The sequence below is a fragment of the Lithobates pipiens genome, unplaced genomic scaffold (genome assembly GCF_037356315.1).
Source record: "Lithobates pipiens isolate NorthernLeopardFrog02 unplaced genomic scaffold, aLitPip1_a1.2 Scaffold_8, whole genome shotgun sequence".
Classification (NCBI taxonomy): Eukaryota; Metazoa; Chordata; class Amphibia; order Anura; family Ranidae; genus Lithobates; species Lithobates pipiens.
This window is the reverse complement of record NW_027507903.1, coordinates 365,538,608-365,682,786: the sequence shown is the minus strand read 5'-3', so window position 1 is coordinate 365,682,786 and position 144,179 is coordinate 365,538,608. Positions and strand designations below refer to the sequence as shown.

Below are 144,179 nucleotides of genomic sequence, written 5' to 3'. Positions count from 1 at the left end.
CTGTCCTAAAAAGTGTTTGGGGACCCGGGTCCTGCCCCAGGGGACATGGATCAATGCAAAAAAAAGTTTTAAAAACGGACGTTTTTTCAGGAGCAGTGATTTTAATAATGATTAAAGTGAAACAATAAAAGTGTAATATTCCTTTAAATTTCGTAACTGGGGGGTATCTATAGTATGCCTGTGAAGGGGCGCATGTTTCTGGTGCTTAGAACTGTCCCTGCACAAAGTGTCATTTGTGCAGGAAAAAAAGTCTTTTAAAATCACTTGCAGCTATTGTCGGGTCCCGTAATACAGAGAACACTCAATGAGTGTTCTCTGCATTAGCCGACAATTCATTCATTCATTAATTAAAAAAAAAAAAAAAGCGTGGGGGTTCCCCTTAATTCAATTACCAGGCCCTTCAGGTCTGACATGGATATTAAGGGGAACCCCGTGTCAAATTTTAAAAAAAAATTGACGTGGGGGTCCCCCTAAATATCCATAACCAGACCCTTCAGGTCTGATATGGATATTAAGGGGAACCCCGCATCAAATTTAAAAAAAAATTGACGTGGGGGTCCCCCTAAAAATCCATATCAGACCCTTTATCCGAGCACGCAACCTGGCAGGCCGCAGGAAAAGAGGGGGGGACGAGAGAGCGCCCCCCCCCTCCCTCCTGAACCGTACCAGGCCACATACCCTCAACATTGGGAGGATGCGTTGGGGGTCTGTGACCCCTCAAAGCACCTTGTCCCCATGTTGATGAGGACAAGGGCCTCATCCTCACAACCCTGGCCGTTGGTTGTGAGGGTCTGCGGGCGGGGGGCTTATCAGAATCTGGAAGCCCCCTTTAACAAGGGGACCCCCAGATCCCGGCCCCCCCCTGTTTGAAATGGTAAGGGGGTACAAAAGTACCCCTACCATTTCACAAAGAAAGTGTCAAAATGGTTAAATAAGACAAACACACTTTTGAAAAATTCCTTTATTAAAAATAAAAAAAAATAAAAAAAAGATTCCAGCGGTGCTAATCCACTCTTGCTATCCAGCGACGGGTCTCCGGGGTCCAGCGATGGATGATCATATCCAGCGATGGGGGATCTCTCAGTCCAGCGCTGTCCATACATCCTTCTTCTGTCTCCACTCTGGAGACACTGCAGAGATCCCAGCGCTGACGTTTCTTATATTAGGAGGGCGGGGCCACCCGTCACCTGACCCCGCCCCTCTGACGCTGGAGAGGGAAGCCACGGGTTCCCCAGTGACGTGTGGGTGACCCCGCTCCCTCTGATGTAACGCAGGTTTCCGTTACATCAGAGGGGGCGGGGTCACCCACACGTCACTGGGGAACCCCTGGCTTCCCTTTCCAGCGTCAGAGGGGCGGGGTCAGGTGACGGGTGGCCCCGCCCTCCTAATATAAGAAACGTCAGCGCTGGGATCTCTGCAGTGTCTCCGGAGTGGAGACAGAAGAAGGATGAATGGACAGCGCTGGACTGAGAGATCCCCGTCGCTGGATATGATCATCCATCACTGGACCCCGGAGATCCGTCGCTGGATAGCAAGAGTGGATTAGCACCGCTGGAATCTTTTTTTTTTTTTTTTAATAAAGGAATTTTTCAAAAGTGTGTTTGTCTTATTTAACCATTTTGACACTTTCTTTGTGAAATGGTAGGGGTACAAGTACCCCCTTACCATTTCAAACAGGGGGGGCCGGGATCTGGGGGTCCCCTTGTTAAAGGGGGCTTCCAGATTCTGATAAGCCCCCCGCCCGCAGACCCTCACAACCAACGGCCAGGGTTGTGAGGATGAGGCCCTTGTCCTCATCAACATGGGGACAAGGTGCTTTGAGGGGTCACAGACCCCCAAAGCATCCTCCCAATGTTGAGGGTATGTGGCCTGGTACGGTTCAGGAGGGAGGGGGGGCCACTCTCTCGTCCCCCCCTCTTTTCCTGCGGCCTGCCAGGTTGTGTGCTCGGATAAAGGGTCTGATATGGATTTTTAGGGGGACCCCCACGTCAATTTTTTTTTAAATTTGATGCAGGGTTCCCCTTAATATCCATATCAGACCTGAAGGGTCTGGTTATGGATATTTAGGGGGACCCCCACGTCAATTTTTTTTTTTTAAATTTGACACGGGGTTCCCCTTAATATCCATGTCAGACCTGAAGGGCCTGGTAATTGAATTTAGGGGAACCCCCACGCTTTTTTTTTTTTTTTTTATCAATGAATGAATGAATTGTCGGCTAATGCAGAGAACACTCATTGAGTGTTCTCTGTATTACGGGACCCGACAATAGCCGCAAGTGATTTTAAAAGGCTTTTTTTCCTGCACAAATGACACTTTGTGCAGGGACAGTTCCAAGCACCAGAAACATGCGCCCCTTCACAGGCATACTATAGATACCCCCCAGCTACGAAATGTAAAGGAATATTACACTTTTATTGTTTCACTTTAATCATTATTAAAATCACTGCTCCTGAAAAAACGTCCGTTTTTAAAACTTTTTTTTGCATTGATCCATGTCCCCTGGGGCAGGACCCAGGTCCCCAAACACTTTTTAGGACAGTAACCTGCATATTACCCTTTAAAATGAGCACTTTAGATTGTGAACGTTCGAGTCCCATAGACTTTAATAGGGTTCTAAAGTTAACACGAAGTTTAGGTCTGTTCGCAGGTTCTGGTGCGAACCGAACAGGGGGGTGTTCGACTCATCCCTAGTTGCTCACATCAAAAGAACTGGCATCCATTTTTGCTTGGGAGATCTTTTGATTACATGGGCTATCCAAGGTTATCATCTCAGACAGGGGTAGCCAGTTTGTCTCCAGGTTTTGGCGAGCCTTTTCTGCACAGCTGGGAATTCAGCTTTCTTCTCTGCATGTCACCCACAGTCCAATGGGGCCACAGAACAAGCCAACCAAGTCTTGGAGAAGTTTTTACATTGCTATATTTCTGATCACAACAACTAATCAGACCTATTACCTTGGGCTGAGCTTGCTCACAATAGTGCTGTCAATACTGCTTCCTGATTGTCTCAGTTTATGGTGAATTATGGTTTCCAACCATCCATTGTACCTGACTCATTTGTTCCTCAAAGAATTCCTGTGTTAGAGGAGTATCTACCTGCGCCTTCCTACCAGGTTGGGGAGAGAGTCTGGCTGTCATCTTGCAACTTCTGACTCCGTGTTCCCTCACTGAAACTGGCACCATGGTTTATTGGGCCTTTCCGTATTCTCTGTAAGTTCAACCCAGTGGCTTACGCATTAGACCTTCCTTCTAGCATGCATATTTCAAATATATTCCATCTCTCCTTTATTAAAGCCTTTGGTGTGCAACCATGTCACCACCTCGGTACCACATCCTTCAGGTTAAGAACCATGAGGAGTATGAGATACAATCAGTCTTTGACTCCCGTAGGTTCCATGGGCATATAGAGTACCTGGTTCATTGGAAAGGGTACAGTATAGAGAAACGCTCTTAGGTCCCATCCTCTGACATACATACTCCTGTCCTCCTCTGTGCTTTCCATATGCGGTTTCCCCTCAAACCTGCTGGCCCTCCAAGGAGGAGGGGTTGTTGAGGAGGGGGTACTGTCAGGGCTGGGCTCAGCTCTCCCTTATCAGTGCTCAGGTTGCTCAGCTGTCAGTTAATTGCCAGCACCCATCGTTCCACAGTGGCGCACCTGGTGATCACTTCCTGCTCATCAGCCATCCCCGATTCCAGCTTTGTTCGGGTCCCTGGCCAGTCGGCGGACGCTCCGGCTGGTGGCTCGGGAGTAACCGGGCCACGGAAGACAGTGGGAGGAGGGACATCCTAAGCAGCTGCTTAGCGACATCGGTTGTTATTACAAGAAAGCTCCAAAAAACAGTACTGGGGTGATGCCTGCAGATGCAGGCATCACCCTAGTACCACCACTTGAGCAAAATGAGGTACAGGTACGTGATTTTGATGATTAAACATGCAAGGATGAGAAGGGGATGGAGGTAAAGGGTAAAGGGAATGTGAATGGTGCTGTGAGTATGCTTACTGTTTTTTCCATTTAGCAGAGCTATATTAGGTGTTACATACTTTAGGATACACTAGAGCTGCACAATTAATCATTAAAGAAGAAGACTTTACAATCACTTTAAAGACTAAACCCTTTTCTTGTTGCTTACAAGTTAAATCAGTATTTTTTGCTAGAAAATTACTTAGAATGCGGCATGAGGAATCCAATGAGAGCCCCATCCAGGGTAGATCATCCAAAGCCAGATACTATGCTAGTGGGGAAGGATAGTTACATAGTAGGTGAAATTGAAAAAAGACACAAGTTCTTCACCAAGTCTTAGAACCCCAAAATGCCAGACAAATTGGCCTGCAGAAGTAGTTATAGGGCGAATCATCTCTCCCCGTGGCAGGTATCCCTTCTAGACATATGAATGATTCCTCAGATGATCTGGACCTCTTAGGATTCAGCTTTTTCTTAGTTCAAGAGGCCCTACAGAGACACTACATCTAAAAGATCAAAGCGTAACTTCCCATTTCTTTAAAGACAATTTCCTTCTTACCTCTGATGGATTCAATTAGAGACATTATTTAGGAGGAGTGAAAGAAAACAGAGAAAATATTTCCTCTCAATTGCCTGGATAAACTGTATCCACTATTGGAACCAGACTCTGCAATGTTGGACGGTCAGCCGGTGGTAGATGCAGCGATGGTTCATTGGCAAAGAATATCACTTTGCTAATGGATGATTCAGCGTCATTTAAGGATCCCCTAGACAGACTAATAGACCTTGACTTGAAGAGAGCTTACCAGATGGCAGGCAACGCCTGTAAGCTGGCAATAGCCCTATCTTCAGTATCCAATGCTCTGCGGGTATGGACCAAAAATATAGAAACTAGGATTTGGCAAGATGTCCCCAAAGAAGAAATAATCAAGGCCTTGGATGAACTGAAACTCTAGACAGACTTACAATTAGATGCTCTGCAAGATTAATGCTACACGCTGTAATGGCAAAACAAGTATTGTGGTTAAAACCATGAGCAGCTGACCCAGCGTCAAAACAAAATTGGTGTAAAATTTCAGGTACATTTCAGAGAAAAGTTAGATAAAGTCCTACTTCCCCAGGACAGTCAGAGATGCTTCATCAGTTTCTTTATTACTTGTAGGAAAAACAAGCAGTAGTACCAGTGCCCCCATCCGAAAGATTTTTAGGTTTTTACTCCACTCTTTTCTTGGTACCCAAAAAGAGCGGAGGTTGGAGATAAACCTAAAGAGACTAAGCCACTACATATTTTTGGAAAGACTCAAGATGGAATCACTACAAACTATTATCCTTGCTATCCAGTCAGGGGACTGGATGTTGTTGGTGGACCTTCAAGATGCCTACTTACCCAGACTCGTACTTCTCCTAATTCAGAAATACCTGAGATTTGCAGTTGGTGAGGTTCATCTACAATTTCAGAGTGTCCACTTCAGTCTCTGAAGTTCTCCCAGAGTCTACACAAAGGTTCTGATGCCAGTCCTGGCCCCCTTACAAGAACTAGGACTCAGAGTTCATCACTATCTGGATGATATTCTCATCCTAGTGAAAGATCCAGTCTAGCTAGCAGAACACAGGAAGTTTCGTTATCAACTAAATCATCCAAAGAGTCACCTTACTCCAGTTCAGCAGATGATTTATCTAAGCGCCCTGTTCAACACCACAAAGGGGACAGTGTCCCTGCCACCTCAGAAGTAGACAGCCATCATTCAGAAGATGAAGAAAATTAGGACACAGTCCTGCCTGACAGCTTTGAACTGCCTGAGCTTAATAGGGATTATGTCATTCTGTATCCCTATGGTCCCATGTGCCCACTGGCACCTAAGGCACTTTCAACTAGAATTTCTGAGACAATAGAACAAACACTATCTATCTCAGTCCAGCCAAGATGCCCATGGTTTTCAGCAATACTCCTAAGTATCTAGCCTCCGGTAAAGATTCCTCTGATACACTTTCTTCTATCTCACGGACGTCATTCCCATCCAAACTCTCATAGCTTGAACCTTCACATCTGGCTGTTTAGAGGCAGAGGTTCTAGACCTTAGGATGTTCATATAGGGTCATTTCAACTTTGCTCGGGGTGAAAAAACCTTCAACAAATAGTTTGTATGACAAAGTTTGGAACAAATTTAAATCAAATGTAAACCTTTTGCGACTGGCAGAAGCTTAAATCCAGACTTGCCTTCTTCCTCCCAGCTTCTTGACGTTCTACAGACAGGCCTTGACTTAGGCTTGGGATTGAGCACCTTGCAGTTGCAAGTGGCAGCAATCTCTGCTGCAGCTAACAAAAAGTGGGCTGATGATTCTGTAATAATCCAATTCTTCAAGGCCATTAAGAAAATATGTCCACCCACTAAGCAAATATTTATCACCTGGGATCTCTCTATTGTTCTGGAGGCCTTATCCATCCAGCCTTTTGCCCCTTCTGAACCAGCATTGTTGTAGAATCTGACTTTGAAACAGTTTTTTCTACCGGCAGAAGAGTGTCAGAACTTGAAGCCTTGGGGGCATATCATAATTACATTGTTTTTTACCCAGATAGAGGTGACCTTAGTAAATTTTATTATATCAAAAAAAGACCACTAAAATAATAATACACAGCATACAGGGATCAAAGTCACAATCCACAAACAATTAAAATGAGACAACGTTGTCTAATGGCAGTGGCGTGGATAGAACGGTGGCAGCAGATGCAGTCTATACCGCAGGATTTTTTGAATAGACGGCCGTCCTAAACAATCTGGATCCCCAATGCCTGTGACAGAGCACTTTGATGGATTTTATTGACAGTCAGTCTTATTCACAGAACTTATGGATGAACGGATGTAAGAAGTAAGGATTGGTAAGCAGTGCTGAGGGACTCTTATGCTAGACGCTGCAAATATAAAGACTTGAATTACTGCTTGATGCTGTGTCCTTTGCTTTGCTCTGGCTTGATTTATTCCCTGTAAGCATACAGTGAAAGCAAGAAGGAGAGACTACCTCAAAGTGTTACTAAGGAGAGATAGAAATACATCTGTTGCTCTACCTGTGCTTCTGCTTTTTGATATGCTTGGCCTGCTTGCTCCTATTCAATGTGCTGAGTAAGAGTGCTGTTGCACAACAATACCCATCCAAATCTGCTAGCTCTGCATATATGCTTATAACTATGGACAATTCAGCCTGCCTAAAACCGCTCATCTAACTAAAGCCAATTCAGGAACTGACATGGAAGGACAATATGTGTTAACTATGTCTGAGTATAATGCACTAATTGAATGTGTCTGCGATGTTTCATTTTGAGCTTTGGTTAAACCACACTTACACAACACCAATATTTGGCTAACAGTTATATGTCCCTGTGTTGCAATAGCCTGTTGGGGCTTTTTTCATAGGTGTGGATCTATAATGGTGAAGATGTGTGTGAGAATGTATGCAGCTGCACATCTCCCTCTTTTTAATTAGACAACGTTGTCTCATTTTAATTGTTTGTGGATTGTGACTTTGATCCCGGTTTGCTGTGTATTATTATTATAGTGATCTTTTTTTGATATAATAAAATGTACTTGATATAATCTAGCAACGGTTCTCACTGCTCTTCTTGGGTGGAATTTTTCCTCCTCTTTGTGTGTTATGTTTCAAGATCAGGGGAGATACCTTTTCTGACCTCTCTTGGTCTAGAATTAACTTGCTGATTAATTTAATAATCAATGATGTTTAATTATCATTAATAACATTGGTTGATCCGGGTACTAATTTTATTGTTTTTTAGAGGTGAGCATAGAACAGTATGTGGATTTATCCCAAAAGTCGCCTCTTCCTTTAAAGAACCATGGGATCTGCCAACATTTTTTTCAGATGCGGATTCAGGCACCCTTCACAAACTCGATATTGCCTTCGTGCTAAGGTAATATCTTCAGACCATGACACCCTTCAGGCATTCATCCAGATTATTTGTAATCCCGTGGGCTAAGAACAAAGAAAAGGAAGCATCCTCAAGGACAATAGCTTCATGGATAGTCAAGTCGATACAGATGGCATAAAGGGCAATGGGTCTGGAACCCCCTTCTTCAATCAGGGCACATTGTACCAGATCGGCTTCTGCTTCTTGAGCAGCAAGAGCAAACGTATCCATTGAAACAATATGCGGGGCAGCAACATGGTCATCCCAGCTTATGTTTATGAGACATTACAGAGGGGACTCAGGAGCTCTCCCTCTTATCGGTAGAATTCGGCAGGCATGCTATCAAGTCAGCATTAACATGGTGTAAACAATAATCTTTTCAAATACATTTTTTCAATGCATGATCCCACCCGTTTCAGATAGTTATTTGTCACAGGAATGCTGTCATTGGGGAAAAACATGCCAGGAAAATAGAAAATTGTGCCATACTTACTGTAATATTCTTTTCCTGGTGCCTATCCATGGCAGCATACAATCCCACCCTCGGTATTCTATATTACGGAGAATGCTGGGGGCACACTAATCCTTTCTTTTATAATATTCACTGGTCCTGAGTGAGGAACCAAGGCGGAGCTTGTCACAAGTTTACTGCCATAAATAGGCACCAGGAAAAGAAAATTGCAGTAGGTATAGCACACTTTTCTATTTTTTTTGTTTTGTTTTTGTTTTACTTTTGGACAGAGTGGAGATAAATTAGAACACCTAATAGGTTTTTATTGCTGTCTATGTCCCCTTTGGAGAGATTCACTCTATTAGCCCTATTTACTATTATTATTGAAAGCAAAAGTAAAAGTCCAACATTTTGGGTTGTCCCAAAAAAGTATCAGAGTGGAAATATTCCAATGGGGACACTAGTTCTGGTGACCTGGTGGGCCCAAGGGATTCCCTTAATTTGCAGGGATTTCCTCTAACTTCCTGTTTGCCTATGGAACAGGAAGTGAAGGTAAATCTCTCCAATGGGAAACAGATGGTAAAAAAAAAATATGACAGGGGTTATAACCCTCCCTTACTCTAGCCAAAATGAAAAAAAAAAGTTTTGCTTATAGTTCTACTTTAATTAGAAATTTTTACCACATAGGAAGTGATGGAAAATCTGCAACAGTGTTACAGACAGAAGTAAAAGGCTGAGAGAATTTCTAGGCTTCAGCTACTTCTCTATTTCTGTTTGTGTTGCCATTGCAGAGTTCCCCTCACTTTGTGTCTTGTAAATTATTGTATGCAGAACAGGAAGTAAAGTTAAATCTATCTAACAGAGCCCAGGATAGAAGTAAAAAAACAAAAAGAGGTTTGCAAAACGTCCCCACTCTATCCAAAACTTTACAAAATGGCTTTAAATTCTAGCAAAAGTGTAATGAATACAGATCTTTAAGTGTATGTCAAGCAAAAAAATATTATTACAGAATTTCCAAATCCTTCCACAATATATCCAAAACTAAAAAAGGGGTGTTGGTTTGGCATAAACTTTCAGGGTGCTTTAAGGGCTAAAAGCAAAATATCCTCACTTGCTGAAACGGATGGTCCTTAGTAGTGATGGGCTCAGCCAGGTTTGGACATGCTTGAGCTATCCCACTGGGACGCTATCAAAGTCGACAGCCAATCATTGCCATTGGAGGCGTTCCCCGCCCCACAGCTGCATGTATATGTGCCCCTTGCACATGTGTGACCATGCCCCACAGTCACACATTGCAAGGGACACATAAACATGCAGCTGTGGGGATCAAGGGGTAAAACAGGCAGTGAGGAAGGTATAGAACGCCTCCTAACCACCTGTCAAATGCTCTTTGAAGAGCAATCTGAAAACGGATCGCTCTTCAGAAACCAAAGCTAGTGTAAAATGAGCCCTAAGAGGAATGAAATTATATCTTAAAATTAAACTGTGCTTTATCCATGCAGAAAAAATGGCAGGTATGCTTTAAATTGTATCTAAACCCAAAAACAAAAATGCAATACATTGCACAATGTATTATATAGTCAGTAGACCTTTATCTTCACTTGTAATAGTGAATAACATACTTCCTGTCCTAGGATGGCTATGTTTATCCACTGCACTATATCTATGAAGTTAGCCATGGTTGTAACTAGGCTGCTCTCCTGATATTTACTACCAACCTCTCCTCCACCCTTCATATCTATTAAATAGGAAGGTGTTTTTTGTAGTTCATAGAAAGTAGCTGATAGTGGCAGAAAATAAAATTAGACTTTAAATAGAAAACAAATGCAGCCACCACATAAAAAGAGTGGTAGCTGCAACATTTTTGTTTTTGAGCTTAAATATCCTTTAAAGCCATGAGCAGTAAATTCTAACCATTCTTTCTCTCTACTACCGCTCCATTCAGCTGCCAAGAACAATAGAAATGTAAGTTATGTCCAGGAATTGGGGAGCATGTGACTAACCCATGTAACAGTGCTGGTGCTTGGTAATTGACACAGGACTGTCACATAATGGAAGAGGAGAGTTAGAAATTTGACTACCATGGGCATTGCTAGGTCTACAAATGATCTGGGGCTAGAGCCCATAGCAGTGAAGTAAAGAAAGTCATACCCTTGGGCGGACAGTATATATATATGTTATGTTAAAAAGCAATAAATAAAACCAAAAAATATATATTTTATTACTCTATTTATCGGCATATAACACGCACCCCAATTTAAGAGGGAAGTTTCAGGAAAAAAAACTTTAAAAAAATAAATAAACCACTTTGAAGCAAAATAATGGTCAGTGAGCATTAATGCAGCCTGATTAGTGTCCATCTGCAGCTTCAGTGCAGCCTGATCTGTGCCCATCTGCAGCCTGATCTGTGCCCATATGCAGTCTAATCAGTGCCCATCTGCAGCCTAATCAGTTCTCATCTGCAGTCTAATCAGTGCCCATCTGAAGTCTAATCAGTGCCCATCTGCAGCCTAATCAGTGCCCATCTGCAGTCTAATCAGTGCCCACCTTCAGCATTGCTCCTCACTGCAACTTGATCAGTGTCCATCTGCAGCCTTGCTGAAATATAGGCTGCCACTGAGGAGAAGGAGGGGATGAGCACTGCCGAAATAGAGCTGGATCTCCTGTGTACTTGGCTCAGTGTCACACCCAGTCCCGTCCCTTGGCTCGGATCCTATAATGGGCATAAGGCTGTCCAATGCAGTGTCATCAATGCTAGGAGATGTCCAGGGGACTGGATTGAGCGTGATTGCGAGCCGAGTAACAGGAGATCCGGCTCTATTTCGGCAGAGCTCGTCCCCTCCTTCCCCTCGTCGGCAGCCTATATCGGCGTATAACATGCAAACACGATTTTCCCCCTATTTTAAGGGGGGGGAAAATGCGCGTTATACGCTGATAAATACGATATATCTTTTCATGTGACAACACTAAAGAAATTACACTTTGCTACAATGTAAAGTAGTGAGTGTACAGCTTGTATAACAGTGTCAATTTGCTGTTTCCTCAAAATATTTCAACACACATCCATTAATGTCTAAACTGCTGGCAACAAAAGTAAGTACACCCTTAAGTGGAAATGTCCAAATTGGGCCCAAAGTGTCAATATTTTGTGTGGCCACCATTATTTTCTAGCACTGCCTTAACCCTCTTGGGCATGAAGTTTCCCAGAGCTTCACAGGTTGCCATTGGAGTCCTCTTCCCCTCCTCCACAACGACTTTACGGAGCTGGTGGATGTTAGAGACCTTGTTCTCCTCCACCTTCCATTTGAGGATGCCCCACAGATGCTCAATAGGGTTTAGGTCCAGAGACATGCTTGGCCAGTCCATCACCTTTACCCTCAGCTTCTTTAGCAAGGCAGTGGTCGTCTTGGAGGTGTGTTTGGGGTCGTTGTCATGATGGAATACTACCCTGCGGCCCAGTTTCCAAAGTGAGGGGATTATGCTCCGCTTCATTATGTCACAGTACATGTTGGCATTCATGGTTCCCTCAATGAACTGTAGCTCCCCAGTGGCGGCAGAACTCATGTAGCCCCAGAGCATGACACTCCCACCACCATGCTTGACTGTAGGCAGGACACACTTGTCTTTGTACTCCTCATCTGGTTGCTGCCACACAGGCTTGACACCATCTGAACCAAATAAGCTTATTGTTGTCTCATCAGACCACAGGACACGGTTCCAATAATCCATGCCTTTAGTCTGCTTGTCTCCAGCAAACTGTTTGCGGGCTTTCTTGCGCATTATCTTTAGAAGAGACTTCCTTCTGGGACGACAGCCGTGCAGACCAATTTGATGCTGTGTGTGGCATATGGTCTGAATACTGACAGACTGATCCCCCACCTCTTCAATCTCTGCAGCAATGCTTTTTTTCAGATTCTCAGAGAGTTCTTTGCCATGAGGTGCCATGTTGAACTTCCAGTGACCAGTATGAGAGAGTGAGAGTGATAACATCAAATTTAACACACCTGCTCCCAATTCACACATGAGACCTTGTAACACTAACGAGTCACATGACACCGGGGAAGGAAAATGGTTAATTGGGCCCAATTTGGACATTTTTCCTTAGGGGTGTACTTACTTTTGTTACCAGCGGTTAAGACATTAATGGCTGTGTTGAGTTCTTTTGAGGGGATAGCAAATTTACACTGTTATACAAGCTCACTACTCACTACTTTACATTGTAGAAAAGTGTAATTTCTTCAGTGTTGTCACATGAAAAGATATGATAAAATATTTACAAAAATGTGAGGGGTGTACTCATTTTGTGAGATACTGTATATATATATATATATATATATATATATATATATATATATATATATATATATATATACAGTGATGTAAGTAACTCAGTTAAAATAAACGGAGTTACTTAACGCAGTTACTTTAGAGGGTAATTAGTAATCTAACTGATTACTCTTTCCCTCATGGTAACTCAGTTCCCATTACTTGGGCAGCGTTACCGCAATTACATTTACCGCCCGGGAGGCCTGCCGAGGCCGTTCGTTCCACCGCGGGGAGAGGGGCTTTCGCCCACTGAGCTGAGAAGAGGCTGAGATTCAGAGAGACTGTCTGGACCACCCCATTCCACCTTGCCTATCCAGAGAGAGAGAATGTAGGGAGGCGGACACTGAAAAATTAAGTCAGCTGACCAGCTGACACCAATCAAGTGAAGGGGAGGGAAATGGCTCCAGGGAAAGGCATCCCTGGAGGCATTCAAATAAGTGACTGTCTGATGATTCAAATTGCAGTGCAATCGATCCATCCCAAGTCCTCCACCACCTCTGCTTCTTACTGATCCCATCCCTACCCACCCACCATCACTTCTACAACAGAGGTGATGGGGGGATACAGTAGGGATAAGATCAGTGATGGTGGGGGAAGGGATCAGTAAGAGGCAGAGCTGGTGGTGGGAGAGGATGGCACCGCCACTGCTGCCACCCCCCAAGTACCACCGCTGCCTGCCACCTCCCCCCCAAGTACACCACCGCTGCCACCCCCCAAGTCCCACTGCTGCCACCCCCTCAAGTATACCACCGCTGCCACCACCCAAGTACCCCGCTGCCACGCCCCCAAGTACTGTACACCACTGCCACTGCCACCCCCCCAAGTACAACACCACCACGCCACCCCCCATGGGGGTAATAAAATGAACATGCTGCTTTACCCTGCACGGGCAAAGCACAGATTTATTTTAGGAAACAGATATTCTATTTTAAAGACAAATGGATATTACATTCTTTTAAAAATAGACTAGACTATGAAAAAAATGATTTTACATAACATCACACTATAGAATGTAATATCATTAGCAAATATAAGTGCAACGTGGCTGAAACATAACCTAATGTAACATAATGGACAAAGTAATGGCTATAATTTCTTTATACATAATTATACAAACAGATATATATAAATGCCAGGGTTGTTTTCTTACATGGTCAATCTTAATACTATTAAAAAGAACAGTATGGATAGCCTTCAGTTCGAGTCCGAAAATAAAGAACGTTTTGTTACATAATTAGTGAGTCAGTTATACAAAATAAAATCATGTGATCAAAAAAGGAAGTATGATTTAACCACTGCCAAACCTAATATTAACTGTATTTTTCTGGTTTGTAGCTAGCTAACTTTAAAGAGGAACTCTAGGCACAGGGATATTTAAAATTTCTTGTATGTAAACAAATTTTTCCTCCATTGGACGCAGTTGCAACGTGGGACCACCTATCTCTACATGTTGCAGTGGCAGGCGGTATCGCCTGCTGAGTGTTGACCATGACATGCCTTGTTTTTTTTTTTTTTGTGGAAGCACAGTGCATGGTGGCCATGACTGGGCTTGACAGGCAGCTGTGGTGTTAAAAATGTTAAAGAATGAGCTTCAACCACCTGTTTTGGCTGCTGGACAGCGCCCAAGTTAAAGAGGCAATAATTCTATAATTTTAGGACCAATATTAACTCTAAAGTAATTTCCTGTCAGGGCTTTTAAAGTGGAAGTAAACCCTTCTATCGTTTTCAGTCAAGGAAGCTGCCATCTTGGCCTCTAATGATTCTTCAACTGCCATAATGCTACACATGTGATCAGTTATGAAACCAGCCATTGGATGGTTTGAAAGTTTGGTTGAGAGCACAACCAATGTGAAAGTTAGCATTTCCGGCATGCCGGGAATGTAATGCCGCGTACACACCTAGCCGACTATCCGGCGGACTTAGTTCGGCGGACTTCCCGCCGGACTATCCGCCGGACTTTCCGAACGGGCTACTTGCCCACACACGGCACTTTTTCAGCAGACTAATACGGCGTACTAAGTCCGCCGGACTATCCGCCGTACTTTTGAAATGAACGGACTCGCCCACACACGCGGAGGAAAGTCCGCTCATTTTGAGTGTGTCTCCAGGTAGACGGGGCCAGCGAAGGAGGCGTTGCTGGCCCCGTCACCTGGTATGGACTTAAAGGGGAACCGTAACGCCGAAAAAAATCGGCGTGGGGGTCCCCCCCAGGTCCACATCAGACCCTTGTCCGAGCACGCTACCCGGCCAGCCAGGAAAGGGGGGGCGAGCGAGCGCCCCCCCCCCCTCCTGAGCCGTACCAGGCCACGTGCCCTCAACATGGTGGGTGCCTTGGGGAAGGGGGGGCGCGCGGCCCCCCCACCCCAAAGCACCTTGTCCCCATGTTGATGAGGACAAGGGCCTCTTCCTGACAACCCTGGCCATTGGTTGTCGGCGTCTGCGGGCGGGGCAGCTTATCGGAATCCGGGAGCCCCCTTTAATAAGGGGGCCCATGGATACCGGCCCCCCACCATATGTGAATGAGTATGGGGTACAATCGTACCCCTGCCCATTCACCTGTAAAAAAAAAAAAACACAACGCACAAGGGTTAAAATAGTTTTTTGCACAGCTCCGGGGATCTTCCGTCTTCGGGGGTCTTCTCACCGGACTCCTCCGCTATCTTCTGCTAGCATCCTCTGGGACTGTGACATCATAATAGGCGGGGACATCATCCGGCGATGTCCCTATATAAGTCGCATCGCGTCCGTGCCATGGTGAGCGGAGGATGCGACGAGCCAACATCTGAAGAGAAGAACAGAAGACGGCGAAAGCGGCGACAGAAGACTGGGCCACCGCCTGCAAAAGAGCTAGAAGAAGGCGCGGTGGCCCGGCAAGAAGAACCGAAGAGGGGGACAAGAAGAAAGCCAGGCTCCTCCGCTAGGAAAAAAGCTAGCAGAAGATAGCGGAGGAGTCCGGCGAGAAGACCCCCGAAGACGGAAGACCCCCGGAGCTGTGCAATAAATTATTTTAACCCTTGTGTGTTGTGTTTTTTTTTTTTACTTTTTTTTACAGGTGAATGGGTAGGGGTACATTGTACCCCATACTCATTCACATAGGGTGGGGGGCCGGTATCTGGGGGCCCCCTTATTAAAGGGGGCTCCCGGATTCCGATAAGCCCTCCGCCCGCAGACCCCAACAACCAACGGCCAGGGTTGTTGGGAAGAGGCCCTTGTCCTCATCAACATGGGGACAAGGTGCTTTGGGGTGGGGGGGCACGCGCCCCTCCCTTCCCCAAGGCACCCCCCCATGTTGAGGGCACGCGGCCTGGTATGGCTCAGGAGGGGGGGGCGCTTGCTCGTCCCCCCCTTTCCTGGCCGGCCGGGTAGTGTGCTCAGACAAGGGTCTGATGTGGACCTGGGGGGGACCCCCACGCCGATTTTTGTCGGCGTTGGGGTTCCCCTTTAAGTCCATACCAGGTGACGGGGCCAGCGACACCTCCTTCGCTGGCCCCGGCTACCTGGAGACGCACTCAAAATGAGCGGACTTTTCTCCGGGCGGGAAAAGTCTGTTCATTTCAAAAGTACGGCGGACTGGCACACACACGGCTGGATTGTCCGCCGAAATGCGAGTCCGGCGGGAAGATTGGAGTGCAAAAAATACTTTCTAAGTCCGCCGTACTTTTGGGTAAAAAAAGTCCGCCGGAGGCTACACACGGGCGGATTGTCCGGCGGACTTGAGTTTGCCGGACTTTTCCACCGGATTGTTTGATCGTGTGTACGCGGCATAAGTGTTTTTTTAAACTGGGTTTACTCCCGCTTTAACACATCACCTATGGAAAATATGGGTACCAAAGTTGGTTGTCAATTTGGGTGCACATAATTTTGCAGCTTGACATATTAGGTATCTATTTGCTCTGTGCAATCTTTAATATTTTACCAACAACTGGGTAATATATTGCATTTGTGTGCCCCAAAATAAACTCTAGTGTATCTGTTTACTGAAAATTTGCACTGGATAAACTGTTGGGCAAATATTGTGTGACACAAAAAAACCTGAACTTATTATACAGGCTTTGAGAAAGTATAAAATGTTTAGGAGTTTTAAATAATATTCAGCCCAAAAACTATTTTTTAAACATGTGTGACTAAAATACCCAGAAACGGCTAAAGCAAAGAAAGGGTTAATGGGCTATTCGTTTTGATCTTACTACTTTTTGGTGAAAAAATAGTAACATTTAGAATAAAATAATATGTTTAAAAGCAGATTTATTTAGGTAAGTTGGGTTTTCCATCATTTGCCCAAAACTGACATTTCAATTTTTGGTTGAAATAGAGTGTTAAAGTGATATTTTAGCCCTTTCAGCAGCTAATTTACAGTATAAGTACACTTTCTCACAAAAAAATGAAAAAGTGAGATAACAAAGTACACCCTTCTATCCCCGCTGCCCTTACTCCCATGGGTGATTAGCTGTCACTGCCCACTTAGCCGATTCAGCGGTCCAGGGATTTGAAAGCCCCATTCTTCTTCCCTTTCTCTCCTTAGGACTTCTGGGATTAAAGTGATTTCTGATTGGTTGTCACATGCTAGCATGTGACCAATTAGAATCACTCTGATCCATCCTGAAAGCCCTAAGGGAAAAAGGGGAGGAAGAGCGAGGCTTTAGATGTGAGTGAAGTCTTACCTGAATAGTCGTGGTCAATTGATATTGAGGAACCACATGGGAAGTAGCTGTGGGGATTGCTGGGAGATCATTCTGGAGGTGTGCAGGAATTGGAGGCAGTTGTCCCATCTCTCCTATTTTAGACATGGTATGTTAACAGGGGTCAGATTAACGTGAGCTATGTCATGCCAACTTGGGTGGTTAGAGGGTCTTTGTGGGTCTGTGGATATTTACAAAAGGTGAAGTTTATTGGGTAGTATGGTGCTTCCTCTTTTTAATATCAGTTGTCTATACTAGTGGTTTTGAGAGTGGTTTTGAGAAGGCAGAAATGGTCAATGTTTACATGGAGGGGTGTGGCTGGGAACAGGTTTGGAGGTTAGTGAAACGCAAGTCAAGTTAGACTAGCAGACATGAAAGACTCCCTCCTAAATTTCAACAGTTTTCTGGTTATTTATTGGCTACAATTTATTTTGATTACGGTTATTTATATGTAGTTCATTTTTTTTTATTCTAAGTAAATAACAGGCTGCTTTAACCATTTTCATACCACACAGTCTGTGTTTTTTTTTGTTTTGTTTAGATTTTTTGGGTTTTTGGGGAAGGATCACGCTGAGGAGAAGAGAATATTGATGAATCCAGCAATCAAGTCCCACAAGACAAAATATGTTAGTGTTTTCACAAAACATTTCCATCATAAGTACTTCAAGAAACATTCTTATATTATATAACGATAACTATTTTAAGGAAAGTACATTTATCTTTTTGCATCCCCCTGACCTAACGTTACCCCCCTCCCCCACTCTAGTATGTATATGGTAGAACAGGCAAAAAGCATAATTGTATAGTCAAACTTCATGGCACAGTTTGTAAGGTGTTTCCTATAGATGTCAGTAACGCTGGCTGTACTTTTGTTTGATAAAGCTGGCTGCTCTTTTATTGTGTGAAAGCCGTCAGATGACATCAGATTCTTTATGCCTGCCTCCAGCTGTGCTCCTAAAAAGTAGATGACATCTTCTTTAAGCCCTCTAGAAGTTTTTAGGGCCCATTGCTGGCATAATATTTACAGTTTTCCCACTCTGTGTTAATGTTGGTAAACTTACTGTGACTCTATACAACCAGCAGAATGAGGCCGTGCTGCGTTTAATGTGCTAGATTAAACCAACAATGTGTCCACTGTACTATTTGCAGCTTGTTTCCAGTACTAAAATGTTAAGTTGAGCATATGAACTATCATTAAACAGATCCCAAGTCATTTGCACAGGATGTAGTATGATTTGTATACAGGCATCATTCACACATTCTGCCATGTAGAGGAAGTGACAGTGAGGTAGAGTAACTGCATACAGAGGAGAAAAGCCTTAGAGCAAGTAGTAATCAACAAAAAGGACAAAAAATCTGTTTGCAAATAAAACAAGTAAATGCCTAGTATTTAAAAAAAAAAAAAAAAGTATACGGAACTCCGTATAAGTAGGTAACCCAAAATAAGCTAAAAAAAAAAAAAAAAAAGGTAAGTCATTTGAAAGAGAAGAATAAAACAATATGCAACATATCTGAAAGGTGTGCCTAAAAAAATTGTATGTGTAAACATGTACAATCATTTTAGCAATGTGATTAACCGTTTCAGCCTCAGAAGATTTTACCCCCTTCCTGACCAGAGCACTTTTTACAATTCGGCACTGAGTAGCTTTAACTGACAATTACGCGGTCATGCGACGTTGCACTCAAACAAAATTGACGCACTTTTTTTTCCCACAAACAGAGCTTTCTTTTGGTGGTATTTGATCACCTCTGCAGTTTTTATTTTTTGTGCTCTAAACAAAAAAATAGCGTAAATTAAAAAAAAACGTGCATTATTTTTTACTTTTTGCTATAATAAATATCCGCCAAAAATATTTAAAACTATTTTTTTCCTCAGTTTAGGCCAATATATATTCTTCAACATATTTTTGGTAAAAAAAATTGCAATAAGCTTATATTGATTGGTTTACGCAAAAGTTATAGCGTCTACAAAATAGGGGATAATTGTATTATTCATTTTTTTTCTTACTAGTAATGGTGGCGATCTGTGATTTATTTATTTATTTTTTCGGGACCGCAACATTATGGTGGACACAACGGACAATTTTGACACATTTTTGGAACCATTGCCATTAATACAGCGATCAATGCTATAAAAATGCATTGATTACTGTAAAAATTTAAAAAAAGGGGTTAACACTAGGGAGCGATCAAGGCGTTAATGTGTTCCCTAGTACGTGTTCTAACTATAGGAGGGAGGGGAGTGTCTAGGGGAGATGACAGATCGCTGTTCATACTCTGCATTAACAGATGATCTGTCTGTTCTCCCCTCAGAGCACCAGAATCTGTGTGTTTACACACACAGATCCCGGTTCTCCATGTGACAGCGGCGATCGCGGGAGCCCGTCAGTGATTGCGACTGCCGGACACTGGCATCGGCCACAGGGTGAAGCGATGTTACATAATGCCGTTTCGCCCAGCTGTGCCATTCTACTGCAGTCCAGCTGCAGCGGCTGGTTGGAATGTGGTTAAAACCCAACTAATGTGCAAAAAATATTTTAAAATGATTTACTAAAAGTGTAAAATTCTTGTTGATTCTGCCAGTTTGTCTTCTTTGTGTATGAATCACAGGCCACAAACTGCAAGAGGTTCTTCTATAACAATCAACTGCTCCTGCACAGAACCCCACTGTCATCCAGTAACAGAGTTTTGCTTTTGGTACTGCCAAATATCCTAATCACTGCTAAACTGAGGACCGGGTTTGCAGTAATGTTACAAATATGTGTATATAGTTTTTTTGTCCATTCGCCTTAAAAGTCCCACTGTACCGGGGGGTACTGTTGTCCCTCTTTAGGGTCTTTTCTACAATTAATATTTGGGATGTTGGCAACACTTTTTGAGAACTTAGTGTCTCTCTTTTGTGGTTCACCCCTATATATTAAAGGAGAGCCAGGAATGTACGCGGCAGGTGCCGGCAGGGGCCAGCACAGAGAGCGGGTGGAGACAAAGGTGCAGACACTAGGAAAAAGTAGATGGGTGACAGTCAGGAAGGGTAGAGGGGGAAGTGCAAGGGAGGCCGATCCAGGGCTGGAGCATCCCAATAAATACACTCCATTGAGTGACATTGGTGTAACCAGTCAGGGGGTGAAACCAGTCAGAGTTCCTCAGATCCAGCACCGCTGGAGCTGAGGGACTCTCCTAGCTACCAGGGGAAGAACTCCTCCAGTGAGAGTGGGGGGGGGGGGGGGATGGGGAGCAAAGGAAAGATAGATGCTGATGGTAGGGGACTCATTTCTGAGAAGGACAGAGAGGCCAATCTGTAACAAAGACCTGAAGTGCCGAAATGTATGTTGACTATCGGGTGCTCGGGTTCAGCACATCACAGATCTTGTGGACAGATTACTGGGGGGGCTGGGGAAGACCTGGCTGTCATGGTGCACATTGGCACCAATGACAAAGTCAGCGGCAGATGGAGTGTCCTAAAGAACGAGGAAAGGGACCTCCAAGGTAGTATTCTCAGGAATACTACCGGTACATCAAGCCACACCAGAAAGGCAAGGGAGATTAGGGAATAAACAAGTGACTGAAGAGCTGGTGTAGTAAGGAGGGGTTTGAGTTCCTGGAGAACTGGGCCGACTTCTCAATCAATAACCAGTACTATAGAAGGGATGGACTGCACCTAAATGAGGAGGGTGCAGATCAGCTGGGAATGAAGATGGCCAAAAAGTTAGAGGTTTTTAAACTAGGCGATGGGGGGAGGGTCCAGAGGTAGAGATATACAGTGTGGAACCTATTCCATAGGGCAGTATTTGGGGCATTAGTGATGGGTTGACCAAAGCACATAAACCCAAGTTAAGTATAGTAGCAAGTCCTAGTTGCGATCTTGGAACACCCAATAAGAGGATAACATGCGACTGGTCTAAACTACGCGGCATGTCCAACAATGCCAGGAGCCTGGAGGACAAGATGGGTGAACTAGAGATACTGTTGTACGAGGAGGATTTGGATTTTGTGGGAATTTCAGAGACCTGGTTCAACAGCTCTCATGATTGGCTGGCAACCATTCCAGGGTATACCCTTTATCACAAGGATAGAGAGGGTAAAAAAGGTGGACGGGTATGCCTATATATCAAGAAAAATCTACAAGTGAATGTGAGAGATGACATCACTAAGGGAGCTCCAAAGGGATGAAGTTAAGGGGAGTATGCTATAGGCCCCCTAACCTGAGGGAGGAAGGAGAGACAGATCACAAATTGGATTAGCAGCAAGGATGAGAAGTGTTATCTTAATGGGGGATTTTAATTATTCAGACATAGACTGGACGGAGGGAACCACGCATTCATCTAAGGCTTGCCAGTTCCAAAATGTCTTGCAGGACAATTTTATGGGTCAGATGGTAGACGCACCAACTAGAAATAAAGCGTTACTGGATCTACTGATTACCAACAATACAGACCTGATCACGGATATGGAAATACGGGGCAATTTAGGTAACAACGATCACAAGTCAATTGGCTTCAGTATAAATCACAGAAATAAGAAACTTAAAGGGAATACAAAGACACTGAATTTCAAAAGAGCCATCTTCCCTAAACTACGAACCTTGCTAGAAGGCATAAATTGGGATAAAATCTTAGGAAAAAAGAGCACGGAGGAGAGATGGGTTTGCTTTAAAAGCATATTAAATAAGGGCATTAGGCAATGTATCCCATTGGGTGATAAATTTAAAAGAGCGAACAAAAGTCCAGGATGGCTCAACTCCAATGTAAAAATGCACATAAAAGCAAAGGAGAAGGCCTTCAAAAAATACAAGGTTGAGGGATCATCCTCAGCATTCCGATTTTATAAAAAATGCAACAAAAAATGTAAGGGTGCAATAAAGATGGCCTGATAGATAGAACTTGAAAGACACATAGTGGATGAGAGCAAAAAAATTCCCAAGTAATTCTTTAAGTATGTAAACCGTGAAAAAGGGAGGACAGACCACATCGGCCCCATAAAGAATGAGGAAGGACGTCTGGTTACAAAGGATGGGGAGATGGTGAAGGTATTGAATTTATTCTTCTCCTCAGTCTTCACGGGGGAATCGGGGGGCTTCAGTTACCAAACCTGCAGTGTTTATCCTCATGACACAAAGGAAGCACCTCCATGGAGGACAGAATTTAAATTAGACTTGGGAAACTTGACATTAGTCACCGGGACCAGATGGCTTGCACCCGAGAGTACTTAGGGAACTCAGTCAAGTAAGTATTGTTCCTAATTTTTACTGACAGTCTACTGACTGGAATGGTACCAGCTGATTGGAGAAAAGCCAATGTAGCACCAATATTTAAAAGGGGCCCAAAACACATCCCTGGGAATTACAGACCAGTTAGCCTAACATGTAAACTCTTGGAGGAGATGATACAAGACTATATACAAGACTATATACAAGATTTTAGTAACAAGAACTGTATCATTAGCAGTAATCAGCATGGATTCATGAAGAATCGATCTTGCCAAACCAATCTATTAACCTTCTATGAGGAGGTGAGGTGCCATCTAGATAAAGGAAGGCCCATAGACATGTTGTATCTGGATTTTGCAAAAGCATTTGACACAGTCCCCCATAAACGTTTACTGTACAAAATAAGGTTCCATTGGCATGGACCATAGGGTGAGTACACAGATTGAAAACTGGCTTCAAGGGCGAGTTCGGAGTTTAGTGATAAATGGGGAGTACTTGGAATGATCAGGGGAGGGTAGTGGGATCCCCCAGGGTTCTGTGCTGGGACCAATCCTATTTAATTTGTTCATAAATGACCTAGAGGATGGGGCAAACAGTTCAATCTCTGTATTTGGGGACGATACTAAGCAAAGCAGGGCAATAACTTCTACGCAGTTTGTGAATACCTTGCAAAAAGATCTGAACAAATTAATGGGGTGGGCAACTACATGGCAAATGAGCTTCTATGTAGAAAAATGTAAAATAATGCATTTGGGTGACAAAAATATGAATGCAATCTATACACTGGGGGAAGAATCTCTGGAGGAATCTAGGATGGAAAAGGACCCGGGGCCCTAGTAGATTATAGGTTCAGCTGCTAACAAAGCAAACAAAATATTGGCATCCATTAAAAAGGGGATTCATTCCAGAGATGAAAAGATAATTCTCCCGCTCTACAAGACTCTGGTCCGGCCGCACCTAGAGTATGCTATCCAGTTCTGGGCATCAGTCTTCAGGAAGGATGTACTGGAAATGGAGCGAGTACAAAGAAGGGCAACAAAGCTAATAAAGGGACTGGAGGACATTAGTTATGCAAAAAGGCTGTGAGCACTGAACTTATTCTCTCTGGAGAAGAGACACTTGAGAGGGGATATGATTTCAATTTACAAATACCGTACTGGTGACCCCACAATAGGGATAAAACTCTTTCACGGAAGGGAGTTTAACAAAGCTCATGGCCATTTATTAAAATTAGAAGAAAAGAGATTTAACCTTAAACTACGTAGAGGGTTTTTTACTGTAAGAACGGCTAGGATGTGGAATTCCCTTCCACAGGCGGTGGACTCAGTGGGGGGCATCAATAGTTTCAGGAAACTATTAGCTAAGCACCTGAATGACCACAACATACAGGTATATACAAGGTAATACTGATATATAATCACACACATAGGTTGGACTTGATGGACTTGTGTCTTTTTTCAACCTCACCTACTATGTAACTATGTGCGAAACATGTAAGCCGTGTCTCCCATGCTTGTACATGTAGTACTCCTGATGTTCATCAAGGTTTTATGTGAATAAAGGCATTTGGATCTCTGTTTGGTGTGCAGCCATCCAGACTTTAGCCCCATACACACTATCAGATTTTCTGCAGATTTTTTTTTTTCCTTCAGATTTACCAAAACCATGTAGTGCAAGGGCCTGCCTGGTTGCATATAAATTTAAACTTCTAAGGTTTGACCTCATATTATATGGTTTTGGTAAATCTGAAGGAAAAAATCAGCAGAAAATCTGATAGTGTGCATTGGGCTTTTTCTTTCATTATTGCTTCAGCTGCGACTGGGCGAACACCCTGCAGTGAGGAGATCATACAGTTGGAGCCAGCTGACCTGTGAGCAGCATGGACCTCTTGTTTGCATTGGACTGTGTAGAGGAGGGTGTGTCAATTCCTTCCACTCAGGTCCCAGATTACACTCAGGTCTGTGCTGTATATGATGTTAATTCTCTACCCATTGCCTCCTTAGGCTGAGAAACACCCTTTGACCTGTGTACTTTGAATGTCTCTGGAGAAGAGATAGCTGCAGAAAAGTATGTACAGCTTATATAGGAGGATTTACTTTATTTTACTTTATAGGAGTAACTTCAGTGGGCTTATGTAAGGGACTAGTATCACTTTAATTTTGCCTACGGAGGGGGGCTGAACCTTTTCAGACACTTTAAATCATAACTAAACATTAAAAAAAACAAAGACAGGGTTTTAATGTCTATGTTGAATGGTAATGCCACCAGCAGCTGGCAGTCCTGGGCAGATTGATCTCCTGATACCTACATTGTTTCATTGTCAAAGTCACCAAATACCAGCAGTGTGGAGTAAGTAAAGCCTTTCCTCTCTTGGGTAAGCAACCACTGACAATAATATTAGCATCCCCATTTAATACCAAAGTAAAGGGGGGAATCACTAATGTCCACCAACATAAGGGAACATTTTACCACCAAGGGAGCACTTTATCACTGGTCCACGATTGACCAACAATACAGGCACAATCATGCAATTATTTGCACGTACACAAAACACACAAAAAATGTATGGATGGAAGAGGATTTATGCTAAGAGACGGTGATTGGGGGGGAAAAAGATTTATCCTGTGAGGGCAGATTAGGGGGAAAGAGAATTTGAGGAGAGGGATTTGGTGCTAGGATTGAAGAAGAGGGGAACTGTACTGGGAGGGGGGATTTGGGGGAAGTGAAGGAGGATTTGTGCTGGGGAAGGGGGAAGATTTGTTCTGGGGGAGAAAACATATTTGTTCTCAAACAGGAGAGCGCACAGATTAGTACTGGAATTTGTTTGGAGGGAGTGGGGGTCTTTGCTGAAATGGTAAAGTGTGTGAGATTTCTGCATACAGGGGGGATGTTGCACTCTCATGACCCTTACACTATGCATCTTTTTGTTTTGTACTCCTGACTTCTATTATGCATTAGACACTCCTGTCACCTGCATTCTGTATATTGTGTACTTCTGGACCCTGCTCTCTGAGTGTCATGTACTCCTAAATTTGGCTATGGCTACTCCTGTGCTTTACATACTCCAGGTTCCTTAAATGCATTGTAACAAATTGTGGATTGTGCAAACTACCCAAACAAATATAAATAATGAATATATAAAATATATGAATATCTACTAGTACGGACTGTGCTCAGTACTACAATTAATTAAACATAAATCACGTGCAAAATGATAATACCACCTGTGTTATTTAACTAAATTACATGCTATTAAGTGCTCCAAATCAATCTCAAGAAATACAAAAAACCCCACAGTAATTTCAGTCTGTGTATAACCTCAATTCCAAGATATATGTGTGTGAAGTGGGATACAATTCCCCTATCACAATTCAGGGTAAAGACAAAAGTTCATTTATAAATGGTTAAATCTTCCTATGTTCATGTGCGTAGCTCCACACCACAATTCACCCTTCGTGCCACCACCACCTCGTGAAATGGCCACTCACCAGAAATAAATGGAAGCTTGCCTTTGGTTCATTTAATGGATAACCACTCCTTACACCTGGTTATTCTCCAGTCAGCAATCCACTGGTTATTAAAACTCATAAGGAAACATATAGAACCATCATAGTGTACAGTCCGTACTAGTAGATATTCATATATTTTATATATTCATTATTTATATTTGTTTGGGTAGTTTGCGCAATCCACAATTTGTTACATTTTTCCCCCTAAAGGAGGGGCTTATTTGATTGCAGCACACCATTAGATAACGCAATTTGAGCGCCGGTATTTTTTTCTTATTTTATTTCCTTGAACACATTGCATTACACACCCTGGGCCCTGCACTCTTATGTACTGTATTCTTAAACCGACTCTAACTGCAGCACTCTGCACAACTGAAATGTATATAATCCTGACTCCTGCACTCATTGCACATCGCTGACCCCTGCACTCTGCCTTCCAGACTCCTGCCCTTTATACATTATATTGTACATTACTTCTCACCAAACTGTTAATTGTCCTAACAGCAGTCCCTGACTATTTTAATAAAGTTTTTTTCTGGTAGGCTCAGACAAAGTTTTATCTCTCTGTGTATATTCTGTGTAAGCCAAACCATATGTAATAGTAGGGTTTTTTTGTTTATTTTTTTTTTTATATATAATTCCGCAGAGGTTTATATGTGTCTATGAGACTCTTGCTTGTGGCAAAGAAAATCAAAGCATATTTTATAGGTACAAGGAAGCCCTGTTTTTTTATTTTTTTAGTTTTGTTTTGTTTTGTTTTTTTAATCATGCTCCTCCTGATGTTAACAGTTTGGCCACACCCACTTACGGCTGTGGCGTGTTATGCAGTCACTACCTCCATGGAGTGTCACTCTTTCTCAAGTTCTAAAGTTGCGAGGTATGAGCATCCACTGCAGGTGTTATATGTAGGTAGTTAGGTACATCATTGCCCATACAGGAACAGTAGTATATAGTGACAAAATAGCAATGTTCACAAACTCTTTGTTTATTGGGCCTTTATTATAAATATAGCAGAATAACATTGTTCATCATAACCTCTCCCTAGGAAAAAAAAAGAAAAACTGTTTAACTGCTGTTCGTATCAGTCTGTGATAACCATGATAATGATAACACCATCTGCTAACAGAATTGAAGCTGTATTTATTGTTCAGACTGACTGAGCAGTGAGCACACACTATACAGGGCTGAAGTGTAGGAACTGGAGCAAGGCAACCTGAAGAAATATGGAGCTATTGTCTTTAGGCAGTCCACCAATAAATAAGTTCTCATCTTGCACTCATTGGAAAATGACACATGAAATATCAATAGTCGCTAAAGAGGTATCTAGTCCAAGTTTCTTCAGGGTTTGTTGCTCTTTTTGCATGAAGTCCGTAACAACTTTTTAAAATACTATAAAGTGCAGTGGTGTTGATTCGAGAAATTTTCCTTTTTCTTCTAGTATAGTGCAATGATTATGCTATTCAACAGTACAGTCAATGAATTGTAATTTCTGTTACTTTTACTGGGCCAGGTGTACTAAACTATGCATGTATTCCAGTGCATCAAAAATGCATAAAAAAGGAAATTATATTAGCACAGTATTTGCTCTTCAGGAACCTCACGCTGGACATGCTTTTTATCATGCAACTGTACAAATAAGCAGCAACCACCCCAACCTATAACTGGTCTTTGCAGCAAGATGCACATGGGAGGGCATTATATATCACAAACAAGCGATTTTTCCAGCACACTTACCAGCCAACCTGCAAAGCAACCAAATTAGCCCTGTCTGTCTAACAGTTTACGTCAAAACAGAGGGTTTTGTTTGGAAACGTAAACTGTTAGACAGGGCCAATTTGGTTGGTTGTCACGCTGGCTGGTAAGTGTTCTTTTGTTTGCTTCTGATATGCATTGCCCTTCCAAATGCACCTTGCTGCAAAGGCCAGTTATAGGCTGAGGTGGATGCCACTTTTCTGTACAGTTGGATGAATTAGGTGCAGGGAGACACTAGGTGCCTTTGCTGCTATTGTGCTCTTGCTAGGCATCACGTGCATCCCTGTGACTTTAAGAAGGGATGGGCTCCCTCCAGGAATACCTACCCTTAATCTATTCATTCTTATATGTGCTCCTACTATGGTGGCTCTGGAAATTTAGAGGTAGGACCGCAGTATATACAGAGGTCCCTTGACATGGGCACGGATGTTTTGCAGGCTGGCTGGTAAGTGTGCTGGGAAATCTTTTGTTTGTTTGTGATTCTTATTTTCATACACATACAAGGGACATGCACATATTCATAAGTGTAAGAGTTTAACAAGACTTGCAAGAATGAAAATGCACAAGAATGCATCCTAGTGCCTGGCGGCCTATTGAAACCTGAGGTCTGCCTAGCATCATTGTTTGATCATCTTAAGCTCTGATCCCTATGTCCTGTATTCCTGAAATACTGATGATCTTGCTACTGACCCTCCTGGTCTGGGCTTTTGACCACAACTCTGCTTCCTGACAGTGTAACTCGCTGCTTGTATATTGCCAACTCCTGCCTGTCCCTGACCTGGAAACTGTTTGCGATCCTGCACCTATCTGCCTGGCTGCTGCTGTGGCCTGACTCCATATTTTCATTTGGTGGATCCCTGGGCTTCCAAGTTCACTGCCCCAGCTTCCTGGCACCTGTGCCCTTCCGTTGCCCTAACAGTCCCTGTCTCCAATACCAGGGGTGATTGGATAGGATTTTCGCAGGAGGCCTCCCTTGTCATCTTGGACTCCACAGTCTAGTACATGACATGTGCTCAGTTTACAAATAATATATATGCAAAATTTACTAACAAGAGTGTTTACTATGAAATGTACTCTCCATGGTATGAAAGCACACCAGCTTTGCCAGCTACGCCACAGTGTATCTAAAATAATAATGTGATTTTCTGTAATGTTTTTGGGTTTTAGCATTTTTAGATTAGCATACCATATTGGAATAGATTTAAACCAACTATGCATGGCCCGTGTCCAAGTGATCAGCGGCCTGTCCATTAGGGGCACCTGGGCGCCGCCCCCTCTCTCTGGGCCACCCCCCTATATGCAATGGATAGATTCACGCATAGCATGAATCTATCCATGGCAGCCGCGCCCACCCCCTATTCATGCATCCAGCCCTTTTTCAGGGCACTGGGCACATGAATTACAGCAGCAGGGTTTTTTGAAGCACCTGATTAGAGCCAGAGGCTCTAATAGGCTTCAAAATAGGGTGGGCTCGGGTCACAGAGGATGCGGCCCAAGCCCACCCAGGTTTTTTCAACAATGCATAAATATTCGCTATTGAAACACTGATCCTCAATCCGGCCAATTAGAAGCAGGTGTGAGATCCGTTTTCCGATTGGACGAAAAGAGAAGACTCCCAATTGGCCACCGAGGAGGAAGGAGGAAACAGAAGGCACCGTCATTTCCGTGGGGAGCAGGAGAATGAGAGGCCACTGCCGCCAAGCAGGGGAAGCCGCCGGTAATGGGGTAAGTGCTACCGACCGGCCGGGGGGGAAGCGTTTTATACTGCTTGCTGCCCCCTCCAAAAAAAAAAAATGTCACCAGCTGCCACTGAAAGTGATCCTGTCACTATACGGTCCAAACTAAACATTAGGCAGTCTGTAAAAGAAGATGCTATGTGGCTACTACTACTTTTATATCCTCTGGTGATGTAGGATTCAATTTGAGGAATCAAAGTAGCCCTTTCCATATTCATTGAAAAATGGTGCACAATAAGCTTGATTGGAACATTTTTCCTGTATCTGTGCATGCATTAGGACCCACCATGGAAATGAACCATAATGATGTATTCTGATCGTATTTATGTTCTTTAGTAAATTAATTCCAATTTAATAATTTCAAGGAGGAAAGTAGATCTCATGTCTGTTCATATAATATGGTAAAGCTCATAGCTATTACTGTGGCCAAGCGTGAGGATAGGAAGTTTACAGATCTAGATGAAACCTTGTAAAGCCAGCCTTATTCTGCCAGACAAATAAGAGAACGTGGAGATCAGTGCTAGAGTACTGCTTAGTATCTTGGCTTTTTTTATATCATATCTGAGGTAAATCAGTCACAAATATATACATGAATTTAAAAGCATGCATGCACAAAAACGTAATTCTATTCATTAAACGTGGTTATAATTTATATTCAGATGTTGAAATATCAGCGGTGTGTCAGTACTCATATCCTGTAGTTCTTAACTGATGTAGGTTTGCAGAAATAAAAGCAAAAAATATATAGTAAAAAAGAAGAACCAACTACCATCCTACACACATCCTCATTTTGCTTTACCAATTGAAAGCTACTTTTCTCTCCTATTCTTTGTCAGCTCCCTTTTTGATTCTTTCATATTTAAAAATGTTTTAAATATAATTATTGTCGATATCGTTGATATATACTGTATCTGGATATTTATTGCAAGTGACCATGTACATAAAACAGCATGTATGCTTGCATTTGATGTGGTAACAATAGTAGCAGATTTGCCATTACTTCTATCATCATCTTTTTGAACCTGCTACATCCTTCCTGTCGAGAGCATTGCTGAGAAAAGACAAGTTTTTAGAAAGCCAGAACGAACTTACCTACTCCGTATCGCTCTGTGCACGTTTTCTGCCAGGGGGCCATCCTGAGCAGGCCAGAGCAACCCAGGCTCCCTGTGCCTGGACACGCTTAACACCACACACTGCACAGGAATTTCAAGTGACCTAAGAATATTTTGATGACCAAGTTTGCTTGTCACAGTTCATCTGATTGTAGATCTTATCCCTCCTTGTGACACTCCTACTGAGCACTTCCTTCTTGCACTGTCTGAAATGATCACTTCTCTGTTTCCTCTTCTGAGTGCAAAGCTGCTTATTAAGCAACCGTCACACAAAAAACTCTAGTGGATGATATTATTTCACTGCATTACAATATGTTACCTCATTCAAATATTATCTTTAAGTAATAATTTTCATTTACTTTGTTTATTCAAAAAGCATTATAAATAGAATGTCAAAAAATGGCCCTTTGTTTATTTTTTACTTTTTTACTATTCCTTTTACAGACGTCCCTACCTGCATTTTAGGGAGGTGACATTTCGCACTGGCACCGACAAGCACACCCTCCCACAGCCCCCCGATAAAATGCAGCCTTACCAGTGCCAATTAAATGCAGCCTTACCAGTGCCCAATGAAATGCAGCCTGATCACACAGCTGCTGGGGCTGGGGCTGGGCTACTGGCCCTCGGGTCTGGCTGCTAGGGCCTGGCTGCTGGGGCCAAGGGTCTGGCTGCTGGGGCCAATTAACAAGAAAAGGCAATCGGAAGTTCTGGATGTGCAGCCATTTCTTTCTTCTTTATTCTTCCCAGAGTCTTGTAGAGTGGGAGAATTATTACTTTATCCCTGAAGTTAATCCCTTTTTTAATGCATGCCCATATTCTGTTTGCTTTGTTAGCAGCAGCTTGGCATTGCATGCCATTGCTGAGCCTATCATCTACTAGGACCCCCAGGTCCTTTTCCATCCTAGATTCCCCCATAGGTTCTTCCCCCAATGTATAGATTGCATACATTTTTTATTTTCCACCCAAATGCATTATTTTATATTTTTCTACATTAAACCTCATTTGCCATGTAGTTGCCCACCCCATTAATTTGTTAAGATCTTCTTGCAAGGTTTCCTCATGCTTCGGAGAAGTCATTGCCCTGCTTAGCTTAGCATCATCCGCAAATACAGATATTGAACTGTTTACCCCATCTTCCAGGTCGTTTATGAACAAATTAAATAGGATTGGCCCCAGCACAGAATCCTGTGGGACTCCACTACCCACCCCTGAACATTCCGAGTACTCCCCATTTATCACCACCCTCTGAACTCACCCTTGTAGCCAGTTTTCAATCCATGTATTCACCCTATGGTCCATGCCAACGGACCTTATTTTGTACAGTAAACCTTTATGGGGAACTGTGTCAAATGCTTTTGCAAAATCCAGATACACCACGTCTACGGGCCTTCCTTTATCTAGATGGCAACTCAATTCCTCATAGAAGGTTAACAGATTGGTATGGCAAGAACGATTTTTCATGAATCCATGCTGATTACTGCTAATGATACCGTTTTCATTACTAAAATCTTGTATATAGTCCCTTATCAACCCCTCCAAAAGCTTGCATTCTATTGATGTTAGGCTAACTGGTCTGTAATTCCCAGGGATGTATTTTGGGCCCTTTTTAAATATTGGCGCTACATTGGCTTTTCTCCAATCCGCTGGTACCATTCCAGTCAGTAGACTGTTAGACTGTGTTTATACACACAGATCCACAGTTCTGCTCTGTAACGAGCGATCGCGAATGCCCATGCGTCTGCACCCTATACAGCCTGGAAGCCGAGGACATCATATGACGGCCGTCCAGGATGGGAGATCTCATCTGCGGTTGTTATTTGACAATGGGCAGGTAGGAAAGTGGTTAGGTTTTCCAAGTCTAATTCTAATTCTGTCCTCTGTTAGCCATGAGGGTGCTTCCTGTGATACACGTGTATCAAGTCTTAGGAATTTGTTTCCTAGGCTAGGCAAGGTAAGGAGAGCAGTTCTAGAGGAGGAGAGGAGTTTGTCAGGAGCACAAGTGTGCACAAGAACATGCGCAAACATGCGTGTTCCAGTTTTACAAATGCACCCATTGAAGACAATGGAGACAAATACGCCTTAATAGGCTCAAAAAAACATTGAACGTTTTTGAGCTTAGGGCAATTGCAGGGCAAATAAGTGTATAAATGTGAATAGGGACAATTGGAAAGAATGGGATTCTGCATGTTGAGTATAGTCAGGAGTAGGGAAACAAGCTAAAAATTGCTCCAGCATGGATGGGAGTTTAATGTAAACCCTTATCTTGAAATGACCCATTCAGTTTAAAATATGAATGCAAGGAAAAGGTGTGTGTGTGTGTGTGTGTGTGTGTGTGTGTGTGTGTGTGTGTGTGTGTGTGTGTGTGTGTGTAATGATAAATACCCTTTTTGCTTTTTTTTATTTATTTATTTAAAAAAATATGCATGCGTCTCTATCCTTTCAGTTCCCTATTGGCTGTGACTGGAGTGGCTGTGTGAAAATTCCCCTCTCACTCTGACTTCTCCTCCGCTCCCTCCTCACAGCAGCAGTAGAGAGCCTGTGAGGAGGAGATTGAATGATACACAGCCACTAAGGATCATGGGATGTGTAGTCCTTAAAGGGCAACAGTAAAATACGAGCGAATGGCTGAAGAACTACAACACCCCACCCAGGATTCTTTGCAAATAAGAGGAGGAGAGACCAGAACTTTACCAAGGCAAATTGCCAGAGATGGGGGTAGACAGTGCAAGGAAACCAGACCACGTGGACCTTCTGCCGTGCATGCTTGCTCTGGGAAAGAGCCTGTGGAGACTGGAGTTGTGTGCTGCATGCAGAGAAGACTGATCCACAGAGAGCCTCTGGTGATGCAGACTCTGGGACAGAGACAAACTGCTCTTACCTGTCTGTGCCCACCTGAGAGGCTAATCATGAGAGATCCAGTGAGTCTAGTGGTGGGGCTAAGCCTTGTGAGGACTTCATCATGAGGCCTTGACCATGAGAACTGAACCTTCTGGGACAACGGTCTGCCAAGCATATTGGACTGGACCTGTTGCATGTCAGAAGTGTCCATCAGCCATCCTTCATGTTTCTTAAAGAAGCAGCTTCATATGTGCCACCTTATACTTACCTGTTCCCTTACTCAGTCCAGTGCTGTTCACTTCTGTAGCCGCTCTCCCCACTTTCACAGACTTTGGTGAGGCAACTAAAGCCACTGGCTTCTGATGTTGTCAGTCAAATCCTGTGACAAGGAAGTGGGGGGGGGGGGCAGGGCTGAGACATCTGTACACAGACAGAGCAGCTTAAGATCTAGCCCACAGGTGTGTGTGGCTTGCTATGTTGTCATACCGAGAAGAGGACCCATTCTATCTAGACTCATTGACAGATTTAATATTCTTTTCTACGAGTTTACAGATAATGCCTTTGCAGATGGTATTATCCACAAAAAGCCGTGGTATTATATATGTACAGATTTCCCCAAGGTCCCCACCTTTTATTCCCTCCCTAAGGCTCACAGAAGCCTTAGTAATCCACCTGGGAGACCCACTGTCTTCGGCAATGGGGCACTGACAGAAAATCTGAGTTGCCTCATTGACGAACATCTGAGACCACGTGTATTTTGCCTCCCCTCATACATCAAGGACACCATGCACTTTTTAAAAATCATTGACAATTTGTATTTACCTACACATTCATATTTAGTTACGATTGACATGGAAGCCCTATATAGTTCCATCCTTCACGATTTGGGCCTGGCTGCCATCAGACACGTTCTATCCCAGAAAACACAAGACTGCAAAACCTGCGGTGTTGTGTATGTCTTTATTTATTGCAGTTGTTTAGTCCACTTAGATCAAGTGGGCTTCATCCCCACTAGAGAAGCTAGGGATAGTACAATTAAAGTGCTGAATCTAAGACATGTAGCCAACCAGACCCACACGCCTTCTGTCTTCATAAACACTGACATAGAAAAAGCCTTTGATAGGGTTAACTGAGAATACATTTTCTCAGTCCTTGGATATATAGGACTAGGGGAACCCATGATAAGATGGATTGCTCAAATATACTCCACCCCTACCACACAAGTTAAAGTGAATGGAATCCTTTCAGATCCCCTCTCGATCATGAATGGGACTAGACAAGGCTGTCCGCTGTCACCCCTCCTTTTCGCCCTATCATTAGAGCCATTCCTATGTAAAATCAGAAACAACCCAGACATCCAAGGCCTTACGGTGGGAGACACCCAGTGTAAGGTTTCTGCCTACGTGGGTGACTTGCTTTTTTCCCTTTCAAACCAACCAATCTTCCTCCCAAACCTCCTCTGTGAATTCAATGCCTATGGAAACGTATCCAACCTCAAAATTAATTATAATAAGTCAGAAGCCATGGGTGTAAGGATATGACAACCTGCGTTGCAAACACTGCGCTCCAATTTTAACTTTAAGTGGACATTACCTACCTGAAATACCTGGGCACTTCCGTTCCAGCTAATCTTAATCATACCTTTTTAGTCTGAATTTCTCTCCTTTACTAATTAAAACCGGGCCTTACTAGAATCATGGCACAAGGACCTCCACTCCTGGTTCAGCAGATGCAATCTTATCAAGATGTGCATTCTACACAAATTCCTCTACTTATTACAGGCACTTCCAATCTCTATTCCAACATCGTTCTTTAGACAAGTACACAGACATTTCAGCAAATTTATATGGGCAAATAGGAAAACAAGGCTTCACTGTACCCTACTCTCCCTGCCCAAGCTTAATGGAGGCCTAGCGGCCCCAGATGTGAAGAAGTACTACCAAGCTGTACAACTAGGTAGGATTATAGACTGGTGCCATCATAAAGACCTGAAGTTATGGAGACACCTGGAACAAGCTACCACAAGTAGCTCTGCAGGGAGCTGTTCGGTGTTATGAACATCTCTGAACAGGCGTAAAGAAACATCCACTGATAAGGACGACACTCCACATAGGGTCACAAGTCTGTCTCACACAGTCACTATCCACACCTAACTCTCCCCTATACCCCACTATAGGGAACCCGAAATTTCCTCCAGGACTGGACCCCCAGGTCAGGAATGCTTTCCTTGGGGGCTCCCCCCCACCTCTGGTGATGGAGTTCCATTGGGATGGGGTGAGAGATGGTTGGAGGGTGGGGAGGAGAGAGAGGAGGCCAAAAGTGACTGAGTTTTTCCAACCTCCATCACCTCACAGCATCAGCTTAGGAGGTACTCGTCACTGGATATGCAACCACGAGTTTTGAAAATGTATATGAACCCTGTCTCATGTCTCCCTCCATATGTTGATGTTGATCACATTTTTTCCCCTTCCCTTTTGAATGTTTTCATATATGTTTGTACTTATTGTCTTAGCCCATATTGGGCATTAATAAAAATGTATATTTGAGAAAAAAAATGTTTTATAGACGACATGTGCATTTTTAACTTACTACTCCTCTTTTACATTTCCCTGTATATGTGTTTTTATATATGTACACACATACACTAAATACCCCCCCCCCCCGTGTTTCACATTAGGTTATCTCTGTGTAACTCCTGTGAGTCCTGTCTAAACCATGGGGGATTCTTTGGCGCTTCCATTTTCCACTTCACTGGATCCTGCAACATTGTTTTTAAATTTAGCTTGGCTGTGTGCTGTGTATCTACTCTCTGGCATTGTGAGTAACTCCTCCACTACCTCTCTCTCTTCTTCCCTGCTCCTTTCTGCTTTGTTTATATTGCAGAGTGCCTGCAATTATGTTCTAATATGTGTGTAGCGGGGATATAATTGTGTATAAATGCAATTAATGTGAAGTACAATGTAAATCTATGGACAATGTTATTCACTAGTATTGGATGCCATCTAGTGACCAAAACTGTAAATGGACTTTAGCTATTTTCCTTTTCTATGGTGTTGGAAAGATAACAGGAAGTTACTGTGTTTACTTTGGTCATTTGACCTTATCTACCCTGGAGTCTGTGTGACCTACCCATGAACACTTTGATATGCAGTTGTCAGGAACCATGAAACAGACAGAGACAGAAGTACAATCTAATCACACTTGTTTATTAATAAAAATAAAAAGATAAATAGGAAAAAGCGTAGTCAAGCAAGCCAGAGTCCAGATCGGGTAGTCAGCCAGTCCAAAGTTCATAAGTCAGATCGGGTAATCAGCCAGTCCAGACGTCAGGGATCCACGGAGAGCAACTGCAAGCAGGATGGAAGCCAGGAGGGATGTTAGCAAGCCAGTCTTGAAACAACAGCAGGAGATGGTTCCTAGTAATGTGACCAAACGTGAAGGCAAAGGAGAAATGAGCTGGAAGACTTATATATAAGCAGGCCAGACGAGCATTATCGGGAACAGCTGGTAACTGAAGAAAGAGAAGAGAGCTGGCAATTAGCCGTCAGCTGAGCGGCCAGCCCAGAGGAGGAAGGGCTAAGCCAGCCCTGACAGCAGTGCATGCTGGGTAGGGTATAAAAGGGACTGCAGCAGCCATATTTGGTCTCTTGGAACCACGTTGCCTGCCTGTGCAGAACTGTGTGTAAGGTTCTCGGACGCATCGGTAGATAGTCACCACGGAGTGCAAACCGAACTGGTTGCTGGTTGACTTGACGGAGCCAAGAGCTGGTGATCAGACCGACGGGGATCGGAGATGCTTGTTGGAGCAGCAGAGAGCCGTCCCCAGTCGGTGGAGTGACACGGAGCATCTGGCCTAGTCAGCGGAAGCAAGCTGCAGTTGTAGGACTCAAGCCATCACTCAGAACTCTGATCCGATTGGTGAGCGGGTTGTGGCCCACTGTTTAATCCATTACACGTACTTAGACTTACTAATAGGCCTTGCTGGGACCTGTTGTTCCATGGAAGTTTAATTTAACAAATGACACTTAATAAGCTCGAGGCACATTTCACTTTAGTACCTAAGTGTGATTGCAAGTTTCTGGAGTTATACCTGGAGTGTTCTAAGTTAACTTTCTCTACTTACCCCTTTGGATTACAATTATTTGAGGAACTATTTAAGCTAGCGAAGAAAGAAGATAAAGGAAGAAATACATTAAGTGAGGCCTCACATAGACTTTAAATAAGGGGAGCTCCCCGGTCTAGATAGTAACATACTTGCATGTCGTTTATTGTATTTGCTTGTTGACTTATGTTGTGCTGACGTTCTACGTTGGAACGTAACCACCTATTTGCTATATTTTCAGTAAAAGTATTCCTGTTTAAGAGGACAAGTGTGGGGTTTACTGTCTTTCCCCACCAGGTGGAGCCAGAGGATCCTGAGGGATAGACACAGGTACATTATACTGTTTACACCGTACTGTATTATTATTGCACCACAGCTGTGCCAAGAGGCATAGTCATTTAGAAGGGGGGGTCTCTCAGTAGACTGCAGGCCCAATTCAAATCGGCAGCTCCTTCGGGGTTCAGTGCTACACGGGTGCTCGTCCAGGATTTCTGTCACACAAGAGAGACCCCGCCCCACTGGCTACTATGGACCCCGATAAGGCAGTCCAGTGGTATGAAGCTGAAGGGATATGCTCGGAGGCAAGTGTGGCTATTGAGTTTCCTGGAAGTGGCTGGGGAGAAAAGTAAATTAAAGAAGTGGTACAGGCCTTGTCCCCCGGCAAGAAAGCTTATGTGGTCTCAGTAAGACCTGGCCACAAAACTGACTGCACCTACGCATTGATAGAATGGAGGCAAGAGAACTTCCACAGTGCCAGCATAAAAATGTCTGAGAGAATGGAATTTCTTTTGACACACCCTAGTAAGAAAGTGTGGGGCTCTCCAACTCAGAAGCAGCTGGAGCCTTCGAGTCAAGAAACCAGAGTTTCTGCTCAGCAAGGAGCTGGACAACAGGGGCTGATCTAAAGCGACATTTTGAAGAGATGAATGCGAAATTTCAGGAGGCCTCCAGACTTATGGCTGAACGCCTCAGGGGAGCACGTAACTCTCAAGAAAGTTCCCCTGTTGGCCAACCGGTTGAGAGCCCTAGCCCCGTGCAGAAGATGCGCCCCTCAGGCCCTCTACAAGAAATAACCATTTGGAAAGATTTCCGCGTAGATGGACAAATAAGAGAAAAGGGACAGAAAGACAAACTGTCCTACATCAGTCTTGCACACCAAGTGGAGTTGGGGCTAGAAAGAGGATACTCAGACTCTGAAATCAAGAAGGCAGTAATTCAGGCTATCAGTCCAGGTCTAGTGCCAGGGCCATGTTGGAAAGTAAAGCTGGATTGGCCCTGAATCAGTTGATGAGAGTCCTGAAGCGCTACTATGAGGAGGAAGATACTCCCGAGTTGTATTATAAACTGATGAACATTACACAGGGTGATAACGAGACCTCTCAAAACTTTCTATTCCGGGCTATCGAGCTTAAGGATCACCTGTTAGCAGCCACACAGGAGGAAGGACTCAGAGATAACTTTGGGGCTGAACTCATAAAATGGAAGCTCCGGAGATCAGTGACCACAGGGTTGAAGAATGACCATGTCAAGGTAGCCCTCAGACTGTACTTGGAGAACCCCTCCACACCAGATGAAGTTCTTATAGAGAAGGTGAATGAAGCAGAGAAAGTAAAGCTTGACATTGACCAGAAACAGAGGAAACTTTATCCACCTAGTCCTTCCAGTGTTGAGGTCCGGCAAGTAGATGCTCCCTCGGATGTCTGGGAGCCCAGCATACTGGCAGCAAGGGCTGAACAAGGATCCTGGCTCTCGCCCAAATCACCACCTTTCCGCAAGTCAAACCAGGCTGCAGAAGTTGCTCCAGACTAGAGGGAAATTCTGGAAATTATGACAATACTGATGACTCAACTGGCAAGCCCTCATCTGGAGAAAGTACTGTCAAAAAAAACCTCAGAGACCTTTGACCACCCTACCAAACCCCCACCTAGAACCTGCTTCAAATGTGGAGGGATAGGACATTTCCGGCGGATGTGCCTTAGCCCAGTGGCAGAAACCAAGCCCAAACAGCCAGCGGAAAACTTTGAGGGCCCCAGTGAAGGAGTCAACTGGGTGCCCGGCTATTGGAAAACCTCCCATACCTACTCCAACACCCTCTGTCTCTAAAAGGCCTCCAAAGCAAAGAGCGAAGATACAGGCCACCAAACCAGCCAAAGGGACAACATCCAGTGGGATCCCTCCCAATCTAGTGGGACCCTCACCAATTGTCCCCATACAAGTTGAAGGGATCTACACAAAGGCATTGCTGGACACCGGAGCTCAGGTGACCCTATTATACAGGGACTTCTACGACCAACATCTCAAGCACTTACCGCTACAGAAGCTAGAAGAGCTGGAAATATGGGGGTTAGGTACTCAGAACTTCCCATATGACGGTTACCTACCGATCAGACTCACGTTTGACCCCAGCATGGCAGGAAAGGCTGAGACATTTGACACCTTAGTCGTGGTGTGCCCTCGTCCCCGAGGAGCTGATAAGAATTCCCTGATTATCGGGATGAACACCGACCTGGTGAGAAGACTCCTGACTCCATTGATAACCCATCTGGGGCCTCCACCCATGAAAATACACCCGATGTTGGTCCAGACATACAAGAATCTCAAGCAGGAAGAAGAGACTCCTGAAGGGGGAGTAGGAAAAGTTTGGTTTGTGGGCAAAAGAGAGAAGTGTGTCTCGCCTGGAGAAGTGGTGTGCCTAAAGGCCCTCATCAAGTTGAGATGGAAAACTCCAGGGCCTTTTCTTCTCCTTGAAGATACAAATCACGAGGGCCGAAGGGGGCTAGAACTCATCCCAGAAGTGCTGCCTACCAGAACACTGAAGAGGACTCACGGGAAGATTCCCGTCAGTATCCGTAACATGGGAACTACCCCAGTGAAGCTGCCACCCAGATTGCTTCTGGGACAGATTAGCTCGGTCACCCCCATCGCAGCAAGTGATCAAGAGGAAGAAAGCCAGACAGAGACTCTGTTGGAGGAGGTTTGTCTAAAGGATACACCACTGACCCCTGCCTGGAAGTAAAGAGCAAAGGCCCAACTGCTAAGATGGAAGGACGCTTTCTCGAAAAGCGAGTTCAACGTGGGACTAGCTAAAAGCGCCACTCACCGAATCCGCCTGGAAGAGAACAGCCCTTTTAGAGAAACTAACTAGGAGACTAGGAGATCTAGAAGACCTGAGAGAGCAGTTGGCGGAACTGAAGAAGACAGGCATCATCCGGGAGTTTAGAAGCCCATACACCTCACCCATAGTAGTGGTGAGAAAAAAAATGGGTCACTGCGCCTGTGGATCGACTATAGAACCCTCAACAGAAGGTCCATTCCCGATCAGTACACCCCCCTCACATAGAAGATGCCCTACAGAGTCTATCAGGGGCCCAGTGGTTAAGTGTATTGGACCTGAAGACCGGGTATTATCAGATCCCAATGTGCCCTGAAGATAGGGAAAAGACTGCCTTCATCACCCCAGTGGGGCTCTTTGAGTTTAACCAGATGCCTCAAGGGTTGTCTGGGGACCCAGCAACTTTCCATAGGCTTATGGAGAAGACAGTGGGCGACATGAACTTTATAGAAGTGCTAGTCTACCTGGATGACATAATACTGTAGTCTTCGGGAGAACACTGGAAGAGCATTAGGCACGTCTGGAAAAGGTCCTGAAGGGACTCCACGATGAGGGCTTGAAGCTTTCCATGGAGAAGTGCCAATTCTACCAACCCTCAGTGACTTACTTGGGACGTGTTGTGTCCAAAGAGGGCGTAGCAACTGACCCGAAGAAGCTAGAGGCTGTCACTTGTTGGCCCAACGTGACTGAACTCAGGTCATTCCTGGGATTCTGCTCATACTACAGAAGGTTCTTGGAAGGGTTCACAAAAATAGCCCGTCCCCTCACTGAGCTCTTGAAGAACCAGGAAGAGGCTGGTGAAGACTCACAACAGCCTGGGAAGTTGAAAGAGGGACCCAGGAAGAAGAGAGAGTCCATCCACACTAGTGCACATTAACGCAGATGGGCGCATATGGACGCGCGCGGGTACGCGCTAATGCTAATGAGCGTAATGAGCGTGCTGGTGCGCGCTAATGCTGTCGGGCTAACGCTAATGGGCGCACGCGGGTGCGCGATAATGATAATGTGAGCGTGCAAACGCGCACAAGTATGCGTGCATAGGCTTACACGGGTGTGCGTTAGCATGCATGGACGCGCAGTATGACGGATCTTGGTGTCAAAGGGGCTATTTAAAGGGACCTGTCACCTGTTACCCGGCTCACCTCTGACTATCCTCTGTTTGCTGCCTGCCATGACCCCGGCTTGTCTTGACGATTCTTCTGCCTGCTGCCTCGGTACCTATACAGTCCGCCTGTGTATGACCCAGCTTGTCTCCGACTACGCCTTGCCTGCCACCTTGATGCTGTTTCTGACCAGCATCCAACCCAGCCTGCTTGAAGATCTGCTAGTGTCCTGATCTACAAGACGCCTTCCTCTCCGTTTTCCGGTGTGCTTGCTGCTCCTGCTCTCCACTGATCCTGGTTCCAGCCTGCATCTGGTTCCCCGTCTGCTATTCGGAGTCCGGACCAGCCCTTGCATTTGTGACCTGCCAGGCATTTGTGCCCCTTCTGTGCTCCTGAACATCTGTCTGCTCTACCAGGAGTTCTTATGCCAAAGGAATATGAGAAGCCGCTCCCTGCATCTGTGGGCTCAACGATCAGGTATGTGACAGTACTGGACAGCCGTGTCCGAGCCCATGGAGGATGAACTGTGCCGCCATCCCGCCGGACTTACCCAAGCTGTGAAAAACCTGCAAGGTTACAACCGACTGGAGGAGCGAGTTCTGGCCCTGTCCGCACCTTCAACATCTTCATCTGGGACTTCCTCCGCTCCCTCTGTAGTAATGCTGCCACCCGAGCCAAGGGTCCCCACACCAGAGAGGTTCACAGGGGACCGACTTTTCACAATGCTTGTGAACTATTCTTTGCTTTTCTGCCCCGGACCTTTTCGCATGAATCCACTAAAGTAGGATTTGTCATCTCGTTGCTGCTGGGAGAACCACAGTCTTGGTGTCACATATCAGATAAGACCAGAACTGTGTGGACTGCAACAGAGGAAACCCAAACGTGTATAAGTGAAATATAATGATTTATTAAGGAAAGTGAATAATATAAATACAACCACACAGTGCAATAAATCAACCAACAGAGACCCCCAAACAACAACAGACAGATATGTACAATAAATGGGAAATACCAGGATCGTAAACGATAGGCAGGCCAGGGTCATACACGGGGAGATCAGCAGATGGGGTAAGGAACACAGGACAGGGAGAGGAAGGACGGATCAGACTGCAGGACAGGGATAATGGTAACAGGTGGGACAGGGTAGGGACCAGGACAGGGAAACAGGATCAGAACCACGGGTCACAGGTTCAGAGCGCAGGAACAGGTTCAGAATCAGGCTCAGGATTACAAGCAGCAGGTCAGGGCACAAGGAACAATACCAGGGCAAACATATGAGTGCTTGCCAGCTATTTATAGGCCTGTGATTGGCCTCAAGTCACACCCGATTGCAGGAGGTCCTGCCTGCTCCATACTGCCAGGATCCATCCGCTGGTGGACGCCAGTACTGCAGCCCAAAGATGATATAACATCAGCAGGGAAAAGCTCTCCTGACAGCTCAAAACTGACAGGAGACACCTGCTGGTGGACCACAGTACTGCACGCCAAAAGACAGATGATATTATCAGTGGATGGAACATTTCCTGACAGCACCCCCCCTCAAAGGAGCGGCCTCCGGACGCTACAACTAGCTGCTGCTGGGACAAGTCCATGGCATCAAGCTGGGCAGCAGGCAGAGTCATAACAGGTTTAGCAGCAGGCACATCAAACTGGGCGGCAGGCTTCAGGTCACCGGCAGGGTCCAGATTGTCGGACTGGGCAGCAGTCACCTTGAACTGTGCAACTGACACATCAGGCTGGGCAGCCGGCACAGGCACATCAACCTGGACAGCGGGCACCGGCACTTCTGGCTGGACAGCGGGCACCAGCACTTCAGGCTGGACAGTGGGCACCAGCACTTCAGGCTGGACAGCGGACAGGAACACCTCAGGCCGGGAGGCTGACACATCAGACCGGGAGGCTGCAAGGCAGGCACCGGAACGGCAGGCTGGAAGGCTGGGACATCAGACTGGAAGGCATCAGACTGGAAGGCATCAGACTGGAAGGCCGGGGCGTCAGACTGGAAGGCATCAGACTGGAAGGCCGGGACGTCAGACTTGCAAGACATCAGACTGCAAGGCCGGGGCATCAGACTGCAAGACATCAGACTGCAAGGCCGGGGCATCAGACTGCAAGACATCAGACTGCAAGGCCGGGACATCAGACTGCAAGACATCAGACTGCAAGGCCGGGACATCAGACTGCAAGACATCAGACTGCAAGGCCGGGACATTAGACTGCAAGACATCAGACTGCAAGGCCGGAACATCAGACTGCAAGACATCAGACTGGAAGGCCGGAACATCAGACTGCAAGACATCAGACTGGAAGGCCGGGACATCAGACTGCAAGACATCAGACTGGAAGACCGGGACATCAGACTGCAAGACATCAGACTGCAAGGCCGGGACATCAGACTGCAAGGCCGGGACATCAGACTGCAAGGCATCAGGCTGCAAGGCCGGGACATCAGACTGCAAGGCATCAGACTGCAAGGCCAGGACATCAGACTGCAAGGCCGGGACATCAGACTGCAAGGCCGGGACATCAGACTGCAAGGCCGGGACATCAGACTGCAAGGCCGGGACATCAGGCTTTAAAGCATCAAGCTGCAAGGCATCAGGCTGCAAGGCCGGGACATCGGGCTGGAAGGCGTCAGGCTGGAAGGCCGGGACATCGGGCTGGAAGGCGTCAGGCTGGAAGGCCGGGACATCAGGCTTTAAAGCATCAGGCTGCAAGGCATCAGGCTGCAAGGCCGGGACATCAGGCTTTAAAGCATCAGGCTGGAAGGCCGGGACATCGGGCTGGAAGGCGTCAGGCTGGAAGGCCGGGACATCGGGCTGGAAGGCGTCAGGCTGGAAGGCCGGGACATCGGGCTGGAAGGCGTCAGGCTGGAAGGCCGGGACATCGGGCTGGAAGGCGTCAGGCTGGAAGGCCGGGACATCGGGCTGGAAGGCGTCAGGCTGGAGCACAGGAACATCAGGCGGAGACACTGGCTGGATAGCAGGCAGATGTTTGGCAGAATCAGGTGGGTGATCAGGTTCAGCTGGCATGCAGGCAGACTGGAGCAGGTTGGTTGGTGTGGAGGCAGGTTGTGTTATTGGCAGGATCAAATGGGTAGGAAAGAACTTCCGTCTCTTTTTAGATTTAGCTACTGAAGTCCTCAAGGTAGCTGCAGATCTATAGGTAGGGGATGAAGCAGACTGGAGAGAAGGGTTGGAATATGGCAGGGAAGAGGTAACAGTGGCTGGGGGAAGTTATTGAGGGATAGTGGGCCACGGGAAAGAGGCAGTTGGATTAAAGGCAGGGTATGTGCAGCAGGAAGAAACAGGGTATTCATATTTGGTGGGGAGTAGAGTATATTGGGCTGAAACTGAGGTTGCCATAGGTGATGGAGGAAGAGACTTTTGGGCAGGCAGGTGTTTGGTAGTAGAGATGGTTTGTTGTGGGCTGGCTGTGGCGGATTGCAAAATACCAGACCATGCTAAAAGTACTGGTTGTACAAACTGCGGGTTACATACGGCCTGTCTAACAAGGGATTGTACGGAATCAACACATTCTATTATCATCTGTTGGGAACAAGCTGTGTAATGCTCAAAAAAGTAAGGGGAATCATCTTCCAGAAGCCATACCAGAGATGTGACTTGATTAATACTGAAAAGGGGGAGAAAAATCATCATGGCCCCCTGGGATGCAGGGCAGGGCCAGCTCTGTGCAGATTTGAATTAACGGCTGAACATCCCCAAACAGCATACAGCCCTGATCAACCCAGGAGTGAGCTAAACGAATGGTTTCCAACAGCTGCTCACTGGTCCACTCTTTCAGTGTCTGGCGGAAATAGTCTCCACTCTCAGACGCCAGCAAAGCATAATAACGAATCACCTCTAAATTCATTTCAGTAGGCAACCTGAACCAAGATGGTTCCTCTGTGTAGCCACTTCTGGTCAGGGATGGCCCTGGTATTCTGTCACATATCAGATAAGACCAGAACTGTGTGGACTGCAACAGAGGAAACCCAAACGTGTACAAGTGAAATATAATGATTTATTAAGGAAAGTGAATAATATAAATACAACCACACAGTGCAATAAATCAACCAACAGAGACCCCCAAACAACAACAGACAGATATGTACAATAAATGGGAAATACCAGGATCGTAAACGATAGGCAGGCCAGGGTCATACACGGGGAGATCAGCAGATGGGGTAAGGAACACAGGACAGGGAGAGGAAGGACGGATCAGACTGCAGGACAGGGATAATGGTAACAGGTGGGACAGGGTAGGGACCAGGACAGGGAAACAGGATCAGAACCACGGGTCACAGGTTCAGGGCGCAGGAACAGGTTCAGAATCAGGCTCAGGCTTACAAGCAGCAGGTCAGGGCACAAGGAACAATACCAGGGCAAACATATGAGTGCTTGCCAGCTATTTATAGGCCTGTGATTGGCCTCAAGTCACACCTGATTGCAGGAGGTCCTGCCTGCTCCATACTGCCAGGATCCATCCGCTGGTGGACGCCAGTACTGCAGCCCAAAGATGATATAACATCAGCAGGGAAAAGCTCTCCTGACAGCTCAAAACTGACAGGAGACACCTGCTGGTGGACCACAGTACTGCACGCCAAAAGACAGATATTATCAGCGGATGGAACATTTCCTGACACTTGGGCCCACCGCCTTCTGGAGCAGAAGCACGCTTCGCTTAATGATCAGAACTCTTTTTTCCAAGCCATGTCTCAGCTCTGCGAAGACCCACAACTGACAGCCACTGCGGAAGCGTCTCTACACTCTCTACAGCAGGGCCGCAGACCAGTGGAGGACTATGTGACAGAGTTTAGGTCGTTGGAGTTCCGATACCAACTGGAACAACGCCGCTCTGCGTTACCAATTTCACATGGGTCTTTCAGAATCTCTGAAGGACGAATTAGTCTGAGTGGGTATTCCAGAGACTTTAGGCGCCCTCATTAATTTATCCATCCAGATAGATAGGCGTCTAAGAGAGCGAAGATCTGAACGTTCTGCTGGTCCTTCTCGCCCAGTCTGGATGCTCCCTCGTGTACCCCAGTTTTCCGCAGTCGGCCTCTCCTGCCCCAGTAACTTCTACTCCAGACTCCTCCGAGCTGATGCAGCTAGGCCTTCTGCATCCTTCTCTTACACCGGAGGAACGGCAACACAGACGAACTAACAACCTCTGCCTCTACTGTGGAGAACCTGGGCACTATGTGAGGACCTCTCCTGCCAAGCTCTGTAAGTGCCTCGCTACTTCCTCTGTTCCTGCTTCCGCTTTGTCTAGCAATGCTTCTCACCTGGCTGTCTCCGCTCTCTTACAGCTCCCACCTCTCTTTGCGCCCCAGAGCGAAACGACTTTCAGTTCACTTGGCCGACGGTTCGGCTCTTAAATCTGGGGCAGTCATCCAGGAAACAATATCTCTGTTAACCACCATCTCCAAGAATCATCAAGAACTGTTGTGCCTGGACATTATCGAATCCCCTTTATTCCCCATTATCCTTGGCATGCTCTGGCTGAGGGCCCATAACCCACAGATCGACTGGTCTACTGGGAGAATCAGCTTCCCTTCTCCATACTGTAACCAGCATTGCCTGTTAAAGACTGCTGAAGATCCCTCGTCCTTATTATGTTTGGAAGCAGACAAGGAGATCCGCCAATCTGTTCCCGAAACCTATCCTGGTTCCCTGGATGTCTTCAACAAGAATGGTGCAGATACTCTCCCATACGACTGCCCGATCGAGCTCCTCCCTGGAGCCAAAATTCCTTTTGGGAGAATTTTTCCTTTAACGGAGCTGGAGTTGGGGACTCTAAGGACTTATATTGACAAGAACCTTGAAAAGGGGTTCATCCAGCCTTCTACCTTCCCTGCAGGAGCAGGAATCTTTTTTTGTAGAGAAGAAGGACCACTCGCTGTTTCCTTAAGTGGATTATCAGGAGCTCAACAAAGTCACAAATCGGTTTCCTCTTCCCTTGGTACCCAAACTATTCCAAAGACTGGGGACGGCAGCAATATTCACCAAATTGGATCTTCGTGGGGCATACAACTTAGTCCGCATCCAGAGTGGCGATGAGTGAAAGACTGCCTTTCGCACCTGGTTCAGACATTTTGAGTACCTGGTCATGCCCTTCGGACTGTGTAATGCCCCCGCCACGTTCGAGCACTTTGTGAACGATATTTTCAGAGACTACCTTGATCTGTTCGACATCGTTTACCTAGACGATATTCTGATCTTCTCTCCTTCTCTGCCCGAGCACTGGGTCTTCTTCCGACTTCGGGGGTCTTGTCCCCCTCTTCGGTTCTTCTTGCCAGGCCTCCGCGCCTTCTTCTAGCTCTTTTACAAGCGGTGGCCCGGTCTTCTATCGCCGCTATCTTCGCCGCCTTCTGTTCTTCTATTCTTCTCTTCTTCTCTTCTTGAGCTGTTGACTCGTCGCTGTCTCTGGGATGCTGGGACTGTGACATCATCCGGCGATGTCGCTATATAATTCGCCGCACGCCACGTCCCTGTCATTGCGGCCACAGACAGCAACGAGTCAACAGCTCAAGAAGAGAAGAACAGAAGGCGGCAAAGACAGCGGCGATAGAAGACCGGGCCACCGCTTGTAAAAGAGCTAGAAGAAGGCGCGGAGGCCCGGCAAGAAGAACCAAAGAGGGGGACAAGACCCCCGAAAAGGGGGACAAGACCCCCGAAGTTGGAAGAAGACCCCCGTACGGCGGCGAAGAAGAAAGCTGGGCTCCTCCGTTAGTAAAAGAGCTAGCAAAAGAGCAGAAGATAGCAGAGGAGTCCGGCGAGAAGACCCCCCAAGATGGAAGAAGACCCCCGAAGCTGTGCAATAAGCTATTTTTAACCCTTGTGTGTTGTGTTTTATTTAAATTTTTTTCACAGGTGAATGGGTAGGGGTACATTGTACCCCATACTCATTCACATATGGTGGGGGGCCGGTATCCAGGGGCCCCATTATTAAAGGGGGCTCCCGGATTCCGATAAGCCCCCAGACCCCGACAACCAATGGCAAAGGTTGTCGGGAAGAGGCCCTTGTCCTCATCAACATGGGGACAAGGTGCTTTGGGAGGGGGTGCCGCACGGCCCCCCTTCCCCAAAGCCTCCCCCATGTTGAGGGCACGTGGCCTGGTACGGCTCAGGAGGGGGGCCCTCGCTAGTCCCCACCCCCTTTCCTGACTGGCTGGGTAGCATGCTCGGATAAGGGTCTGATATGGACCCAGGGGGGACCCCCACGCTGTTTTTTCGGTGTAGGGCTTCCCCTTTAAGCCCATACTAGGTGACGGGGCCAGTGACGTAGTCAATCTCGCCGGTGAAGGCGGCGACATTGACTTGCTTCGCTAGTCCCGGCTATCTGGAGCCGCGCTCAAAATGAACGGACTTTCTTCCGTGTGTGTGGGGGCAAGTCCATTCATTTCAAAAGTACAGTGGATAGTCCACCGGAAAAGTCCCATGTGTGGGCAGGTCCGCTCGTTCGGACAGTGCGGCGGACTTTACGGTGGTTTGTCCGCCAGACTAAGTCCACCGGATAGTCTGATCGTGTGTACACGGCATAAGTGTCAAAGTCAATAATGAAGGACTTGCTTACTTTGACTAGATCCAGAGAATAGCCATTCACAACTGGATGTTCACTCAGGTTGGATAGTCCCTCTCTCACAAGGCCTAGCAGCCAACAAGGTGCTTTACTCAGGAACAAGTCTCTGCCACAGACGTTGTTGTAGAACTTACAGGAATACATCTCTGCCACAGACGGTGTTGTAGAACTTCAGGAAACTAAAACTTGTGGAACACTCGTGTGATACCTGGATCTTTCAGCCAGCTTGGCGATGCCCACGAGACAGACTTCACTTAGGTACTTCAGCCCCTCCAGGCTCTTGCTAAGAAGCCAACCCGTACGTGGCCTTCTTCTGAAGAGTCCTCCCCTGGATAGCTATGAAGTTACTGGGCCTCTCCAACTACCAGAGATGGCACCAGACCACCTTGGAATCCCTCTTTAGTTTCCTTGCCTCGGGCTAGCCAGCCCTGAGACAACAAGTCGGGTGGATCCGCACCCCAGGCCATAGCCTTCCTGGGTGCTGGTCAGGAGGACCAGGACAATGGAGTCAGAACGTACTTCTGGACCGGAACCCCAAACCACTTGACATCTGCATCTTAAGTACCCTCTCCGAGAAAGCACAGCAAGAGGGCCACTCCCACTGGGCGGGCTGCGAGAGAGAGTAAACTTAAAGCACCCAACTAGACTGTGGTTCCATGCCTGCCAGAAGAGACAGTGACCCTTGTGGCCAGGCTGAACATCCTGTAGTCCAGTCAGACTGATGCTGAGGTCCAAATTTAGAACTATTGTACCCAAACCAAACTACAATTCAGGTGTAACATTAACTTTCAAAAACACAGCGTGTGCTCTTCAGGAGCCAACTCTACACACATCTCTCCCATTCCTCATCAAGGAGCTTTTAACTCATAACTAATTATGGGAAAATAAGTTCTTCCTTTTTCATATGTGGAAATATCTGCGTGCGCTTGCGATGGTTGGGCCTGCATCTTGCCTGTTCCTTTTCCATTGGCCTTTGAGGCAACCCATGCCGATTAATGGCCAATGTTTGCTGCTTAAGGAGCATGAAAACAACCCTGTGCGGGAATGTGAGGAATGCATATTGTCTTGGTCAGGGGATGACCAGTGGCGGGTCTTCCTTTCTCTGGAGTGTTTGCGTTTAGTGCTTCTGCTCCTAAAATCATGCAAAACATCATACTGCATTCCTTGAGAATTCCTGAGCACTCTTTTGAAGATATGTCCCACGCCGCCCCCTCGTACCTATCGCTTTAAGACCCATCCGCTTTTATGTATTTACTTAAGCAGCAGTAGGTGAGGTCATACAGCCTTCCAGAGGCAGACAGGAGACACAGAATCTGAGACAAAACCTGACAGACTGTCTAACCCCCGGGTACACACAGCACAGCAGGGGAGCAAACAGCAACAAGTCTTTACCACAAGAGAAAACTGGCAGGACCACAGAGAAATGAGAGAAACCAATTCCTCTGCTGGCTCTAAGGCCTCATGCACATGAGACGCAGGTGAAAACTCTGCTCAAAAAAAGCTGAAACGCGCGTTTAGAAACGCGCGTTTTGCCGCGTTTACATGCCGCATTTAGCTGTGTTCAGCCGTGTTTAGCTGCGTTTGCGTTTATAAGCGTTGTGAGGGGGTTAGCTCGGCAGCGGGTGTGTGTGACCCCCTGGATGGGTTCACATCACAAAATTAGGCACAGCAGACAGCGTTGTAGGTGCAAAAAAACAAAAGATGCGGTTTATTTATGCTACATGCAGTGAAACATATAACAGCCAAACAAAAATAAAACATGAAAATAAATCCTAGTCAGCTTGACCTCTAATTACACACTTAGATTCCCTGTCTACCAACTGAGTGCAGCCTTGTGCTGCACCAGTCCCTGTCTCTGTTGTAGAGGTTTGCCACACAGGCGTTAACTCACCGCACAGAACAGGTGTCACACTCCCCAGTCTATACAAACACAAAACTGGTTCCAGGATGGAGCATCTCCCTAAGCATGCTGGGGTTTTTTGTAGAGGTCTTAATGAGCCCACTTACTTCAGCTGGGCTCATTAACTCTTCCCCTCTAATTATACAAGTCTGCATAAAGCCTGAATCTAGGGCACACATATTTCCCATCCTGGATACAACCAGGTGACTTTACCTGCGTGCTGCCACAGCGTTTATAATGATAACATCATGTAGACCCTCCCCAAGCTCTCAAAGCATGTTTTATTTAACTATTTCTGCTATTTTGATCAGAGTGAGCAGCAGCAGCATAGAGAGCAGTTTTACACTTGCATTTGCCTCTCTTTCTGTGGTATATATTTTGTAAATGGATCCCATATTGAATATATGTCAGGAAATGCTCCTGATGTTGCTCTTGATGAGACAGCAACGTCGTCGCAAATTTCGTGAGAGGTCCAGAGTCAGAGCTCGTCGATATTGGACCCATCCGTTGATGGGACAGCAAATGTCCGTTGGATATTTCACAAACATGTATGTGCAGCTGTGTACCTACCCCGACAAGTTTTTTACATTTTAGCCGGATGTCCATTATCACATTTGATCTTCTCTTAAAAAAAGTACGACCTGGTCTGACATTCATGGACACCAATATGAGAAACAGTGTGTCACCGGAGGAACGTCTGTTGGTAACGATCAGGTATGTGTATATATTTATAAAATATATTTATCTATAGATGTACAGATGAATTTTTTTCTCTTTTAAAAAAAAATAATAATGTCTATTTATAGCAAATTATCCAATTTTTTTAAATATCAAAAATTTTCTTGTGGCAATTTTTAAAATGTTTTCATTATTTCTAATATAAAACAATATTACATCGTTTTTCTTTTTTAATCTTAATATAGTTTCAAATTGTTTTATTTAAAAGTAAATCTATGTTAATTAGATTTTTTATAATTGTTTTAAATTTATTTGGCCAATTTCTTAATATATTTTTATCGTGAAATATGTATTGATTAATATATTTAAATTCTTTGCTGCTGTATATGGTAGTATAATATTTTTTAATGCCTTATTAAAATATCCAGAATCCTAACCCTAACCATTCATCCTAACCCTAACCACTAACCCTACCCCTAACCCTAAACAATAACCCTAACACTAACCACTAACCCTAACCCCTAACACTAACCCTACCCCTAACCCTAACAGCTAACCCTATCCCTTACACTAACCCTAACCCTAAACAACCCTAATCCAACCCTTAATCCTAAACAATAACCCTAACCCTAACAGATAACCATTTACCATAACACCCAACCCTAATGACCAAATTACATTGTTGCAGATGGTCACAGTTGACTTTGAGGCCATGTATCTCTGATGCAGAAAAGTGCATGATATTTTGCAACCCAATTTTGGGGCCCCCTATCTCGGGGTCACTTGGTGATAGGAATATGTTGTAGTGCTAGTTCTACAGTGTCTGCATACCGAATTTGGGGTTCCTGTCAATAAGTGGCCCCAAGATATGGGCCCCCAAATTCGGGTTACAAAATGTCATTCTCTGATGCAGAAAAGTGCATGACATTTTGCAACCCGATTTTGGGGCCACCTATCTCGGGGTCACTTGGAGACAGGAACCTCAAATTTGGATATGTTGTAGGGATAGTTCCACAGTGTCTGCATACCGAATTTGGGGTTCCTGGCAATAAGTGGCCCCAAGATATGGGCCCCCAAAGTCGGGTTACAAAATGTCATTCTCTGATGCAGAAAAGTGCATGACATTTTGCGACCCGACTTTGGGGCCCCCTATCTCGGGGTCACTTGGAGACAGGAACCTCAAATTTGGATATGTTGTAGTGCTAGTTTCACTGTGTTCCTGGCAATAAGTGGCCCCAAGATATGGGCCCCCAAAGTCGGGTCGCAAAATGTCATTCTCAGAACATAGTTTTCAGGTCCAAAAAAGTGGGTTCCTTTAAAAACGCTTATAAAAACGCGGGTGCTGCATTTAGCCGCGTTTTGCGTCTGAAACATGGAAATTTTTGCGTCTGAACCCATTTTTTTGCTTCTAGAAAAACGAGGTTAAACGCAACTGCATAAAAACAGCAAAAAATGAGACTGTGTGCATGGACACATAGGATAACATTGAATGAGTTCAGGGGCAGTTGAAAAAAGTGTTCAACTGCATCTGAACACGCGTTTAAAAGCGTCTCGTGTGCATGAGGCCTAAGACTTTTTTTTAATCTCAAATAAAAACTGTGTGAAATATATTTGACATTACAGAGTCCACAACATATGTATTCCATTTGGATAAAACATTGCATCAAACTGACATACAATATAGTGATAAATTACAGATTAGAACTGACTTCGCTCAGAGGCCAGTTATAGATACAAGTATTAAGTCAGAACTTTACACCTCTACTGTTTGGAGGTTCTTAGCCCCTGTACACACGGTCGGAGATTTCGACAACCAAATCCGTCGGATTTTGTCCGTCTGATTTTGTCCGTCGGATCTTGTCCGAAACTGTTGCATACACACGGTCGAAAGTTGTCGAAAAATCCGATCATTCAGAACTTGATGACGTAATTTTGTTACGATGGGACTACGTTCAAGCTAGTAGCCAATAGCTTTGATGTAGGAATTTGATCTGAGCATGCGTGGCACTTGGTCCGATCAAAATTCTCTACACATGATCGGAGTATGTCCGATTGAACCAGTTGGTCGGAAAATATTTCCAACAAGTTGGAAAATTGGGTCCGACAGATATTCCGATGGAATCAGTCTGATGCATACCACACACAGTCGGATTATCTGACGACACGGTCCGATAAGACTCATTCCGACAGATTCTCCGACCGTGTGTACAAGGGCTAAGACATCATCCTCCGCCGCTCTCAGACTGAACACAAAGCCAGGAGAGAAGCATGCTTCTTATACAAGACCCAAATGGTGACGTTGCAGAGCTTACTAATGCCACACCTGTAAAATATTTGTGCTATCTAAGCAACTTTGCCCACAATACGGCACAAGGGATACCCAGTTTCAGAAGACTTTACTGTCCAACATTCTGGGTCTTCCAACTCCATGAGAGGCTGAACAGGTGGGATATCCTTGTAGCAAACAAAGTACTTACCACTGCAATCCACAGGTGGCCTGAAGCAGACCAGAAAAAAAGAACATGTCAGTGGGGGAAGGGCTGTCTTTTAGTCAGCTAGGAAAAGGTGGCCATGCGGGCACCAGATGGGGTATTAACCGATTGTGTGCTGACATGAGGTATGGCCAGAAAATACTTTAATAACTATTAGGAAACCCACCCAAAAAATGCTATGCAGTCATCACTGGACTACATGCATCTATACAGAAGTAGCTGCAAAGACTCAGGAGAGAGCAATACAATGCAACAAAGGATAAAAAACATTTAGAATAATATATTTGAAAAAATTTAAAAAATTGCAGTTATTTATGGTACATATTGCTTTAGTAAACAAAATGTCATTGATTAAAAAGTTACATCAGTGATTTTTGCGGTCATGGGCTATTTGGTTTTAGGCTAGACTACAGCAATTATGTTTATGTTATATGTATGTTAATTATTTTGTGAAAATGATTACAATCTATGTATTATCTATGTATTAGAAATCTTTATCTAACTAACTGATATTATACATATATTTGCATTTCACCACAAAATAATAAGCAGTTTCTGATCTGATTTTGTGTTAGGAGGAAATAGGAACCTAGCATACCCCTACCTGTGTTTAAAATCTGATTTATACAACCTAAATATATCAGTGTGTGTAAAATATATAAATATATATATATATATATATATATATATATATATATATATAGAGAGAGAGAGATACAGTGGTGTGAAAAAGTGTTTGCCCCCTTCCTCATTTCCTGTTCCTTTGCATGTTTGTCACACTTAAGTGTTTCGGAACATCAAACCAATTTAAACAATAGTCAAGGACAACACAAGTAAACACAAAATGCAATTTGTAAATGAAGGTGTTTATTATTAAAGGTGAAAAAAAATCCAAACCATCATGGCCCTGTGTGAAAAAGTGATTGCCCCCCTTGTTAAAACATACTATAACTGTGGTTGTCCACACCTGAGTTCAATTTCTCTAGCCACACCCAGGCCTGATTATTGCCACACCTGTTCACAATCAAGGCATCACTTAAATAGGAGCTGCTTGACACAGTAAGGTCCACCAGAAGATCCTTAAAAGCTACACATCATGCCGAGACCCAAAGAAATTCAGGAACAATTGAGAAAGAAAGTAATTGAGATCTATCAGTCTGGAAAGGGTTATAAAGCCATTTCCAAAGCTTTGGGAATCCAGCGAACCACAGTGAGAGCCATTATCCACAAATGGCGAAGACATGGAACAGTGGTGAACCTTCCCAGGAGTGGCCGGCCGCCCAAAATTACCCCAAGAGCGCAGCGACGACTCATCCAAGAGGTCACAAAAGACCCCACAACAACGTCCAAGGAACTGCAGGCCTCACTTGCCTCAGTTAAGGTCAGCGTTCATGCCTCCACCATCAGGAAAAGACTGGGCAAAAATGGCCTGCATGGCAGAGTTCCAAGGAGAAAACTACTGCTGAGCAAAAAGAACATCAAAGCTCGTCTCAATTTCTCCACAACACATCTTGATGATCCCCAAGACTTTTGGGACAACATTCTGTGGACCGATGAGACAAAAGTGGAACTCTTTGGAAGGTGTGTGTCCAAGTATATCTGGCGTAGAAGGAACACTGCATTTCATAAAAAGAACATTATACCAACAGTAAAATATGGTGGTGGTAGTGTGATGGTCTGGGGCTGTTTTGGAACTATGAATTCTGCTGTCTACCAAGAGATCCTGAAGGAGAATGTCCGACCATTTGTTCGTGTACTCAAGCTGAAACGAACTTGGGTTCTGCAGCAGGACAATGATCCTAAACACACCAGCAAGTCCACCACCGAATGGCTGAAGAAAAACAAAATGAAGACATTGGAGTGGCCTAGCCAAAGTCCTGACCTGAATCCTATTGAGATGTTGTGGTATGACCTTAAAAAGGCCATTCATGCTCGAAAACCCTCTACTGTAACTGAATTAGGACAATTCTGCAAAGATGAGTGGGCCAAAATTCCTCCAGGACGCTGTAAAAGCCTCATTGCACGTTATCGCAAACGCTTGGTTGCAGTTGTTGCTGCTAAGGGTGGCCCAACCAGTTATTAGGTTTAGGGGGCAATCACTTTTTCACACAGGGCCATGATGGTTTGGATTTTTTTTCACCTTTAATAATAAACACCTTCATTTACAAATTGCATTTTGTGTTTACTTGTGTTGTCCTTGACTATTGTTTAAATTGGTTTGATGTTCCGAAACACTTAAGTGTGACAAACATGCAAAGGAACAGGAAATGAGGAAGGGGGCAAACACTTTTTCACACCACTGTATATGTATATATATATATATATATATATATATATATATATATATATATATATATATATATATATATTCTAATGATCCTAATGAGCAGACGCTATTGTTTTTGCAAATTTAAGTTGTCTGAAGCTGCAGTTTGTCTCAGACTTATTATTTCAAAGTTCTGGTTTCTGTACCAGTTCAGCTGGGTTGTGCTAGTTTCCACTTGGCCATAGGTGTTGCTGCCAGTTAGTGTTGGAATTGATTGTACAGAGGATTGTACAACGATTTCATTAAAATTGACAAGTCTGTGGCAGAGACTTTGTTTGAGCATCCCACCGGCTTCTAGGTCAGTGAGAGTGGCCTATCCGGTGATTGCTGGATCCAGTCTGTGGAAGCTGTTTGTCCTCTGCATCAAGGAAATACCTCTAACCCGCAATTACAAGGTACCTGAACTCCCCTTAACCCTCTATCCCTCTATTGCAAAGCCTTTTTTATTTCAAATAAATCTTTGGAAAAAGAGTGTCAGAGCTAACATTCTTTAATTCACTCTACAATGGGACCCCTAAGACGGACACAGTGAGCAGGTGAGGTAATGGTAAGCTCAATAAAAATTCAGCAGCTCCTTCAGGGGTCAGTGCTACATACATACATATACATATATATTTGACATGTCAAACAATGGGGGTTATTTACTAAAGGAAAATCCACTGTGCACTGCAAGTGCACTTGGAATTAAAGTTGCTGTAGATCCAAGGGGGACATGCAAGGAAAATAAAAAACAACAGCATTTTAGCTTGCACATGATTGGATGAAAAATCAGCAGAGTTTCCTCCCATTTCAGATCTGCCCCTTAGATTTAGAGCTACTCCACTTTCAATTGCACTTTCAGTGCAAAGTGGATTTGCCTTTCGTAAATAACCCCCAATGTATTAACACTTAGGGTTTATTGGCTGAAATGGTCATTGTAGCCAAGGACAGTGTCCTATAACCCCTCATATGTGTTAAACATGACCTGCTCAGTAATGTTTTTATTTAAATCAATTTACAGTAAATATAAAAGAGCTCCACCCGATTTATACAAAATAGCTTCCTAATCTTATTTTTCTCTGTTATATATAATGCAGACATTTAAGTTCAATGTACTTTTTTTATCCTTGAGTTACTGGCCATTTCTGGGTTCGGGGGATTGCGGATATAGGCGGGGTTGCTGCGTATATGGGCGGGGTTGCTGCGGCTAGGTCGACACTTCCTTTGTGCCGCACTGTCTCCTGGGATCCTTTTTTCTTGTTCGCAGGAGTTTGTACGGCGGCCTGTCGCGAGTTATCACGCGATTTAGAACCCTGAAGAACATTACTGCGCATGCTCGAGATCTATGATAGAATGGGCACTACATTCTGGGAGATGCACGTCACAGAATGCAGGAAGAGAATGCCTGTGGGCCTCACATGCCCACAGGCAAGATGACAACTATCGATATTTTTTTTTATAGAGGCAGTGGAGCCCCGCTTTAAAAAGTGCCAATTGTTTAAGACCTTTCTGCACTATTAGACAACCAACTTATTTCCAGGTAAAGAGTGACATCTAGTGACCTCAGACAGGTAAAACATGCTCTTTGGCAACAGGCATAATTAACGTGGAGGGCCACCCTAAAATAAAAAAATTGCATTAATATTCTTAAAAAAAATAAATAAAGTAATTTACCTGAAACCGCTGTTGCTAGGCAGTCTTCCTAATCTGCCTCTTCCTATTCTGCGGCGCTTCCTCCTCTGTGGCGGGCGGCCCCGTTGCCTTCTGGGACATGTGTGTGTCCCAGAAAACAATGGAGCCATTCACAAAGTGCCGCGCAACTCACGCATGTGCAGTAGGAAGCGGGCAGTGAAGCCACATTCTCCACTGCCTGTTTCCCGATGGACGGATCGGCCTCGGGCGGCCGAAATCGCGGGCTTGCTGGACAGCTAAGTGTCCTTATTAAGTCAGCAGCTACAGTGTTTGTAGCTGCTGACTTTAAAAAAAAAAAATTGTGGCCGGAACAACACTTTAAAGGTTGTAGAGCCTCCTCAATCTTTGTACACTATAACACTTGAAATAATTTTCTGGTGCTAATGAACCCCTGCTAAAAATTTTATACCTAAAGTGTGATAAAATTGCCATACCTAAAGTTCATTAGTGTGATCAGTAAGTAGCAGATACATCAAATGTAAGTATGTTTCATTTGTAGCGTATTTTACACCCAGAGGGTGTTTGAAACACCTCCCTAGCTCCTAATCCATATTGAACAATATTTTTTGGAAAATAATTAAAGGTTAATTTTTCATGCACCACATATCAATGCCCATCAGTGCTACCCCTCAGTGCCCATTAGTGCAGCTCATCAGTGCCACCTACCGTGCTCATTAGTGCTGCCAATCAGTACTCATCAGTGCAGGCCATCAGTGCCGCCTTATCAGTGCCCAAAAGTGCTACCTGTCAGTGCAGCCCATCAGTGCTTCATATCACTGCCAAATAGTACAGCTTATCAGTGCCAGTGTCACCTATCATTGCTCACCAGTGCTGTCTATCAGTGCAGCTCCTCTGTGCTACCTATCAGTGCTGCCCATCAGTGTAGCTCATCAGTGCACCTCATCAGTGCCAATGCAATCTATAAGTGTCCATCAGTGCTGCCTATCAGTGCAGCTCATCAGTGACATCTATCAGTGCTGATGCCATCTATCAGTGCCCATCAGTGCTGCCTATTATCAGTGCAGCTCATCAGTGCCACCTATCAGTGCAGCTTATCAGTGCAGCCCATCAGTGCCACATAATAGTGCTGCTTCATAAGTGCCACCTATCAGTGCAGTCCACTAGTGGCACCTTATCAGTGCCCATCAGTGATGCCAATCAGTGCAGCCCATCAGAGGCTATCAGTGCTGCATATCAATGCTACATATCAGTGCAGCCTAATCAGTGCTGCCTCGTCAGTGTCGCCTTATCAATGCCCCTCAGTGCTGTCCAGGACAGGGTAAATTAGGAGAACTGGGAGAAAGTGAGAAAATTTAGATGGGGGTGGATTTACAGGGGGGATATTAAATGTTTACATCAAATGTAATCATGTTGGAATTTCCGGAATTTTCTTTTGTATATGGATATAATTAAAACAAATAATAATTTTAAAAAAAGAGAGAACTATACATTTCTATCAGTGTGGGCTATTCTCCACGAGAATTGCAAGATTTACCCCACACGGATAAGAATGTGCATTTTCATTTTCACTACTGTGAGGTAAGGCTTCTCTTCACCAAGAATGAAAGCATTACCCCACCCTGGTGAAAAGTTTCCCACTTGTCCTGCAGCTCAAACATTTCCTAGAACCAGAAAAAAATAGACATCGACAAAATTGCATTTGCTCAATTTTTTTCAACTAAAGTGGCCACAACAACTGGCCAAATAAACAAGGTAAGTCACCATAGATGCCAGTGACTGTACTAAAGTGGCAACAACAATTGGCTGACATGAATATGAAATGAAAACTGAAAAAGGTAAAACAAAAACACAAGTTTTGATAAACACAGTGGGAGGGGATTGGCCATGTGTACATTCTAGTGATTGGGAGGGATCCACTGATCTTTGGTGAAAGGAGTGATCCACTAATCTGTGTTGAAATGAGGGGATCCACTGATCTTTGTTGAAAGGTGGGTTCCCCTCATCTGGGTTGAAAGGTTTGGCTCTGGTAGAAAGGGGGGGCAGAGGAGCTGTGATAGATATGAAGAGGAGGGGGAGGGGATATGTTATGTTATGTTATGGCCGAGGCAGCAGGGTATGTGGGTGAACCTTAAGGATCTGGAAAAAATGGCACTGGTATGCCACTGCTCTTTATGTCCTTGGCAGGGTATAAATGCTGTACATTGCATGTTTCTCCCAGTCTACACCAAGATCATCCAATATTGGCCACAGAGTGGGATAGAAAGGTGCCAGCCTCTCCATTATTATGGCCCTCTATTATGGCCTTTTAGCCAGATTTCTATTTATTAACAACTTGATTTTTCCAAGCCTGTAGACTTTACTTTACTTATTAGCTGTGTGTGGAGAAGTTTGTACATTTTTTACTGACACAATGGAGTTGATTTACTCAAGGCAAAACTTTGCACTGCAAGTGCACTTGAAAGTACAGTCGCTTTAGATCTGAGGGGATTATCTTAAATGAGTGGAAGCTCTGCTGATTTTATCATCCAATCATGTACAAGCAAAAATGCTGTTATTTATTTTTCTTGCATGTCCCCCTCAGATCTACAGCGACTGCACTTCCTAGTGCACTTGCAGTGCACTTGTAGTGCAAAGTGGCTTTGCCATTAGTAAATAAACCACAATGTCACGCTTACCCCTAAAGTAGGTGTTCAGACACTATAGCTAGCTTCTGCATTCTTCACCTATAGCAGCCCCCTTTTCCATAAGGCAAGCAGACCTAGCGGTACTTGGTTGCCCCCAGGTCTTTTACACAATGATATAGTGCCTGGCCACCATGCCAGGGCAGGCACAAACTGAGCAAAGCAAACAGGTACTTGCAGTTGGCAGATAGGCAAAGTGGTACAACGACAGTTCAGGTACAATGCAAGCAAGAGTAGTGAGGGTCCAATCCATAGTCAAAAGGCAGGCAGTGTTCAGAGAATAGCCAATATCTGATCTGAGGTCATAAACAGGGGAATCTAAACAACAGAGCAGAACAGGCAGATAGAGAGCTTGAGCACGTATTACACACACTATCACAATCATGAGACTGCAGACTTGGCTGGTTTAAATCAGGTTTGGTCTCCACCTAGAGACTCGCTACATCAATCACCTTGCAGGTGGACAGACAGGTATGCATAGCCAAAACCAGGATGCTGGAATGAGACCAGCAGTTATCAAGGATAAGGAGCACAACAAGCTCCTGACACACCAATCATTACATTTATTGACAAAGCCTAATTTATTCGATCCTTCAAAGAAAGTCTTAACCATTTTTAGTGCAAATATTATTACCGTATTTATCGGGGTATAACACGCACTGGCGTATAACACGCACCCCAAGTTTAGGAGGGCATTTTAAGGAAAAAAGTTTTAGGAGGGAAGTTTAAGGAAAAAAAAAATTACATTTAAATGCCCGTCAATGCAGCCTTATCAGTGTGCATCTGCAGCCTTGTCCATGATTGCAGAATGATCAGTGTCATTTGCAGCTTGGCCAGTGCCGTTTGCAGCCTTACCCATGTTTAAATTTCCCGCCGCCGAGACAGACCGAGCGAGCGCCGCCGAAAAAGTATGGGCGGGACTGCAAGCCGAGCCGAGTACACAGTACAGTTGGCTTGGTCTTTTTCGGCAGCGCTCACTCCAGAAACAGCAGGGAGGCGGGACTACGAGCGGAGCCGAGCAATCAGCTCTGTCTTTTTCGGCGGCGCTCTGTCTTTTTCGGCGGCGCTCGGTCTTTTAGACTCGCAGACAGTGGGGATCGGCGTATAACACGCACCCACGACTTTCCCCCGATTTTAAGGGGGAACAAGTGCGTGTTATATGCAGATAAATACGGTATTTGTTTTCAATCAAATTTTTTGAAGTTTTTAAACAAATTTTATACAAGAGATATTGTCTACATACCACAAACAGATAATACAAAAATATTATAGGAAATGTACATGACATAAAAACATGTTACACATAGACATATACAGACACTCTACAAAAAACCTTATCCAATAAATGGCATGAACTAATTAGAATACCATTGGGGAACGTCTACCAATGTTAAAGCTTATATATTATATGAAAAAAATAATAATAATACATTGGGTTACTTATATTGTTGGCCCTCTAGCAAGGATACTGTATCTTCTGTACCCAACAAGGTTGTGGTCTCTTGCTGCCGTCAACCAATGCCTAAGGAGACCTTTTTTAATACTTTTATATGACCCAGGTCTCATGTGCCTTAGTAGTTGCTAATAACATACAGTAAGTGAGGGTAAACGCTGTCTCCCATTCTTCTGGTTTAATTGAACCTTCAATTCTGAAGTCCACTTATCTGTAAATTCTGGGAGGTGCGGATGAAGTTTCAAAATTAGAGTCCTATATACTGCAGAAAGAATATGATCTGGTATAGAGACCTGTAAAAAGAAGAGATTCAAAGGTATCTAATTCTCTATTAAATACATAACTGCTGATATTCCAACCAATGTGTAATTGATTGTTGCTGTATAGGAATCAGACTTGACAACAGTGGGAGAGTTCCCAGGCAAAGAATTTGAGATATTAGATGGATTGTCTCCTTACTCCATATCAGGAAACCAAGGGTTGCCAAAAAAAGGAGTCATTGGTCTTATTTTGGGAGAAAGTCCTAATTGGGTTTGCATTGTATCCCAAACACGCACTAAACATGCTGTAAGGAAAGATAAAGAGGAGAGTGGGCCATGGACAGAAGCGTCTAGCTGGGGAAGTGCCTGGAGATCAAAAGGGACTATCGACTGCTCTATATGAACCCATTGCTTAACCACTTACAGACTGGAAGATTTGCCTGCTTAATGACCAGGCCATTTTTTGCGATTTGGCACTGCGTCGCTTTAACTGACAACTGCGCAGTCGTGCGATGCTGTACATAAACATATTTTTTTTGCCACAAATAGAGCTTTCTTTTGGTGGTATTTGATCACCTCTGTAGTTTTTATTTTTTGCACTATAAACAAACAAAAGAGCGATAATTTTGAAAAAACTATATTTTTTACTTTTTGTTGTAATAAATATCCCCAAAAATGTTTTTAAAACTCTAATTTCTTCATCAGTTTTGGGCAATATATATTCTTCTACATATTTTTTTTTTAAAATTTGCAATAAGTGCATATTGATTGGTTTGCGCAAAAGTTATAGCATCTACAAACTATGGGATAGATTTATGGCATTTTTTTTTTTTACTAGTAATGGCGGTGATCAGCGGTTTTTAGCGGTACTGCGGTGCTGCGATATTGCAACGGACAGATGGGACGCTTTTGACACATTTTTGGGACCGCTGACATTTATACAGTGATCAGAGCGATAAATATGCACTGATTACTGTATACATGTCATTGGCAAGGAAGGGGTTAACACTAGGGGCGATCAGGGGGGTTATTCTACTAGGGGCGATCAGATCGTTGTTCCTAGCTAGTAGGAGCAGACGATCTGTCTCTCCGCTCCTCACAGAACAGGGATTTTTGTGTTGTATGACCCTCTTCTGGCTCTCATGTCCATGAGTGGCTGATGGCCATTGCGACCGCCAGCCACGCACATCAGCTCCCCCACCGTGCAGCAGGCGCGCACACCTGCTATAGGCTTTTAAAGGGCCGACGTACAGCTGTGACAGTTCGGGGGATCGTACTGACCTGTCAACCAGCCGCCATCATACTGCGACAAGTGGTTAAGGTGGGAATGATGGAACCAATTCACTAGCCTAGTTAAGACCGCTGCAGCGTGGTAATGATATAAGTCTGGCGCCCCTACACCACCCTTTGCTTTAGGGAGAGATAGAGTTCTCCTTTGTACTCTGGGTTTATTGCCTCCCCAAATAAACTTTGTAAAGACAGATTGTAAACTGACAAAAAAAAAAGATTGGGGGATCACAATGGGTATAGTTTTGTCAGGGCTGGCTTAGCCATTCCTTCTCTGGGCTGGCCGCTCAGCTGTTGGCTTATTTCCAGCTCTCAATACTTTTATGTGGGAGAGATACAAACTCTGCCTTGTATGTAGTGGAGACCACCCTCTTACCCGACTTCTGAGGTAACATGAAGCCAGTGCTCAGTGAAAATCAGCAGTCCCCCCCACACACTTTTTTGGCTAGACAATTCTCTCATCAGGCAAGCACTAATACAGGCACTAATACTGGCGGAGGACTTGGCAGAAAAGTCATAGAGAGAAGTCAAAAAGAGAAACTAGAACCTCAGTCGTGTTTTGAGTGTGGTCTGTTGCTCTGTCAGGTAGATTTCATAAAAGAGAATTATATCCAATGAGGACATTCAGCTAAGAAGGGCTAGAGGTTCTGACATGTTTCTATTGCTGTTGAGGCCTTCAGCCAGAATTTTGTGTATGGGAGTCACACAAGAGGGAGATAATGGAAAACGTTAGTAATGTAACAGACAAATATAAACCTGACAGAAATCTATACTCTTCCCTACTTTAACTAAAGCTAACTCTGAGTTCAATTCAAAGAAGAGAAAACCTGGGCATACAGATATGGGATGTATGGGGAAATAAAGGATTCCTCCATCCACGACAAATCTCTCTAGCTGTGGCTATTGTACCTACTGCGGTTGATCAGCAAACAGTTACCGGGAGCTGTCAGTAACAGCTTAATCACTGTGCTAGGAGTGCACTGTGAACCTGTTCCCTGTCCACAAAAGCCACTCCCCATGGACACATATGTGCAGTGGCTCGGTATTAACCTCTTCCCTCCAGCCATATGCATCAATGCAGCCACTTGCCAGGTGAGCTTTAATGCCAAGAGGGTGCATATATGCGGCACTATGTAAACATATTTCTATGCTGAGAAGCATAGAAGCACAGAGGCCCAAGGGTACTGGAAAGCTCCCGATGCGGTCAAGAGCTTTTTCGATCATGTGACTGCTGTTACAGCCAATCACAGCTTTTTGGTAAAGGTGCCACATATATGCATATAGCTTTCCGTTAAAAAGGAACTTCACTCCCCTCCTCAACACTTTTTTCCTTTCCCTTTTACATTGTTTGCTGCGTTGTATGCCTAGTAAATCCAGCGTTGCCTGGTGTAATCTGAAAATTGGATCTCATCATCATGAGGCTGGCTATCCCTTCCAGGTATTTACAGTTGCCCTCCTGAAGATGTGCTGCGGCACAATGGCATTATAGTGGAGAATGCCTAGCACACATGCAGTGTTGCTGAGATTGCGCCAAGTCTCCAGAGATGTATAACATCAATGATCCCAAGAGTAGGGATGGGTTTGGGTTCAAGCCAGACTCATAGGGAAGCTGTCAGTCCTGCCCGATCAACTACAGCCAGGGCATTCCCCGCCTTACAGCTACATGTACACAAAGGAACAGGGATGCTTGTGACATAGTTAGAAAAGTGAAAAATAACTGCGCTATCAAGGTAACAGAAAGCTGCTAGCACAACAACGTGACCAATTGTGTGAGTATACTGTATGTGTGGAAAAAAAAGTGCAGTGCTAGATGAAGTTGAAACACCAATATGTTGTACACCAAGGTGAAATTAGAAAGCGATGTGTTAAATATCAAAATGATGGAGTGAGCACTGATAAATTAATAATAAGTGCAATACAATAAATCATATCCAATTAGGTACATGTGAAAACATTAACACTCTATTGGCATATAAATGTGACAAAAATGTGCAAAAAACCTAGACGATCACCTGTCACAACAAATGTAACAAAGAATAAGTCCACAAAACTCTGTGATGGAGTACACTCCCCAAACACATGTGGTTCTGAGTTCCTGCTCCTCGTTTTGTTTCATTACTGTTGGTGCAGGTGTCCCTATCTTCCTATTTCTGGAGACCGTGGTCCATGATCCTGTCTTCCATCTATGCCTGTTTGACTCACCCCCCGCTGGCGCGTGTGTCCCCATCTTCTGAAAAGAGTACCTACCCTTGGGTGGTGGATGCAGTTCCAGGTGATCCTTTTCGCAGAACAGTTGACCAGTAATGTCAACATTTCATTTACTCCTCTACACTTGAATAGTGTTTGGGGAGTGTACTTTTTCTTTGTTACATTTGTTGTGACATTAGGAGATCATCCAGGTTTTTTGCACTAATTTTGTCACCTTTATATGCCAATAAAGTGTTATGCTGCATACACACGGTCGGAATTTCCAACAACAAATGTTCGATGTGAGCTTGTTGATGGTAATTCTGACCATGTGTAGGCACCATCGGACATTTTCTGTCGAAATTTCCGACAACAAAAATTTGAGATCTGGTTCTCAAACTTTCCAACAAAAAAATGTTGTTGTCAGAAATTCCGATCATGTGTACACAACTCTGACGTACAAAAGTCCACACATGCTTCGAATCATGTAGAAAAGCAGCACTGGCTATTGAAGTTCATTTTTCTTGGGTCATCGTACGCGTTGTACGTCACTGTGCTCTCGGCGATCAGAATTTCCGACAACATTTGTGCGACCATGTGTATGTAAGACAAGTTTGAGACAACATCCGTCGGAAATAAATACAAGATTTTGTTGTTGGAATGTCCGATCGTGTGTACTGTTTTCACATGTACCTAGTTGAATACAATTTATTGTATTGCACTTAATTCATTTATCAGTGCTCACTCCATCATTTTGATACTTAATACATTGCTTTCTAATTTCAGCTTGGTACACAACACATCGGGGCTGATTTACGAACATGTTGTATTATATAAGTATTGTATATAAGTATTTGTGCGCACAGGAACAATAATTGCGACATGGTGCATACTTAAACAAATAGAAAACAGCTGTCCACTTGTGCTGGATGCGTGGAATCGTTGTGTGCATGTGCGCAAACATATTCTTAAAGTGGGGTACCCCCTAAAAAAAAAAAAAAATTAAAAGTCAGCAGCTACAAATACTGCAGCTGCTGACTTAATAATCGGACACTTACCTGTCCCAGGGTCCAGCAATGCGGGGGAACGAAGCCCCTCCTTGTTCCCCGCTCCGCTCGCGGCGCCGTCATTCATACTGTGGGCACTCGGCTGTGGCTTCACAGCCGGGCACCCACTGCGCATGCGCGAGCGGGGCAGGGCGCTGTGATACGCCGCACAGTCACCTGGGACACATGACAGGTCCCAGATGACTGTGCGGCGCGAGGGGAAGTGATGTCACCAGCCCGGGCAAGGAAGAAGGCAGACTACGAGGGACCCCCTATCAACAGGTATTTAGAGGTGAGTAAAACATTTTTTTTCCAATTATTTATTTATTTTTTTAAGAATTTTAAACAATTTTTTATTTTTTGGTGGCAACACCACTTTAAATACAGAACAGGCATCGAGCACTTGCTCATTTTAATGCTGAACATATTAATGAGATTTTTCTTAGCACATGAAGTATATTGCTTCCAGTTTTATTCTATTTATTAATTTATTTTTGAAACAACTCAATATTCATTCTAGAGATCTTCCACCTATCAACAACTGTGCGGATGTTCCCCTTGACTTGGATGTGAAATGTCATAATTGCCGAACTGTAATTGTGTACCGTTTAAATTCACTCATCTGTCTGAGCAATTCTTTTCCTCATACACTGTGCAATGTGATTGGATAACGTCTACAAAATTGTGCATGCTCGTGGAATGGCGACAAACTACTGTACTTAAAAATCTCAATAAGTGACGCTTGAAAAATGTTTACATGTTACCTGTTACAGCAGAGAACTGGTACTAGAATTATTGCTCTCGTGCTAACATTTGCAGCAATATCTCACATGTGTGGTTTGAACACCATTTACATATGTGGGTGCGACTTGCATATGCGTTCGCTTCTATGCGGGGCACTTTAAAAAAATGTATTTATTTTACTTTTCATTTTTACACTGTGCCTTTAATTTATATTTTTGGGAAATCCTATTATTCCTATTGCAAGGAATGTAAACATCCCTTGTAATAGAAATAAGCAGGACAGAGCCTCTTTGTCAAAAAGACCTCAGATCTCACATTTACACTTGAAAGCAATAAAAAAAAAAAAAAAAAGTAATTTTATTTTTACACATAAAAAAAAAAAATGGACCCTTTAAGGCCGGAGAGCAGAAGTGGCATTTGCCGTTGCTCCGGTCCTCCAAGGGCATAGAGTTGTGTGGGGGCCATCTTGCCCTCGCTTGACTTCCTGCCCATCACTACAACGGATCAGATCGTTTCTGCCGCTGCTGATCTCTCTGGTACTGTAAGCGGGGAAAATGACCGGGAACAGGCAGAAGGGGTGGCACCTCTCCTGCTGCCCATAAAAGTGATCCTGTGGCAAATATGCTGCTGGTACCACTTTTATATGAAACAGGATCGGCCACTCTTTAAAAATATAACAGGGTTATGGCGGCTTGCTGCTGTCATAACAGTATATAACGTCAAAGTAGCGAAGTATGCCAGTCCACATGTGCCTAGAGTAAACCCTCCAAAAAATTTTAAACATTTATTGATAAGGAGAGAGACAGATATGTTGAGTGCATGCAAGTACATAAACAAATTAATATATATATATATATATATATATATATATATATTAATTTGTTTATTTTTGTTGCATGTGGTGCACCCACACATGCAACAAAAATGTGGATGTACACACAGCTAAACATAGGCAAATCACACCCCTCATGGATGCATGTCACACTCACAATGCTGGCAGCAGTATCAATAAACTTCCTGGAAAAAGCTGATTGGAAGAAAACCTAACAATGAACCAGGAAGTAGTTATATTTCCAGGGTCGTGTATCATTAGTATAGAAATTGCGTTTGCGCACAAACATTCACATACTACATATTTGTGCATATGTTTGTGCATGAAAAGTCAGTGTGATTATTATTATTATTATTTATTTTTTTTACATGTAAACTGGAGTGGCAGGATTTATTATCAAAAAGTTCAGTTGTTTGCTCATGTTTTTATTTGAGTGTTTTTTTTTGCTTTGTTTTTTTTTTTCTTAGAGTGAGCCTCAAAACATTGGAGACGGCAGCCAATACAAACATTTCATGTACAATCTGTGGCATGTAAACTCCCCCTCAAAGTAAACCCAAAATAACAAAAAACAGGGAAAGTCTGCGTTTCCAACTTAAAATGGGATATATTATCTGTTTGCAAATAAATTAACACATGCTATGGAGATTGATATCTGAGTTCACCTTTATCATGAAAAAGACCCCATCACAGAGAAAAAGAACTGCAAAGCATTTTACAACTTTAATTGAGAAATACAGTAAAAGTTGTTGTTTTTTAAATGGGAAGATAAAATAAAAGCAAATAAACAGCACTGTGAAAGTATAACTAACTACTCGGCAGTTAGAAAAATCATGTTAAGGTTGCCTATGCACAGAAAAACAAACAAAACACACCACATACAAAAGAGCTAACACTTAGGACAAACAGACAAGTCTTTAGGACATAGCTAACAAAAGCAAGACCCCTGCTGTAGCAAATTGGATCATGCTCTGCTGGGGTTTTTTGCCTTCCTCTGGATCAACTGTGGGTATAGGATTGGGTATATTGGATTGTATGATATTGTGAAAAAAGTTTTTGTGTACTCATTCATATTCTCTGAAAAATGGCCAAGAAATCATAAATTCTGCCAGGGTACGTAAACTTATGAGCACAACTGTACATATACCTCCCTGTCCCGTGTGTATCATGCTATACTTTAGAAGAAATTTAAGGTAAAAATAGGTAACAGCTGAAAAAATGGTAGTAAACAATTCTTATTAGTGAAGTAACCATGATTCCCATATATTTTGAATAGTTACTAAAACAATTTCAATTTTAAGCAATAATAAAATCGATGCCTGCACAACAACGTATACACACAGCAAGGTGGCCTAACTTTAGTCAAATGTACACAAACCACATTCCCCCTTATATAACAAAGGAAATGCTTTTTGGCGCAAAACTGCATGCATGCGCAATGACAATTCTCATATGTTGCCTGTTGATGGGCGCTGGTGTGGCTGCGTTTGATGGGCGCTGGTGAGGCTACATTTGATGAGCGCTGGTGAGGCTGCGTTTGATGGGCGCTGATGAGGCTGCCTTTGATGGGTGCTGGTGAGGCTGCGTTTGATGGGCGCTGGTGAGGCTGCGTTTGATGAGCGCTGGTGAGGCTGCGTTTGATGAGTGCTGGTGAGGCTGCGTTTAATGGCCGCTGGTGAGGCTGCGTTTGATGGGCGCTGGTGAGGCTGCGTTTGATGAGCGCTGGTGAGGCTGCGTTTGATGAGTGCTGGTGAGGCTGCGTTTAATGGCCGCTGGTGAGGCTGCGTTTGATGGGCGCTGGTGAGGCTGCGTTTGATGAGCGCTGGTGAGGCTACGTTTGATGAGCGCTGGTGAGGCTACGTTTGATGAGCGCTGGTGAGGCTGCGTTTGATGAGCGCTGATGAGCGCTGGTGAGGCTGCGTTTGATGGGCGCTGGTGAGGCTGCGTTTGATGGGCGCTGGTGAGGCTGCGTTTGATGGGCGCTGGTGAGGCTGCGTTTGATGGGTGCTGGTGAGGCTGCATTTGATGGGCGCCGATGTGGCAGCGTTTGATGGGTGCTTCATTAAAAATGTGGGGTTTACATGGGCAGGGAAAAGGGGGTGAAGCCAAGGGGGGGGGGGGGCACAAAAGGAGGTTTTCGCCTAGGGTGTCAAAAATCCACCAGGCACCAGACCTGTATGCAGCATGGATAGGCACCAGGAAAGGAAAATTACAGAAAGGTAAGTATTCAATTTTCCATTTTGTGCTCTGGATTGAGACAAGTACACACTACAGAGGGCTATGTTTTGTTCATTTTTCATGTGTGAGGTGTACAACCACTTGAACTAATCCCTACCCAGGAGGCTTCAAGCAGAGAGGAATACCATGATCACCTAGGAGAGAATGACAGAAGTACAAGGCCAGATCTTGCAATAAATGTTTTTTTATTCTTTTATAATAAAAAGAAAATGGTAAATAAAAGGGTGAGATGAAGAGGAAATGAGAGAAAGCGGTTTATAAGGAAGAAGGCGTGTGTTATACAAGTCTATATCCCAGAGATATAAAAGACACAGAAGCCATGGCTCCCTATGACAGACATTAGACAACCTATACAAACACACGTGACTCCTTCCTTGTCATTCTCCTTTCATCTCCTTCTCCTACAACCCACCAACACTCAACACCTCCGCCTCCTGATTGGCTCCATCTTCCTGCCGCTTCTGATTGGCGGAGGCAGATTCGGCGTCATCTGCATCCAAGCGCCGTCCGCGGTTATGACAGAACAGAGAGCCGAGCGCTGCCCAGATCCGTGCGATGTGTATTGTGTGTGGCGCGGCCGGCAATAATCTTCTACTTCCATTCCTCTCATCATAAACCTATTCCCTATCAACAGGTACGCCTTTGTGTTTGTACACCTTGCCAGCGCTCCGCCATTTCCGAGGCCTTGGAAATAGCGCATTGTAGAGTCCAGAAGGTTCTACAAACTACAGATCCCAGCCGGCTTTGCGGTGGAAGGAGGACGCCATTTCCGGTCCGCAGTGTCAGGAGAGGAAGTTGTGATTGTTTGTATGCGTGATGATAGAGGGAGGAGTCAGGGTGTGATGTGATGATTGTATTGGGCATGCAGTGATCATACCCGGCTTGATGGACAGTGGGGAGGCTTCAGTACAAAGTGCATGTATCTTCCTCTATTCCCCGGAACCCTGCAGTGCAGTACTGAATGAGTGACTCTGCATGTTCTCTCTACAGGAAGGAAAGCTTCAAGGATCGGCTCAATCATGAAAATCAAGGATGCAAAGAAACCATGTGAGTGACTACTGCTGTTTTAGTCCTGATTAAACCACTTAGTGAAATGGTTATCTTTATTATAGGCTCTTTTTTTTTTTCCTCCAAGACAGGCAGATGGTATCGCGATCGCCACCCATTCCGAGGAAGCCTTGTGTTTATTGATAAAAAGACAAGGCTTACTGTGAAAGGTTGAGCCGCACTCAGTGTTTTAACGGGGAGTGGGACAGAAAGTCCCTGTACCACTGCCAGAATGCAGCGCTCTATGCTGTACTAATGCTGCTTACCGTACCGTTTATCTAGCTTGGCCCAGACCAACTATTTAACTACTTCCAACCGGCCACTGCACATAAACGGCTGGGTGGATGTTCCTAAATGTCCCTCAGAAGGAGCAGGATTTTGCAGCTGCGTGATCCCGATGTGCTTGTGGCACCCAGACACAGCGCATCTTGGATCGGCAGGAGGGCTCTGTGATTGGCCCTTCTGATCACATGATGGCTGTGTCTAATCACAGCCATCATGTGATGTAAATGAAGAGTCGGCGATTGACTCTCCTTCTCCTCACATGGAGCTTGTCAGTGAGAAGGAGAGAGGATCTCTGCAGCTGGCCAGTGATCATTGTATTAAAAAAAAAAGAAAAAAACACTGATCACCGGGCTAGTGTCCCCACACAGTAAAGACACCTGTCCCAGTAAAATCATCTGTCCATGATCACACAAATCAATTATTATACACTTATTGTGATTTTATGTTTCAACCATAGACAAGACATGTAGAAAAATACATGTTGGCCTAAATTTATGACAAAATTCGATTTTATTGGATTCCTTTTGAAACCGAAAGTAGAAAAATATAGTTTTAGTTTTTTTTTTTGTTTGTTTTAATTTTCACTCTTTTTTTTTTTTTCCACTTATATCACAGCGAATAAATACCACCAAAAGAAAGCCCTCTTTGTGTAAACAAAATGATAATTTCATTTGGGTACAGTGTAGCATGACTGTACAATTGTCATTCAAAGTGCAAGAGCACTGAAAGCTGGAAACTGGTCTGAGAAGGAAGGGGGTGAAAGTGCCCGGTATTGAAGTGGTTAAAGTGGTCGCAAACCCTTACATATACCCAATGAAATTACTGGCCTTAGGCAAAACACAAAGATTAAACAAATCCTCCTAATATTAGTTGTACCTATTTATCTGTAGTCTTCTCTTCTCTACGGTTGTTCAAAGCTCAGAATTTAGAGAGCTGTCAGATAAATGGGGATGGAGAACTGAAATTGCACTCTGCAGAGCTCAGTGAGGAGAGCTCTGACAGATGATTAGAGGGAAGGGTCACACTCCCCTTTCACACAGCACACAGGGACAGAGATGAGGCTGTCAATCCACTGGAGATCTCTCCCCTGTCATGTTTGTTTTACTCTTGGTGTCAGGAAATTTTATTCAGAAGTGACTTATGCTGATAGCTGAAGAATGGGCAGCACATAGGAATGGCACTTAGTGCTCTGAATTGAGACAAGTACACACTATAGAAGAATACGCTTTGTTCATATTTCATATCTGAGGTTTACAAGCACTTCAATACTGGGCACTTTCACCCCCTTTCTGCCCAGGCCAATTTTCAGCTTTCAGCGCTGTCGCACTTTGAATGACAATTGCAAAAACAAAATGTTATCCCCTCCTCCCTTTTTTTTATTTTATTTATTTTTTTGAGACAGATGGAGCTTTCTTTTGGTGGTATTTAAATACCACTAGTTTTATTTTTAATTTTTTGCTAAACAAATAAAAAAAGACCAAAAATTTTGAAAAAAGTTTTGCTTTATTTCTGTTATAACATTTTCTCTGCACCAATGAGGCACTGACCGGCATCACTGGTGGGCACTGTTGGGCATCGCTGATGAGGCTGCACTGATAATCATTGCAGATCCCCTGCCAGTAGAGCCGTTTATCGTGCTGTCAGCATGAATAGAGGAATGGCAGTAACCGGCACTTCCTAGTTACACTGTGATCTGCTGTGATTAAACACAGCTGATCACATGGTAAAGAGCCTACGTTATAGGCTCTTTACCATGATCGGACATACCTTGTGTCTGAAAGACACCCCGCACCACCGGTCGCCGTGCTGTGCACCAAGTTCTGAGGGACATCATATGACATCCAGTTAGAATGAGAACACCGCCCCACCATTTTGCTATTGGCACATCGATAAGTGGTTAGGGGAGATGTATGAGGTATTTAAAAAAAATAAAAAAACATACACACTCTCCTCCATGCTGCAGTATCAGTGTGATGCTCCAGCTTTCCCTCACTGGCTCCAAGCTGACCATGACTGCATATCGCTCAGTTCTCAGTCTGCGTAAAGGGGAGAGCAGTGATTTTCCACTGTGCCCCTCTAGCGCTTACTGGAGCAGCACGGGCGCAGCTGGCTTCAGCTCTTAATGTGTACCCCGCGTTAGTATTGGTTCCAGAACAAATAGTAACAGTAAATCTTCAAATGAGGTCAACCATCTGAGAGGGAAATTCTCACTTCCTGTTGTTTCCCTGAAATAGAAGGTGAAGGGAAATCTCCATAGCGGGTCAAAGAAAACATAAAGTGATGGTTTATGTGTACTTTTTTTATCAACATTTGGTTGTACTTATACTTTAGAGTTGGAGCTGCACAATTCTGGCCAAAATGAGAATCGCAATCTTTAATTTTTTTTTGCTTAGAATAAAAAGATCACGATTCTCGCGACGTAAAATCTGTCACATTATACAATTAAAAAAATGGGCTAACTTTACTGATTTATGAATTAAAAAAAAAAAAACGAAGTTAATTTTATTAACGTGAAACCAATACATGTCAGAAAAAGGTTTAGTGGTTAAACTTTTTTTCACTTACACACAGTCTGTTCCATTGACAAATTGTTACAATGTTTATACTTGAGTTCAACTGATAAGGAAGGTTTTGATTCTTGGCAGACTGCCCTGTTTTTCTCTTCCTTTCTTTTGAGGGTTGTGGCTTCAGAAGAACAGAGAGAATTCTTTGCTTAGAAAGAATTGTGAAACACTTTAGTCAAGATCATGATAATGATTCTTGATGATTGATTAATTGTGCAGCTCTATTTAGAATATTAAAACAAAACAAACTTTTTATTGTCTTTTATTACCATTTAATCCAGGTAGAATTAATGATCCTCTTGCTAACCTCATTTGGCGTTTGAATGTTTTAAAGGTGGTGTAAAGGCAGAAGGTTTTTTTATCTTAATGCATTAAGATAAAAAAAAAAAAACCCTGTGTGTAGCAGCCTCCACAGCACCCTTTAATTACTTACCTGAGCCCCATCTCTCTCCATCAATGTCCACGGTGTTTTAGCCATCCAGGACACCCCTGATTGGCTGAGACACAGCAGCAGTGCCATTGGCTCCCACGGTTGACAATCAAAGTCAGTTAGCCAATCGGGAGAGAAGGGGCCGGGTCTGAATGGACACACACAGAGCTGTGACTCGGCTCAGGTGCCCCCATAGCAAGCTGCTTGCTGTGGAGGCAGGAGGGAGGGGCCAGGAACACTGAAGAGGGACCCGAGAACTGCATAGAGCAGGTAAGTATAATATGTTTGTTATTTTTTTTAAACGGGACTCTACAATCCACTTTTTTTTTTTTTTTTTTTTAACCTTAAAAAGTAGAGTAAAAACCAAGTGTAAATATTCTGACTGTTTTCTTCATTTGCTCAGCTTTCCCATGGTTTGGCATGGATATTGGTGGCACACTAGTGAAGCTAGCCTATTTTGAACCAATCGACATTACAGCAGAAGAAGAGCAGGAGGAAGTAGAAAGCTTAAAGAGTATACGTAAATATCTGACTTCCAATATAGCCTATGGCTCCACCGGCATACGGGATGTTCATTTGGAGTTGAAAGACTTGACGCTGTTTGGTAGAAGGGGAAATCTGCACTTTATTCGTTTTCCAACCCTTGATCTACCAACATTTATTCAAATGGCAAGGGATAAAAAGTTTTCAACTCTTCACACTGTTCTATGTGCCACTGGAGGTGGGGCTTATAAATTTGAGGAAGACTTTCGTACAGTAAGTATCCTTAATTCAATTTTTAATCATAGTTTGTATTTTTCATATTTTTTTTGTTTTCGACATGCATTTTTAAATGGTTTTACTTGAATTTCTGCCTCTAAATCCCAACTCTGACACAAGAAAACACTAGCCTTACAGTGGGGCCACTCCCACTACAAGGGTTAAAACTCCAAGCTCACACTTCAGTTACACAAGCAGTTACAGCAAACTTTTTTATTTTTCCTTTTTGGCGTAAAGGTTTCGCATGATTAAATCATTGAATAAATATAAATAAAAGCTAATCATTTTAATCACTCCTGCCAGTGTTAATATGCTTGTCTCGTCCATGTAAACGGATGCATTTTGCTGGGGAACTTGAGTTTGTAAAAAACAACAAACTTGCTGGCTGGATAACAAGATGAAATTAGAAGAAAGAAAACCGAAAAAGGAAAAAAAATAAAAAAGGAAAACGATGCAGTAATTTATCCAGTAAGTCTGTTATTTTTCTAAAGAACAAACTGTCCTGCATATGTGGCAGCTACACGGATAAGACAAACCATTTACCACTGGCAGGGTGTTTACACTGACTAGCTTTTATTTATGTAAAACCTTTATCCCAAAATGAAAAAAACACTGTGTGCTATAACTGCTTATAAAGTACTAGCTGGATTTTGGCTTCAATGCCTCTATCCATAAATACATATAGGTACTGCAGTGGTTAAATATACTAAACAAATTGAAGCCAAAATCCAGCTAGTATTTTCCTTTTCCGATAAAGGGTTTACATTAATAAAAGATAATCTTTGTAAGTATCCCATAGATAGATTAGATAGATCTCTCCATAAAGAAGACCTATCCCAGCCAAAGCTATCACAAGGTGTGTTGTTCATCCCTTGTGATGGCAATAAAGTTGCAAAAAATAAATGAGTAAAGGGACAGTGTAGAAATCAAATTGTTTTTTATTTAAAAAAATAAAAAATTGTAACAATAAAAGATGTGGGTGGAAACAATCTTCTCCTTTGTCAGCTTGTGATATATAACTCGCTATGGATATTGTTGCCCGGAGAGTGGGTGTTTTTTTTTTTTTTTTTTTTTTGTGTCTATGTCTGTGTGTAAATGTTTGTAAATACTTGTGTCTAAAGGATGGTTAGGTAGTATATATGATAGTGGCAAGTAAGAAAAAGAGAAAAATATAAAAAGTTGTTATGCACGGATCAATTGAAATAAATAGGAAAACGAGAATAGGACGTACTAGCGGTATAAGGAAACAAAACTGTAAAATATATACTGATACTGTAACTTGGTCTGTTATAACTTGTAATATGTCAAATAAAGAAATAAACAATGAGAAAGAAATCAAATTGAAAGCACCTCCAAAAACCCTTCATATGCTCACACACAAAGACAAACGCACATGTACGTCCCACACACATATGTAAACGATGATTGTACAACACATGAACTCTCACCACAAACACCCGTGGGCAGTAATTCTAGAGCCAGACCTCCTGTGTACCTCCCTGTGTAACTAAACTGGCATAATCTGTAAAGGCTTTTAAATCATTTCCTATGGATAATTTAACTACTGTAGCTTGTCGTTGTTCTGCAGTCGTGCGCACTTTTAAAGTGAGCCTACAATGTAATGTAAAAATATATGAACCCCTTGGCATAACTAATTTTCTGCAGTAATTTGTAATAAATTAAATTAATAAAATGTGATCTAATCCTCATCTAAAGCCGGCTGTGGATGGTTTAACCACTTGCCGACCGCGATTTAGCTGATTGACCTCTACAGTGCATCCGGCTAGTTCTGGTAGGCCGTCCTATGGAGTGTCTGTGATGGCTGGGTCTGCAGGACTCAGTGCATCAGGGTAAGGGCCGGTTCACACTGCGGGCGATGCGAGGCGACACGACTTGCCTCGCCGCAATCTGACAAGTCGCCCCCCGTTCTGTACAATGGAACCGTTCTGAGAGGAGCGACTCGAGTCGCTCCGACTCAGAAAAAAGGTTCCTGTACTACTTCTGGGCGACCTCGGGGCAACTTGCATTGACTTCTATACAGAAGACATTTGCAAATCGCCGCTGAGGTCGCGGCGAGGCAAGTTGGTGTCGCCTCGCATCGCCCGCAGTGTGAACCGGCCCTAAAGGGCCAATGACAGTGGCCCTTTATCAGATGATCGCTCTGTCCCAATGACTGAGTGATCACTTGTTAGCAAACCGGCATCATTGCCAGTGCAGCTCGCACTGCTGCGGTGTCTCTCTACTCACCCTGTATTGGTGTTATCAGTGTGAGGAGAGGAGAAACACTGTAGCAGCATAAGCTGGCATGATCCTGTGTGCGATCAGTGCCCTACAGTGACAATACAGTGCCGCTGGATCCTCAGTGCTGTGAAAATGTGTTTTTGTCATTTTCTTTCCACATTTTGTAAAACCTTGTGGAAAAAAAAATGACATGTTCAAAAGACTCCTTTATGCTCCATATAATTTGTTGGTGTGTTTTCTTTCCAAAATGGGGTCGTTTTGTGGGCGTTTCCATTGTCCTGATGCAACCAGCATGAAAATGCTAGTTGCTTTGCTGTTTCTGGCTTTCATACTCAGAAAGCATAGATCCAAGAGCATCAGCCTGACCAAGAGAGAGATACCAGATAAAGGGGGGCTAGCAATGGGTCAAGAGATTTAGTGAGGTGGTCCCATCCCTAATAAATTATAAGAAAAGAAACCCCCTAATTAGGTGGGATTTTAAATGACCACCACCACCAAACAACAATATAAAACATATACATACTTTATTAGTGGTTACAACATAGATACAAAATACAACCAAAAAGACACATAATGAAGCCCCTCAGCCTATATCCTATCAGATGAGCGTTCCTCTGAGCAGAGCATATAGGTGCGCTCTAACGGTCTGGGCTGTGACCCTAACTGCTGCTAAGAGCTGTCACAAAAATGCTATTATGGGGGTTTTTCATCCCAGTATATTTTTCTGGCATTTTTTATTAGTGTGCATGGGGCCTAATAAATTAAAAGGATTAAGTCCCAGAATAAAATATATCTAGAAATCTAGGTAATAAAATATCTTAATTTTTTTTTTTTTTTTTATCATGGGTCATTGGGCACAGCCAATGACTGATCAGTGTACTGGCTGTGACCAATCACAACAGATCACATGACAATTTTAAACAATGGATGGCTAACTTTTATAGCTGGGTGATTTTTCTCCATTTTTTTTTTTTTTTTTTTTTTTTGATGGACACTGCCGGTCCTGAGAAGCCACGGCCTCGCCTAAAAACTCCTGCCCGCAGCTCCTCAGGACCGGTGTGGTGTCAGCACTGGTCCTGGTGAAAAAAAAAAAAAAATTGTTGAAAATTTGAATCGATTTGACCTCTCAACTCTATTCAAGATTCAAATCGATTTATTTTATTTATTTTTCTCCAGCCCTACTACATTTTTTTTGGAGCTGCACAATTAATCGTCAAGAATTGTTATCACAATCTTGACTAAAGTGTTTCACAATTCTTTCTATGCAAAGAATTATCTGCTCTTCTGAAGCCACAGCTGTGAAAGGAAAGGAAGAGAAAAACTGGGCAGTCTGCCAAGGATCAAAACCTTCCTTATCAGTTGAACTTAAGTATAAACATTGTAACAATTTGTCAATGGCATAGACTGTGTGTAAGTGAAAAAAGTTTAACCACTAAACCTTTTTCTGACATTTGTGGGTTTCAAGTTAAAATCTTGATTTTATTATTATTTTTTTATTATTTTGACAAAAACAATTACAGCGTCAAACTCGCAATGCCTCTTCCTAAATACCTTGGACTGTCTACTTTCTAAAAAGGAGTCATTTGGGGTATAGTTGTACTGTTCTGACATTTTTAAGGCCTGAAGAAATTAGATGTACTGTTAGTACATCAGGATTGATCAGTTTTCAGATAAACAGTATCTCACAGAGTGAGGACACCCCTCACATGTTTGTAAATCTTTTCTTCTATCTTTTTATGTGACAACACTGAAGAAATGACACTTTGCTACAATGTAAAGTAGTGAGTGTACAGCTTGTATAACAGTGTAAATTTGATATCCTCTCAAAATAACTCGACACACAGCCATTAATGTCTAAACCACTGGGAACTAAAGTGAAAATGTCCAAATTGGGCCCAAAGTGTCAATATTTTGTGCGGCCACCAATATTTTTCCACCACTGCTTTTAACCCTCTTGGGCATGGAGTGCACCAGAGCTTCACAGGTTGCCACTGGAGTCCTCTTTCACTCCTCCATGATGACATCATGGATGCTCAATAGGGTTTAGGTCTGGAGATATGCTTGACCAGTCCATCACTGTTACCCTCAGCTTCTTTAGCAAGGCAGCGGTTATCTTAGAGGTGTGTTTTTAGGGTTGTTATCATGTTGGAATACTGCCCTACAGCCCAGTCTCTGTAGGGGAGAGATCATGCTCTGATTTACTATGTCACAGTACATGTTGGCATTCATGCTTCTCTCAATGAACTGTAGCTCCACAGTGCTAGCGGCACTTATGTAGCCCTAAACTATGACACTCCCACCACCATGCTTGACTGTAGGCAAGATACACTTGTCTTTGTACTCCTCGCCTGGTTGCCACCACACACGCTTGACACCATCTGAACAAAATAAGTTTATCTTGGTCTCATCAGACCACAGGATATGGTTCCAGTAATCCATGTCCCTAGTCTGCTTGTCTTCAGAAAACTATTTGCGGGCTTTCTTGTGCATCCTTTTTTGGAACAGGCTTCCTTCTTGGATAACAGCCATGCTGACCAATTTGATGCAGTGTGCGGTGTATGGTCTGAGCACTGACAGGCTGACCCCCCCCCCCACCCCTGCAACCTCTGCAGCAGTGCTGGCAGCACTCATACGTTTATTTCCCAGAGGCAACCTCTGGCTATGACGCTGAGCTTGTGCACTCAACTTAATAGTTCAACCATGGCGAGGCCTGTTCTGTATGGTTTAACGGGACTGTTAGCAGCTCAGTTTTAGGGTCTTGGCAAACTTCTTATAGCCTAGGCCATCTTTATGTAGATCAACAATTCTTTTTTTTTTTTTTTCCGATCCTCAAAGTTCTTTGCTCCCCATTCACTCCTGAGCCCTTGTAACACTAACGGGTCATATGACACCAGGGAGGGATAATGGGTAATTTTCCCTTAGGGGTGTACCCACTTTTGTTGCCAGCAGTTTAAACATTAATGGCTCTGTGTTGAGTTATTTTGCGAGGACAGCAAATTTACACTGTTAAGCTGTACACTCACTACTTTACATTGTAGCAAAGTATCTTTTTTTTTTTTTTTTTCCAGTTTTGTCACATGAAAACCTATAATAAAATATTTCCAAAAATGTGAGGGGTGTACTCACTTTTGTGAGATACTGTATTGTATACCATAGTCTGTGGACTCCTCCTATAATTTTCATACAGACTAATGTACAGTAGTACCTTGGATTACGAGCATAATTCATTCCAGAAGCATGCTTGTAATCCCAAAGCACTCATATATCAAAGCCCCATAGTATATTATTCCACATAGGAATCAATGGAAACTCAGATAATTCGTTCCAGAGGTGGAGGTAGTGCCAGAAACTCTCAGAGCCGCTCCGAGTGTTACTGGTGCCCCCGCACCCCTGGCCAGAGGTGTTACTGCACACCCTAGAGGCTTGAATTCTGCTCGTCTTGTGAGACGACTTGCAAATCGAGTCAAGATTTTTTTTTTTTAAACGGCTTGTATTGCAAAACGCTCGTAAACCGTGTTACTTGCAATCTGAGGTTTTACTGTACACTGATTTGGGTAATTTTCACCAAAGAAATGTAGCAGAAAACATTTTGACCTAAATTTAGAACCATTATTTGCAAAATGTTATAACCGAAACAAAGAAACATTTATTTATTTATTTTTCGTTTAGCAAACAATTAAAATAACCCAGTGGTGAATAAATGTCATCAAAAGAAAGCTCTACTGTAGTTGTGTGAACAAACATACATATTTCATTTGGGTACAGTTGCATGACCGCACAATTGTTATTCAAAGTGTGGCAGCTCTGAAAGCTAAAAATTGGCCTGGGCAGGAAGGGGGTAAAAGTGGCCAGTATTGAAGTGGTTAATTACAAGAATACCAAATCGTAATAGCCTCTTTATTACATTTAAAATCAAAGGAGATTAGTATTTAAAATAATGGTGTAATTGTAGGGATAATGAAAATAATGTTATAGGATATCTACATGGCCGGGTATAAAAAAAATTGAACAGTAAGGTAAAAAACGTGTGTGTGTGTGTGTGTGCGTGTGCGTGCGTGCGTGCGTGCGCGCGCATATAATTTTTATACACCATAGGATTTAATATGCACTTTAGTGTATTAAAGACCATTCAGTACACTTACTACTTGGGGTTGGCCCTTCTGTCATGCCTTATCTGTATTTACACAAGTGCGACCAATAAGGTGTCTGTTTGGGGAAGTGCCAACTAAACCATGAACGAATACTAGGGATATTCAACCCTATTTTATATACAGATGGGCGGCCCTAGATGTAAAGTCATCAGTTTTATTTTGCCTAGTGAAAGAGAAGGAGCTAGGAACCCCGACGGGCCCATCAGTCCGTCCTTCTTTTTTTTTTTTTTTTGTCTGCAGAAGCTTGGCTTTTTGCGTGAGATAGCAGATCACAGTATCAACTATCAACAGCCGGCTGGGTGACAGGCTGGATACCCTTATCCTTGTAGTCTCCCCAGTCTGGGCCATCGAGCGTGTGCAGGTTTGCATCTCCGCGCTAGACCGGCCACGACAAAACCTCAGCTCCAGAGGTGGTCAGTGAGCTTTTATGCTCCGGGGCACACATATGACTGGGCTACTGATGTATGCGTCAGTGTGCCGGGCCAGCAGCCACCCTATACTGATAAGCGAGTGGGTCTGTGATGGAATGTCTCCCAGCTCTTCAGGACTGGTAAGTACAGCTCTCCCTGCCTCGGTGGGGCTGAGCAGCTGGGCATTCCCTGGGAGGTTGATTCGGGGGCCCCTCACCTCCCTCTCTTCTCTCCCTGTGCCTTTCACCCTCCCTGGTGCTGCTGAGCGTTTTGTGTGTTTGTGCAGGGGCTGTGTGGGCTGGGAGCCAACAAAGACTACATGCGCTACCTGCTGAATAGCGCAGAACTCCTCGGGGGGGGGGGGGGGGAGCTAGGAGCCCCTCAGGACAGTGACGGTCCCACCCTCTTTACTGCTTCTGGCTAAGTCTCCTTCGGGTGGCAGACAGGGTAGGGTCAGCATGGCTTCAGAAATTGGTGTTTCTTCCCCCGAAATCCAGGCAATTGTAACCAGGTCGCCTGTGGACTGCGCAGTGCCCATGGACACCTTGTCAGCGGTCCTCAATTCGTTCGTTGCTAAGATGTAGGCGGTGCGTGGGCGCAAAGGTGCTAAAAAGTGGCCCCCGTCCTCTGGGGGGAGCTCTGATGCAGACTTGGGTCCCGCTGAAACTGATGATCCCTGCTCTGTCTTGTCAGATGACGCTGACCAGGACAGTGAGGATTAGTCCCCGTCCGGGTCCGTGCGCGACAAAGTGATTGTTGCAGTACTTCTCACAGCTGTGCGTTATACCCTGAAGATTCAGGAGCCAGCAGATTCTTCTGCTGAGGTAGCGGTCCCTTTTGGGTCCCATAAGCCAGCCCGTTCACCTAAGGTGTTCCCGTATCTGACTTATTTTGAGAAGTTCATTTACAAGGAATGGGGTCGACTGCAACGGACCTTTTCGGTTCCCAAATACATGGCAGTGGAGGAGAGCCTTCTCAAAAAGTGGCCGGCTCCTCCGGTCGTGGACCCCCCAGTATCCAGGTTAAACAAAGTAACCACGATCCCAGTAGAGGGGACTCCTGCATTTAAGGATCCCACGGACAGGAAGGCCAAGGCAGTGGCCCGTTCCTTGTTTTATGGTTGTGGGGTCAGCCATGCGACCAGTACTGGCATCCACGCTTGTGTCGCAGACACTGAGTGGGCAAAACTGTTGCACCGAGAATTGGGCGAGCAACAGGCTTCCCCTGTCTATGTGGAACTAGCAGAACAACTAGTGCAAGGCCTTAAGTACCTTTTTGTGACGCGGCCCTGGATACTCTCCCCCTATTATCCAGGGCTCCAGTGTCAGTAGGGGTGCTGAGGCACCTGATTTGGTTAAAATGATGGTCTGCTGACCAGGCATCTAAAAAAGCCCTGACGGATCTTCCCTTCCTTGGCGACTGGCTCTTTGGATGACGTTAAGAATTCCACAGGTGGTAAGAGTACTCTACTCCCACAGGCCAGGAAGGCTAAGGAGCCATGCTGTAAGCAAGGGCCCTCTTCTTCCGCTCACAACCGGCTTTTTCGTCCGCCCGGAGCTTCGGCTAAACGTCCCCAGCTCGACAGGACGACCACGGAAGGACTGAAACGTCCCTGGTACCGCAAGCCTAAGAAGCCTGTGAACAAAAAAGCTACAGCATGAAGCTTTTCCCCCCCACCCATGTCTCGGGTGGGAGATCGCCTACGGGAGTTTGCAGCCTCTTGACTGTCTGACCAATGGGTCTGCGATCTGATTTCCACAGGCTACAAAATAGTTTCTTTCTTAGCCCCCAAACAGATTCTTCTCCCCAGCATACCCGTTTCCCGGCTCGCCCGAAGGCCCTCTTGGGAGTCCCTGTTCCGGAATCGGAAAGGTTTCCATGGGTTCTACTCAAACCTGTTTGTAGTTCCCTAGAAGTAAGGGGTTTGGCCAATTTTGGATCTAAAAGCCCTCAATCACTTTGTGAAAGTGTAGAGGTTCAGAATGGAATCAGTTCGCTCAGTAGTCGCTGCACTCCAAGGGGACTTCTTAGCATCCTTAGACATCCAGGATGTGTACCTGCACATACCCATTCGCCTCTGGCATCAAAAGTTTCTGCGGTTTGCAGTCGGAAGCCCACTACCAGTTTGTGGCTCTCCCTTTTGGTTTGTCATCAGCCCCCCCGAATCTTTACCAAGGTATTGGCTCCAGTGTTGGTGTTGCTGTGGGATCACGATCGTGGGATATCTAGACGCTGTTCTCCTGAGAGCATCTTCTGCCTCAAAATTAGAGGAGGATGTGGCGATCGCCATGCAGAATCTGCAAGAGTTTGGGTGGCGTTTAAACCTAAAGAAGTCCATGGTAGTACCGACCCAGCGTTTGGAGTACCTAGGCTTGTTGTTGGACTCCAGGGAAGCAAGAGTTTTTCTCCCTTCAGACAAGCTGCAGACTCTCAGAGCCGCGGTAAAGCTGCTGATGAACAGTGGTCGTCACTTCGCTTCGGGTCCTGGGTCTCAGGGTGGCTCCCTTTTGAGGTGGTACCGTATGCCCAGTTCCAAACCAGAGTTCTACAGAAGGAGATTTTATCGAAATGGGACAAATTTCAGTTGAACCTGGATCGGCAAATCCAGGTGAGCCAGCTGGTCAGGTATTCACTGATCTGGTGGCTGAGGTCCCCAGTGCTTCAGTCGTTCCTTCCTCTAAAATGGACAGTGATCACAACGGATGCCAGCTTATCCGGCTCGGGTGGAGTGATGGGGGTTCAGTCTGCTCTGGGCCTCTGGTCGACAGAGGAATCCAAACTACTGATCAATCTGCTCGAGCTGAGAGCGATCAGACTGTGCCTTTCCACATGGTCGATGAGATTACAAGGGCGTCCGATCAGGATCCAGTCAGACAAAGCCACTGCAGTGGCATATGTCAATCACCAAGGAGGAGCAAGAAGCTCAGCCGCCTCTCGGGAGGTCGCTCACATACTTCGGTGGGCAGAGCAACATGTACCGGCCCTGTCGGCCATTTACATCCTAGGAGCGGAGAACTGGCAGGCGGACAATCTGAGTCGCCAGATGCTGGACCCAGGAGAATGGGTGTTGCATCCGGAGGTGCTCAGGCTACTGTGTCTGCGGTGGGGCACACCAGACGTGGATCTTCTGGCCTTCCGTCTCAATTGGAAGGTGCCGAGATTCGTGTCCAGGACAAGAGATCCTTGGGCAGACGCGTCAGATGCGCTGGTAGCTCCGTGGAGTCAGTATCAGCTGATCTATGCCTTTCTTCCGTTGAAGCTACTCTGCAGAGTGGAAGTCGAGGGTATTCCAGTAATTCTGGGCGCCCCGGATTGGCCTCAACATCTATGGTATGCAGACCTAGTATGGCTGGTGGCAGACGCTCCCTGGCGACTGCCGTTATGCGAGGACCTTCTGTCTCAAGGTCCGATTCTCCATCCTGCTTTACCATCGTTAACTTTAACAGCGTGGCTATTGAAAGCCAGGTGTTGAGGAACAGGGGTCTGTCGGACTATGTTGAGAGCAGGGAAATCCTCTTCCAGGAAGATTTATCATCGTACCTGGAAGGCCTACATCTCCATGTGTGAGGAGAAAGGATGGCATCCGCGCTCCTTTGCTATATCCAGGATCCTGCTGTTACTTCAGCAAGGAGTAGACCAGAAGTTGGCATTAAGCACCATTAAAGGACAAATATATCAGTCTTGGCTGTCTTTTTTTCAGTGACCCCTGGCGTCTCACTCACTGGTGAGTACCTTTGTTCAAGGGGTGCGACAGGTAGTCCCTCCGGTGTGCGTCCACCGTTACCCCCGTGGGATCTGAACCTGGTATTATCGGCGCTGCAAAAACCGCCATTTGAAAATATCAGGGAGATCCCTCTCTTGACTCTTTCCCAGAAAGTGGTCTTTCTAGTGGCCATTACATCGGCCAGGAGGGTTTTTGGAACTGGCGGCCTTGTCCTGCAAGTCGTCCTACCTGGTTATCCACAAAGATAAGGTGGTGTTGTGTCTGCAACCGTCTTTTGTGCCGAAGGTGGTTTTGGCGTTTCACATCAATGAGGACATTGTGTTACCATCTCTGTGTCCTAAGCCAACACATCCTAAGGAGGTGGCCCTTCACGCTCCTGGGCGTGGTTCGGGCTCTGAGGGTGTATTTGTCTGCCATGGCTCCCTTCCGGAAGTCAGACTCGCTGTTTGTTTCGGTGGCTGGTCCAAAGAAAGGCATGACGGTCTCGTCAGCCACCATTTCCAGGTGGATCAGACCGCTTGTGGTACAAGCCTACACCTTTAAGGGACAGGTGCCCCCCTTTCCAGTCACGACCCACTCCACCAGGGCAATCGGAATGTCTTGGACCTTCCGACAGGAAGCGGCTGTCGCTCAAGTGTGTAAAGCGGCGACCTGGTCGTCTGTCCACACGTTTACCAAGTTCTACAATGTAGACGTCAGTGCATTGGTGATGCCTGTTTTGGCCGCAAAGTTTTGCAGGCAGCTGTATAGTTGCAATTGAATATGCAATATTTTTTTTTTTTTCCTGTTTTTTCGATTAAAAATGCAGTACCGTTATTTAATGCACTGTTGCATTACATTCTGCAGTTTTTGGTGCGGTTGTGTGTAGTCACTCCTGTTGAGGGTACCCTGGTTTTGTGGTGGATTCTTCCACCGTTCCACGCACTGTTCTTCTTTTTTTCTGGGGTAAAATTTCACTAGTTCCCACTTGCCATGGTGGGTGAAGTTTTATGCTGTTTTCTCCTCGTTTGGCACTGCTTGGGGACGTCCCAATGGCTAAGAGAGGAGCTGTGTCGGTCTTTGAATATAAGAGAAAATAGGATTTTTTTTTTTTGTACTCACCGTAAAATCCTTTTTTCTGTAATTCACCGACTGACACAGCACCTGCCCCTCCTTTTTCTCTTTACGTTGTACTGATAACTGCATGGCTGGCCGGAGGGTTGTTACCCGGGGGACCGCCCTCTGGGTGGAACTGGAAAGTTCTGTGTGTTACATAACAAGTAATGCCTAGTATTCTCCTAAAGGTGGGCGTAACAACCCAATGGTTAAGAGGAGCTGTGCCGGTCGTGAATTACAGAGAAAAGGATTTTGCAGGGAGTACCAAAAATCCTATTTTTGGCAGTGCAAAGCTATTACCTTTTCTTGTGCACTCACTGGCTATGTAGAGACTGCCTGCGCCGGAGTCACACAGGCAACCCAGAGGACTAGAAACAATGAGGTCTTGACGGGACATGCATGCATGATGTTACTAGGATTTATGGGATGTGCAGACCCCAGGAGGGTAATCGGGGGACTGTTCATGACAGAGTGAATTTATCCCCATCCAGGAGGTTCAAGGAAGAAGCACAGAGGAACCTGGAGGCTGCTAAAGTAAAAACATGAAACATTTTTGAAAATCCTTCTGTTTAAAAAAAAAAAAGATAATAATCCAATGATTAATTGCTCAAGAGGGATATATTTTTCATAAAAAGCTGCGACTTTAGTACTATTTAAGCCGAGATCCAATCCAATATTTATAAGTGGTGTGTTGTAATATATTGTATATGTAAAATATATATATTGTATTGTTTGTTTTTAAGGTTGAACTGGATGGACTTGTGTCTTTTTTCAACCTAACTATATATTAAAATATATTTATTACTGTCTTTTTATAAAAGTATCTATTTACTAACGAGTACTATAACAATGATCAGCTTTTGTACATAATTATTTTTTTTTTATTTTTTTTTCCAGATTGGGAATCTTCAGCTGCACAAGGTGGATGAACTGGATTCCCTTGTTAAAGGATTGCTGTTTATAGATTCTGTCCGTTTTAATGGACAGGCTGAGTGCTATTATTTTGAAAATGCTTCACACCCTGAACAGTGCCAGAAGATCCCATTTAATCTGGATGACCCCTACCCTTTACTAGTTGTGAACATTGGCTCTGGAGTCAGTATTCTAGCAGTTCATTCAAAGGACAGCTATAAGAGAGTCTGTGGAACAAGGTAATAAGCTATGTAATTTAACCATATTAGAAAAACAGCAAGGGCGCACTCTACCCATGCACCAAACCCACTGTGACCTAAAACCTCACTTCTATTCATACCTGTCTAAAACTCGTAATGTAGAAAATAAAAGGAAGTCATAAAGATACCAGGCCTTATAGGGCAATGTGAAATTACCGTATATACTCGAGTATAGGCCGACCCGAATATAAGCCGAGGCCCCCAATTTACCCCCAAAAAAACTGGCAAACTTATTGACTCGTGTATAAGCCGAGGGTGAGACATGCCTGTCCATCCCTGTGTGTGTGTCCGTCCATCCCTGTGTGTCCGTCCATCCCTGTGTGTCCGTCCATCCCTGTGTGTCCGTCCATCCCTGTGTGTCCGTCCATCCCTGTGTGTGTGTGTGTGTCCATCCATCCATCCATCCCTGTGTGTGTGTGTGTCCATCCATCCATCCATCCCTGTGTGTGTGTGTGTCCATCCATCCATCCATCCCTGTGTGTGTGTGTGTGTCCATCCATCCATCCATCCCTGTGTGTGTGTGTGTGTCCATCCATCCATCCATCCCTGTGTGTGTGTGTCTCCATCCATCCATCCCTGTGTGTGTGTGTCTCCATCCATCCATCCCTGTGTGTGTGTGTCTCCATCCATCCATCCATCCATCCCTGTGTGTGTGTGTCTCCATCCATCCATCCATCCATCCCTGTGTGTGTGTGTATCCATCCATCCCTGTGTGTGTGTGTGTCTCCATCCATCCATCCCTGTGTGTGTGTGTCCGTGTCTGTGTGTGTGTGTGTGTGTGTGTCCAGCCTACCTGTGTCCCGAGCCTTTGTCCCGAGCCTCCGTCCCGTGCCTTGCCTCCTTGCCTCCGTCCCGTGTCGTGCCTTGCCTCCGTCCCGTCCCGTGCCGTGCCGTGCCTTGCCTCCGTCCCGTGCCTTGCCAGGATCGCCGCTCTTCGTCGGCGGCCATTGTAAAATTCAAAAGCCGCGCTTCCGCCTTCGCCTGTGATAGGCGGAACACTGAATTTCCCAGCAGCCTGTGTTCCGCCTATCACGGACATCGTCTCATCCTCGTCCGTAGTACGAGGATGAGACGATGTCCGTGATAGGCGGAACACAGGCTGCTGGGAAATTCAGTGTTCCGCCTATCACAGGCGAAGGCGGAGCCGGAGGCGCGGCTTTTGAATTATAGAATGGCCGCTGTCTGTCTGCTCGACACGCTGATCGAGCAGGCAGACAGCGATGACTCGAGTATAAGCCGAGGGGGGCACTTTCAGCCTCAAAAAAGAGGCTGAAAATCTCGGCTTATACTCGAGTATATACGGTAGTGCAAAAATACAAGGTGATAGCACAAATATACAACTGCTTTCGTTTTGGGGAGATGACAACCAGACAGCAAGTATGTGTTTAGCTGCCATTGGTCAATTTTTCTGTCTGAGTGGAGATGTGTATAGGGTAGGGTCAGTATACTAGCCACAACCCAAAGACATGGATTGCTACTAAGAAAAAGAATTAAGAAGCTCAAAGATCACAAATGTCCCATAGCACATAGTGGCTGTTTACAGTACAGATCTATTTATAATATGGGTAGGAGCACAGCTACATAATCCCACGTCCGCATGTGATGTCATACATGCGTCATGACACACAACATGTATTTGCTTATATAAATAACCAAAACCGCTCCACATGTCCCAATGCATAACCTGCAATTCAGCCCCATCCCTATGTGGGTTTTATGCCCTCAAGTGGCCATACAGTATATTGCATCCTCCTCTGCAGTGGGGGGGGGGGGGGGGGGGGGAGAGAGAGAGACATACTGCAAACCATATTTGCCATTAACAAGACTTCCAAAACTATCTTTCTGCTATATAGGGAAACTTATAATGCTAAATTGTTTTGTACTTGGTTACAAATGGTAAGGATGTAAATCCTCAATTAAGATCATATGGTGACCTAAAACCCAGTCACTTATTAAGCATATTACAAGGTTTTCTAATAACTGATCTGGAAGATTTCTATTAGTGGAAAATAACAACTTGCTGTCTATAATTGTATATATATTTTTTTTTTCAGTCTTGGTGGTGGGACCTTCCTTGGCCTTTGCAGTTTACTGACTGGATGTGATAGTTTTGAAGAGGCTCTTGAAATGGCATCATCTGGTGATAGCACAAAAGCAGATAAATTGGTACGGGATATATATGGAGGGGATTATGAACGGTTTGGACTTCCTGGTTGGGCAGTAGCATCAAGGTAACAACATATAATTTGTTTTCATCACAATTTACAATCATTTTTTTATAGGGATGCACCGAAATTTCGGCAAAATGGCGAAAAGGAATTCTGGCGCGCTGCAGTCCTCTCCCCCTCCCTCCTTGCCGCGATCTCTGTGTGTCACTGAGCTTAAATACAGACTGCAGTAACAATGTTCCACCTCCTGTGACAGACGGCACACTGATCCAATGGTGGGACATTGAATCAGTGTCACGTGATTACAGGAGGCGGGACATCGTTATCGGCAATTCAAATGCAGCTGCTGTGTCACAAACGGAGATCGGCGCTCTGATTCAGGAACTAGCAGGCTGCACGACAGGCACTGGCAAGCTGCATGATGGGCACAGGTGAGGCTGCATCTTATAGGCACAGGCGGGCTGCCTCTAAAGGGGCACATGCAGGCTGCATGACCTCATACCATGTCCCCAGTCTCTGGCCATCTCCTGTACCATGTCCCCAGTCTCTGGCCATCTCCTGTACCATGTCCCCAGTCTCTGGCCATCTCCTGTGCCATGTCCCCAGTCTCTGGCCATCTCCTGTGCCATGTCCCCAGTCTCTGGCCATCCCCTGTGCCATGTCCCCAGTCTCTGGCCATCCCCTGTGCCATGTCCCCAGTCTCTGGCCATCCCCTGTGCCATGTCCCCAGTCTCTGGCCATCCCCTGTGCCATGTCCCCAGTCTCTGGCCATCCCCTGTGCCATGTCCCCAGTCTCTGGCCATGGGTCATTTTTCGGCCTAGTGTATTTTTCATTTTCGGTATCTGTTTTGGCACCAAAAAACCCATTCGGTGCACAAATTTTTTACTGTACATACTGTATGCAACAATTTGACTCAAACAGCTTATAACTTATAATTCTTTGTAAGAGTTTGCCTGTCACAATGAAAATTAAGCATATTTATTTTAATGGGCTAAATGATAATGGACAGCATTACATTTCTGGGAAAGGTGTATATTTCTACTTCTGAATAACATAATGGTGTTCAGTCTTGCTGAACATACAGGAGACCAAATTAGTTTAGCTGAGGCTACTTTTAAAACACTTTTTTCAATTTTCCTGGGCAGTTCCACAAAGTTTGCTAATACAATTTCCTTTTCTGGAATATAGAGTGATAAGTTCAGATTGCTAGGGCACAACAAAAAACAAACAAATCCATGCCCTCCAGTATCTCTCTTTTCTGCAGAATCATTCTGATATTCAAATGAATGGGCTGAAGTTGCACTGCACCCGGATCTCAAGTAATTCCCCCAGGAACAAACAGTCCACTCTTGTGTGATGCATGATGGGAACCGGTCTGTTTTTTACAGAACAAGTTCTGCAAATGTAAGCAAGTTTTGAGACAAACCATTTACCACTGAGAGGAGTTCTTAGAATTATCAGATTTTATTTATTCATGTAAAACCTTTATCCCAAACTGAAAAAAAACTCAGCAATTTCCAGCTTGTGTGAAACGGGTCCCTCTATTTATTAAAACATATTTGGACTCGGACAACCGTATCCTTCAGAGTACAAGAATAGCCAGACATGAATGACTTTGCACTTGCAGTAGGCGTTCTGCAGCTATTGTTTTGCTGAGGCCTACTTTCTTTATCGTACATCATAGGACACAGAGCCTTAAGTAATTACTTAATGAGTTATAGGCTACCTTCAGGTGTTGACACTGGTAGACCCAATCAAGGAAGTTTTACTCCCTATATAACTCCTCCTTCCAGTAGCACATCATTTTCTTCGTCCGTGTCTAAAGGTGTTGGTCACAAGTGAAGATGTGCTCTGAGGAGCTCCAGAAGGGATCCATGCTGGATTTAAATAGCCTCCATAAAGACCAGATCTAGCCAAAGTGCCATTGAGGCCTAAAAGGATGGTACTTGGGGCCTCGCATTTGAAGCACGAGGTTTTGCCTGTAACGCATCTTTGTAGGGCTGGAACCCAGGGCTAAGTCTTGTTACATTACCTAAACTTCCTGATGGGGTGCTTTACAGGTCCAAGGCAGTTGGAACCCCGTTTTAGGGACCCAGACCCTGAAAGTTTGCTACGCAGCCCACCATGATGGGTGAAGGTTGGATTGTTTGTTAATTCAGAAAATCCTGTGGTGAGGATAAGGTAAGGGAAGAAACTTGTGTATTAAAAATATCTCTGCATTTCTTCCATTAGAGAAAATGTATCTATGCACATACCTTACTCTGTTGTCTTCACTGTAAGCTCAGTCCGTTTTGCAGCAGTATGTAGAGGGAGACTGCAAGGTAAGAGAAAACTGGGACCAGAGAGTTAAGGGGACAGCAGTGCTGTACCCACCTTACATACCCCCACTATACTGCTAATTGTTTTTTTCTGTGGATGTTTTCACTATTGTTTGTACCTACTGCTGGATGGGTCCCTGCTCCCCTCACAACCCCCACCCCCTTGTGTTGGCTCGGTGGACCCAAAAAAACTCTGCACACAAGCGCAGGAACTTTTTAAAAGTAAAAAGGGGCAGAATTTTTTTCTCAGAGGAGGCGGGGCCTAAGCGCGATGCTGTGAACATGCAGAAGGACATACGGCATGCTAAAAACAAATACAACACAGCTGTGACAGTCTCTCCTCGGCTGATGAGTAAAAAACGAGCAGCCTGCAAACACAGTGACTCAAGAGGAAAAACAGGGAGAAGAAAGATTCCCCCAAGAAGAACAGCGAGAGGCCTGTTTGATTATACAATTATACATTTTAATACATATCAAAAAGAACCACTTCAATAAACCTACACATCAAGCAGAGACCATAGATAATTCAAAGACAATGTTCTCTAATTAAAAAGGGGAAGTGCAGCTGCACATACACTTACACACATCTCACCAATACATATCCACAGACATGCCTATGAATATAGCCTATTCAAGCTATTAAACAAGGGGGCATGTGACTATTATCAATATGTGGGTGATGTATTTGTGCGGCCAAACAAAGCTAGATAGAAAACTATAGTCCAGCAACAAAATTGTAATGCACTATTTCATGCTCATTAAACATTTCCTTAGGTGGCAATTCATAGATTTGTTTTGTTGAAAGAGCAGCTAGGCAGCAGAGTATGTTATTTGTTATGGACATAAACACAGAGCAATCAGGCATTGATAAGCAAATTTGCACATCCTCAGTTAAGCAAAGCAGGGGGGATGGAATAAGGGAAGCCAAGCAGGAGCAAAGCAGAAGCAGAGCGTCACATATGAGAATGCTGTGACTACAGATACAAAGTATATCAGTCTTTCAAGGCTGCTTACCGCTACCTGCTTACAGAGCCGTCCATCCCTCCAAATCAAGCAGCCCATTGCCGAGGTAAGTAGTCTGGTGCCAGGTGCACTGTGTATTTAATAGCGGTATTCCATACTTTAGGCGGCCGTCTGTTTAAACATCCCGCCGTTGATCATTCACAAGCTGCCGCCATTCAATCCGCACTCATGTATCGAGCAAATAGTTCCCCTGTGTGACGCGCTGATGTCCCACCTTCTGACGCGTTTCGTTATCCAATGGGAACGCTAACTTCCTCAGAGCTGGGAGGAGTCTCGAGTCGGCTGCTTAAATAGTGACAGGACTATATTGACACTGCACACTAGACGCAGTACCGTCGTCAATCCACAAGATGTCAACCATTCACTCTTCCACTTATGCTTATCAATGACAATCAGCAAGGGTATTTTTGTGTGCACCGAATACAAGGCATATAAAAAAAAAGGGAAAGTTTTATTTTTTTTATTTTTTGAGTGTTAACTGAAAAAACTCCAGTTATATGTTTTGGTTTAGATCGCTCTCTCCAAAATAGATAACACCATAAGAGCTTGTCACAGAGCAGACAAATATCTTATGAGGATTACACATTCTCATTAATTAATAATAATGCAATCGTATGTAACCATTTTCAGCCATTCCTAAACTTGGGAAAGAGGGGGGCAGGAAGAAATTGAGTAATGAATAAACTAATGTGTATTCTGTGTTCAAACCGAACGGGACCATTGCATTTAAATAGTATGTCCTAATTTTTTACTTTTGAAATAAAATATAGTCAAAGTTACCCCTCCTAGGGGGTAAGAAGTACATAGATACGCTTTTTTTTATTTTTTTTTTTCTGTCAACCCTTTCGGGTTACCATTGTGAAATTGGGCAAAATGCACTGAGATGGGACGATCGTCATCTTTCTTTTTTATGCTACTAATGTGCCCGCCAATCCTTATACGAAGCTTACGATTAGTCTTCCCTACATATATCTTATTGCATGGGCACGTCAGAACGTAGATGACCCGGGTAGATGAACGGTTAATAAAACTTTTTTTTTTTTTTTATCCTAAATTCCTTTCCACCCTTGGGATTGGCGAATGCATCCGTCTTGTGTACATACCTGCAGATACTGCCGTGTCCGCAGGGAAACATTCCCATAGGAAGCCTAGAGCCGAAGGCCAGTTTTTTGTTTTTAGATCTTTTGTATTCCGAATGCACCAGAATATCATTTAGATTGCGTGCCCTTTTGGCCATCATCAACGGCCTGGGGCCAACAATATCTGAGATGGGGGGAGTGGATTTTAAAATATGCCACAAGGATCTCTTTCACCCGTGTCCACCGGGACCCGAAATTGGTAATGATTCTAGGATAGTTCTCAGTGATCTTTAAAGAAGACTTTTGTTCCTAATAGGGATTCCCACCTACGTTTCAAAGCCGTAGATTTAGCTTTAAGTGGCTGATGTGGGTAGCCTCTTTTTCTAAATCGTTTATATAAATCCTCAGCTTCTAGGAAGTGCTTATTCTGAGAGCAATTCCTCCTGATTCTTAGAAATTGGTATACCATTAATCAAGGATTTTGGATGATGACTTTATGCCTGGAGAAGGATGTTGGTGGCCGTTTCTTTTTGAAAGGTCTGTGTGACCACTTTATGGTCTTTTAATCATTGTAAATCCAAAAAAGGGAGGGTAGTAGCATGATGGGCATAGGTTAATTTGATATTTCTATCATTAATATTTAATTGGGATACAAACTCCAACAGTTCGTCCACGGTACCTCGCCAGACCATGAGTACATCATCTATGTACCTGAGCCACATTAGACAATGGCCGAGGTACATAGAGGATTGATAAACCACTTCCTCCTCCCATAGGCCTAAATGGAGGCATGCATAAGACTGTGCCCAAGGAGCACACATGCAGGTGCCTCTTTGCTGCTGGTAGTACACTCCCAATAACTGTAAGAAATTGTTATTTAACTTGAATTCCAAGAGTTCCACTAGGAACTCATTATGTGCCCCCACCAAGGGGTAATCAAGCTCAAGGAAGTGTGCCACAGCAGCAGTTCCCCATTCATGGGGTATCGACGTGTAGAGGCTTTCTACGTCAATGCCCACCAGTAGAACATCATCGAGGACGGTGAGGTCTATAAAATTGCGAAAATCATCTGTGTCCTTAACAAAAGATGGGAGCTTGCAGACCATTTCTTTAATTATAGAATCCACATACTTGCTGACCTTTTCCAGACTATAGGTCTTCCAGGAGGGCTACTAAGCGACTTATGTTGTTTCGGGATAATATAAAAGGTGGGAATAATAGGGTTCTCAATCTTAAGGTATTCAAACTCTTTTCTTTCCAAAAAAATAAAAAGAGGCCTGCTTCAAACCCCAGTTTAAGTTTGAAATTCAAGGTTTCGACAACAGGTCGGAAAGGGAGTTACCGTGAGTTTTTTGTAAGTAGATCTATCATTTAGGAGTCTCAAGGCCTCCTCTTCATATATTTTTTCACTCTTTAGAACTGTTTCCTCCCTTATCGCTCTTTTTTTTATAACCAAATCTGGGGCTTCTTCCAGATCTCTCCAAAGCTTTTCTTGCTTCACTTGATAAACTGGAATTGGGTTGGTCCCAAAAAATGTATCTTTCTCAGGTGCCTACGGACCAGATCAAGGAACACTCTCAGCCATTTATGTTTAGATAGTACTGGCATCTTTGTAGGCTAAATTGGCCATCCGCCTCAATGGCTGGTTAGAGTCTTCATTCATATCATTTGTCATTATTTTCATCAAGTAAAGGGAAGATTTTCCAGGGCTTCCCTCTCTTCCTTCTCCATATGCCCAGCTGTGGTTTCCTGATTGTTTGGTTGTTTAGTACTATGCCATGCTTTATAGAGCACCTTTCTCAAAAAGAGACTGATGTCCTTTAAAGACTTCAAATTCTGTCATTGAGGATGTAGGAGAGAGAGAATTCCCCCTTTGGAGAAGTTTAATATGGTACTCGTTTAATTGAAACGAAGATAGATCAGTTACATTTTTTGTGGTTTTCTCCATCAGCGTCTCCTCTGGCTTCTCAGTCTCCCACTTCTCTAGCTTTTGGTCCCTCCTTCTTTTTCTTTTACGTCTATGACGGTTTTTTTTCCCCCTTCCTTTGTTTTTCTTCTGGTTAGCATCTGTTTGGGATCTAAGGCTGGAATCTTCCCTTCTAGTTCCTCCTAAAAAAGTGACTGATTTTAAAGAGTTATCGTTTTCACGGTCACTTTCAGAGGAAGAACCTGTCCTCCTATTTTGGCTTTGTTGTCTAAATCTCAGCTCTCTAGACCAGGGGTCTCAAACTGGCGGCCCTCCAGCTGTTGCAAAACTACAAGTCTCATGAGACTTTGCAAGGCTGACAATTGCAAGCATAAATCCCACAGGCAAAGGCATGATGGGACTTGTAGTTTTGCAACAGCTGGAGGGCCATCAGTTTTTGAGACCCCTGCTCTAGACTGACTTCTGCTTCTAGTTTGCTTAGTTAAATCAAACATATCCCCACTTTCTGAGTCCAGAAGGTTTTGTCTAAATTTCTCCTTTTTGGTGTGTTTAATGTTTTTCTGTATTCTTTCATTCCCTTTTTAAATAAATTCATAATTCTTTTCAAATTCTGGTTCCTTCCTATGGTGTTCCAGAAGTAATGCACTCTGTTCAAACTCTTCCTGTATTTCATGTTGGATTTCCTCCTCTGCGTCAATAAGGCACAAGAGGTTTAACCCTTTATTAAGGCATTCGTCCTTCCATATCTGCATGAATCTCGGTGTATGGAGATGTTCTGCTGGTATCGCCCTCTCACGTAAACCCCTTGGTATCTCCTTGTTAGATATATGTGATTTAAGGGAAGAAATATCCCATTTTCTATTTTAAAAATCTAATCATCAGGTTTTTTTTTTAATGATTTTTAAATAATTTTCTCAAGGGTTCACCATCAGTACCCAGTTTCTCAATCTCTACAGAAAGTTGTGTAAATTTCCTGATCAATATCAGCATTGATCATATAAGCCATTGTGCACTCAATAAAAACTGTGGAATACAGTCAGTGGTCTCAGAACGGATCACAGATAATCCACAAAATTTCAAGAAAAATTGAATTTGGTGCCCGGATCAACCAAGTTTATTTTTATTGAATAAAGATTATTATTTAATTGATCAGCAACTTAATTCTGGACTAGAATCATCCAGAAACGGTGACTCCCCCGGTCTTATGGCATATCGGGAAAAACAGGGAGAAGAGAACGATTCCCCCAAGAAGAACAGCGAGATGCCTGTTGCTTGATTATACAATTATACATTTTAATACATATCAAAAAGAAACACTTCAATAAACCTAGACATCAAGCAGAGACCACAGATAATTAAAAGAAAGACTACCTTGCCTAATTAAAAAGAGGAAGTGGAGCTGCACATACACTTACACATATCTCACCAATACATACCCACAGACGCACCTATGAATACAGCCTATTCAAGCTATTAAACAAGGGGGCATGTGACTATTATCAATATGTGGGTGATGTATTCGTGCGGCCAAACAAACCTAGATAGAAAACTATAGTCCAGCAACAGCTGGAACAAAATTGTAATGCACTATTTCATGCTCATTAAACATTTCCTTAGGTGGCAGTTCATAGATTTGCTTTGTTGAAAGAGCAGCTAGGCAACAGAGTATGATATTTGTTATGGACATAAACACAGAGCAATCAGGCATTGATAAGCAATTTTGGACACAAGAGCTGTGGGACACGTGAGGGTTGCAAACTGGCATTCCTGATACAGGAACGACACTTTTTTTCCCAGCACTAGCCTGAATTTTATAACGGCTTTAAAATGTCATGACTATTTTCAGCGAATAAGTGCAATTTGTATAGTGTCTGTGTCTATTTTTTTTTTGTACTTGGGTCTATGCCTGCCAAAAAAGTAAAGGTTTCACCCCCAGGCACTAGGATCCCGAGTGGCATTTCTATGCTGTCAGCCTCGCCTGAATTACCAGTTATGGAAAGCCAGGGTGAGCCATTGGAACAAATTGATGGTGCAACTGCTTCTCACATCTCAGCCCCTTATACGTGACTGAAGATGTCCTTTCCTCCTCCCTGCAGGGTCTGGAAAAAAGATTAGCAGCTTTAATCGCATCCTTCATTCTGATGGATAGGAAGCGTGCTGAATCCCCCTCCCCACTTCAGAGCCTTTGCAAGGGGAACAGTGGGCACAGGATGAGGTGCTACTCTCAGTCAATCAGGAGGAAAAACAGACGATGACTCCTCAGCAGAGGAAATTGAGGTAGATGAGCCTTTTTTCAGCCTCTAAAATCTGACAAATCGCTGATACAATATACAAAAACTTATGGAGATGGTTCAATTTACATTCATGCTACCACTAACGGAGTTGAAAATTTTGGTTTCTTCCTTGGGTTCCTTTTTAAAACTCTATCAACCTTTGCATGCGTTTCCTGCACATTCATTACTAGTACAGCTTATTTTTGCTGAGTGGGATCACCCTGATAAGCCTTTTCTCCCTCCTAGGGAATTACAATTTTCTTATCCCCTGGAGAAGAAATTCTCCAAAAGATGGAAAATACCAGCAGTTGACTCTGCGATTTTACAATACGAATAAAGGCCTAACTTGTCCATTAGACGATGCTTAACGATCCAACAAATAAGGAGTTGAAATCCCTGTTAAAATCCTTTTTTTAAGGATCTGCTCTCACAGGGTCCGATATTATAGAGTCTGGAGGGCTTATGTTTCCTGGTGTGAATCCACCCTCTGCGATTATATCATAGGCAGAATTCTTGCCTTTCTACAATTGGGGGTAGGAATGAAATTCGCCTTGAGTACTATTAAAGGCCAAGTCTCAGCTTTATCAGTCTTATTTCAAAGACCACGTGCTACTCGTTCTTTAGTCCGAGGTTTTATACAAGAGGTAACACGGCTTAATCTGCCCGTCAAACCTCCCTTGAACCCTTGGGACTTGAACTTAGTTTTGTCTGTGTTACAAAACACAACCATTTGAACCAATACAACATATTTCCCTAGTCTTTCTGACAAAGAAGTTGGTATTTTTGGTTGTTATATCCTCAGTAAGGAGGATTTTGGAATTGGCTGCTCTTTCTTGTAAAGAGCCATATTTGATTTGTCATGGGGGTGTTTTTTGATTTAAAAAAAATAAAATGGTTTCAGGTTTCACCTGAATCAAGATATTGTCCTGTCATCTATTTTTTTTTTTTTTTTTTTTTTTTTTTTTTCAAAACCATGTTCCAGGGAAGAAAAGTCACTACATTTGTCTTAATGTGGTGAGAGCAGTGAAAATCTAGTTAAAGAAAAGTGCTCAGATTTGTAAGACTGATGTCTTACGAATGTCTTATTTATTCTGCCAGAGGGTCCTAAGAAAGAACGGGCAATGTCAAAATCCACTGTCGCTAAGTGAATTCGGCAAGTGATAATTCAAACTTATAATTCAAACTTATGATTTAAGGGGTAAGATTCCCCAGTTTCAAGTTAAGGTGCATTCTACCAGAGAGGTTATACTTCTTGGGCAGTGCATCATCGGGCCTCCATGGCTTAAATCTGTAAGGGCGCAACTTGGTATTCAGTGCATGCATTCACAAGATTTTATCAGGTGGCTGTAAGGAGGTATGAGGATAACGCCTTTGGGCGCATTCTGCGGGTTGTTTCTCCATCCCCTCAAGTAGCATTGCTATGGAATGTCCCATTAACTGGTTCCCGACCGGCGCACGCCAATGCGCGTCAGCGGAATGGCACAGCTGGGCAAATGGGCGTACCTGTATGTCCCTTTAAATTTGCCGGAGTGCCATAACGTGCGCGGCGCGTGTGACACCCGGGACCGTGAGTCGGGTTGCGGGTCCCGCGGACTCTTTATCGCTACAAAAAAAATATATGTAGAAGGATACGTATCGGCCTAAACTGAGGAAAAAATGTTTATATATTTTTGGGCGATATTTATTATAGTAAAATGTAAAAGAGTGCGCTTTTTTTTGTTTATAGCGCAAAAAATAAAAACCACAGAGGTGATCAAATACCACCAAGAGAAAGCTCTATTTGTGGCAAAAAAAGAAGTCAATTCTGTTTGGGAGCCACGTTGCACGACCCGCAATTGTCAGTTAGAGTAACGCAATGCCGAATCGCAAAAAAGGCTCTGGTCCTTGGCCAGCAAAATGGTCTGGGGCTTAAATGGTTAAGTAATTATTTAAGGCAGGGCTTGACAAATTTGCTTGGAATCTAGGAGCCAGCTAAAAAAGTTAGGAGCCAGGTTTTTTTTTTTTTAACGGACAACAGCTTTATTTTCAATATAAAAATTAACCAATCTTTAATTTAACACAGACATCTAAAACCAAACATATATAGGCATTTAACTTGTGTAGGTAATGAATATATTCTGATGTGACACCAAGTGTTTAGTGCAATGTAATTTTTTTTCACTTGGCTTTTTGTGGCCATGAATATGCCTTGTACCAATGGTCAACAGCTTTTGCAGGATCAAAATCCTTCACTGATGGTCCATTCATGTTGGTCATCAACAAATCACCTAAACTTTCTTGCTGCATTAAAGATCTGAACTTATTTTTTACAAAGTTCATTAAGCTGAATCCTCTCTCACAACATGCGGTTGACAGGCAAAACACACACTATAGACAACAAGTTTCCCAAAACTGGAAACCTGTCTGTGTTGGAGTTCACAGTTTCTTTCCTTTTCCAAGAACTTTAAATTCATACCACTCATTGTGGATTGCATGCATGCATTTATCATGCATTTCAGGCATTGAAAGTTGTTTCTGGAAATGCTGAGCCAATGTTGTAATGTCATCAACACCATAGTCCTGTAGTGCTTTTCCCGATGGCCAGGCAAAGGTATCAAACACTGCAGTGGAGCGTTCAATATTCCTTTGAATCAGAAATCGCTCTTCTAGGTATTTTTGCACCATACTGAATCAATTTGTCCTTTTCATTTTGGATCAAAGAAGTTACAGTATTGCTGAGTCCATGCAACTGTACATCTTGATACTGTCCTTTGAGTGATGTTCCAGTTAGAAATCTCTCCTCATATTGTTTTGGCACATCTTTGAGTGCTTTTAAAGAAGAAATTGTGTTTTTCACATGCAACTCAATTGTGCTTAAGAAAAGCTCTTCCCTTTTGAAATAAAAGGGAGAGGTTCTTAATAATTTCTAGTTAGTCAAGCAGAAAATGGAGCATGTGAACAAATTTAAAATCAGTTAGTTTTTTCAACAAACCATGTGCAACTGCAGAAGCACGGTCTTTTTCTGCAGCAACACCTTCAAGGTGGACTGTCACACATTTCCAAACGTGCAGAGAGAGCACTGACTTTACTTGACACCCATCTTACATTATGCAAGTACTGAAATTTCTGGATTTTTTCATGAAAACTTTCAGCTACCTGCTTTAGCTGTCGCATTCTCTTGGGTGAATGCTGGTAAAATTGGTACAGCTTCTTTAAAACCGAGTCAAGGTCATCAATGCATTTTCCATCTTTTACAGAGCTTAAAGCGGGATTCCACTGCCGTTTTTTTTTTTTTTTTTTTTTTTTTTTTTTTACCTGTGTCACTGTTGGGCGATTCCTACCGGGTCTTTGCAGCCACGATCGGCGTCTTTTTAACCCCCGGCGTGACGATTTCATTGCTAAGGAAAACTTTTAAAAAAGCAGTCCGGCGGTTTCCATTTTCACTGTGGGCGTTTGAAGCCCACAGGCATTTACTTCCTGGATGCGATGACACTGAGCTCCCAGCATCCACTGCTCCATCTCGCACATGCTCATTGAGTGTCCTCTTTGTTTTCCTTCCTTTTGTCTCCTGTGCTATAGTGGTAATGGCTGATAGAGTTGCCTGCCCACTTTCAAAATGGCAATTTTGGCTTGACTGTGTCCCCCATGGATTCCTGGGAAATAGCTAAAGAAGTTCCCAGGGACCATTGCGAAGCCGATAAACACGCCTACTCCCACGGGAGGAGAGCCCAGAAGTCGGCATAAACATTAAAAATAAAAGGTAAATACTGCATATTATTTTATTTCAATGGTCATAACTGCATCTATGTTCCAAAGCCATTTGAATAAGACGAACTTGCAATTTCTGTACAAAACCACTTTAATACACTTAAATTTAATCGGTGTGCAACACAGTGAATGCCAATTACATGGCTAAGATTTTGACGTACTTTCTGTACCAGTTCATTTTCAGCTCCAATCATGCTTGCAGCACCATCTGTACCGATTCCAATTAGCTGGTTTGAAAAAAGCCAGTCTAAAAGACCATGTGTCTTCAGCTCTTTAGTGATGGTTTTTTTAAGTACCCATCTGCAGTTGCCATTTCAAGAGGTAAGACTGATAGAAATACTACTTTGATCCTATTGTTCTTGATGTATCTGACATACAATATTAATTCTTCTACTCCTCCTTTGTCAGTTGATCCATCTAGCATCAAACTAACATATTTGGCCTCCTTTAGCTCGCAGATAAGTTCTTTCCGGATTACAGTTGCAATATGTGAGATTAATTCCTTGCATCTCTTGTCATTTGCATACTCCTCTCTCACAGCAACCCCTAGTTTCCCTGTCAGCTCTAACAAACCTTTAAAGTCTGTATATGGCTTGTTGTTTTTTGCAATAGAATAGGCCACATTAAATAGAACTTTCATGTGGTTGAACATCCCTTGGTCCATTTTCTTAACGCATGCAGCCAATGGCGTAGCTTCTGGAGCCAACAGGGCGTGTTTTGGCTTTTATAGATTTGTCATGCTGGAGTGACTTTCCATGTTTTTTGAAGGTCTCCAATTTAAATGGTCCTGAAAACCCTTTCACAATCTTGGATGTGTGGTCAGCAATGCCAGGGAAGGAGGCACAAATCTCACATATGGCTATGCCTGTATTATGGTCAAATTTAAGCCATGTGAGTTCATTGCATTAACCCTTTCCCGCCGAGCGTACGCAGATCTGCGTACTCGGCTTCCGGGGGGTATACCGGGATGATGCCCGCACCTGCAGGCATCATCCCGGTACCGTTTTTTTCAGCGGGCGATTGGCTATCCAGCCATAACAACCGATGCGGCTAAAAGCCGCTCGGCTGTTATGCCGGAGGAGCGGGAGGGGACGTCCCCCCCCCTCCCGCCGCTGTTACCGGTGCTCCCGCTCCATCGGGAGCACCGATTCCTGTTGCGATGCCTCCGGCCGCTGGGGAGGAACTGGAACGAAGCCGTAATCGGCTTCGTTCCAGTCTCCTCATAGTAAACACAGAAGCGACGTCATGACGTCACTTCCCGTTTACTCGGCTGCCAATGGCGCGGTTTTAAAAAAATATCCGGTATTCAGAATCGCCGTTTTCGGCGATCTGAATACACTGAAGTGTAAATGAGGGGTGGGGGGTCTTTTAGACCCCCGATCCCTCCATAAAGAGTACCTGTCACCGCCTATTACTGTCACAAGGGATGTTTACATTCCTTGTGACGGCAATAAAAGTGATCAAATTTTTTATTTTATTTTAAACAATTTAGTCATTTTAAAATAAATAAAATAAATAAAACAATTACAATTTTTTTTTAAAGCGCCCGCCGTCCCCGCGAGCTCGCAAAGCAAAGAAAGCGCATACGGAAGTCGCGCCCGCGTATGTAAACGGTGTTCAAATCACACATGTGAGGTATCGCCGCGATCGTCAGAGTGAGAGCAATAATTCTAGCACTAGATCTCCTCTGTAACGCTAACCTGGTAACCGTAAAAAATGTTTAAAGCGTCGCCTATTGAGATTTTTAGGTACCGTGCTTTGTCGTCAATCCACAAGTGCGTGCAATTATAAAGTGTGACATGTTTGGTATCTATTTACTCGGCGTAACATTATCTTTCACATTATGCAAAAAAAATTGGATAATTTTACTGTTTTTTTTTTTTTTTTTTTAATTCATGAAAGTGTCCCTTTTCCCAAAAAGTTGCATTTAAAACACCGCTGCGCAAATACCGTGTGACATAAAATATTGCAACAAACGCCGTTTTATTCTCTAGAGTCTCTGTTAAAAAAATATATATAATGTTTGGGGGTTCCAAGTAATTTTCTAGTAGAAAATATGGATTTTAACTTGTAAACACCAAATTCCAAAAATAGGCTTAGTCATGAAAGGGTTAATCTTGTTTAAACTTCCTTCTTTCTTCATTTTGAGGGTGACTTGTTGAAGGGGACTTCTCTGCTGGTTGTTCTTTTGTGCCACTTGATTCTGCAGTAACATGTTGCACTTCACTTTCTGAACAAGAAGTCTTTGCAAAGAAATTTGTCATTCATCTTCTGGTGTCACAGCTTTTGCGGCACGTTTTCATTTTTTCTGAATTCCCAAACAAAGATGGTTTTGTTGAATTCCCAAACGAAGAAGATTTAGTACACATTATTACTTAAAGTGGAGAGCCACCCTGAAAAAAAAAATACATAAATTAGAAAAAATCAGAAAAAAAAATGATTTTTTTTTTTTTTTTTAACTTACCAGAAATGCCTGTTGCTAGGCACATCGTGCTAATCTGCCTTTTCCTCCTCCGCGGAGATCTTCTATCTTCTCTCCTCTGTGCGGCGTCTTCTGGGTAATGGGTCGCACTGTGTTCTAGGAACTGTGTGTCCCAGAACACAGCGTGACCCGTTCACAAAGCGCTGCGCGACTCGCGCATGCGCAGTAGGAAACGGGCAGTGAAGCCGCAAGGCTCCACTGCCTGTTTCCCTTAGCAAAAATGGCGGTGCCGAGAGCCGAGGGACGGGTCAGCCTCGGGCGGCCGACATTGCGGGCGCCCTGGACAGGTTAGTGTGCTTATTAAAAGTCAGCAGCTACAGTGTTTTCAGCTGCTGACTTTAATTTAAAACTGGCCCTCCTCTTTAATGGCATAGTCTCCAACATTTTAATTAATTTAATATATATTTATTCTTTAAAAGCAAAGCACTCCTTCTCTTATGTAGCCCTGATGTGTATCTTTACAGATGCTACTGACATCTCAAGTGACATTAATACAGTGATCAGTGATAATATACACTGTCACTAATAATGACACTGGGTAGGAAGGGGTTAACACCAAGGGCAATCAAAGGGTTAACTATGTTCTTAGTAGCGTGTGTTTACTATGTGGTGCTTTTAACCACTTGCCTACTGGGCACTTAAACCCCCCTCCTGCCCAGACCAATTTTCAGCTTTCGGTGCTCTCTTTGAATGATAATTGCTCAGTCAATGCAAATTATTAATTTTTCTTCATGAATTTTACATGGTAATACATGGCACAGATGACACTAATGACAGATGGCACTGATACATGGCACTGATGACACGTGACACTAATGACAGATGGCACTGATGACACGTGACACTAATGACAGATGGCACTGATACATGGCACTGATGACATGTGACACTAATGACAGATGGCACTGATGATACGTGGCACTGATGACACGTGACACTAATGACAGCACTGATACGTGGCACTGATGACACGTGACACTGATAACAGATGGCAGGTGGCACTCAGGACAGGTGGGCATGTGTTTTGTGTGTGTTTCCCTGTGTTAGTGTTCACTCATGTTTCACTGACGCTGCAGCATGGAAGCTCTCCCTCCTCACAAGCTGTCTCTGTGTGAGGAGAGAGAGCCGGTGATGAGAGATGATCTCATATGTTTGCATATGAGATCACCTCTCATTGGACACACCGCTCGAGTGCTAAATGGCTGCTGTGATTGGCCATTTAGCATGATCTGTGATTGGCTGTATCCAAGGGACACAGCCAACACAGAACTTCCCCGATGCGCGCCCATGGTGGCGTGCAGAGGGGAAGTAAACAGGAGGATGTCCAGGGATGCCTTCCCGGCAATTGGTGTCTGCGCTGTAGACATCTTTCGTCTATAGCGCGGGCACGAAGTGTTTAACAAAAGAATGTGACTTTTTTTTTTTCCGCCATATTCCCGTTTTATTTACCACCATATCCCCGCTAAGGGTTCGATCGGGTCCGCCTGAAAAACTGACAGGTGAACCTGATCAGACAGCCCTTGTGAAATGGGCCAAGCAGGGAGGATTACAAATAATATATTTTTTTTCCTTAATTAAAATTTATTTTTTTCTACTTTTAAAAAATAAATAAAAATAAAAGCTATTATGAAAAAAAAAAAATTATATATATATAATATAATGAGAAGCTATTTACCAGCCACCACACTCACCATTGGGCAAAAGGCGCCAGATGACGCCCGCAATCACTTCCTTCTCTTCGCTTTGGGAAGGAAATGGGCGGGCAGTGAAAAAAAGGCAGGGCTTTGAAGCTCCATTAGGATTAGCATTATTGGATGGGATGTAATTTCAACATCCACCACAAGATGGCGCCAGACAACGGAAAGACTTTAGAAGGCCGCAAAGCCGCGGCCTCAATTACTGGCCGGCGTGGCCCGATGCAATCGCACGGCGGAGTTCGGGGTCCACATGGAGACAGGATACCCCAGCTGTGTTGCGCCAGGACGCGAATTCTAGTCGCAAATGCGACCTGGTGCCCGGGGTTTGTCGAGCCCTGACTTAAGGCTCTGTGTCTCATGATATATGATAAAGAAAATAGGATTTTTATTACAGCTTACCTGTAAAATCCTTTTCTTGGAGTACATCACGGGACACAGAGGTCCTGCACCTCTTTTGGGATTAATTATATTGCTTTGCTACAAAAACTGGTGTGCTCCTGGAAGGAGGAGGGGTTATATAGGGGAGTAAACTTCCTTGATTGGGTTTACCAGTGTCAACACCCGAAGGTAGTCTATAACCCATTAAGTAATTACTTAAGGCTCTGTGTCCTATGATGTACTCCAAGAAAAGGATTTTACAGGTAAGCTGTAATAAAAATCCTATTTTTTCCATCTGTCCCACAGTGTTGTGAGGCCACAATGTTAGTGGCAGTGCACGATGCCACTGGGCAACTCTTACTGTTCCTAGAGCTGGCCCATCAATGTAATCTAGTGATCAGAAATGGGAGTGGATGAGATTTGCTTCCTGACAGGCGCCTGTGAGGCAAATTTAATTGTAGCTACCAAGGCACGGCCGTATGCAGAAAGCAGCTCTGCGGCTTCTAATCAGAAATTATAACCTAATGGTAAATTTATACAGAAAAAGTGAAAACCAACTGCTCACTAAGGTATAGTCACTTCACCACATGTTGTCTTAGCAAATGTAGGTGCAGTGTCCCAGGTATTGCTGACTCACCAGTTAGGTGCAGTCTCCATGACCCAGACATTAGGGATTAAAATAGGGGTAGAAGTCCCACTGAAAAAGGATAATATGGATAATTGTGAAGTATAGCGTCATATAAGGCAGGGACTGGAGATGTGATAACCGCATAAGTCCCCGGTACCAAGTACCTTCAGGATATGCATGTATTAACACATTGTCTGCCAAATGCTCACAAACTGTGAAATAGGTTATATTTGCACAGCGAGGACTTGGGTACTGAATAAGTTAGTCCAGGAGGCCCACTTTGATAGAAAAAAACTGTTAGTAGGAAATTAACCAGTTTATGGTGGACTGTAGATCCATTTGCATAAGTTAGCCAGATATGGTTCTTAGTTCAGCACTGCTGACCCAAATCAAACTGTAGGGACTGTGGTTAGTCAGTAAAACAGTCTGTAGGTTTTGGGTAGTAGCCATAGAGCAGTGCTAAAAAAAATAAGCAGCTGATAGTTGATCAATAGGACACCGGTCCACTTGCTACATCGTGACAGCAGCGGGAGCTAATTGGATCCTGTGATGCATTGGAATGCATTAAGGTAAAAAAATCTTAAGGCTTTAGGACCACTTACCGACTGCTGCATGCCGATGTCGATGTACGTCCCTACTTTAGGGGCGGATATCTTTATGGCAGCAGCTAGCTGCCATAACCCTGGTATCCCAGTGTTCGGCCGTCGGTCAGCTACAAGATCAAAGTGGTTTCTGCAGCAGATTCACCGCAAGATCACTTTTATCGGTGGGGAGAGAGGGGGGCCCCCCTCTCCTGCCACGATCCGATGCCCTCCACCGCTTACCAGAGCAGTCGGCAGAGGCGATCGCGTCCTCTCACTTGCTGTGCATGGAGACGAATGAGGGTAAGATGGCCCCCACCCGTTTCCATGACACTCCGGTGCGGAAGCAACGTCAAAACGTCACTTCCACCCATACGTCTTTTAAAGACACCTTTTTTCTTTTTATTTTTTTTCAAATGACGACAACTTTTTTTTTTTTTTTTATGCATTTAAGTCCAAATATGAGATCTGAGGACTTTTTGTCCCCAGATCTCATATTGAAGAGGACCTGTCATGCTTTTTTTCTATTTTTGGGATGTTTACATTCCTTGTAATAGGATTAAAAGTGACCCAAATTTAAAAAAATAAAAAAACAGTGTAAAAATAAATAAAATCAAGTAAAATTATTTTTTTTTTTTTAAACGCCCCATCCCGATGAGCATACGCGAGTAGCCACTGCATATGAAAACGGTGGTCAAACCACATGTGAGGTATCGCTGCAATCGTTGGTGCGAGAGCAATAACTCTAGCCCTAGACCTCCTCTGTAACTCAAAACATGCAACCTGTAGAATTTTTTTTTTTAACGTCGCCTATGGAGATTTTTGAGGGTAAAAGCTTGACGCCATTCAATGAGCGGGTGTAATTTTGAAGCGCTACATGTTGGGTTCAATTTACTTGGCGTAACATTAGTAATTTTCGAGCAAAAAAAAGTTGTATACATGTAAACACCAAAATCTCAAAACAAGGCTGGTCCTTAAGTGGTTAACCTGTGCATGAGATTGGATAACCATTTCTCAGACTTCTTAAATGGGATTGAGAGTAAAAAAAGTTCACTTGAAGTTGAGATTAAGCATAAACCACCTGCTTAGTATTGGTTTTAGGAGTAATAAATGTGTAGTCTACATACAGTATATGAATGAAAGCTTGCTTCAAAGTGCTTTTACTGCTTATGAATATTTAAATAGGGTAACCTTTTAAAGTCTCACTATAAGAAACAATATTGTATTTTCCTTACTGTATGTGGTTTCTACCTGTATTATAGTCGTTGTAAACCCTTAAAGCAGAATTCCAGACAGCAGCTCATTTGTAACCACTTACCGCCCGCCATATAGCAGAATGACGGCGGCAAAGTGGTTTCAATATCCTGACTGGGCGTCATATAAAGTCCTCAGGATATTAAGCCGATGCGCGCATTGCGGCGATCGGTGGTGTGGAGTGTCAGTCTGACACACCGCAACTACGATCTCTAAAGAGTCTCCAAAGGGGACTCTTTACCACGTGATCAGCTGTGTCCAATCATGACTGATCACAGTGTAAATGGGAAGAGCCATGATCGGCTTTTCCTCACTCGCGTCTGTCAGGCTGATAGATTATAAACTTCTTTCTATAAGTATTATAAGTAATAATATGTAAGTAATGTATTTATACGTTTTGTAACTGAAACAACATTTTTGGTCTTTTTTTTTTTTTTGTTTAGCAGGAAATAAAAATCTCAAAACCAAAAGAGTTTTATTTGTGGGAACAAAATGATAACAATTTTGCTTGGGTACAGTGTTGCATGACCGCGCAATTGTCTGTCATGCAAAGTGCTGAAAATTGGTCTGGGCAGGAAGGTGTATAAGTGCCCTGTATTGAAGTAGTTAATAAGGACACTTGCCTGTCCAGGGAGCCCACGATGTCACCCCCCCCCCCCCCATGCCATTCGACCACTGGCTCAGGTGCAGGCGCCACCATTCCAACTAAGGGAAACCGGCAGTGGAGCCCTACTGCACCAGCGTGAGTTTTGCAGCGCTTTGTGAATAGCCAGCTCATCTTCTGGGGCACACACAGGTCCCAAAAGGCAGCAGGGGAGGACATAATGTACTGCACATGATGTACTGCGGCTGGGCTAGGACGGGAGTTAATATATTCTTTCTAAAAGGGTAGGTAAGAAAAAAAATATAGATATCCAAAAACAAATGGTGGAGTGGTGCTCTATAGTTTAAAGTGGGATTGTACTGGGTAAAAAAATATTAAAAGCCAGCAGCTATAAATACTACAGCTGCTGACTTTTAATAAATTGACACTCACCTGTCCCGGGGTCCAGCGATGCCGGCAGCCGAGGCGATCGATCGCTCGGCTCTCGCCATTCTAGGTGAGGGAATCAGGAAGTGAAGCGAATCGGCTTCACTTCCCGGTTCCCTACTGCGCATGCACGAGTCTCGCAGCGCAATAGGAATTGTCCGCTCTGTCTCTGGGACCCGTGTGTGTCCCAGCAGACAGCGTGGCAGGACAGGAAGAGGCATAGATTACCACGGGAGTCTATGCCCGGAAGTGGGTGTAAATACCTGTCTTTGACAGGTATCTCCACCCCCTCCCCCCTGAAAGGTGCCAATTGTGACACCGGAGGGGGGGAGGGTTCCGATCAGCGGAAGTTCCACTTTAGGGTGGAACCCCGCTTTAAGACCATCTTGTAAAAGTGAGTGGAACTCCCCTTTAGGCCCCGTACGCACTACTAGTTTTTTTTTCTTCAGGTTGAACAAAAAAAACTGACAGCTCAGGTCAGTGCCGCTGTACTAACAATCCAATGTTAGTACATCAATCTCCCCTGCTGAGCTATTGTGTTCTAAAAGGGGGACGGACCTTTTTCAGTCATGAGCCTTCCACAGAAGCCGGCATGGCTGCTATACACACGGGCCGAATGTCGGCCTGTTTCTATTGAACAGGCCGACATTCAGTCCGTGTGTGCTAGGCTTTACATATATGCAGTGAAGTGACTGACCTCAAGTGATACACAGATCAAACAATTCCTTCTACATAAGTTGTACCTGTCTATCTGCAGTAATTTTGTCCTGTACATCCTTGTAAAATGGTTTTACAACAGGCCAAGCTGTTGAAAGTGAAAGCAACAGTTACAGGGGTTCGGGATAATACCAAAACTTAAGGGAAGCTTTTTCCTGCATGTCTAAGAGTTCTCTTCAGTATATCATTTCTTTCCATATTATTTTTATTCTTAAGATTATTTCTTTTATTCATGCAGTTGTGTATTGTTCTTTTTGCATTACTTATACCTCCTTTTTCAATTTTTATTTTTTTGTAGTTTTGGCAACATGATCTACAAAGATAAACGAGAGTCTGCTAGTAAAGAAGATTTGGCTCGTGCTACATTGGTAACCATAACCAATAATATTGGATCAATAGCAAGGATGTGTGCTGTCAATGAGGTAAAGATTTAGTAAAGGTGATAGCATTTTGTTGAGGTTAATCATTTTAGAATTTACATCTTTCCAAATTTATAATATAGTTTTTTTTTTTTTGCTTAGAATAAAAATATCACAATTCTCGCAGCGTAAAACCTTTCACATTATACAAAAAAGTTGGGCTAACTTTACTGGTTCATTTTTTTTTTTTTTATTCATTAAAGTGTAATTTTTCCCAAAAAAATTGCATTTGAACGACCTGCTGAGCAAATACAGTGTGACAGAAAATATTGCAACAACCACCATTTTATTCTCCAGGATCTTTACTAAAATGTTCAAAAAAAAAATATTTTTTACTTGAAAGCAGCAAATGTCAGAAAAAGGGTTTTAGCGTTTAAATGGTAAAACTTCCCTCATTTTCACACCAAAGTATATTCCTTTTGATGTAAAGGACAAATTCTCTCTCTCCCCCCCCCCCCCCCCCCCAAAGTACTTTACACGCACGTGAATTTTAATGGCATCCCAGTCTTCATCCGTAGGGTTCAATATTGCGTTGGCCCACCCTTTGCTGGTATAACAACTTAAACTTTTCTGGGATGGCTGTCCACAAGGTTTAGGTGTGTGTGTCAATGGAAAAGTTTGACCGTTCTTACAGAAGCGCATTTGTGAAGTCAGGCACTGATGTGGATGAGAGAGCCTGGCTCGCAGTCTCCACTCTAGTTCATTCCAAAGGTGTTTTGTTGGGTTGAGGTCAGGGCTCTGTGCAGGCCAGTCAAGTTCCTCCACCTCAAACTCGCTCATCCATGTCTTTATGGACATATAATTACACACAGTATAATATCCCAAGAGGATAGTATGTGACCGGTCAAAATATATTAATACATTAAAATGTTTGTTCGCCAATGCCAGAAGTCTGCCAAGCAAAATAGGCGAGTTGGAAGCTCTGGTGCATCAGGAGAGCTATGATGTAATCGGTATTGCTGAGACTTGGCTTCATTCCTCACATGACTGGGCTATTAATATTCCTGGCTATGCACTCTTTCGGAAAGACAGAGTAAAAAGGAAAGGTGGAGGGGTCTGTCTGTATGTGAGAAATAATCTCAAAGCGAGTGAGAAAGAGGACCTGGTGGGCGGAGAGTGTGATGAGTCTGAGGCATTATGGGTAGAACTGCATACAGATGCGCGTAGTTCAAAGTTAATCATTGGAGTTTGTTATAGACCACCCAATGTTAATGAGGAGGTGGAGACTCAGCTCCTTGCACAGATAGAAAGGGCTGCAAGGGCTGGGACAGTGATACTAATGGGGGATTTCAACTACCCAGAAATTGACTGGGGTAATGGCACTGCTGGGACAGTTAAAGGGCAAAAATTTGTAAACCTATTACAGGACAATTTTATGGTACAGTTTATTGAGGCCCCAGCTAGGAATGATGCTCTGTTGGACCTGGTAATCTCAAACCATGCAGAACGTATTACTAATGTTCAGATAAAGGAACATCTGGGTAGCAGTGACCATAACATGATTTCATTTGATGTTAGCTGTAAGCAAAAATCACATACGGGAAAGATAAAAACACTTAATTTCAAGAGAGCAAATTTTCCAAGGATGAGGGCCGCTCTCCAGGACTTAGACTGGGAGAGAATATTGGCACCAATGGGCACAGAACAGAAATGGGAATTCTTCAAAAAGCTTGTTTGTGATCTCACGGCAAAGTATATTCCCATGGGCAATAAGTTTAAAAGGTTAAAAATAAAGCCGATGTGGCTCACGGCCAAAGTTAAAAAAGCTATAAACTATAAAAAAAGAGCTTTCAAAAAATATAAAAATGAAGGAACGCTAGTGTCATTTAAATGTTACAAGGAATATAACAGAATATGTAAAAAGGAAATCAAGGATGCAAAAATTCAGAATGAAAGACAGATTGCAAAAGACAGTAGGACAAACCCCAAAAAATTCTTCAAATATATTAATAGTAAAAAGGTTAAGTCTGAGCATGTAGGCCCTTTGCAAAATAATCTGGAGTGGGTGACTGGGGACAAAGAGAAGGCTAACTTATTAAATACTTTCTTCAGCTCTGTGTATACAAAGGAGCATGGGGGAGCTCATGTCCATAATGGGGGTGGTACTGACGCAGCCCCTAATCCACAATGGCTCATAAGTGATATGGTCCAGAAATATTTGGACAGAATAAAGGTGGAGAAAGCACCTGGACCTGATGGCATCCACCCACGGATCCTAAAAGAATTGAGCTCTGTAATTTCAAAGCCATTGTATCTAATTTTTAGGGACTCATTAATGACAGGAATAGTACCACTGGATTGGCGCAGGGCCAGTGTGGTGCCTATATTTAAAAAGGGAACAAAGTCTTTACCAAGTAATTATAGACCCGTTAGTTTAACTTCTATAGTTGGGCAGATACTGGAGGGATTAATAAAAGACCACATAGACGAGTTCTTGCAGGAAAAAAATATTTTGAGCAACAGACAGCATGGATTCATGAAAGACAGGAGTTGTCAGACAAACCTGATTTCTTTTTATGAGGTGGTAAGTAAAACCTTGGACATAGGGGTGGCGGTGGACGTGATATATTTGGATTTTGCAAAAGCGTTCGATACAGTTCCGCACACACGGCTCATGTGTAAGGTAAAGTCTACAGGTTTGGAAACATCAGTTTGTAGATGGATAGAAAACTGGCTTAATGACAGAATTCAGAGAGTAGTGGTTAATGATTCTTACTCTGAATGGTCTAAGGTTATGAGTGGTGTACCCCAAGGTTCAGTGCTGGGACCCTTACTTTTTAATATCTTTATAAATGATATTGGGTCTGGGATCAAGAGTAACATTTCCGTCTTTGCAGATGACACCAAGCTATGCAGTGCAATAACGTCCTTACAGGATGTCACCAATTTACAAGCCGAACTGGATGCTCTGTCTAATTGGGCGACTATGTGGCAGATGAGGTTTAATGTGGAGAAATGTAAGGTTATGCACTTGGGGGCTAAGAATATGCATGCATCATACACGCTAGGGGGAGTACAACTGGGGGAATCCATAGTGGAGAAGGATCTGGGGGTTTTGGTAGATCATAAGCTCAATAATAGCATGCAATGCCAAGCTGCGGTTTCCAAAGCGAGCAAAGTCCTTTCCTGTATTAAGAGAGGTATGTACTCCAGAGAGAGAGACATAATTTTGCCCCTGTTCAAATCATTAGTAAGACCTCATCTGGAATATGCCGTTCAGTTTTGGGCACCAGTTCTCAAAAAGGATATCGGGGAACTGGAGAAAGTGCAGAGAAGGGCAACCAAACTGATAAGAGGCATGGAGGAGCTCCGCTATGAGGAAAGATTAGAGGAACTGAATTTATTCTCTCTTGATAAGAGGAGATTAAGGGGGGATTTGATAAACATGTACAAATATATAAGGGGTCCATATAGGGAACTTGGTGTCGAGTTATTCACTTTACAGTCAACAATGAGGACAAGGGGGCACTCTTTACGTCTAGAGGAGAAGAGATTTCATCTCCAAATACGTAAAGGTTTCTTCACGGTAAGAGCTGTGAAAATGTGGAATAGACTCTCTGCAGAGGTGGTTATGGCCAGCTCAGTAGATTGCTTTAAGAAAGGCCTGGATTATTTCCTAAGTGTACGTAATATAACTGGGTACTAAAATTTATAGGTAAAGTTGATCCGGGGAAAATCCGATCCCCTCTCGGGGGATCAGGAAGGAATTTTTTCCCCTGCTGTAGCAAATTGGATCATGCTCTGCTGGGGTTTTTTTTGCCTTCCTCTGGATCAATTGTGGGTATAGAATTGGGTATATGGGCTGGTATATTTTTATATATATATATATATATATATATATATATATATATATATATATATATATATATATATATATATATATATATATATATATATATATATATATATATATATATATATATATTATTTTTTTTTTTTTGGTTGAACTGGATGGACTTGTGTCTTTTTTTCAACCTGACTAACTATGTAACATAAGTGAGTACACCCCTCATATTTTTGTAAATATTTTATTATATCTTCTCATGTGACAACACTGAAGAAATTTACACTTTCACATTGTATCAAGTAGTGAGTGTATAGCTTGTATAACAGTGAAAATTTGCTGTCCCCTCCAAAATAACTCAACACACAGTCTATATCCCTGGCAACAAAAGTGAGTACACCCCTAAGTGAAAATGTCCAAATTGGCCCCAATTAGTAAATTTCCCTACCTGGTGTCATGTGACTCCTTAGTGTTACAAGGTCTCAGGTGTGAATGGGGAGCAGGTGTGTTTAAATTTTGGTGTTATCGCTCTCACTCGATCATACTGGTCACTGGAAGTTCAACATGACACCTCTTGGCAAAGAACTCTCTGAGGATCTGAAAAAAAGGAAAAGAAAATTGTTACTCTACATAAGGATGGCCTAGGCTATAAGAAGTATATCAGAAGCCACCCTGTACTGATCGGAGAGTGGGTCTGTGATGGAATGTCTCCCAGCTCTGCAGGACTGGTAAGTACAGCCTTGGTGGGGCTGAGCAGCTGGGCATTCCCTGGGAGGTCGATTCGGGGGTCCCTCACCTCCCCTCTTCTTTCCCTGTACCTATCTCCCCCCCCCCTCCCTGTGGGGGATGCTGCATGTGGCTGCTGAGCGGTGTGTGTGTGTGTCATGTACAGGGGCTCTCCAGGGGGGGGGGGGGCTCTCACCTAAGGGGGGGCTGAGCTGGCTCGCTGTGCCCTGATGATTGTTCTCTCTCTCCCTGGGGATGTCTGTTGACGCTGTGTCTGTAATCCCTGCTGCGCTGTCCACCGCCATTTTTTGCCACTGTTCCTCATGGTTTTTCAGTGTTCAGCGGCCATCTTGGGTGAGGGTTTAAGCAGCAGCTTTGGAGGACACAGTGGGAATTCCTCTGCACCTGGCAGCTGATAGAGAACACAGGCACTACTTGCTGGACAGCGCAGCACCAGTCAGGGTGGTGAGTCCTGCGGGAAAGAGCCCTTCAGCCAACAGCAGTTAGGAGGGTGGGTCCATCACTGTTCTAAGTCCCCTTCAGGTGGCAGACGGGGTAAGGTCAGCATGGCTTCAGAAACTGGTGTTTCTTCCCCTGAATTCGAGGCAATTGCAACCGGTTTGCCTGCGGAATGCGCAGTGCCCCTGGACACTTTGTCGGCGGTCCTCAATTGGTTTGTTGCCAAGATGGAGGAGGTGCGTGGGCGCAAAGGTGCTTTAAAGGGGCCCCTGCCCCCACCCCCATCCTCTGGGGAGAGCTCTGACGCAGACTCTGGCCCTGCTGAGGCTGGTAAACCCTGCTCTGTTGTTTCAGATGACGCTGACCAGGACAGTGAGGATGAGTCCCCGTCTGGGTCCGTGCGTGATAAAGCACTTGTTGGAGCACTTATCACAGCTGTGCGTGATACCCTGAAGTTTCAGGAGCTAGCGGATCCCTCTGCTGATGTAGCGGTCCCTTTTGGGTCCCGTAAGCCAGCCGGTTCACCTAAGGTGTTCCCGTATCTGACTTATTTTGACAAGTTCATTTACAAGGAATGGGGTCGACCGCAACTGACCTTTTCAGTTCCCAAATACATGGCGATTCCTTACCCCTTTGAGGAGAGCCTTCTCAAGAAGTGGTCGGCTCCTCCGGTCGTGGACCCCCCAGTATCCAGGTTAAACAAAGTAACCACGATCCCGGTAGAGGGGACTCCTGCATTTAAGGATCCCACGGACAGGAAGGCCGAGGCAGTGGCTCGTTCCTTGTTTATGGTTGTGGGGTCAACCATGCGACCAGTACTGGCATCCGCACTTGTGTCGCAGACACTAACTGAGTGGGCAAAGCTGTTGCACCGCAAATTGGGTGAACAGGCTTCTCCTGTCTGCATGGAACTAGCAGACCAACTAGTGCAAGGCCTTAAGTACGTTTGACGCGATATCCTTCCTCTGTTATCCAGGGCTTCAGTGTCAGCAGTGGTGCTGAGGCGCCTGATTTGGTTAAAATGCTGGTCTGCTGACCAGGCATCCAAGAAAGCCCTGACGGATCTGCCCTTCCTTGGCGACCGGCTCTTTGGAGCCTCTTTGGATGACATTATTAAGGATGCCACAGGTGGTAAGAGTACACTACTCCCACTGGCCAGGAAGGCTATGGAGCCACGCCGTAGGCAAGGGGCCCTCTTTCTGCTCACAAACGGCTTTTTCGTCCACCCGAAGCTTCGGCCAAATGTCCCCAGCCCGACTTCTAAAGGACCCTGGAACCGCAAGCCTGTGAGCAAAAGTGCTACCGCATGAAGGTTTGCCCTCAACCGCAACTCAAGTGGGGGGTCGCCTTCAGGAGTTTGCAGCCCGGTGGTCCTCTCGGCTGTCTGACCAATGGGTCTGCGATCTGATTTCCTCCGGCTACAAAATATAGTTCCTCTCTTGGCCGCAAAACAGATTCTTCCCCTCCAGCATACCCATACTCCCAGTTCGCCGGGAGGCCCTCTTGGGGGTGGTAAGGGACCTGCTGAATCATGGGATGATAGTACCTGTTCCAGATTCGGAACATTTCCAGGGGTTCTACTCAGTCGGTGATCGTACCGACCCAGCGTTTGGATTACCTAGGCTTGCTGCTGGACTCCATGGAAGCAAGAGTTTTTCTCCCTTCAGACAATCTGCCGACTCTCAGAGTCGTGGTAAAACTGCTGATGAACCGTAGGTGGTCGTCGCTACGCTTCTGCATGCGAGTCCTGGGACTCATGGTGGCCTCCTTCAAGGGAGTACCATATTCCCAGTTCCACACCAGAGTTCTGCAGAAAGATTTTGACAAAGTGGGACGAATCTCCGTTGTCCCAGGATCGACAGATCCAGGTGAGCCAGTTAGTCAGGGATTCCCTGATCTGGTGGCTGAGGTCCCTGGTTCTTCAGTCCGGGAAGTCGTTCCTACCTCTGAAATGGACGGTGATCACAACAGATGCCAGCCTATCCAGCTGGGGTGGAGTAATGGGAGTTCAGTCGGCTCAGTGCCTCTGGTCGACGGAGGAATCCAAGTTGCCGATCACTGTGGTGGTGTATGTTAATCACCAAGGAGGAACAAGAAGCTCAGCCGCCTCTCAGGATGTCGCTCACATACTTCGGTGGGCTGAGCGACATGTACCGGCCCTGTCGGCCATTTACATCCCAGGAGTGGAACTGGCAGGCGGACTATCTGAGTCGCCAGATGCTGGACCCAGGAGAATGGGCGTTGCATCCGGAGGTGTTCAGGCTACTGTGCCTGCGGTGGGGCACACAGATGTGGATCTTCTGGCCTCCCGTCTCAATCAGAAAGATGCCGAGATTTGTGTCCAGGACAAGAGATCCGTGGGCAGACGCGTCCGATGTGCTGGTGGCTCCGTGGGACCAGTACCAGCTGATCTATGCCTTTCCTCCACTGAAACTGTTAGCATGTCTGCTTCGCAGAGTGGAGGCTGAGGAGATCCCAGTAATACTGATTGCCCTAAATGGACCCCAGCGTCCTTGGTACGCCGACCTAGTGCGCCTGGTGGCAGACACTCCCTGGCAACTGCCTTTGTGAGAAGACCTTCTGTCTCAAGGTCCGATTCTCCATCCTGCTTTACCATTGCTGGCTTTAACTGCATGGCTATTGAGAGCCAGGTGTTGAGGAACCGGGGTCTGTCAGACTCTGTGATCCCAACTATGTTGAGCGCATGGAAATCTTCTTCTCGGAAGATATATCATCGTACTTGGAAGGCCTACATCTCCATGTGTGAGGAGAAAGGATGGCATCCGCGCTCCTTTTTCTATATCCAGGATCCTGCTGTTTCTTCAGCAAGGAGTAGACCAGAAATTGGCCTTGAGCACCATTAAAGGAAAAATATCAGCTTTGGCTGTGTTTTTTTTTTTTTTTTTTTTTTTTTTTTTTTTTTCAGTGACCCCTGGCGTCTCACTCTCTAGTGAGTACTTTAGTCCAAGGGGTCCGGTATGCTTTTCCTCCGGTGCGTCCACCGTTACCTCCGTGGGATCTGAATCTGGTGTTGTCGGTGCTGCAAAAACCGCCATTTGAAAATATCAGAGATCCCTCTGACTCTTTCCCAGAAAGTGGTCTTTTTAGTGACAATCACATTATCCAGGAGGGTTTTGGAAATGGCAGCCTTGTCCTTCAAGTCGCCCTATCTGGTTATCCACAAGGATAAGGTGGTGTTGCGTCCGCAACCTTCTTTTCTGCCAAAGGTGGTCTCGGCGTTTCACATCAATGAGGACATTGTGTTACCATCTCTGCGTCCTCAGCCGACACATCCTAAGGAGGTGGCCCTCCATTCCCTGGTCATGATTCTCTGAGGGTGTATTTGTCTGCCACGGCTCCCTTCCGGAAGTCAGACTCACTGTTTGTCTCGGTGGCTGGTCCAAAGAAAGGCATGGCGGTCTCATCGGCCACCATTTCCAGGTGGATCAGGCAGATTGTAGTGCAAGCATATGGCTTGAAGGGGCAGGTGCCCCCCCTTTAAGGTCACGGCCCACTCCACAAGGCCAATCTGAACATCTTGGGCCTTCCGACATCAAGCGTGTAAAGCGGGGACCTGGTCGTTTGTTTACACCTTTTAAAAAATTCTACAAGGTAGATGTCAGTGCATCGGCTGATGCCTGTTTTGGCCGCAAAATTTTGCAGGCAGCTGTATAGTTGCAAATGAATATGCAATTTTTTTTAGTTTTTCCATTTTTTTGGGGGTAAAAATGCAGTACCTTTTTAAGTTAATGCACTGTTGCATTCATTACCACAGTTTTGGTGCGGTTTGAAGGTAGGGTCTCTCTGTTGAGGAGCTCCCTGGTTTTTGCGGTGTTTTTGCCATACACTGTCGTTTTGTGGGTAAAGTTCATACTAGTTCCCATTTGCCATGGTGGATGAAGTTTTTATGCTGTTTTCCCACCCCTCGTTTTGGCACTGCTTGGGGGCATCCCAATGGCTAAGAGAGCTGTGTCAGTCGGTGAATATATGAGAAAATAGGATTTTTTGTACTCACCGTAAAATCCTTTTCTCTGTAATTCACCGACTGACACAGCACCCACCCCTCCTAAATTTCTTTACGTTTACACTGCTTTTTTACGTACTGATGGCTGCATGGCAGGCTGGGTGTTTGTTACCTAAGGGATCGCCTCTTGGGCGGAACTAAAAAGTTCTATGTTTTTCATAACATGTTATGCCTAGTCTTCTTCTCCTAAAGGTGGCGTAACAACCCATTTTTTTTTTTTCTTATTTTTGTCTGCATGGCTGTCGTCCCAGAAGAAAGCCTTTTCTAAAAGATGATGCACAAAACCTGCAAACCATTTGCTGAAGAAAAGCAGATTAAGGGCATGGATTACTGGAGCCATGTACTGTGGTTTGATGAGACCAAGATAAACTTATTTGGTTTAGATGGTGTCAAGCGTGTGTGGTGGCAACCAGGTTAGGAGTGCAAAGACAAATATGTCTTGCCTACAGTCAAACATGGTGGTGGGAGTGTCATGGTCTGGAGCTGCATGAGTGCTGCCAGCACTGGGGAGCTACAGTTCAAGGAGGGAACCATTAATGCCAACATGTATTGTGACATACTGAAGCAGAGCATGATCCCCCTCCCTTCGGAGACTCGGCCGCAGGGCAGTATTCCAACATAACACCGAACACCTCCAAGACGACTACTGCCTTGCTAAAGAATCTAAGGGTAAAGGTGATGGGCTAAACAATATAAAGGTAAAAAATACTGCGCTGTCACTTTTATCATAAAATGGCAACCAGCACAGTAAGAGACAATTGCAAATTGTGATAAAAAGTAAATGTGCAGCGCTAAAATAAGGCGATCAATATAAATGAGGCCGTATGTGTTAATGGGAAAAATTGAGCATTATTGTTTTACGCTCATAATAAACATGTGCAAATGCATAAGTGTATAAACTGAATAAAGTCCACAAAGTGATGCAAAATGAGTCCATAGATGACAACTAGGATGTAATGGTAATCCAGGTGATTAAATAACCTCCTTAGGGCGTCAGTGGGAGGACAGGTGTGAAGAGAGGAAAGCCACTACCAACATAAGGAAGGCTTACCAGAGCTATTGGTCTCAACAAGGCATATGCCCAATGAGTCGTTAAGGCTTATGGTGAAGATACACACACGTCTGCAAACATTGGCACGAGTTAATAGTGATCACGCTGTCCTCCAAACGGTTCCCAATGGAATGGGAAAACTCAGTTTATTCACTTATGCATTTGCACTTGTGTCGTTATGAGTGTAAAACAATAATGCTCAATCTTTCATTTTAACACACACAGCCTCATTTATAGTGACCGTCCTTATTTTAGCACTGCACATTTATTTTTTAAAGATGATGGGCATCTGTGGAGCATCCTCAAACGGAAAATGTAGAAGACCAAGGTCTCTAGCGTCCACCAGTTCCATGATGTCATGGAGGATTGGAAGATGACTCAGTGGCAACTTGTAAAGCTCTGGTGCACTCCATGCCCAAGTGCTGGAAAATTAATGTTGGCCAGGCAAAATATTGACACTTTGGGCTCAGTTTGGACATTTTCACTTAGGGGGTGTACTCACTTTTGTTGCCGCGGATATAGACATCAGTTTAGATATTAATGGCTGTGTGTTGAGTTATTTTGAAGGGACGGCAAATATTCACTGTTATACAAGCTGAACACTTGAGTTTTATTTCCTCAATGTTGTCACATGAAAAGATATAATAAAATATTTAGCTACTGTGTGTGTGTGTGTGTGTGTGTATGTATGTATGTATGTATGTATGTATATGTGTGTGTGTGTATGTATGTATATATGTATATGTGTGTGTGTATATATATATATATATATATATATATATATATATATATATATATATATATATATATATATATATATATATATATATATATATATATATATATATATATATATATATATATATATATATATATATTTCAGGCGCATTTTAGCTTAAGTTTTAATGTGGGTTTGTTGGCTAAAAGATAGGAGTGGCGTTTAATTTTACTGCCAACTCTGCATTAAGAATCAATTTTAGATTTGTATGAATGAGAAAGTATATTCAGACAGGTTATTATGCTTCACAATGGAGGCAGATATACATTTTATATACAGTGCCTTGAAAAAGTATTCATAACACTTGAAATTTTACACATTTTGTCAATTTACAACCAAAAATGTAAATGTATTTTATTGGGATTTTATGTGATAGGACAACACAAAGTGGCACATAATTGCGAAGTGGAAGGGAAAAGATAAACGGTTTCCAATTTAATTTATATTTATATTTATATATAATATATATATATATATATATATATATATATATATATATATAATATAATCTAAAATATCTGAAAAGTATGGCATACATTTTGATTTCTGCCCCCTTTACTCTGAGACCCCTAACTAAAATCTAGTGGAACCAATTGCCTTCGGAAGTCACCTAATTGGTAAATAGTCCACCTGTGTGTAATTCAGTATAAACACAGCTGTTCTGTGAAGCCCTCAGAGGTTTGATGGAGAACCTTAGTAAACAAACGGCAATATGAAGGCCAAGAAACACACCAGACAGCTCCGGGATAAAGTTGTGAATATGTTTAAAGCAGGGTTAGGTTATAAAATAAAAAAACAAATATCCCAAGCTTTGAACATCTCACAGAGAACTTTTCAATTCATCATCTGATAATGGAAAGTGTCTGGCACAACTGCAAACCTACCAAGACATGGCCGTCCACCTAAACGGACAGGCTGGGCAATGAGAGCATTAATCAGAGAAGCAGCCAAGCGGCCCATGGTAACCCTGATGGAGCTGCACACAGGACAACTATTAGTCGTGCACTCCACAAATCTGGCCTTTTATATAAAAGAGTGGCAAGAAGAAAGCCATTGTTGAAAGAAAGTCATAAGAAGTCCCATTTGCAGTTTGTGAGTAGCCATGTGGGGGACAAAGAAAGCATGTGGATGAAGGTGCTCTGGTCAGATGAGACCAAAATGGAACTTTTTGACCTAAAAGAAAAACGCTATGTGTGGCGGAAAACTCTGCACTGTACATCACCCTGAACGCACCATCCCAACCGTGAAACATGGTGGTGGCAGCATCATGTTGTGGGGATGCTTTTCTCCAGCAGGGACAGGAAAGCTAGTCAGAGTTGATGGAAACATAGATGGAGCCAAATACAGGACCATCTTAGAAGAATACCGTGAGACTGGGGTGGAGGTTCACCTTCCAGTAGGACAATGACCCTAAACATACGGCCAGAGTTGAAATGGAATGGTTTAGTTCAAAGCATATTCATGTGTTAGAATGGCCCAGTCAAAGCCCAGACCTATATCCAATCGAATCTGTGACAGGACTTGAAAATTGCTGTTTACAGATCCTCTTCATCCGATCTGACAGAGCTTGAACAATTTTGCAAAGAGGAATGGGCAAAAATGTCACTCTAGATGTACATAGCTGATAGAGACCTACCCATAAAACACTTGCAGCTGTAATTGCAATACAGTTTATTGACTCCCGGGGATGAATACAAATGCTTGCCACACTTTTCAGATGCTGTATTGGCGTATAACATGTACTTTTTCAACCCGAAAATAGGGGGCAAAACGTGGGTGCATGTTATACGTCCATATAGGGCTGCCTTGGAGGGGGCGAGTGCCGCTAGATTAGACAGAGTTGGGATCTCTTGTGTGCTTGGCTCAGCTCGCCGTCACGCCCAGTACCACCTCCTGGATAGCTCCTAGCAGTGACGTTGCATGTCCCGTAATTGGATCAGTGTTATTTCCATCATAGGAGTTTGGCCAGGAGGTGGGACTTGGCATGACTCCTAGCTGAGGTGAGTACACGGGTCATCCGGCTCTGTCTAATCCTGCACTGGTGAGGTGGCAGATGGGAACTGAGCAGGTTGCAATGATGGGCAATAGCGAGGCTGCAGGTGGGCACTGGTGAGGATGCAATGATTGGCAATGGAGAGGCTGCAGATGGGCACTGATGAGGCCGCAATGATGAGTAATAGCGAGGCTGCAGATTGGCACTGATCAGGCTGCAATGGCGAGGTTGCAGATGGGCAATGATCAGGCTGCAGTGATGGCCACTTGCGAGGCTGCAAATGGGCACTGATCAGGCTGAGGGGAATGTGCAAGGAAAATAAAAAAAACAGCATTTTTGCTTGCATTTGATTTGGATGATAGAAATCAGCAGAGCATCCCCTAATTTTAGAGCTCACCCCTCAGAGCAACTGCATTTGCAGTACTCTTAAGCCCCGTACACACTATCCGATTTGTCTGCTGAGTTTTTTTCCTTCAGATTTACCAAAACCATGTAGTAGAAGGGCCTGCCTGATTGCATACACATTGAAACTCCTAAGGTTTGACCTCATATTCTATGGTTTTGGTAAATCTGAAGGAAAAACTCAGCAATCTGATAGTGTGTACAGGGCTTTACAGTGCACAGACTATTGGCCTTTTATTAAATCAAAGAAATTGGATAATCAGGCCAAATAACAACCTTAGAGATCCAGTGCCACTAAACACTCCTACCTACTGCTGATCTATCAAATTCGTTTTGTAGGCAGAGACCCAGTGACCTTGTTGCTTTAGTGATCTGAGCCTGTTCTTGCTATTTCTGTTCTTCATATACATAAGTGTAAATAAAGATAATGATCTGGCTATATGCATAACCCCTTTTTTTATTTATTTATTTTTTCTTAGGAAGAATTTTCTCATGTCTTTCAGCTTCTTTATAGTGCTGCCTTGTTGACTATAAATCAAGCAGCATTGTACAGGGCTATGAAAGCTGTGAGATATGACCCATCTGTAACATTTTTATTTTTTATTTATTTTTTGTCAAAAAAGAACCACCGACTTGCTTTTTATTTTAATAAAAAATTAATGTAATATGTATAATAAACTCTAAGTAGAATGTACCCTTTCACTCTTCCTTTGCTTCATCTCTCAAATGCAAGTTTTTTTTTTTTCTGCTATTCTCAGACTTCCTGTTCTAGGGTGGCTACGTTCATTCTCCATGCCATCCTTTCCTGAATGCACTACACATCTGTGTGCAGACCCATTCAGTGCTATTGGGATTTTAGTACACACAGTACAGCATGTGACCGGAAAAAACAGGACTGCTTGCTCAACAATTGCAGCAGAGAGGTGCATCAGTGAAGGATAGGGAACATGCTCCCGCTGCTGCCAATCAAAGTCAGTGAGCCAATGAGGAAATGGGGGAAGGGCCGGGCCACGGCTCTGTGTCTGAATTGACACATGGAACTGCGGCTTGGGTGCCCCAGAGCAAGCTGCTTGCTCTGGGGGGCAGTCAACTGGCGTGAGGGGAGGATGTGGGCTGCTCTGTGCAAATCCATTGTACAGAGCAGGTAAGTATAACATGTTTGTTATTTTAAAACAAACAAAATACACTTGTAGCACTTTAATTCAGCTTTTTAGGACACTTGGAAAAAGCTGCAGAACATTTCTTTGCTCCGCACTGTCACTGTATTGAAGAGGGAGCTTCCCACAGTATGCTTGATAATATATAAAAGCCCATTGCCTCTGTCTGCCTTGGCATTGTACAGTTGGACAGGCTATTTGCCAGGATCTACCCATGCTTCTATCCCCCCCCCCCAAACAAGAATTTCCTTTCACTGGTTTATCACTACTTTAAAGCTGAGTTCCACCAAAAAAAAACATTTAAAGTCAACAGCTACAAAAAGTGTAGCTGCTGACTTTTAATAATCTGGCAGTCACCTGTCCCACGTTCCAGCGATGCAGGTGTACGAAGCCCCACTCCTTTCCCCCTCTTCACGGAGCCAGCATTCTTGACATGTCAAATGTGGCATATCAGGGGGTCACCATCACTTTAAAGCAGAAGTTCCATTTTTGGGTGGAACTCTGCTTTAACTCTGACAGCGAGAAAATCCTTCCTCCCCCTATAGATGGAAGGTTCCTACAACAGATGTAAATCTGTCAGGTTGGGAAGGATTCTTCTGATCCTTGACAGCTCACAGAAAATGGTCAAGGGAGAGGCCATCTCCTCATCAATCATTTTGGAACTCAAAATTCAGAGCTGTCAAGCTGTCCCTTCAGCACTGGATCCCACTTCTAAAGGGACACCCAGTTTGGGTGCAGTGTTACAATGCCACCACAGAGGCATATATCGTCCATCAAAGGTGGCATGGGGAACCTGGCTGCCTTAAAGGAAGAAAAACAGATTATCCTGCAGACAGAAACTCACTGTCCAGCAAACTCCACATCCCAGAAGTAGACAGTTGGCAGGCAGACTATCTCAGTTGCCACCACCTGGACCAAGGGAAATGGTCTCTTCATCCAGATGTGCTCAATCTGATTGCAAAAAATGGGTCACTCTGTATGTGGACATCCTATTCTCAAGATACAACAAGCAACCTTTTATTTTTATCCAGAACCAGATCTGCCCTCAGATGTTTATCCACTGGTCTTGGTTCAGGCTTGTTTTTATGCCTTCCCTCATCTGAGCATTCTGCCTCACCTGCTCCACAAAATAAATCAGGAAGGGAACAAGGTGATTCTTATGGCACCAGTCTGGCCCAGAAAAACTTGGTACAGAGACTTCTTGCAGAAGACTCCTGGCCTCTTTCCAACAAACCAGATCTGCTCTTTCAAGACCCTTTTATTACAACTTGTTTCACAGTCTCTGGCTTTAATGGCATAGCTGTTGAAACCCAGGTCCTAAGTAATGAGAATGGTACCATTAGCAGTAATTGGCATGGATTCATTAAGAATCATTCTTGCCAAAACAATCTATTAACCTTCTATGAGGAGGTGAGTTGCCATATAGATAAAAGAAGGCACATTGATGTGGTGTATCTGGATTTTGCATTTGACACCGTTCCCCATAAACGTTTACTGTACAAAATAAGGCCTGTTGGCATGGATTATAGGGTGAGTACATGGATTGAAAACTGACTACAAGGGTGAGTTAAGAGGGTGTTGATATATATGGGAAGTACTCGGAAGGGTCAAGGGTGGGCAGTGGGGTCCCCCGGGGTTTTGTGCTGGGACCAATCCTATTTAATGTGTTCCCCAATTCCAGTAGAAGGTGCCGCGGCAAAGCTACGCCCCCCTTCCGCCTCCTTCCCCTGCCACCAGGCCGATTAGAAAGTGTAGCGCATATGTGCAGTAGGGAAAGTCTTCACTGCCGGGTTCCCTTACTGGCAATGGCGGCGACTGCACCCGTCAGCTGATCCGAAGATCGCCTGGGGTGCTGACATTGCGGGCTTTCTAGACAAGTAAGTGTCCATATATTATGTTTTGCACAGGGCAGCCTGGATCCTCCTCTTCAAGGCTCCTGATTCCTCCCTTCCATCTGGTGCCCCCACAGTAAGTAGCTTGCTATGGGAGCACCCGAGCAGCAGCTCCGTGTGTCCATTCAGACACAGAGCTGCCCTATGATCTCTCTCTCTCTCTCTCTCTCTCTCTCTCTCTCTCTCTCTCTCTCTCTCTCTCTCTCTCTCTCTCTCTCTCTCTCTCGATTGGCTAACTGACTTTGGCAGCATTGGGAGCCAATGGTGCCACTGCTGTGTCTCAGCCAAACTGCAGGTGGGAGTCTCAGAAGGCTGAGGGACTCATGAACATAACTGGACAGAGATGGGGGTGCTGGGGCAGCTGCCGCACACAGAAGTTTTTTTTTTTTATCTCAATGCATAATGTAAACTCCTTTTTAAAAACTTACTGTATGTGTCAAAATTCTAGATTAGCCTTTCTCAACCTTCAAAATAACTTTCCAGTCCCGGGGAACCGCTACCAAAAATGACTATATCTACAATTCGTGATACTTTAGTGGGATGGTCAATGGAGAGAATGCTCCTTACGTTTGTGGTCATTGGGGAAAAATTGCCCCCTTACAGATAGGTAAAAAGGGCAATGGTGTCAGTGGGAACTTGTCAGAGAGGCAGAAATTGCTCAATGAACCCCTAGCATCCTCTGGAGGAACCCTAGGGATCCCTGGAACCCTGGTTGAGGAACCCTGTTCTAGATAGTATGCAAAAAAAACACTCTATACAGAAATGTATCTACAATAATGGTATCCTAAATGACCACCAGCATGGATTTACGAAGGACTGTTCTTGTCAGACCAGCCTGTTATTGTTCTATGGGAAGTAAGTGAGAAATTGGATACTGGAAGTGGATGTAGTTTATTTAGATTTTGCAAAAACATTTGATAATTTATCCTAAAAATATTTAATCTGTAAAAGGTTGTGTTTGAGTTAATGAAAGTGTTTGTACATGGGTGGGAAACTGGTTACACAAAAAGGTCCAGGGTAGTGATAAATTACTCCTTCTTTAAATAGTCTAAAATTGTGAGTGGTGTGCCCCAGTGTTCTATCATGCCAGTTCTGTTCAGTTTCTTAATAATGATCTAGAGATTGGAATTATGAGCTTGATTTCACTGTTTGCTGATGATACCAAATTATGCAAGGAAATGGCTAAAATAATACAATAAAAAAAGATAAAATAGGGAATTGGGCAGTTACATGGCAGGTTTTAGTTTAAATACTGAGAAATGTATGTGCACTTGGGTGACAAAAATATACATGCAAGATGCACATTAGGAAGGGCTCTCATTGAATTGTTATTTGTATTATTATACAGGATTTATATAGCGCCAACAGTTTGCGGAGCACTTTACAACATTAGGGCAGACAGTAACAATAAAATTCAATACAGGAGAAATCGGAGCCCTGCCCACTAGAGCTTGTATTCTAAGATGCTTGCAATATTTTGTAAAAGGCACACATATTGCATGCAATAATTAAGTGAATTGCCCCGACAGTGTTCAGCTTTAGCTATACTCCCTTTTTGCAAGGTTTCTATTTCTCTGTGATTTTATTTATTTATTTTTTTAGGTTGCCCTTGCTTTTTTTTTTTTTTATGTTTATTTCTTTATTTGACATATTACAAGTTATAAACAGACCAAGTTACAGCATCAATATATATTTTACAGACATGTTGCCCTTACTTTTAATGAACCACAAACCATTTCGTTATGTTTTTTATTCTACCGCCCAACAGAAAACAGTTTCTAGGGAGAACACAGAACTGTGCATATACAATACAAACTGCCAATTTACTAATTCTGTATATAAAAAAAATAAAGGCATCCGTTTATTACAAAAAGCCAAGACTTTTTAATAACATTAATAACATTTCTTTAAATCACAAACTTAAGTATTCTTTGAAGTCCATCATCGTGTGTCTTGAGCGCATTTTATGTCGAAACAGCTGCCCTGTTTAATAAAAGTCTCAAACAATAGGACAACCCTCCTACCCCAAAGTAATGAGACTTGCTAGCTAGGTATATAGTCCCGTTGTCAGTGAATAGATGCTGAAGAGACCTTGGGATAATCAATGATGTAAAAGGATCTGACTGTGCTTGTAGATCAGACATGGCAATAGCATGCAATGGCTAGCAAAACACTGTCATGCATTGAAAGAGCAAGCATTCAAGAGCCTAATCAATAATTCTAACCCTTTACAAAACACTGGTTCAGCCTCATCTTGATAATGGAGTTTAGTTTTTGTCCTCAATCTGCAGGAATGATGTTGTTTAGAGTTGAACTAAGGACAACAAAATTAACGAGGATGGAGGACCTTGGCTATGAGGATCAATTACAAAGATTAGTTATTCACTCTGTAGGAGAGGTGCATAAGAGGGGATATGATTACAGTGTACAAACACTATATATCAAAGTTGACTCCAATAACCGTACTAAACTGTTTACCCAAAGGTTCCTAAAAAGGAGCGTTTTCATCATTTTAAGTTAGAAGAAAGTACACTGAGTGGTTGTAAACCCAGATCACAAAAAGTAAACTGAACATATTTGCTAACTTGGCAAAGTAGCATAACTCATTTGTGCACAGTCTGACAGGGAAACGAACATCCTGTCATCTGTAATCCTCCCCTGTTTGCTGCTGAAAAAAATACAACGCAAGCAAAAATAAGGTGCCGTCACTCCTTTGATTAACAGACCCACTCAGGAGACATGCACCCTACACTCATGTATGAGTCTCCTCTGTAGAAGTGTGCTTAGTTGTAAGTGCATGTAAACCTCATATGCATCAGTTCTCAAAGACGTGAACCATTTTATAGTATGTCAAAAGAAATCCAAAGTGCTGTATTTTTACTTCAAATGGTTGTAAAGGCAGGTTTTTTTTTTTTTTTTACCTTTTTAATGCATTCTATGCATGAAGGTAAAAAAAAGCCTTCTGTGTGCGGCAGCCCCCCTAATAGTTACCTGAGCTTGATCTTCCTCCAGCGATGTGTTCGAGAGCCTTGGCTGTCCGGGGACTCTCCCTCTTCAGCTACATGTCAGAATAGACAGCTGTGGCTGGGGAGCGAACCTGCGCAGGTGCTCACATAGCAAACTGCTTGCTGTGGGAACACTCGGCAGGAGGGAGGGGCCAGGAGCGGAAACGTTTTTTTTTTTTTTTTTTTTTTTTTTTACCGTCGGAGCAGTAAAAATGTGGAGCCCCCTACCCTAGGAAGTGGTACTAGCTGAGAGCATCAACAACTTTATTTTATTTTTACAATTATTTTAGATGTCTTCCTCAGGAAGCAAAATGCACAAAGTTTTGGAAATTATTAGAGACTAAAACTCATACATATAGGTTGAACTGGCTGTAACTGTCTCCTCTGGGCTGGGAGAGATTAGATGGAATGAACATATAAACCTTGCTCCAGTTGCTGGTTTGGCAGCTTTTTATCTGGCATTAGCCCACTTTGGCAGTTATTCCAGAAAGGAAAAAAAATATTTGCTATGACTGCTTATGAAGTGTTGGCTGTTCATCCATATCTGCTTGTCTAACTCTATCCTCTCACCAGACTGACAAAGCTGCTGTCCAAAGGTTTTTGCTTTAATGCTTCATCCAGAAACACCCTAAGACAGAAAGAATGTTACTGAATGAATCACTGGGTAAAATCCCTTCTAGACTTTTTGGCCAAGATTAGGTGTAGTGTCTATTCTTATTGGTGTCCAGTAAGGACACTCCACGGTCCTTATGGCTGGAAGGGCTGTTTGTATAGTGCTGATGCTTGTATGATGGGAGTCTTGAGTTATCTTCCTGATAGGCAGGGAAACCAAATAGGGTGTGGGTTGGGAGTACTTGGCATGAAGGATTCCAATGGGCCCAATGAAGCTGTGCTATCTGGTCTGGTCGGGCTGGGAAGACAGAGAGCCCCCTATGTCAAGTACCTCTTGGGAATGCTTTTAGTATCACTATGGGTTTGGGACCCCACAGCGAGAATAAGCACTAGGCTACGACATCACTTGTTTTTGTTTTTTCTGCAATACGCCTCATAGGCTAACCAATGCACCTGCACTGTACTGGCCTTATTCAAGATCTCCTGGATACATCTACGCCACTGCCACTGTTTAGTATGTTCAACGTGTCTTTCTGCCCTCCTCAGACTGGGTCCAAGCATGCTATGTATTGAATATGTTTAGACTAAATGCAAAAACCCTCCTAAATAGTATGGTTCTATTCAGTTTGGATACTTTATTTGTAGGTTTTAATTTTTCCTCTGGTGCTTTTCTTCTTTATTTAATCAAGACTGATAATCCTTTTTTTTTTTGTCTTCTAGAAAATAAACAGAGTCATTTTTGTTGGCAACTTTCTCCGTGTTAACACACTGTCTATGAAGCTTCTCGCATATGCATTGGATTATTGGTCAAATGGTCAACTGAAAGCCTTGTTTCTGGAACATGAGGTCTGTATTAAGAATATATTTTATATATTTTGTGCCCCATATGCATACAGCTGTTTAGGTTTTATGCACACAAGCATCTTGATTCAACAGAACCTAAACATTCTATTCGCTTGTTCTCTTTATTGAATGAAATAACTTTTAAAAGTAATATATTTGCTGCTTTAAATGAGTTTGACTATAGCCATCATTAAATCGTGAAATATTATGGCCTCATGCATATTGGACGTTTTTACAGCAGCTGTTTTTGGCTTTGGACATTTTTTTTGATAGTCAATAAACTCCCCATCATGTTATCCATGTGTCCATGCCCACATAGGCTGTTATCAGCAGTTTTTGGCTGGGGTGTTTCTTGGCTTTAAAAAAAAACCCAAATCCAGTGGGCTCTGAGAGGAGCTTTTCAGCTGAAAAAAATGCCAATAAACGCTAAAAACATTTTTGAGCCATTTAAAAAAAAAAAAAAAAACGCTATTGCAAAAACCTTAAAAAAAACGTTGAAAAACTCACTGCAAAGCTACTGCCTTTTTTATAACATTGTTTTAACGTCCAGTGTGCATGAGTCCTGAAAATGACTGATCATGCCAAAAAACTGGAAAATCTAGGGGCTCTTTTGATACCAAGCCAAGGTCAGGTAGACCAAGAAAGATTGCAGCAACAACTGGTAGAATAATTGTTCAGATAACCCACAGGTAACCGCAGGAGAAATACAGGCTGCTCTGGAAAAAGATGGTGTGGGTTTTAAACACTTACGGACTGCCCGCCGTCGTTATACGTCGGCACGTCCAAGAGGGCTATCGTTGTTATGACAGCAGCCAGCTGCCATAACCCCGGTATCATCTTCTTCAACGGGCGGTCTACTTTCAGATAAAAGTGGTCTCGAGATCACTTTTATCGGCGGCGGGAGAGGGCCCCCACCACGCTCCCGTGCCCTCCGCTGCTTACCGGAGCTGCCAGCAGCAGCTGAGGCGATCGGATCCTGTGTCCTCTGTGGTATGGCGCTGAGTGAGGGGAGGATGGCCCCCACTTGGCTCCATACCAATACAGGGCAGAAGCGACGTCAAAACTTCACCTCCGCCCATAGCTCTTAAATCAACTTTTCTTTAAATTTAACAAATTTTTTATTGCATTTTAGTGTAAATATGAGATCTGAGGTTTTTTGACACCAGATCTCATATTTAAGAGGTCGTGCCATGCTTGTTTTCTATTACAAGGGCTGTTGTAATAGGAATAAAAGTGAGACAATTTTTTTTTTAAAAAAAAGAACAGTGTAAAATAAGAGGTATAATAAGTAAGAAAAAAAAATTAAACGCACCCCGTCCCGCCGAGCTTGTGTGCAGAAGCAAACACATACAAAAACGTGTTCAAACCACACGTCAGGTATCACTGCTATCGTTTGAGTGAGAGCTATAATTGTAGCCCTAGACCTCCTCTGTAACTCAAAACATGCAACTGAAAAATTTAGAATTTTTTTTTTTTAATATTGCATATGGAGATTTTTAAGGGTACAAGTTTGCCGCCATTGCACAAGCAGAGGCACTTTTGAAGCGTGACATGTATCAATTTATCAATTTACTTGGCATAACATCATCTTTCACAATATAAAAAAATTGGGCTAACTTACGGTTTTATTTTTTAATTTACAAAAAAAGTGCGCTTGTAAGACTGCTGCTCAGATACGTTGTGACAGAAAGTATTGCAATGACTGGCATTTTATTCTCTAGGGTGCAATTCATTTCTATGTAATTTTCTAGTAAAAAAAAAAAGATTTTAACTTGTAAACAAGTTTTGAAAAATAGGCCCGGTCTTAAAGTGGTTAAGGAGCATGATACTTGAACAAAAAAGAGCTGCATGGTCAAGTAACCAGAAAGAAGCCTTTACTGTACAAGTTCCACAAAAAAGCTTGGTTAAAATATAGCCAACAACACCTTTACATGCCTCATTGGTGTTTTTGTGGCATTGGCGCAGTAAAGGCTTCCTTCTCGCAGCTCAACCATGCAGCTCTTTTCTGTTCAAGTATCGTTGAATTGTGCTCCTTTAAAAAAGGACCACACTGTCTTTTTAGAGAGTAGCCTGTATTTCTCCTGCGGTTACTTGTGGGTTTTTCTTTGTATCCTCTGCAATTCTTCCGCCAATGGTGGCTGCAATCTTTCTTGGTCTATCTGACCTTGGCTTGGTATCAAGAGCACCTCATTTTCCACTTCTTAATGAGTGATTAAACAGTACTGACTAGCATATGCAAGGCTATGGATATCTTTTGATATCCCTTTCCATCTTTGTAAAGTTTCATTACCTTGTTAAACAGGTCTTTTGACTGTTCTTTTCTACCACCTCACTCAGTATCTAGTCTGCTTGGTGCATCCATGTGAGAGCTAACAAACTCATTGACTATTCATACACAGACACTAATTGCTAATTAAAAAGCCCCAAATGAAGGAAATGAACCTTTTGGTTTCAATATTTTTGTTAGGTTTTTACAAACTTGAAATACATGAAGTAGAATGTAGAACAAATATAGCTGTGACATTATAACATGCTTTATATTAACATCGGTCTGACAATTGCAACTATGGATTTACAGTCCTGTTAAGGCGGAAACTTATTCTTAAACATTGTTAACCATATGCTAAAGGGACCTTCCTTCCCTCCAGGCACCCCAGCCGGGATCTCGCTGTGCCATATAGTGAAGGGCTACCCCTCTGAACTTAAGGGCTATGTCTATTATTCTATTAAAATACATAATATGGACATTATCAACTTTGGGAAAGCATCCAATTGTGTGGTGTTACAAAACAGATTAACTGGAAATGGATAGATAACAATCAAATGAACTGAAGGTTCCAGTGCTTGGTAATGGACTATTCTTGAACACAGTGGTACTATGAAGAAGGTAGGCTGAGAGAGAGAGAGAGAGAGAAAAAGAGTGGGGGGAGATGGGGTCTGGGGTTATGTGTGGCTCTCCTAGTTTAGTGTGAGTGTTCAGATAAATGTGGATTGGGCCTTTTTGAACCAATCCATCCATGCTTCCCAGTGTTTTTTGCGGTTTTGGGCAGAAAGCCTTCTGCGTTCATACATTCTGTGTAGGTGTGTCGCTCGAATAACTTCTGTACAGGAAAGCTGATCTGAGGATTTCCAATTACGGGCTAAGGTCAGTCTTGCAGCTAGGCATATATGCGTGACTATACATTGGAGTCCATGTGGGTAGTTCTCAATTCCAATATTGAGGATTGCCAGTTCTGGGGTTGGTGGTGTGGTAATGTGTGTGTGACCTCTGATATTAGGTGAAATATATCTTTCCAGAATAGAGCTAGTTTAGTCAGGCCCACAAAATGATATAAGGTCCCTGGTAGTCCACACTGTCTCCAACAGGTAGGTTCTGCAGTTGGGTTGTACATGTGGAGCTGTGTTGGGGTAATGTACCATCTAAGGTTCAGCTTGTATGTGAGTTCCTAGAGGTTAGCAGATTTTGTTGCTGAGTGATTGGCTCCCAGTGCGTTTTGCCATTGTTGCGGGGTATACGAAGTACCCGTGTCCTTTTCCCATTTTAACATGGGGGGGGGCAATTTTTCAAAAGTGGTTTTGCCTTCCAACATGGCATAGAAAAGTGTAATACCTTTGGCTGAGGTTTTACTACCTGAAAGGTATTGCCATGCTTCTAACAGAATGCTTATGTGGAGATAGGGATTTCGCATTAAACAGGCAGTTATTTGGATATATTTAAAGTAGTCTTTTGCGGGGAGTGAAAAGTCTTGCTGTAATGGTGAAAGGTTGTAGATACTCGTTAGTATACAGGTCTGCAATTTGAGTTAAGCCTTTTTCTTTCCGTGAAGTTATCTGTATGTCCCGGATCAGTAAATTGAGTATTTCTATGGGAGGGGAATTTCGCAGGCTTTGGTAGTTGTATGCAGGTTGGTGAGTAAGTGAGCGAACGCAGCTGTCGATGCTTTTATGGTTGGAGATGGGTGGTACTTGGAGGGCTTCAATAGAGCTCCAGTGGTTATTGGGGTCAGGAGTAAACTATGCACTAATTTGTGCTAGAATTGCTGCATTGTAATAATCTGTAATATTGATAAATCCTATCCCACCTACTCTGTTGTGTTTTGTGAGGATGTTTTGTGCTATTCTAGCTTTTTTACCCTGCCAGACAAATTTTCTAAGTAGGGATTGAACTTGTGTAAAGAAGGACGTTGATATAGGAATGGGTAGTGCCCTAAATAAGTAAAGCAGTTGAAGTTTAAGGATTTTGAATGCTGCGAGTCTACCTGAGCTGGAGAGCGTTAATTTGGATATTTTTTCTAAGTCTTTAGGAAGAGTGTTTAGGAAAGGAATGAAATTGGTTTTGTACAGAGCTGCTGTGGTGCTTGTGAGGGTAGTGCCAAGGTAATTGAGAGACTCTTTAGACCATGCATATTGATAGTTACTTTGCACATAGTGTTGTTGTTGTTGTTGCTTTGACATTACTAGAGGTAGTATGTATAACTTGGATATATTCATTTTTGAATATGAGACGCAACCAAATTCATCCTGTATTGTTTGCAATAAAGCCAGGGAAGAGATGGTGTTGGTCAGTGAAAATATGATGTTGTCAGCAAAAAGGCTGATCTTGTGCTCTGTATCGCCAATACTGATACCCGAAACGCTCACTTGAGATCTGACTTTTGCTGCAAGGGGTTCAATCATCAGGTCAAAGATTAAGGGTGAAAGGGAGCAGCCTTGCCTTGTACCGTTGGTTATGCTAATAAACTTGAGCTGAAGGGGAGGAGTAGAGAGCTAAGATTGCTGAAAGGATATGTCCCTGAAAGCCAAATTTTTCAAACGTCATTTTCAAATATTGCCAGTGAACCCTATCTCCGCATTTAAAGATAGAAGCAAAGAAGGCATTCGATGGGTCACTGCGTGATGGATGATGACCATTCGCTGTGTCACATCAGTGGTCCCTTGATGAAACCCGATTTGGTCAGGGTGAATCAGTACTGGCAACAAGTCAATCAGCCTGTTCGCTTTTACCTTTGCATATAATTTTACATCATGGTTGAGTAGTGAGATAGGACAGAAATTTTATGTTAAGTTAGGCTCTTTGCCAGGCTTCGGTATCGTAATAATTAAAGCTGTCAGCATTTCCTGGGGGAAAGAGGCTGAGGAGGCAGCAGAATTAAACAGAGGGGTAATAAACTCAGTAAGTATGTGGCTAAATTGTTTATAATACTCTCCCACAAAACCATCAGGCCCAGGTGCTTTGTTGTTTGGTAGTGTTTTAATGGCATTTGCAATTTCTTCTGATGTGAACGGGGCATTAAGCTCATCTAGTTGAAGTGGAGTTAGACTAGGTAGGTGGACCGAGTCTAAAAAGGCCTTTATTTGCAAAGGTGTGAGTTGGGACTGGCTTATCTTGTCTTTCAGATTGTAAAGTTTACTATAGTATGCGCTAAATGCATTTGCAATGTCTTGCGGGTTTGTCAATTTGGAGTTTGTAGTAGGATGGTAAACATAGGGGATGGGAGATTTGGTGAAGTGGCCCTTGATCTGGTGGGAGAGCAATTTACCCGGCTTATTACCTTCAGCGTAGAACATCATTTTGAGCCGTTTCTGGAACCTGTCATGTGTTTCCAATAAAAGAGCTCTGAGTTATAATCTGAGCGCTATTAACCTCCCTGGCGGTGATCCCGAGTCTGGCTCGGGCTGGGATTTCCGTACCATAAGCGGTAACCCTGAGCCAGACTCGGGATCGCATCACTGGATACAGGGAGGACACAGGGAGTTACTTACCTTGTCCCCTGGATCCAGCGATGTCCTCCGCGCTGTGTGATCGAGCTGTCCTCTCGATTCACACAGTGCCTGAGTACCGCCGAGCTCCGTTCCCTGCGACGTTACAGCGCACGGGAGCGTAGATCGGCGCCAAATTCCAAAAAGTTAAAACACATTAAAACACACACTACTTTAATCTTACAGATTACAGTACTGTATAAAACAATTACACACCCCCTTTGTCCCTAGTGGTCTGTCCAGTGCCCTGCATGCACTTTTATATTATAAATACTGTTTTTTCTGCCTGGAATTTGGAGATTGTCCATGGCAACCAAAAAGTGTCCCTTTATGTCAAAAGTGATTTTAGACCAGCTAGAAAACAGCGATAATAAATTAGAATCACTTGCAGAATTGAGCGATAGCGATTTGTGGGGAAATTCCTCATCAAACACTAAATCTAATGACAGCGACAATTCTGCAAATTAGCAAATTTCTGTGTTTTTGGATTTGCTTACATTATTGAATAATTTTTATTATTTATTATATTATAAACTTTTTCATACCCGGGATGTCTGCTAGACTCTGGTTTGAACAGATTTAAGAGAGTTATTCCTAAGAATTACAGGACTACAATATAAAACGCCAAATTTCCATGCAAAATAATTGTACCTCTTTCAGCACCTAAAACCAGAACTAATCATACCGCCAGGAAGGTTCATTGAGATTTAAGTGCTTGTGTTGGATGTTGTTTGTTAAGGAGATCAATTGATTGAATGTCTGCTAAGAGTTTGTCCATTCGCTGCCTCCTCTGCCTTTTTATCCCTAGCTCCCAGTTGAATAAAGAGTCGCTGTTTTGCGTAAAGAATCACACTAGGTTGTCGTGTAGTATTTGGGCGTATGGTTCGGATTGCAGTATCCTGGTATTCAGGCTCCAGAGATATGCTGGGGTGACTTTCGCAGTGTCCTCTATAGTTATACTCACAGGGGAGTGGTCAGACCAAGTAGTTAGATGGATATGTGAAGAGGAGACTTTTTGTAGAGTCCGGGGGTAGGTTAAAAAGAGGTCAATGCGTGAATATGAATTGTGGCATGGGGGAAAAAAAAGGAAAAGTCTTTCTCATCTGCTTGTAGGCATCTCCAGACATCATATAAGCGTAAGTCATGCAGGAGAGAGTTTAAAGTTTGTCTTCCTCGCTTGGTGTGGGAAGACAAGTCCATTTCAGGGTCAGGGGTACTGTTGAAGTCTCCACACCAAATAATCGTACCTTGCTTCATCACCTCTACTTTTTTTTATGCAGCTTTCTTAAAAATCGGGCGTGGTGATTGTTAGGTACATATACATTGACAATGGTGTAGGGGACATTGTTGATGTTGCAAGCTAAGATTATATAGCGACCTTCAGGTTCCTTAATGCATTGTGAGGGTTGGAAAGCCAAAGAATTTTTAAAAGCGATTTAGGGCTCCTTTCTTTTTCTGAGCCGCCTTAGCTGTGTAAACAGTGCTAAAGTTCTTATTGCTACAGGAGGGTGGGTTGCTGGCTTGAAAATGTGTTTCCTGTGCGCATATGTCACATTTGGTCTGTTTGGCTAAAGCCTAGAGAGAGGCTCTTTTCGCCGTGTGGTTAAGTCCCTTGGCGTTTATTGTTACAATTTTGATTGTCATAGTTGTTATAAGAATGTCAATAGTGTGGAGCTTGGTACCTTTTTTCTCGACGATCAAGAAGTTGGTGTCTAGTCCTTCTGCTGCTTTTTTGGTTGCTGCTCTCTTTGGGGAAGGGAGGAAGAGGGATGGAAAAAAAATAATAAAAAAATAGTTTGTATCGTTTTGTCAGTTCTCAGATAATTGTTTGCTGCAGGAGCCTTCAGTTAACTGAGGAACAAAGGAGTACTCCCAAGTTGTAGGCAATAATCCAACAGTGAAATTGCGTCTTGGGAAATGGGAACCAATAGTAATAAGGTGGTGTTTCTTATTGTATGTCCATGGCACAATAGTGCCTAGAAACACTAAACGGGGGTAAAGAGTCTTATAAGACCAATCATGAGCAGGTAGGCGGTATGTGTCTTCCCCGTCCCCTTAGTTAGTGGGGTGGCTTCTGTGGCTCCTTGGAGGAAGAGATGCTGCCAAAGGAAGTGTTACTTTGGTCCATAGGTGTCATATCACTGGAGGCCGGAATGATATTATTCCATTCCTGCATTAACTGCAATCCTTGCTGAACGGAAGAAACCATGTGTTTCGATCCCCCGTGGCTGATGGAAATTTTAGCGGGTGCTATCCATTGGTATTGGATTTGGTTGTTTTAGTTATTGTGTCAAGTTGTCTGCGTCTACTCAGTGTGTGCTGAGATAAGTCAGTGTATATTTGGAGGTGGCTATATGGGTCAGGCAAAGTTGCCATTCCTCTTACTTTTTGCATGAATTGCTCCTTAATGTGGAAAACGTGTACTCTGAGAATTATGTCTCTGGGCACTGCGTCCAGTAGAAACGTGGGTTTTGGTAGCCTATGTATGCGATTTTGGACTGATTCAGGGACTCCATGGATTTTAAAGTTATTGCATCTGGCTCTGTCCTCTAAATTTGCCAATTTGTCGGTTTCATGGGCCTGTGCTTCCTGGGTGTCTATTATGATGTTTATTGTGTTTGTCATGTCTCCCACATCTGCTTCCAAGTGAGTGATTCTGTCATCTAGCACACCTATGCTTTTGCCAAAACTGTGCATGAGTGAAAGCATATCTGATTGTAGTGAACTTCTGAGCGACATAAGCCTTTTTTTTGAGTGTAGTATCCATGACAGCCTGTCCTACCGTGGGGAATGAGGCTATGGCGTCTGGTTGCAGGCTCTGCTGAGGGAAGACATAGGGCATGTCACTAGCATGGCCTCTGTCCTGGGCCACCCCTGTGGCATCTAACCTCATCTTTGCTTTCGCTGGACTGTTGGTGGTCAGTGTCCCGGGAGGAGAGTGTAGAGGATCCCCTCTGTTGCTACACTTACCAGTGCATCTTCCGATGTATGGGAGTCTCCCTCTGCGAGGAGAAGCTGCGGCCCCCGCCTGTGTTCTCTGCCCGTCCGTTGCGGCGCCATTTTGGCTGCGCCGTGCGTACGGCTGATACATGAATGTCGTCAGCTTGCGGGGCCGTCTGGTCTCCTTCCTCTTCAGCGACATCACCCCTGGATATTGCGGGTGATAGTGCCGATCGGCAGGGGTCTTCTTTCGGCTGGGGTATGCTGCAAGTCACTGTATTTAGCCGTTGATGTGGAGAGCTCTCTTCTCAGGCAGCCATTCTAGTCACGTGCTGGACACGCCCCCAAAATTAACCTTTTAATTGCCATTTTAAACTGTGTATGCCACCTTCTGTGTCTGTACCAAGGCCAAACATTTCAGAGTATGTAAACCTTTTATCACGGTGATGTGTTATTATTATTTTAGAAAGGATCAGAAAAACTAATAAACTGTTAATAAATGGCTTCATGCGATTGCTATCCTTAAATAAAGACAGTTGTTTTTTGTTGGCATGATCAGACATATTTTCAATATTAATGCTAAAATTTCACAATTTCTGTCAGGGTATGCAAACTTTTGAGCACAACTGTATATTTACAAAGGAGGGAGGAGTATTGTAGTACTGAGTTTTTCCCTGCATATAGCACGTTGACATTTTGATATTGGCTATACAGCACATGCACTTTATGATATTGAGTAAGACGGGTGTATTATAACACGGAAATTTTGTTACATTTTTATGTTTTCACAAGTTTTAGGGATTCATTTTATATTCATGGTTTTAAATATTTTATTTTGCACAAGTAAGGGTCGTAGTACGGTAGCATTTGTGGAATTGATTCCTGCTGCTGTGTGAGCCACTGAGGAGAGGGAGACGCTGATCTCATGCACATTGTAAATCGAGATGGGGCTCAGGTAAGTATAAGTGAAGGAAAGAGTGGGGAGCTGCACCTAGAATGCATTAAGATAAATAAAAAAAACCTTCTGCCTTTTTAGAACCACTTTAAGTAATTGGACACTCATTTAAATCATGCTTGTTAGGGGTTCAGAGACCTGAAAATTATAGCAAGTGTTCTTCAATGGTAAAATGCTTGATAAAGGCATCAAACACTTAGTATGTGATTATCTCTTAATTGCATACCTGTTCTAATTAATTTTATTTTTTTTCTCCTTCAGGGTTATTTTGGTGCTGTTGGTGCTCTATTAGGATTGACCAATTTTTCTTGAATTGCCATACATTATCAAGTTGAAGAAATATGACCTTTGTTTCCCAAGTTTTAGAAATACAAAATTTGTATACATCAAGGAAGAACTATGGCTCAAAGTTGGTGGGCATTCATATATTTTTTTTTGGTGGTGTTTTAACTTGTTTCAATAATGTCATGAGCAATCCACAGGAAAGCCATCGCAGTCTGCCATCGAATGGAACATACACAGTGCTTGCCTTTTCAGTAGTCATTATTTTTGTATACTGAACCAGTATTAAGGAAAAGAAAAACAGAGGAATGAACATACTGTGCTGCACTGACTTTAAACATTCACATTCACGTTATTGGCAGCTAATGTCTTAACATGGATTTTCCATATGATATGCGTCTAGTATGCATCTAGTATGTCTTGTATCAATGCCACAAATTTAAGTTTGACCGATCTTAACTGTGATAAAGCTTACTGACTTTAGTCATTCCTTTTATTGTTATGAAGGGCCAGTTTGTGGCTTTTCATTTTAAGTAGCATTTTGTTTTTTGTAATTCCATTTCTCCCGGCATTTATAAAGGGGACACAATAGATCTTTGGTTCTAGGAGGTGGAGCTTTGCGTCTAGGAGGCTGAAAACTAGGCAGATCTGAAGGTACAGCTCATCCTAGTGGCTATACATGCTACACGTGTTGATTAAGCCAGTTTCACTTTGTGTCCATAGGAGGTAGATTGTCTGTTTTTTGTCTTGAGCTCTGTAAGGTCTAGGTGCCTTG

The 144,179-nt window shown here is 43.6% G+C and overlaps 2 protein-coding genes across 3 annotated transcripts in view; one reads left to right on the top strand and one right to left on the bottom strand.

The window, feature by feature from the left end:
- The window catches only part of DOCK2 (dedicator of cytokinesis 2), a 513,334-nt gene extending 482,495 nt beyond the window's left edge, over window positions 1–30,839 (bottom strand). For both annotated transcript variants that reach the window (XM_077473501.1, XM_077473502.1), the window contains exon 1: window positions 30,630–30,839. In XM_077473501.1, the coding sequence (XP_077329627.1) occupies window positions 30,630–30,672 (43 nt within the window). In that variant the 5' untranslated portion in view covers window positions 30,673–30,839. The remainder of the gene's footprint in view (window positions 1–30,629) is intronic.
- A 40,781-nt stretch (window positions 30,840–71,620) lies between these two features.
- Window positions 71,621–143,887, top strand: PANK3 (pantothenate kinase 3). Its single transcript, XM_077473500.1, has 8 exons — window positions 71,621–71,775; window positions 72,132–72,188; window positions 75,871–76,223; window positions 88,745–88,998; window positions 91,074–91,250; window positions 112,621–112,744; window positions 133,345–133,470; window positions 143,384–143,887. Exons 2-8 carry the CDS (start codon window positions 72,161–72,163, stop codon window positions 143,432–143,434), a joined length of 1,113 nt encoding a protein of 370 aa, XP_077329626.1. The 5' UTR covers window positions 71,621–71,775; window positions 72,132–72,160; the 3' UTR covers window positions 143,435–143,887.
- The last annotated feature ends 292 nt before the right edge of the window (window positions 143,888–144,179 follow it).

Excerpts from the sequence above, each read along its gene's own strand:
- PANK3 (XM_077473500.1), top strand. The coding sequence starts at position 72,161 with ATGAAAATCAAGGATGCAAAGAAACCAT. Across the intron at positions 76,224-88,744 it reads TTGAGGAAGACTTTCGTACA|ATTGGGAATCTTCAGCTGCA; the intron begins GTAAGTATCCTT and ends TTTTTTTTCCAG. Across the intron at positions 91,251-112,620 it reads GGTTGGGCAGTAGCATCAAG|TTTTGGCAACATGATCTACA; the intron begins GTAACAACATAT and ends ATTTTTTTGTAG.